A 144,179-nucleotide genomic window follows, 5' to 3' on the forward strand; every position below is an offset into this window, starting at 1 on the left:
GGGGGAGGGAGGGAGAAAAATCTGAAATTGTAAAGCTTGTATAAACAAAAGTTGAGAACTATCTTTACATGTAACGGAAAAAAATAAAATACTTTATTAATTTTTAAAAAACCCAAAAAAAACCCAAAGGATATTAAAAGAAGATTCATGTCCAGTTCTGTAGGATCTTTCAAACCCTGTTGCTTCTGATGTCAAATTGAGAATCATAAAGCCATAGAATATCAGAGCTGGAAGTGACCTTGAAACATATGGTGTCAAAGCTGGAAAGAACTTCAGAATGAAGAATGCCAGAGCAGGAAGGGATCATTAGAGGATAGAACATAGAACTTCAGAGCTGGAGGAGACCTTAGAACATAGAATGTTTGAGTTGGAAGGGACCTTACTATATGGAATGTCAAATCCGAAAGTGGCATTAATACACAGAGAGAATACACGGTGAGAAGGGCCCTTAGAATGTTGTTGTTGTTGTTGTTGTTGTTGTTTATACTTCATACTTGAAGAGGACCATGGCAGGGTGATGTGATGACTTGCAGTGAATTGGACTGACGTGAGGCAGGTCTGTGCAAGGTCACCAGCCTCACTTTTTCCTCCAGAGCAATCTGGGTCCAATGGCAAGATATATATCAGGAAAACTAGAGATGGTCCCAGATGTTTAAGGCAATTGGGGTTAGGTGACTTGCCCAGGCTCACATAGCTAGTGAGTGTCTGAAGTGAGATTTGAACTCAGGTCCTCTTGACTCCAGGGCTAGTGCTCTATCCACTGCAGCACCTAGCTGCTCCCCTTAGAATATAAGTGGAAAACCTAGATTAGAATGGGAGAGACCTTACTTAGAACATGGAATGTTTGAGTTAGAAGGGACTCTATTAAAGAATAAATTTAATTAGGGGCAGCTAGGTGGCGCAGTGAGTAGATAGAGCACCAGCCCTGGAGTCAGGAGTACCTGAGTTCAAATCCAGCCTCAGACACTTAACACTTACTAGCTTTGTGGCCCTGGGCAAGTCACTTAACCCCAATTGCTTCACCAAAAATAAAATAAATTTTTAAAAAAGAATACATTTAATTAGATAACAAAGCTAAAAGGGATTTTAGTATGTTAAATATCAAAGCTGGAGATAGCCTTCAAATGTGGAATGTTAAAGGAGGAAAAGACCTTTAGGGTATAGAACATAGAATACCAGGGGCAGCTAGGTGGCACAGTGGATAAAGCACCGGCCCTGGGTTCAGGAGTACCTGAGTTCAAATCCGGCCTCAGACACTTAACACTTACTAGCTGTGTGACCCTGGGCAAGTCACAACCCCAATTGCCTCACTAAAAAAAAAAAAAAAAGTTTCTAATAGAACATAGAATACCATAGCTGGAAGGGACCTTGAATATATAATGTCAGAAGTGGAAGGGACCCTAGAACATAGAATGTTTGACTTACAAAATACCTTCATAAATAAAATAGCAGAACTGGAAGGGACCCTCATATACAGAACATCAAGTTAGAGCAGGAACACTTAGAGAATAGTACACAGAAGGGCAGCCAGATGGCACATTGGAAAGAGTACTGGGCATGGAGTCAAGAAGATTCATCTTCCTGAATTCAAATCTGGCCTGAGACACTAGCCGTGTGACCCTGGGCAAGTCACTTAATTCTGTTTACCTCATTTTACTTATCTGCAAAATGAGTTGAAGGAAAGGGGAAAAAAACCCAACACTCCAGTATCTCTACCAAGAAAATCCCAAATGGGATCATAGAAAGTCAAACATTGTTGAAATAACTCAACAATGGGGCAGCTAGGTGGCACAGTAGATAAAGCACTGGCCCTGGATTCAAGAGGACCTGAGTTCAAATCCAGCCTCAGACACCTGACACTAGCTGTGTGACCCTGGGCAAGTCACTTAACCCTCATTGACCCTCAAAAATAAAAAACCAAAAAAAAAAAAGAAAGAAAGAACTCAACAACAACAACATAGAATATGAGATCTGGAAGGGGCACTAGAGATCAAATGTAATTCAACCTCCTAATTTTGAAACTGAGAAAACTAAGGCCAACAGAGAGAAAATGACTTAGGTTGCAGTAACTGCTTTCAAAATAGCATTCCACTAACCCTGCAATTAATTCAAAGGGATAGAGTGATGCTGACCATTCAGTATCTTATGGTTTCATTTTTGAGTTAGGTAGGATACTAACTCTCTATCAAAGTTTTCTTGACTGTGAAGATATCACTAGCAATTTTACCAGGTCAGCTAATCTTTGGTTCTGGATTCATTTAATAATATTTGTTAAACATTAAATAAATATGATTTATGAAATAATAATTTAGTGTTTAATAAATGCCTACTATGGGTATTGACTAAATCCTGATGATATAAAGAGAGATATGACAAAGGTGCTGCTCACAAGTAATTTAATAAATAGATAGGAAAGACATATAGACAACTAACTACGATATCAGAGAGTATGTTAAATACAAAGGAGAGTCCCAGTCAGTCATTCAGGCAACAGTCATTTATAAAGTACTTATTATGTGCTAAGCACTGTAACTAAGGCTGAGAAGATAAAGAAAATTTTAAAAACTATCCCTTCCCTGAAGGAATTCACATTTTAATGGGGAAGACAACATGAAGATAACTTTACATATGAAATATATACAGAATAGATGGAAGGTAATCTCAGAAGGGGATGGGCCAGAAGTTATGGGGAGAACAGGGAAAAGGGTCTGCTTGGAATATGATGCTCTTATCCTTAAGTGAGAGCTCCCTTTTACCAACAAGAAAAAGAGCTAAACAAAACCAACCTGCTCGTCTATGTCCCCTTTTGAACCTCCATCTGCTCTCATCTATGTTTTTTTAATGTTTCACTAACATTCTATTCTTTTTCTTATTTTGCATCACGATCACTAACCACCAATTCCATCCCTCCCTCCAAACTGAAATTGTCTCTTGTAACAAGTAAGAATAGTAAGATAAAACAAATCAAAATCCTATATATCTCTAGCTTAAAAGCTATATTATAAATGAAAGATGTGTTGATTTTGTGGCCTCCCACTCCCTGAACTTAGATCCCAGTAGGGGCTCTAGGCTCTGGCTCCCAATTAATTCGGATTACTCAGTTTCCTCCTGTGCAAGATGAGTTGACTCAGCCAGATCTGAGAGTCCATAGGACTCTCCACTTGTTTCAAGAAGATCACATTGGTGGCTATGTTTAATACTTCCTATGACCTGGAATCTGTACACCCATTTTATACCCCCTAGGGAAATTTACTGACAGACACCTTTTGATAAAAGCTAGCTACCTTGGACAGTACCATCACTAAGATTCCTTTTTGCTCTAACATTACTAGGTTCCATTTCTTTTTCTTTCTTTCTTTTGTTTTCTTTTTTCTTTTTCTTTTTTTTTTTGTGGGGCAGTGAGGGTTAAGTGACTTGCCCAGGGTCATACAGCTAGTAAGTGTCAAATTTCTGAGTCTGAATTTGAACTCAGGTCCTCCTGAATCCAGGGCAGGTGCTTTATCCACTGTGCCACCTAGCTGCCCCCCAGATTCCATTTATTATTTCAAAGGTATAGCTGTTTTTATTTTTTATTTTTTGTATTGATGCCTTTTGTTTTTATGTTACATTTGTTTCCAGATATATTCTTTGCAATCCCCTACCTGGCAGACCTTCTGTTGTAACAAAGAATAAAAAAGAAAAAGAAGTGCAGTAAAAACAACCAGCTCATCAACCATGTCTGATGGTATATGTAATATTTCACACCCATGGTTCCTCACTTCTGCAAGGAAGGGAGGGAAGTGAATTTTCTGAACTCTTCTCTAGGATCAAGTTTAGTACCTATGATTACACAGTGTGGCTTCTTTTTATTGTGGTTTTTTTTTCCATTTACATTGTTGAAGGCATCGTGTATGTTGTTTTCTTGTTTTAACTTATTTCGCTCTGTATCAGTTCACATAAGTCTTTCCATGATTTTTCATATTTGTCATTTCCTACAGCACAATAATATCCATTACATTTAGGTGCCACAATTTATTGAGTCCCCATTGATGACTTTAGCTTCTAGTTCTTGGTATTGTTTTTAAAAAATAAGATTTTATTCTTCAAACTATCTCTCAGTGTTTTTTATTTTTATGCATGTGGATGCTAGCATCTAGTAGAGAATTTGGAAAAGGAAAAGCTTAGGAAGGGAAGGAATGGAGATAGTAAGGCTGCTAATTTCACCCCCGTCTTTTTACTTTTCAGCTGGGTGCATGTGGCTTTGGATTGACTGGGTTGGCTTTGGATGACTTTATTTTAGCTTTCAAAAGGTCAGAACTGAAAAGTGCCTTAGAGATTATCTGATTGAAGGTTCCCCCCCCCCGCCCCCCCGCTTCTCCATCTTAAAGATTAGGAAACAAAAGTATAGAGGGTTAAAGTGAGCTGCCCAATATTACACAGCAGGTTACTACCTCTATTAACTCCTAGTCCAATTGTTTTGGTACCATTAAGCTGCCTCCTCATTCACAAACTGCTTTAGGAGAAAGGTATACATGTCACATACCCTCCGTGCACATTGTTATATGAGAAATTATCTGTGTAGATCTACAGTATTAGAAGTGCATGCAAGGGACAGCTAGGTGGCACAGTGGATAGAGCACCAGCCCTGGAGTCAGGAATACCTGAGTTCAAATCCGGCCTCAAACACTTAACACTTACTAGCTGTGTGACCCTGGGCAAGTCACTTAACCCCAATTGCCTCACTAAAAAAAAAAAAAAAAAAAAAAAGTGCATGCATGAGTCCTAGCCATTGTGATTTCCTTCCTGAGTTATTTTGGAATGAGGGGGTGTTTTTGTACATTTTAATGACTATAGTATAGTAGAATATATTGTAATATTGATCATCTCTACTTCTGTATGTGTATATTAATTTATTAATTTTTTGCTGAACCTCAACCACAGTCATATTCATCCTCCTCCACCTGTAACGATTGGAATGACGCCACCTGCTGGAGACTTAACTGTAGAAGAGTTCCACCCATGAAGCGAAGGTCTTTGAGGGCAAGACCAGGAGTCTTTTCTTTGACATGAGGAAGTGACGCGGGCGAGTGGGAGGAGGAGGGAAGAGACTGGCACTCAGTCTCGCTCTCTTTCCTTTGGACTTTGGTGGAGAGCGGAGCTAGAAATGTGCTCTCCCTTTAATAGATAGGAATCTAGGCCTTTCTCTCTCTCTTTACCAAATTCTTGTTTTCTATAATAAATGCTTAAAAGCCTAACTCTTGCTAAAGCTTATAATTTATTGGCGACCACTCATTAGATATTTTAGACAGACTAGCTAGAATTTTAGCCCTTAACACACCTATTCCTTTGCTTATAGGATGTAACGTATATAATCATGCACTATGTAGTTATGCACTTTGTGGGCAGCTAGGTGTTACAGTTGGATAGAGAACCAGGTCTGGAGTCAGGAAGACTCATCTTCCTCAGTTCAAATCTGGCCTCTGACACTTACTAGCTATGTGACCTTGGACAAGTCACTTAACCCTTTTTGCCTCAGTTTCCTCATCTGTAAAATGAGCTGGAAAAGGAAATGACATACTGCTTCAGTATTTCTGCCAAGAAAACCCCAAATGAGCTCACAGAGTTACAAAACATGACTAAAACTACTGAACAACAACATGTGCTATGTATTAATGTATTAGAAACCTATCAACCTATTCTGTACTTTTGATCCTGTTCATATGCTTATAATCAAAACTTTCCCTAGGATATTGAATAAACAGTGTTATTTAGAAAACAAAAAACAATTATAAAATTTTTACACTTACAAAATGGCATATGGCATAGGGAGGCAGTGTGGTGTGGTGAAAAAAATACTGTGCATTTGGAAGCAAGAGACCTATGTTTGAATGCCAATTCTTTCCCTTACCACCCATGTAATGCTGGGTATTTCCTCCATTCATGCAGGTTATAGCTTAGTAAATGGTCTTTGAGAGTTTCTGTGGCCAAGAAAATTAATCATCTCATGGTTGACTGACTGGTGATGAGCCTCTTTGACTTAGCTAGAGTGATCTTCAGACAACAGATAAGAGACCTTTGGCTAGGCTCATACTCAAGGCATTTTTGGCTTGGGAGCGGGGGACAATGTCAAGGGGTTTGAGATATAGAGAAGGGGAGAAAAGAAAGCTTAAGGTGAATGGGCTCAATTTTAGTTTACATGATACTGTCATGATTTAGGGATAGGTAAGTGACAAAGTAGATAGAGCTCTGGAGCTGGAGTCAGGAAGATTCATCTTCCTGAGTTTAAATCTAGCCTCAGACACATACTAGCTATGTGACTCTGAGTAACTCACTTAATCCTGTTTGCCTCAGTTTTCTCAAGTGTAAAATGAGCTGGAGAAAGAAATAGCAAACCACTCCAGTATCTTTGCCATGAAGATTCCAATTAAGGTCACAAAGAGACAGACATGACTGAAACAATAGAACAACCACAGCATGGCTTAAGCTAAGGACATTGATCTGCTAATATCAATATGATATTTGGAGTTGCTATGATACTTGGAGCAGGACTTAAGTGTAAGGTTGCTTAACCCCCTTAAGAAAATCTTTTTCTCTTCTCTTCATTTCATCTTAAAGTTCAAGGAAGACCTTAACCATGGTTGATTAGAGTAATAACTGTCTCATGGATATATTTGTTTCAAAGAAAAGGAAAGCTATGAGCTTTGAAGAGAAAATCAAAACAAGAAGCAAAAACCTGGAAATAAAGTAGGTGACAATTGATATGGCTGGGGAAAAAACCCCAGTGGTATATGAATATAATGGAAATATTATTGCATTGTAAGAAAGATGAATATGAGGAATTCAGAAAAACGTGGGAAGATTTATATGTGCTACAGAGTGAAGTAATTGGAATCAGAGAAACAATATAAACAATGACTACACTATTGTAAATTAAGACTCTCAAAAGAGAACTGAACTCTGAGTTATTGTAATGACACACTTTAATATTGGAGAACATACCTTCTTAACCTCAGTAGAAAATCAGTGGGAGCAGAATGTTGAATGTGCTGTCACATATAACTGCTTGTTCTGTTGGTTGGTTTTGCTGAACACTTTTTCTTTGTTACAAGGGAGCTTCAGTGGTGAGGGATTGAGGGAAGGGGATATATATCTGGAAATAATGATTATAATAAATAACATTGATATAGCACTTACTATGTACCAGGCACTGTGCTAAGTGCTTTATAATTATTATCTGATCTTTACAACAACTCTGGGAGGTAGGTGCTATTATTATCCCCATTTTACAGATAAGGAAATGAAGGCAGAGATGTTAAGTGACTTCACCAGGGTCACAGAGCTAGTAAGTGTCTGAGGTCAGATCTGAGCTCATCTCTTTCCGACTCCAGGTTTGGTGCTTAGGCTCAGTCCTCTATCCACTGAGCTACTAAGTTGCTAGGAAGTGACAATGATGTAACAATAAAAGATATATTAATTGGTTTTTTGTTTGTTTTGGGGTTTTGTTTTGTTTTGTTTTGTGGGGCAATGAGGGTTAAGTGACTTGCCCAGGGTCACACAGCTAGTAAGTGTCAAGTGTCTGAGGCTGGATTTGAACTCAGGTCCTCCTGAATCCAAGGACAGTGCTTTATCCACTTCGCCACCTAGCTGCCGCCAATTGTTTTACAAAATACATTTGACAAAATAACCAGAATTATCAGCATCTAAACTTGGTGTGACTGAATGAAGCTGAACAAAATCATGCAACTATGCTAACTAGGTCAATTATAATAAGTCCTTAATATCTTCCAGGGACTATCTAAGCACTGGGGATACAAGAAAAAGTAAAACCAGTCCCTTCCCTCAATTTAATGGATCCCTAACTTTTATTCTTCCCTAACTGATTATTCCACTCCATCACCACAACTGTTCCAAACCTTCTCTTCTCTCTTCAGGTCTCCCATGGCAGCAAGCCTTATCTCATACTTTAGAGAAAAAACAAGGCCATTTATTGGTCCTTCTCTATATCTTAAAACTCTTTGACATTATCCCTCATTCTTTTACTCCAGTCTGTTAGGGCCTTGCCAAGACCAACCCCTCTACATGTACCTTTGATCCGATCCCTTATTTTCCCTTCCCATCTTCTCTACTAGATTGTCTCCACAATTATCTCCTCTCTCTCTCTCTCACAGGGCAATGAGGGTTAAGTGACTTGCTCAAGGTCACACAGCTAGTAAGTGTCAAGTGTCTGAGGCCAGATTTGAACTCAGGTCTTCCTGAATCCAGGACCAGTGCTTTTTCCACTGTGCTACGTAGCTGCCCCACTCTTCTCTCTAATCTTCAGTTGTACCCTAACTATTGGTTTCTTCCCTACTATCTATAAACATGGCCATGTCTCCCCTATTCTTTTAAAAAATACTCACTTGGAGATGAGCAGAACCAAGAGAACATTGTACACAGTATCATCAACATTACATGTTGATAAACTGTGATAGACTTGATTCTTCTCAGCAATACAATGGTACAAGATAGTCCCAAAGGACTCATGATGGAAACAGCTCTCCAAATCCAGAAGAAAAGAAAAAGAACTGTGGAATATGGATGCAGATCGAACCATACTTTCTTTTGTTTTTGGTGCTGTTGTTTTCTTTTTTGAGGTTTTTCCTTTTTGTTCTGATTCTACTCTCATAACATGACTAATGCAGAAATATGTTTAATATGATTGTACATATATAACCTGTATCAGATTACTTGCTGTCTTGGGGGGGAGGGAATAAAATTTGAAACTAGAAATCTTATAAAAACAAATGTTGAAAACTATCTCTACATGTAACTGGAAAATAATAAAATACTTTTATAATTTTTTTAAAAAGATTAACAACAACAAAAAACTACTCACTTGATCCTACCAACCTCTTAAGCTATCATCCCAGATATCTTCTCTTTCTCATCAAACTCATAGGGAAAAAAACCTATTTAAATGTTTTCCCTTCCCTTCTTTCCTCACTCTTCAACCATGTACAATCTGGCCTCCAGCTGCATTGTTCAGCTGAAACTGCTCTCTCCAAAGTTACTATTTGCAAATCTAATGACCTCTTTTCAATCCTCATCTTCCTTGACCTCTCTACAGGCTTTGGCACCATTGGCCACCATTTCCTCCTGGATAATTTTTGCTCTCTGGAGCTTATGTGACGTTGTTCTCCTTTGGTTTCCTTGCTCCTTGTCTGACTGTTTCTCCTCAGTCTTCTTTGCTGTTTCTTTCTCCATGAAATACTCACAAACTGTGGGTGTCCCCTAAGCTATGTCCTTGGCCCTTTTCTCTCTCTACACTCTCTCATTTGGTGACCTCATCGTTTCCCATGGATTCAGTTATCATGACAATGTAGATGACTTCCGGGTCTATATATTTTGTTCTTGTCTCTCTACTGAGTTCCAGTCCTGCATTACTGATGTCTATTTCCAAGTATGTGTGCTGAAGGAATCTTTGTGTCCAAAACAGAACTCATTATCTTTTCCCCAAAACCCCATTTCTATTCTGAACTTCCCTTTTACTTTTGAGTGGATCACCATTATTCTAATTGGCATGGACTTAGAATCAATCAGAAAGGGTTTTTCCTTTGAGAAACAAAATCAAAGATGCAGCAGGGCCTTTCTATGAAAAATGATTAATCTACCAGATAACAGAACAGACATATTGAGGAATCAAAGGGCTATAAAAGTTTAGATTGATCAACTAGATATCAGGACAGACATACTGAGGAAGTAAGGGGAGATAAAAGTTTATAGCAGGAGGCCAAATGTTAACCAGGTGCATCTACTAAATGGCTGGAGCCAGAAGACAGAGATAACCCCAAAGGTCAAGACTATCATATCAAAAATCCCCCTTGACTCCAGCACTCAGGAATGTGACAAGTATCCAAGCATTCCCCACCCCAAAGAAAATCTGTAATTTTTCAGCTTTAAGTGTTCCCTCCATCTACCCTCTAAAAAAGCATTATCCTAAAAAAAAAAAAAATTAATTTAATTTAAAAAAGGGGGGGGCAGCTAGGTGGCGCAGTGGATAGAGCACTAGCCCTGGAGTCAGGAGGACCTGAGTTCAAATCCGACCTCAGACACTTAACACTTACTAGCTGTGTGACCCTAGGCAAGTCATTTAACCCCAATTGCCTCACCAAAAAAAAAAAAAAAAAGCATTGTCCTTCTTCAGGCTCAGGGGGATTTAAATTTTAGACTTTTCTCCTGTCCACATCCTCTTATGCCAAATAAAAACCTTACTTTTTTCTTTGATCAGGATGTGTGTGAGTTTTAATTCCTTAATCGAGGAAATCAAAGGACCAGTACTTCTCCCATCTCCACCCCCCTACCTGTGACTAATTATCAAGTTTCTCAACCTTTATATGGAAATAAAGTGTGATAAAAAAAGAAAAAGAAATAAAATGCTATAAAAACAAAAGGTACATATATGTATATATGTGTATTCATACACATGTGTTGTTGTTTGGTCATGTTTCAGTCATGTCTGACACTTCATGATCTCATTTGGGGTTTTCTAGGCAAAGATACTGGTGTGGTTTACTATTTCCTTCCCCAGTTCGTTTTACAGATGAGGAAACTGAGGCAAATAGGGTTAAGTGACTTGCCCAGGATCACACAACTAGTATGTGTCTGGGGCCAGATTTGAACTCAGGAAGATGAGTCTTTGTTACCTCTACCCTAGACTACTACAGAAGATTTGTGTGTGTGTGGGGGGGGGGGGGGATGAGGGTTAAGTGACTTGCCCTGGGTCACACATTTAGTAAGTGTCAAGTGTCTGAGGCTGGATTTGAACTTAGGTCCTCCTGATTCCAGGGCTGGTGCTTTATCCACTGTGCCACTTAGCTGCCCCACTACAGAATTTTTTTTAACTGATCTCCCTGCCTCTCTTATCCATCCTTTCTCTAGCTGCCAAAGGAATTGCCCTAAAACATAGGTCTAGCCATGTCATTCCCCTACTCATAAAACTCTAGTTGTTCCCTATCACCTCTGAGATCAAATATAATCTCCTCTGTTCAGGGTCCTGAGCTCTTCACAACCTGGCCTGAAACCTTCCCAGCTTTATTACACATTCCTTCCCTCCATGCACCTGCCTGACTGTTCCTTATACACAATAGCCCATTTCCTGACTCTGTGCTTTTGCATGGCCTAGACCCCCATGCCTAGAACACATTGTCATCACCTCCCCATCTTAGAATGTCTAATATCATTCAATATTCAACTTCAAGTTCTACCTTCTGAATGAGGCCTTCCCTGATTACCTCAGCTGCTGGTGCATTTTCTCTCAAAAAAAAAAAAATCACCTTATAACTGTTTTGTACATACCTCCATAGGCACCTGTTGTCTCTCCTGCTAAAATATAAGCTCCTTGTGGGCAGCTAGGTGGCACAGTGGATCATCAGCCCTGGGTACAGGAGGACCTGAGTTTAAATATGACCTCAGACATTTGACACTTACTACCTGTGTGACCCTGGGCAAGTCACTTAACCCTCATAGCCTGCAAAATAAATAAATAAACAAATAAACAAACAAAAGAATGAATAAATGAATAGATAGATAGATGAGTTAATTTTTTTTTTTTAGTGAGGCAATTGGGGTTAAGTGACTTGCCCAGGGTCACACAGCTAGTAAGTGTTAAGTGTCTGAGGCCGGATTTGAACTCAGGTACTCCTGACTCCAGGGCCGGTGCTCTATCCATTGCGCCATCTAGCTGCCCCCTGAGTTAATAAATTAATAAAATATAACATAATATAACACAATACAATATAATATAATAATATGGGGGCAGCTAGGTAGTGCAGTGGATAGAGCACCAGCCCTGGATTCAGGAGGACCTAAATTCAAAACCAGCCTCAGACACTTAACACTTACTAGCTGTGTGACCCTGGGCAAGTCACTTAACCCCTATTGCCTCACCAAAACAAACAAACAAACAAACAAATATAATATAATAATATGATACAACACGACATGGCACAATAGTATAGTATAATATCATATAGCATAGTATAACATAACAATATAATATAATAATATAATCTCCCTGAAGTCAGGGAATGTTTGGCTTTTGTCTTTGTATTCCCAGGGCTTAGTACAGAGCTTGGCACATAATTGGTGCTTAATCCATGTTTGTTGATTGATCCACAAGACCCCTTCAGGCTCTTCTCCAAATGTTTTAACATCCCAATCAACATCCTCCAACTGAACCCACTTTTCCCTTAAGCATCAGAATACCTGCCTGGCAAATTGGAAAGAGAATTAGATCTGGAACAGCAGCCTGTGGCACTACACTTAGGGTCAGGAAGGCCTGAGTTCAAGTCTTCTGTCAGTTACTTGCCTGTGTGACCTTGGGTAAATCATTTAATCTGGCTGGAATCAAAGAAAGCACTGTGCTCTGTGAGAAAAGTAGAACGGCCACAGCTCAAAAGAAACATGAGATGCACAAATGTAGAGACATCTCCACCCCAAATGTTCAGCTTGCGGTAGAGCCTTCCAAGCTTGGATTGGTCTGATCAGCCTCAGTTGGACACACTGTACCTTGACCCCAACATAGTGATGTCCTTTTTGTGCTTTTCAAGCACGAAAGACAACTACCAACCAATCTCATCTGTGAAATGAGGGAGTTGGACTAGATCACTGCGCCACCTAGCTGCCCCGGTGTCCAACACCATTTTACAGATGAGGAAGGGAACCAAGGCCTGGTGAGGTTGTAATTTGCCCAATGTCACATAACCAGCCATACCACATAACCACCAATTGTGAACTAACTGCCACCTACTGGTCCGGCAAGACAGCATAGCAGAAGCATTGAAGCCCCATGAAAGAGAGACAAGAGGCAGCAGGTGCCAGGCAAGTCAAACTGGAACTACCACCTTGACCCTCATCTTCCCCCAGACTCTGATGCAGACAACCCAGGGTCCTGAGCCCAAGAGCCTTGGGAATAGCATTGTTTCCAGGCATCATCTTGGAAAGGAATCCCTTGTGGAGAGGGAGTCTGGAAAGCACTCTTTGGATACCATAGACGTTCCTACCAAAGACCCAGAAAAGAAAGTTCTTGCCACCAAAGTCCTTCACACTGTCAAATAGTTTGACGTCAGAAATAGATAGGATTAAAAAAAGTTGATAGGATTTTATCAATGGTAATACATTAAAGAAGAAACATTAATTTCTGTTTTGCCCTAAGGATCATGAAACTTTTCCATCTGACTTACAGCTAAAATCTTCCATATTTGGCATCTCTCCTATTAGAATGTGAGCTCCTTAAGAGCAGGGACTCTCTTGCATTTCAATTTGGATCCAGAGCACTTAGTATGGTGCTTTACACATAGGAAGTGCTTAATAAATCTTTATTCATTCATTCAGTGCATTCATTCATTCATTCATTCAACTAACGAGTGCCTGAGGTGAGATTTGAATCCAGGTCTTTCTGACTCCAAGTCTAGTAGCCTAGCCAAAACATAAAATTGCATCTTCCAGTTCAGAATCTATGATCTTAAGACAATTTTTTCCCCTACTTTATTGTGTTTCTGTTATGTTTAATCATGAGACAAGCACATAGTGACACTTAAGAAGTGCTCCCTCCTTCCCTTACCCCCTGCCTCCCTCCTTTCCTTTCTCCTTCCTTTTTCCTTCCTTCCTAAGGAGCTAGTCTTCAGCCTTCTTTCTCTTCTCCCCTATTCCACCCCTATTCCTCCTCACCTCTACAAAATCAATAACAAGCACTTTAATGAGGACAAAGCCCTGGGTAACAACTAATGTGGCTGCATAAGAACAAGCCTTCCCAGAAAGCTCTGATCTCCTTCTATTGCCTTGACAGGCCTGGCTCCTGGAGGGGAAATGAGAGATGGAATCTTGCTCCATTTGGGAACAGCCTTTGATTGCATCTCTCAAGACATCCTAATCAATAAACCAGAGACTTGTGGTCTAGATGACACAATTATTAGCAGAGTACACAACTAAATGAAAGCTGAACTTGGAGGGATTATCAGTGAATGGATCTCTGTAACCAGATAGAGAACATGACAAGTGATTACCTGCAGATGCCCAATGGTGATATTCCATACCAAGGATTCTTCAATGTCTTGAGCATCATCTTTTGAACTTGTTATTCCTAGCAAGTATTTCTGGCTGGGATTCCTATCTGTAAGGAGCTGTAGTGGAAAGAATACTGACTTTGGAGTTGGAATCTGGATTCAAATCCTGCTGCTGCTACTTACTAGTTCTGTGACCTAGACAAGTAATTTTTACTTTTTTGGGCCTTCTCTTCCTCATCTTTAAAATGGTAGGAGTGAACTTGATTCAGTTAACATTAGTATTTATTTTAGATGTGTGTGTGTGTGTGTGATTATATGTACATAAGACAACTAGGTGGTGAAGTAGATAGGTTGCCTGGCCTGGTGTCAGGAAGACTCATCTTTCTCAGTTCAAATTTAGCTTCAGGCGCTTACTACCTGTGTGACCCTGAGCAAGTCACTTAACCCTGTTTGCCTCAGTTTCCTCAACTGTAAAATGAGCTTTAGAAGGAAATGGCAAATCTCTCCAGTATCTTTGCCAAGGAAACCCCAAATGGGGTCACAAAGAGTCAGACATAACTGAAATGACTGAACAATAACACATATATAGGCACATATATGTATCTTTTGTTTTTATAGCCTTTTTGTTTCCACATATATCCTTCTTCCCCATCCCAATCCAAAGAGTTATCCCCTGTAAAAAAGGGGGGAAAAAGTCAGAAAAACCAACCACACATCAATTGAGTATGACACCTGAGTATATGCATTGTTCCACATTCAGAGTTCCCCCACCTATGCAAAGAAGGGAGAAAGTGGCTTCTGTTCATCTTTACATTGGAGCTATATTAGTCATTATTATATCTATAAATATAATTTCACAGATCAGTGTTTTTTTTGGTTGCTCTTCTTTCCATTTATGTTGCTATAGTTATTATGCATATTGTTTTCCTATTCTGCTCTCTTCACTTTGCATCAGTTCATATCAACCTTCCCATGCTTCCCTGAATTCTCCATTTTCATTCTCCCCTTACAGCACCATAATATATCATTACATTCATATACCACAAATCTGACCTCTGACACTTAATAGCTATGTGACTCTGGGCAAGTTACTTCATCCCGTTTGCCTTAGTTTCCTCATCTGTAAAATGAGCTAGAGTAGGAAATGGCAAACCCCTCCAGTATCTTTGCCAAGAAAACCCCAAATCGGGTCCCAAAGAATCAAACATGACTGAAAAAATAACTGAATAAAAACAAGTCGGAATGATTCTGCTGCATTTTGAAATACAGGGTATCTCAAAAAACTTTGGGGGGTTTTAGGGCACCCTGTATTAAATGGTATGGTAGAAAGAGGTCTTCAAGGTCAACAGTCCAAACTCTATCCCCATCCCCCAATTTTATAGATGAGGAAAGGAAGGGAGAGAGGCAAGAATGAGGTGCTTGAGGTCACAAAAGAAGTTAGCAGAGCTTGGATTCAGACTGAGATCTTTTTGTCTTTTAATTCTGTGGACTTTCCACTGTTCCATATGGCTTTTATGGAACAAATTGGAAACAATTTTCCAGACATATACACTGGCATTCAGGACAAATAAATAAGATGTATATCAAAAACATAGTTACCAGATTGTGGCAAGTGTTAGAAGAAGTCTAGAGCTACAAAGACACTGGTAGCTAACAGTCCATTGTTAACCTCCCAAATTCTATTCAATGTGACAATGACACTTCACAGCACATTGCATCCAATCTCATTTGAAGCTGACAAAGATTGTTTCTGCTTTACATCTATTGGTTTATTAATGGTCTACAGCCTCTTAAGCAGATGCATATTCATTAGGTAGCCAGCTGTTAGGAGGTTCCCAGATGTCGAATGTAACTCTGTCTTGGAATGTATTTTTTTTCCTTATCATGAAACAAAGTAATTGAGGCTCTATTAAAGAACCAGTTAATTACTAAAGCGGTACCTTATGGCATACTTTGTTTTTATCATTCGAATCTGAGAACTCTTGGGACCCCTAAAAATTTTGGTGAAGAGACAGTATTTAAGAGTCAACTTCTACCTATACACATTTACATATATGTACACACAGATGTTGGGTTGATGCTCAGAAATTCAGACATGTTTACAGTAGAGGAACCAGATCAAGTTTTTTATAGGATACACTTTTAAGGCATTATATCCTTCCTCCGGTCCATCAAGGGAGCTAAGTCCAGAAGGTAACATTTATAAGCCCCATAAATTCATCCAAAGTTAACTTTTTATATTTGTTATATTTATATTCTTTTTATCATAAGCTGCCTTACATTGTTAGGGAATGGCTTTCAAAGTTGTACTCTGCACAAGGGATTTAAAAAAAAAAGTTTTGTCAATTTGTTCCACAAACCTTATTCTGAGAGAGGGATCATTTAAAAAAAACGTTATCATTGGGGCAGCTAGGTGGCGCAGTAGATAAAACCATTTTCTTGAGTCAATTTCTGGCCTCTGAAATATAAGAAGTCTTTTCAACCCAGGGCAGTTACTGCATCTGGGAACCTAATAGGATGATGATCATTTTGTTAAAAACAAATGGCCCCTGGATTCAGGAGGACCTGGGTTCAAATCCAGCCTCAGACATGACACTTGACTAGCTGTGTGACACTGGGCAAGCCACTTAACCCCAATTGCCTCACTAAAAAAAAAATTTTTTTTAATGTTATCAGGAATGGAAGAGCTTTGATTATTGGTAATGAAATAGGGCTTTCAAAGTACCATTTGTAAACAAGACTATCTATAAGGTAGTGTGGTACAGTGGCTAGAATAAAACCAAACTGGATTACTCGCTGTTCCCCAAACTGAGGTTGTCATTGTCTTTGTCCACCTTCAGGCCTTTGCGTGGGTGCTTGCAATTTTTACAATGCCCTCCAACCTCATCTTCTCACTTAGATTCCTCATTTTCCTTAAAGACTCCACTTAGGCACTAGCTTCTAAGGTTAAGCTTCTCCTCATTCCTCAAGGTGTTAGTGCCCTCTCACCTGTGCAAATGTTGTGTCTCCCTGGTAGGATGTAAGCTCCTTGAGGGCAGTGACTAGCTTTCATTTCCCTTAATGGTCCCAGAGTACTTAGCTCAGGGCCTTACATACAGTAAGCACTCAGTAGATTCTTTTTTTTTTTTTTTTTTGGTGAGGCAATTGGGGTTAAGTGACTTGCCCAGGGTCACACAGCTAGTAAGTGTTAAGTGTCTGAGGCCGAATTTGAACTCAGGTCCTCCTGACTCCAGGGCTGGTGCTCTATCCACTGCACCACCTAGCTACCCCACTCAGTAGATTCTTGTTGCGTAAGGCCCAGACTCAAATCTTGCTTCTGATGCTGGCTGTGTGATTGATTGTGGACACGTGCATTACCTCATCACCCTGAGAGTCAGTTCTCTCGTGTGTAAATGGGGATAACTAGAATGTGCTCAGCTCACAAAATTGTTTTAAGGCTGATATGATATGATATATGTAAAACCCTGTCCACTCTAAAGCACTATATGTTAGTTGTTGTTGTTGAGTTGTTTCAAGTTGTGTTTGACTCTCCATTTAGGGTTTTCTTGGCAGAGACACTGGAGTGATTCGCCACTTCCTTCTCCAGCTCATTTTACAGATGAGGAAACTGAGGTAAACAGGGTTAAGTGACACCTAGGATCACACAGCCAGTGTCTGTAGGGGAATTGGAACTTAGGTCCTCCTGACTATTTAGGGCCAGCCCTCTCTCCACTGTGTCACCTAGCTGCCCCATATATATTAGTTATTCTCTCTCAAATCAACAAGCAGACTTTCAAAATCCCTTAAATATTTCAACTCTTGTTTCTATTAAAGAGAAAGCTCTGTTGTGATGAAAAGTTTGCTGTCCATGGGATCACAAGACCTGGGTTCAATTCCCAGCACCACCATTTACTAGCTATGTGACTTTGAACAAATCACTTCAATTCTCTTTCAGTTTTCTCATCTGTAAAATGGGGATAAGCTTCCATAATAATGAAGAAAACACCCTGTGAACAATGAAACGCTCCCTAGAAGTGTGAACCTTTATTGAATGTGAACTCTGACTCCCAGATATTAAATAGACAGGAAGCTCACCTTTTTACATATCTATGTTTCAAATGCAAAAGTCACAGCGCTGGACATTGGCTTTTTAAGAAAAATGTATTACATTTATTACACTAGTATTACATTTATTATGTATTATTACTTGACATTAACCATAGTTCTTCCAATCAATTCTGAATAATTATGATGAAAATTGATTCCAGCAATAAATCTAATTCCACACTTTCTCATCATGTCAAACATTCACCAGTGAAGAGTTTCTGATTAGTTAAGTTATTCTGGGCCAGTATCTATTAATTGGGGATTTTGCTTTCCCTGGGTTTTAGCTACTGCCTTATGGATAAATCATATATTTACACTTCACCAAAATAACCCAAACTGGAATCCTTAATAAACAATGAACCTACTGTTTGTTTGCCTCACAGAACACTGAGCTGGTGACCTTTAGAGAATCCAAATAGTCTATGTGAATAGTTCAGGGCTTACTAAAAACAATGTTAATTTTCAAGCCCTCAGTGAATGTCTACTGAGTGTTGCGCTAGCTCACACTAGATATGAGGGGCTCACACTGGATGTCTGGGGGGTGGCGGTGGGTGGGAATAAATCTCTGTTTTAAAAAAAATTTGTAGTTTTTGATTTGAGATTTCAGATCTCAGGGATGATCATTTTTAGATACAAAATTGACCCCAAACATAATTTCACATCAGAATTATTATGAGAACGATTTTTACAGGTTTAACACATATGTAATATTGTAGAACTTTTTACTGGGTGATCATGATCAAATAAGTCATCACCAACTGGACAGCCAGCTGAGACAAAGACTCATCTATTTATTTATCTGGGCAACTAGGAGGCGCAGGAGATAGAGTACCAGGTCTGGAGTCAGGAAGACTCATATTTCTGCGTTCAGATCTGGCCTCTGATACTTACTAGTTATGTGACCCTGGGCTGGGCAAGCCACTTATCCCTTTTTGCCTTTAGTTTCTTCATCTATAAAATGAGCTGGAGAAGGAAATGGCAAAGAACTCCAGTATCTCTGCCAAGAAAACCTTACATGGCATCACAAAGAGTTGGACATGATTGAAAAATGACTAAACAACAACAATTTATTTACCTATCTAAATCTTATTTTCATTGATATACTTGTTTCCATTATTCTCAAATATATCATTCTCTCTCCCTTAGCTATGGAGCCCTTGTAATAAAGATTTCTTTTTCTTTTCTTTTCTTTTCTTTTTTGCTGGGCAATTGGGGTTAAGTGACTTGCCCAGGGTCACATAGCTAGTAAGTGTTAAGTGTCTGAGGTCGGATTCGAACTCAGGTCCTCCTGAATCCAGGGCCAGTGCTCTAACCTCTGTGCCACCTAGCTGCCCTGTAATAAAGATTTAAAAAGGGGAAAAAAGGTTTAAATTATATACAGCATTCCATACTGTGTTATTTAAATTATTTGTGGCTAGGCCGTGCTTTATAGAATTATTGCTACTTATAAATTAATGGCTATTGCATCTTTTGGGGCAATATTTATTATTAATTAATATTACATATTATGAAAGTATTGACTGTGTGTCTCCCTGACTTCCCCAATAGCCACAGGCTTATAGGCCTAAACAATCACATATCCCTAAGAAACAGCCTTCTGAGCCAAGAGGGCAAGCAGCCAGAGAGCAAGAGAGGAGAAGGCATGTGGAGAGTAAAAAAAGAAACTGACCCTAGTGTAGCCAGGAGTTTTATCCCCCTTATATAGAGGCGGGTCACCATACATTGATCTAAGCTAATTAGTTATAGCATCATTTAGCTCCATTGATTGACATGAATTGAGGGGTGGTCTTAAAGAGGGTAAGTTTTTGTGTCTAGGTGTGTCTTCTCCTAGCTAAACAAAAGAGTCAATCTGCATTCCTTTTGTTCACCTGAACAGGCCAGGCTTCCAGGGGTGAGGGGCAGAGAGCAGCTAAAACTAATGTCTGGGTTTCTCCTAGGAATCCATTATTAATAATTATTTTCTCACAATACCCATAATTCCCCACTTCTTCAAAGAAAGGATGGAGGTACATTTTCTCAATTTCTCTAAAAGCTTATCTTTTTTTAATCGTAAAAGTATTTTATTATTTTCTAGTTACATATAGAGATGGTTTAACATTTGTTTTTGTTTTTGTTTTTTTTTTGGGGGGGGACTGAGAGGCAATTAGGGGTTAAGTGACTTGTCCAGGGTCACACAACACACAGTAAGTGTTAAGTGTCTGAGGCCGGCTTTGAACTCAGGTCCTCCAGAATCCAGGGCCTATCCACTGTGCCACCTGGCTGCCCCTAACATAATTTTTTATAAGATTTCTAGTTCCAAATTTTTCTTTCTCCCTCCCTCCCTTCCTTCCTCCCTCCCCAAGACAGCAAGCAATCTGATATAGGCTATATATGTACAATCACATTAAACATATTTCTGCATTAGTCATGCTGTGAAAGAAGAATCAGAACAAAAGGGAAAAACCTCAAAAAAGAAAAACAAAAAAAAGTAGAAACAGTATGGTTTAGTCTGCATCTAGATTCCACAGTTCTTTTCTCTGGATTTGGAGAACATTTTCCATCATGAGTTCTTTGGAACTATCTTGGACCATTCATTGTATTGCTGAGAAGAGTCAAGTCTATCACAGTTGATCATCACATAATGTTGTTGATACTGTGTAGAACGTTCTCCTGGTTCTGCTCATCTCAGCATCAGTTCATGTAAGTCCTTCCAGGTTTCTCTGAAACCTGCCTGCTCATCATTTCTTATAGCACATTAGTATTCCATTACATTCATATACCACAACTTGTTCAGGCCATTCCCCTATTGATGGGCATCCCTTCAATTTCCAATTCCTTGCCACCACAAAAAGAGCAGCTATAAATATTTTTGTACATGTGAGTCCTTTTCCCTTTTTTATGATCTCTTTGGGATAAAGACCTAATAGTGGTATTGCTGGTTAAAGGGTATGCATAGTTTTATAACCCTTTGGGCATAGTTTCAAATTGCTCTCCAGAATGGTTGGATCAGTTCACAGCCCCACCAACAATGCATCAGGGTTCCATTTTTTCCACAGCTTCTCCAACATTTATTATTTTCCTTTTTTGTCATATTAACCAATCAGATAGGTGTGAGGTGTTTTAATTTAGTTGTTTTCATTTAAAAATTATCTTTTTAAATGCTAATATTCTTCCACTGTTGTTGCCTAGCTATGAGTTATAGGACAGTATAGTCCAAGGATCACTCAAAGAAAAATGAAGAGGCACAATGGGGTGTGAGCAATCTGCCACACACTAAATTATGAAGAAATTGTTTAAAGGATGTGATCAAAGAAATGTATGAGTGAAAAAGATTGGCTGATCATATGGCAAGAGCAAGGATTGATCAATGGATAGTCCATATGCTCCATTGGTATCAAGAAAAAGTGACGGGGGCAGCTAGGTGGTATAGTGGATAGAGCACCGGCCCTGGAGTCAGGAGTACCTGAGTTCAAATCCTGCCTCAGACACTTAACACACATTTACTAGCTGTGTGACCCTGGGCAAGTCACTTAACCTCCCAAAAAAGTGATGACTCCTACAAACTGAGTAGACCTCTGCATCAAGGAAGAATGTAGACAAAAGCTACACAGGATAGGTGGTCATGGCTGGAGATCTGCATCCTTGGAAATGTAACGATTGGAATAATGCCACCTGCTGGATACTTACTGTAGAAGAGTTCTGCCCATGAAGCGAAGGTCTTTGAGGGCAAGACCAGGAGTCTTTTCTTTGGTATCAGGAAGTGACGCGGACTAGTGGGAGGAGGAAGGAGGAGACTGGGGGCTCTTTCCTCTGGACTCTGGTGGAGAGCGGAGCTAGAAATGTGCTCTCCCTTTAATAGATAGGAATCTAGGCCTTTTTCTCTCTCTTTACCAAAATTCTTATTCTCCTTAATAAATGCTTAAAAGTCTAACTCTTGCTAAAGCTTATAATTTATTGGCGACCACTCATTAGATATTTTAGACAGTTTAGCTAGAATTTTAACCCTTAACAGAAAGAATATCCCCATTGAGGAAATGACAGATCCATTTGAGTAACCTTTTACTGTTGTGGTTGTTGTTTTAGGTAAAAGTCAAGGACATAGTTATGTGCATGAAAAATTTACACAAAAGCAAGCCCTTCTGTCAAAATGAGGTGTAACCAAATGTTCCATCCAGCTGTGGAAGCATGCAGTGGTACTTTTTCATGATAGCAAAGTGCCTTCTGTAGGACCATAAGGAATTAGAAGTAGCAGGAATCTTTTAAAGATAATCTGGTTCAGAGATTTTCAACCTTTTTTGGGGTCATGGATCCTTTGGGTGACCCCTTTTCAAAACAATTTTAAATGTGTAAAATATATAGGATGATAAAAGACATCAATTATATTACAGTATTTATCAAAAAATATTTTTTAAAAGTTCACAGACCGAAAGTTAAGAACATCCTCATTTCATGCTGAAGAGTCTAAAGAGTTGAAGGGTGAAGAGGGCAAGTCTTTTGCCCAAAGGTGACAAAATATGTACAGTGTTTCAGTTCAAATGTGTTGCCCCTAAATGCTCTGTTTCACCACTCTGCCTTAACTTATGCATATTATTGTACTGAACAGTACCTGATGTGCATTTTAAGAATGCCACAACCTATCAATCTGTGCTTCAGTTTTCCCTCCTGTAAAATTGTTATTTAGTCATTTCCAGTGACCCCACTTGGGGTTTTCTTGGCAGAGATACTGGGGTGGTTTGTCATTTCCTTCTCCAGCTCATTTTACACATGAGGAGACTGAGGCAAACAGGATTTAAATGAGGTCATAGAGAGTCAGACATGACTGAAAAATGATTGAACAAATTCTTAACTTCAAGTCTAGCACCTTATCTATCTGAACTTAGGAATCAGCAGATCACTGAATCAGAGTTGCAAGAAGGTACTTTCAAAAACATTTAGTCCAATTTCTTCCTTTTTCAAATGAGGAAGCAGGTCAGGGAGAAGAGAATTTCTCAGGGCCACACAGGTAGTAAGAGCTGGGAAATGAACTGAGGATCTCTGACTTCACACCCAGCCTTCCTTTCACTGAGTTCCTTTAACTGCATTTCTTTCTCTAAATCCAGTCTAGTGTAGACTCCTAAGAGCCACTTATCTGAACCATGAATCCCTTCTTTGATAATGACCAATGAAAAGATTAAATGCTGTGGGGTGGGGGTGGGGGGACGGGTCAGGTATCCTTTCTGTATCTTCTCAACACCTTCCCACAATGAACACTGAATGTTAGCAAACTAATAAAATGGTGGGCCATGGCCCAGTTACAATGTACTGCACATAATATGCAGTTAATGTGGTTACTGAATGAAAGAATTCTCACATATTTCCCCAAATAAGATAAGGTAGAATGTTGGCTTTGATTCTCCCCCACCCCCCACCCCGTAAGTGTAAGGAAAAAAAAAAGTGTGCCAGGTGCTAGTAGGCAGTTGTCACCCACTTCAAAGACACTTCTGCAAAATTAAAATGGAAGTCTTTCAGGTTAATTATGTCTATGTCTTCCAGGGTGTTCTTTAGAGAACACACCGCTCAAGGATCACTGTATGAATGCTGATGTCCTGGTTTTTTAGATACCCCTCATTAACAAGTGTTGCTCATCGAAGATATTCATATTGTAATACAAAGCACAAGAATTTCCTTAAAGCTGTCAGGCTTCCCTTGGAAAACAGTGGGCACCTTTCAGAATTGACCCAGGTTTCCTCTCTGGCCCCAGGACAAATCATCAAACTGGAATGAAAAACAGATATTCAGAATTTTCCAGTTCACCAATATGTGAATATTAGTTCATTTAAAAGCCAAGGTGGTTCAGACACTTTCTCCCTCAATCCCTCAAAGCCAGTGAGGAATCATTATTCCATGATCAGGGGTCATCAAAGCCCTACTGAGTATGTCATTGCAATGGAGAGAAGGTGATTGGCTGAATCTCCAAGGATTAGGTCAGCAGAATCCATGTTCTGACAGGATCTACTAAGGTGCAGAACTTTTGAGTACAAGCCCAGAGACTGATTTCCAGTGGACTAGTCTGGCTAAGTCTGAGGAGGCTCATCACCTGTCTCATGTGATGGATTCTTTTCTGCTACATAAATTTCCCAAGACCACTGAGTAAGGTACAGAGTAGTGACCTGTGTTAATAAAGGGAGTGTCTATCGTTATTAAATCATAGAACTTTGAAACATTTGAGTCTATCATTCATTTATCTATCATGTGTCAGCTGAAACAAAATCCTTAAATCCATGAGCAAAACCCACTAGTTTTCAAAAATCAGGAACGATTTAAGTTTTGATATTCAGTACCTAGACAGGAATTCCACATTCCTGAGCCTAAGGGGTCTGAACAGAACAATTCACCTAATGTACACCAAGTCAGGAACAGCAAGGTGGTGAAGGGGATAGTGATCTGCCCTGGGGGCAGGAAGACTCATCTTCCTGAATTCAAAATTTGGTCTCAGACACTTACTAGCTGTGTAACCCTGGGCAAGTCACTTAACCCTGTTTGCTTCTGTTCCTCATCTGTAAAATGAGCTGGAGAAGGAAATGGCAAACCAAATGTGGTCGTGAAGAATAGGACATGACAAACGACTCAACAGCCCCAATTCAAGAAATTCTGAATCATGTAAGGGTTTAATTTTGTTCCCCAAAACCCAAATCAGGAGCAGCTAGGTGGCACAGTGGATAAAGCATGGGCCCTGAATTCAGGAGGACCTGAGTTCAAATTCAGCCTCAGAAAATTGACATTTACTAGCTGTTTGACCCTGGGCAAGTCACTTAACCCCCATTGCCCTGCAAAACAAAACAAACAAACAAAAAACCCCAACTCAGCTGAGGTAAAACAGAATCTGGTTTCTTATTAATTGATCATTCCCTATATGCAAGTATATCCAATGTCTTCGCAATAATATGAACTTAAGGTGTATTAAGCAGTGACAGAATATTATAGTAACTACAAATCTTGTTTAGCTAGGATATTGAGTGTTTAAAACACACAGGAAATAGACATAGGTAGATCTTAGCTGGAGAAGGAAATGGCAAATCGCTCCTGTATCCTTGCCAAGAAAAGCCCAAATGGGGACACATGGACAAATGCTGAACAACAGAAGATCTTAGTTAACAAACATTTCCATCAGATAGGGAACTTTAACTTTTTACAATCAAGTACTTAAGGCTTATTTAACAAAGTATTAGCTTTTTTACATCATTCTTTCACATTACAAAATACTTTACTCACAAAACTGGCAGTGGCAGGGATGATGATGATAAATACAACTTGTTAGAAAACCCCAGTTCTTTCACATCACTTGCTCAATTAGAGATGAAACAGACAGATGGAAGAGTAGCGATGATTAATTCCAAATGAAGATTCTTTAAAAAAAAAATCATTTAAGAAACAGAAACTTTTTATAGTAAATATTTTTAACATGGAAAATTTATGAGGTGGTTGGGTGGCACAGTAGACAAAATGTGGAAAGATCTGAACTCAGAAAGACCAGAGTTCAAATCCTGCCTCAGAGATTTATTAGCTGTATGACCCTGGGTAAGTCATTTGGCTTAATGAAAGGCTATTGTCTGGGATGAGATTCAATCCCAGATCATCTGGCTGTTATGATTAATTTGTATTTCACTACAATATATTGTATATATTTATTATATAAATATATACAAATAAATGTTGTATAAACATATTGCTGGGGCAGCTAGATGGCACAGTGGATAGAGCACCGGCCCTGGAGTCAGGAGTACCTGAGTTCAAATCCGGCCTCAGACACTAGCTGTGTGACCATGGGCAAGTCGCTTAATTGCCTCACTTAAATACACATATATATATAGCCTTTCAATAATGTTTCTCAGCTAGGGAATCATTAAGTCTTTAAAAATGTTTTATTGATGTCTTATTTTTTTCACATCACCGCTTTCCTCCAGTATCAGTCCTCCACCTCCCAGAAAGGCATTTCATATAATAGAATTTTTCTAACGATAAAGAGGAAATCAGCACTAACCAATCAATACAATGAAAAAGTCTGAAAACGTGCAATGTACACTAATGGCCCTCCCACCTCTGCAAAAGTATGGAATAAGAGTATCTTATCTTTCTTCAAGACAAGCTTGTTCTTTGTGGTTTTGCAATATTGACTTTTTTTGTTTTGGTGCTTCTTTCCATTTATGTTGTAGTCATTGCATATATTGTTTTCTTGGCTGTGCTTACTTCCTGTTACCAGTTCATGTAGATCTTTCCATGCTTCTTTATTCATCACATATATAATTTTTTATAGCACAGTTATATTTCATTGTAATGTACCACAATTTGTTTAGCCATTCTCCAATCAATAGACTTCTACTTTGTTTCTAATTCTTTGCTATCACAAAAAGTGCTGGGGCATATTTTGGTGTACCTGAGAACTTTCTTCTTATCAATAACATGTGCCAAGTAATAGAATCTCTGAATCAAAGGGTATAGATATTTTCATCACTTTATTTAGGAATTATCTGCACAATTCCAAATGATTTCACTGATTCACAGCTCCCCACAACCCCTCTAACATCGACTCTTCTGTCATCTTTGTCAATTTGCAGGATATGAGGCGAAACACTAGGGTTGTTTTTTCATCTTTTTATTATTGATTTGGAGCATTCTTTCGTGTGACTGTTAATGGTCTACAATTCCATGAATGAACTTTGTCCCTATCCTTCACTCTTTATCTGTTGGAGAATAGCTATTAAGTCTTATATCCATATTTGGATACCAAACTACTAAGTCTTAAAGTCAGCTCTCTTGCTCCTTAAGTCTTTTATGTTGTTTTGTTTTTGTTTTTTTTGAGGGGCAATGAGGGTTAAGTGACTTGCCCAGAGTCACACAGCTAGTAAATGTTAAGTGTCTGAGGTTGGATTTGAACTCAGGTCCTCCTGAATCGAGGTCTGATGCTTTATCCACTGCACCACCTAGCTGCCCGTCTTTCATGTATTTGATAAATAGATTTGGTTGGAGTTTTATATCAATATCTACTGGGATATTAACTAGGAAAATACTGGTCAACAAGACTGAAACCAATAGAAAGAAATAAATGTTGGCTGGGGTATAATTCCTAAAGGATGAGTTTATTCCAAGTTCTGAAAATCTGCAAGTGGAAACTCCCTTAGGTAGCATGTCCCTTGCTTCACATTGGCATTTAGTTTCTTGGCCCATTAAAAAAAAAAAAGTGAGTTTAAGATCAGTGAAAGCATGGTAGTTGAAATTCAATTAGGCCTCCACCTGTTGCAGCCTTCAATTGATAAGAACCCTTTGGAGATACGCCATTAAAGAAAAGATAAATCAAAACAAACATAAATCAGTGGTTTGTTGAAAACAACCCACCAAATTACCACCAGATTAGATCTGGGGCTTTGCTGAAAACTAAACATAAGATCTCTAGACCTTGTATGTAAGTCACTCTGGATCATCAGAGTTAATTGCATTCAGTATACCATCTTTACCAAAGAAGCCAGGTGTACCAATACATTTAAAGAGATGGCCAGGGGGCAGCTAGGTGGCCCAGTAGATAAAGCACCAGCACTGAATTCAGGAGGACCTGAGTTCAAATTTGACCTGACACTTGACACTTACTAGCTGTGTGACCCTGGGCAAGTCACTTAATCCTCACTGCCCCACAAAAAATAAATAAAAAAGATGGCCAGAAGACCTGTGTGAAGGTACTATTTCCTTCACTTAGGAATTATATGAGGTCCTCATTTGTAAAATGGGGACAATGAAAATCTCATTACCTACATCAAAGAGGTATGAGGGAAGCACTGTGTAAACTGAAGTTCTATATAAACATGACCTATTATTGAAAAATAAAGGTCAACCTTTAGTTAGAAAATACAATGAACTATTTTGTTTGATGCATTTTTTAGAACAAAAAAACCTCCTACAAGATGTAGGACACAATCAAGATACAAAATTGGAAAGACCTGGAGTGAGAAGTAAGCTCAAAACATGGTTCTGCTACTGAATATTATTTCATTTGGTCTTCACAACAACCCTGCGAGGTAGATGCTGTTATTAACCTTCTTTTACAGATAAGGAAAATGAGGCAAACAGAGGTTAAGTGACTTGCCCAGGGTCATGCGGCTAGTCTGAAGTTAAATTTGAACTCAGGTAGTTCCATAGTACAGTACTCTGAAGAATTCTGGTTACTGAAAACAAGTAGGAAGTGGTCTATAAAGAGTAAACTAAAGTAAGGAAAATTTTAACTCCTTGTATGAAAGCTAATAAAAACTTATGGCTTTTTTTTTTTTTTAGTGAGGCAATTGGGGTTAAGCGACTTGCCCAGGGTCACACAGCTAGTAAGTGTTAAGTGTCTGAGGCCGGATTTGAACTCAGGTCCTCCCGAATCCAGGGCCGGTGCTCTATCCACTGCGCCACTTAGCTGCCCCAAAACTTATGGCTTTTTAAGTCTGGAAACAACTCTGAACAAAGACAAAGCATAAATAGGGTCAATAAAATGAACATAGATTTATTCAATTGAAAGTACTTCTTAAAGCAGGTATTCAGTTTATTTATTACTTCAAGAAGTTGTAGAAGATGAAAGGAAAAACATTCAGGAAAGATTTCTTGAAATACACAGAAATTTTGAAATGAAAAGGATAAACTTCAGTCTGTCCAGTTCACTCCCTCATTTTACAGGAACCACACCCAGAGTTGATCTAGCCCTTTCTACATCTTGAGAAATTCTAAGAATGTAGATTTATAATTTGAAGCTAGTGATTTCTGTTGGAAATTTGGGCGAAGGGTGAGAATGTGCTCAACCTTTTAAGGTTGGTAACAGGGAAGACAAGCCACCAAATAGTTCTTGGTGCCAATTTCAGAAAGAATGCTAGATTGTATAGATTATGAAGTTTGACCCCATGTGGTAATTATTGTCTTGTAGGGCCAATAACATTTAAGAAAAAAATAAGGTGTAGAAAGCCAGCAACAGTGTTTTCATGTTCATAAAAACTGAAATGTGAGATGTGTCTACTTCTGGACTCAGGACAGGTCTTTTAGAAAGCCATGGCACATTTTTTCCCCAAATCAATTAAACCTGACTTTTGGGTATGAGATATCTGGGAATAAAAACTTAACTTACTTCCTCTGAAAACTGCATACTCCTGAAGGTTGGAGGTGTAATAATTGTCAATCTAAAGCAACCCCCCCCCAAACAAAAACATGGATTTCTCAACCCTCCCCCACAATTTATGGATTTAAAAAAAAAAATCAGCAATGTGTTCTCCTGTCCTACCATTAGAGCCTGGCTTGATTACTTTGAAGTAACAACACTTGAAAGCTCCTATTCTTTGAAACTAATTTAAACACACTGAATTGTTGAAAGATTAAAAACCGCAGTCAGCTAATTACACTCTCTCTCATCTCTTATTCAGCAAATGAATCACTTTTCATTACCACTTAGCTGAAGTACATGAATTTCTGCCTAATTAGAAATGTTGTAGATGGAGCATTAGCAAGACTGGAGCAGGTCAGGATATCTTTGCTGCTTCATTTTTAATTCCTAACAGTGGAGTAAGATAGGAAAGGATGGAGAGAAGTCATTAAACAATTTTAAATTATTTATAAAAATTACTTTGCCCAAATTATAATTATTTTTTCCCCAAACAGTCTCAAATGTCAAACAGAATGAAGGAAAAAGCGGTTCAACGATGATTTTAATGAATATTTTAATGTTATGTATAACAGAACATTATGAATACAATGGGAACAAAGTTTTATCAATTTAATAAAAAAGAAATCCAACATAAAGAGGGGAAGTAATAATTTGATACCTATATTATAGTGTTTATTTTCAATATTATTATTCCCAACTTGTGGGTAAAACAATTCATTTTGCATTCCAAACTCTAGAATCATGATTTTCATGTGATCTTAATGCAGAATCATAGCAGGAAAACAAAAATGTTTTTTAATTAATTTCCTTTATTTTCCATTAAATCAATAAAATCTTTGACTGCTACAGGTCTCCTTTAATAATATATTTTAAACTCCCGCTACTGGAACCACAGCTTGCAAAGGCCATATTTACACCAACAAAACAAAACAAAACCAAAACCAAGTATAAAATCTAAAAACCAACACTGTTGGGTTTAAACATTTATATTTAACTTAAAAATGTATTAAGGCTTTTTACCTTATTTTTTGAAAAGATGCCAAAAAAAATAAACATTTTTGCTCTTTGACTTTTGCTGTTAACCAATGGCTATGGGGATAAACACAGAAAGAAGTCTTGCCCATCAATCATTACAAATTGTAAAGAATGCCTGCTAAAAATAAAAGATGCTGGAGATCTTTTTGGAAAGGAAACCATACAACAGCCCCAGATAAGGCATTTCTCCCAGTTCTCCACTGAATGATAATCATAGTGGGAGAAATGGGAGAAGCCCCTTCCATACCTATCACCAATTGCTTCAAAAGATTTTGTTATAATAAAAATTTGGATAGTATAGCAGTGTGCCTGGAACATTAGCAAAAGTATATACATTCCAGTTACCTCTGATTTAGCCATAATCACATATGTAAGCCTTTTTTGGACAAAAATAGATATTTTTATAAAAAACAGATTATCAGACTTGAATGACTTCGACTATGGACTCAAGAGTGGTAGTAAAAGCAATGGGTCCAATTATGACAAGGCGATTCAGGGACAGAAAAATCAAGTTCATCAGGTAAAAGAAAAAGTACAAAATTAGAGATTCAGACAGATCTGTTCAGCCCTATTTCAGTCTTTGCACAAATTACGATGAAATTGCTTATTTAATTTATAAAGGCTTTTGATGGTCTCACTACAAAACATGGTCTAGGCTCATTGGAAAAAATAATTATACTGCCTCGTCTGAAGTGCCCTGGCCTGTCCATCTGGAACACTAGATATTTCACTTTTACAAAAAAGCCTTTTTGGTTTTTTTATGCAGGTTCATTTTTAGTATTTGATAAAGAAAAGGGTACTGATCAGCATTTTCCACCCCAACATCACCTCTCTCTGCAGCTAAAAATCCTTCATTCAATCTGGTTCTTTATAGACTCTTATTTGCTAAAGTTGGCAAAGTTTGCAAAGGCATCTTGCTTGGGTTGTACAGTTCCAGAAGCCATGGCTAGACTGGGCACTCCCATGCCCATTGTGCCTGTCAATCCCAGCCCCGCAGTTGGCATTCCCATGTTCACATTCATTCCCATCATTCCCTGGTTCATCATAGGAGTATTTCCAAGAGAGGCAATGCCCATTGTGCCAGTCATCACATTAGGCATGCCCACAGGCATGGTTCCCCCCATCAATGTATTGGTCTGAGGCCGGACAGGGATCATATTCGGTGGTGAGCTTAGGTTCACGGCTCCAAAACTTTGCGTCATCACATTCATAGGCTGTTGCATATCTATGGGAAGAAAGAAAAATTTATCAACTTAAAGTCTCACACAGAAAGAAGCAGAGTGGGAGGTGCTAAGGAAAAAAAGATATAATTTTCTTGCAAACACTTTATAAGGGCAGCTAGGTGGTGGAGTGGATAGAGTGCAAGGCCTACAGTTAGAAAAACATCTTCCTGAGTTCAAATCCAGACTCAGACACCTACTAGCTGTGTGACCCTGGGCAAGTCACTTAACCCCATTTGCCTCAGGAAACGGCAAACCACTCTAGTAATCTTTGCCAAGAAAACTTCAAATTGGCTCACAAAGCGTTGAACAAAATTGAAAACAGCAGCAACAACAATAATAGAAAAGGCAGAACTTGAAATCTTCTGTTCCCAGCTAATCTTGTGCTATTTTGAGGCTCCTGGCCCTGCTATCCCAAAACTGTGTTGTAGATGGAAGGGGAAAAAGGAAAACATGTGAGCTCCTCTGTAACCACTGCTACCTTAACTTCTTACAGGGCCTATACTAACAAAAGTTGTCAAGGTGAGAGTAGGAAAAGAAATCATTTAATATGATGGGAACAGACAACATGTGGCAGCAAAAGAAAGCCAAATTTTAGAACAGACTGTAACTGGGCTGTCTCTGCAATTAAAGTAAGAGATTTCATACCCTGAAGTGTTTCTGGCATGGAAACCAGCCATAGTGCTGAAATCAGGACTGTAGAATGCGACACACACAAGAAGGGAACAGTTCGAGATTAAGGTGAATGGGTCAGCGCCACTTACTTTGTTGCTGGATCATTGTGTTAAGAGATGGCTGCTGGGGTTTGGAAGGTTGCAGACCAGGTAGTAGGTTGTCCAGGCTAATGTTGACACTGGGGTCCGACCATGTAGATGGCAGGGTTTTGCTGACTGATTTCTGGACCATATCTGTATTCTGATTATAGAGAGGATTAGGCTTCTGCAGCACTGTGCTAACATTTTGTAAAGGCTGGAAGAAAGAAAAATACTCTAAAAATTAAGCCTCTTCTCAACTGACACTATAAGGGGAAATCTGATCACATAGTAGTTTCTTTAAATATAGCACCAATATGGGGCAGCTAGGTGCCCCAGTGGATAAATCACCAGCCCTGTACTCAGGAGGACTTGAGTTCAAATCCAGCCTCAGACCCTTGAAATTTACTAGCTATGTGACCCTGAGCAAGTCACATAACCCCCACTGCCCCCCCCCCAAGCACACCAATATATCAGACTTTCAAATGATGCTCCTGGAACCAAAGACCAACCACAACTGTTTTATTTTGGTTCATAAATTTTTTTAAAAGTTTACATTTGTAGTGAAGAACTTTGGGGTTTATAAAGCAATTTATTTATTTTTTGCAGGGCAATGAAGGTTAAGTGACTTGCTCAGGGTCACACAGCTAGTAAGTGTCTAAGGCCAAATTTGAACTTGGGTCCTCCTGAATCCAGGGCCGGTGCTTTATCCACAGTGCCACCTAGCTGCCCTCTATAAAGCAATTTCTTTATATCAACCTTGTAAGCTGCAAGTATGAGATGGGGAAATTGAGATTAAGAGAGGTTAATAACTTTGCCCAAAGGACCCAGCTAAGAAGTAGCAGAGTTGGTTCTGAAATCAAGGTTCTGACTCACCTTTCCCTCTTTAATCACATTTTAAAACTGCATCTATACCTCAAAGTTAACAGTTTTGACTTTTGTGTGCTAAAGTAGTTGGCAAATGCCCCTTTTATGATCCAAATTGCCTGTTGATTAAAGAGAGTACCCACATTTTACACACAACCAAGGTCATAACTCTCATGGTGAATGAGTTCAAGGCCCATTCTAGTACACATACCTGTGTACTCCCAGTGTTACTATCAGGTAAAGGTATGCCATACTTTAAGAAAATGTCTTTCATGAAAATATGAACTTAGGTGACTTCTCAAAATGTAAACTAATCATTCCCCTTTAAAACAAGAGGGTGAAGGGAAAAACAAATAAATAAATGAGTGTGTGTGTATGTGTGTGTGCGTGCGCGTGCATGTGTCTGCATTGCTCTGAAAGCACCTATTACATTTTTATGTGATTGATTCAAGAGAAAGGAGGTAATCCTTAGAGATCAGGGTTATATAAGAAAAAAAGAGACAGAAAAGTAGCAAGAAAACATACCTAAAAAGATAGCAAGACACAGGTATTAAGACAGAATTGACACTTAGTTTTAATTTAGACTGCAAAAAGTTGTAGAGAGGTTTTATGTGGCTCCAGAAAAGTCTGTTTCCTCAAAGAGAGGGAATGTTATCTTGTTGGTGAGGCCTTTTCCAACATCTCCTCACCTTTCTTGTGCTACTTCCCACCACCCAGCATTACAATTCCTATATACAGCAGTCACCTCTTTACGCTCTTTGTTCTCTTCCTGTATCCTAATATCTGGAAGAGTAGAACCTGACATTGAAATTAGTAGTTAGCATCACAAGTAAATTTGCTCAAGAGCTAAATTATCAAGTTTCCCACTCAAGCATTACCAAACTCAATCTGTACTCATTTTAAACCTAATCCCTTTTTATGTATAAATTTTTAAAAAATACGACAATATCCCTAAACCTTACATTTTCATTTCATTCACATAAATGACCGGAGGAGTTCTGAAAGAGAAACGACATCTAAATAAACATAAGTAGTTGACCAATCTAAGGCAGACTCAATCCATGAGATGAATGTTCACTTGAATGGTATCATTTGGATAAAATACTTTCCAAATTATCATGAATATTTAAAAAATAAATTAATGCTCAATATTATTTTTAACACCTCAGAGAGACAATGATGATCCGTCTAAGTTTTGGTTTTTAAGAATACAGTAGGAAATTTTAGTGTATGTTATGTGTGTGTGTATGTATAACTAGAATGAAGTTACTTTTACCATCCAAAGTGGCATGCCTCAGTATGCTTCTTCATTTGAAATGAGTTTATGACCTTCTAAACAACCATTACATTTACATTCCTAGTTTGGAAAACTAAACAGCACAGTATTTTCTTTAACTTGAAACTATAGAAGAGATGACTCAATATCTTCTGAGCTGATGACTTTACTGTTCTTTTCTTTCGGGGGTGGGGGACTGGGGGGTGGGGTGCAAAGAGAGGAAGCATAGGTTGGATTGGACTTACCTGTGATCGTGATATGGGTAAACCAAGGCCCACCGTATTAGTGCTCATCATAGAGAAATTCATACTTTGGGAAGATGTCATGGTTCCTTGGGAGGAGCCCATTAAATCAAATAGGTCTGAAGTATTTGAGGCTGCTGGAGGCTGACTCAGAGTTGGCTGTGAGTTACTGAACAGTTCCACAGCTGGCTGTGAGGGACTATTGAAAAGCTCTCCACTAGAAGCCATGGGACCCGAGGAAGCTTGGTTGAAGGCACTCCAGTCACCAAAGTCTCCATTCCCACTTGTTGCTGAACCTAAGAGAGAAGGAGGTGGTTGAGAGTAAGAGACTTTTTTGAAAGGCATAGAACAAATGCAACGCTCTATGAACTGAAACAAATGAGAGCTGATTTGTGTCCGTCCAGATTAACATCTGCAGGTACAATCTCCATCTGGACTTCATTCTCTCTCATGAATATTCCATGAGTTTTAACAAGGTAGCAATGAAAAAAAAAAAAAGAAAAAAAGAAAAAAGAAAAGAAACTCTTACATATAAAGTAAAATCTCTATTTGACAGGTCTTCAGGTGACACACTCCTGAAATGATAGTGAAAGAGGTTCCCTTCAGCCAAGTTTACAAATTAAAAGTGCTTCTAGCTAGATGATAATGGTATGCGCAGGCTGAGATCGTCAAAAAAGCAAGGAGAGATTTTTAGCTCTAAAGTGACTGAACTTTTTTCTAGAAGCGCCAGTATTCTCAAAAAAGGAGCCTGGTAGAAACAACAAATGCTTTGAAAAACTACTGTCATTTCACAGGACTTTCTAGGAAACCAAGTTACTTGGAGTATCTAAAACCACACCATTAAGTTAATGAAATTCAATTAAGAGAACACAAGCAAAAATAAGAAACCAGTAAAATTAAGAGTACTCAGATTGTCTGTCTAGAGTACCTTTTAACTTAGCTATGTCTTCAATGCTAGCACATTTTGCACAGTCATCCTATTTCTTTCTTGCTTTACATGAATGCACTATCAATTTTTTAAAGTCTTTTAAGAGGCAACATTAAAAAAAGCAAATAAACCTAAAAATTTTGTTCTTTAAAATACAATTATAGTTTCAAAGCTGAAAATAAAGCTTTATATGGAACATTCAATTCATAGTTAAGATCTGCTGTGAGCAAATGTATAATAACTAAAGAACACCTTTTCCTTCTCAGTAAATAAGTAGATAGCAAATTTTTCTTAACTCACTTAAAATAAAGGTATTTAACTGCTCCAAACACCAGAGTCTATATTTTCTACAAGTTGTAGATGAGACTATTAAAAGTAAATAAACCTTTGAGAAACAAATTCATTTGCAGTCCCCAAGCATTTTGACAATTTAATTCAAGAGATGTGCTAGTATTCATTACCTCAGGGTCTTCACTAAAGCTGGTTTTTGATCTCTTTTACAAAAAAAGAGTATGTATTGGGATATTTTCACTAGTACTACATATTAAAATTTTAAACCCACTTAAGGTAATCTGAATGGATAAAGAAAACACAAATGTGCTAAATCTCCACTTATTTGACTAAAGCACATTTTGGAAAATGGGGAATTTTTATCAAAGATGATTAATCAAAAGAGGGAAAGATTTCTAGTGGGGCTCTTATTCTTCAGAAATGATTAATCATCCCACAAGTCTCTGCCCCTTGCATAATGTTAGATTAATCATATTCACACAAACAAATATATTATTTAAACTACGTACATATTCAAATGATGTACATAGTAGACAGGGTGACATATATACAAACTTTAAATATTGCAACTAAATATTGCTTCTGTTCATTTTTATTTTCATGAACTGAAGTCTATTAACTCTTGGTTGTAGGCAATCAATCATAATTCCCAATGAAACATTTACATAATGAAGCAAAAGCTCTGGTTTCCTATTAACCTATGTTTCTGGAAAATGGTTACTACCCTCTGCTTGAAGTAGGCACCTTGGAGAATAAAGAACCATGTAATTTAGTTTATGTTACATATAAATTACATATCCATTCAATCTCAAACTAAGGAATTTTATATCTAACTTGGAAGCATCTTCTCATATCTGCATGTCCAATTATGGGTTGAACAGAATTGCAAACTGAAAAAAAAAAAGCATATTGCAACTTTAAAAGGATTGTTTTGTAAAGAGTCTGGGTCACTAGACCACTACTAAAAAGAACCACAACAATCCTAGCAAAATGCTTCTTTACGGTTTCATAAAGATTTTACTAGGACAAATCTTTAAACAATCTCTTATCTGTTTGCCCTATCTTTTCACTGTTTATTCCTTGTCCTCTCCTTGGATAGTTGCTATTTCTTTCTTTCTCTGAGCAGACTTAGAAAGGGATCTGCTACATTAGCCTTGTTTACCACTTCCTCTTTTGGGGATATCAAAAAGAGGTTCTCAAATGATTTTAGAGCTATTTTAAGATTTCTGCTCCAAACGCGGAAGTTTTTAACCTAGACAGCTTCATTTCATAGTAATTTATATTAATATCTAAATTATTAAATAGCTTTAGCTCAACACTTCATATCAATCTTGATTTATCCATGAGTTCTTCTGCAAAAAACCTGTTATAAAAGCTAAATTAAATCACATAAAAAAAGACTGTTATAAATATAGCACAGCGCCTGGTGCATAGAAGGGACCTAACAAATGCTTGTTGATTTGACTCTTCTACTGCTCCTAAAGATGAAGAATTATCAATAACTTAAAACTCAGCAACTCCACGTAAAAGAAACTGACCTGACTTACACTTTTCCTCCAAACCGAAAGATATTTTTATAAATAACAGACTCATCCAACAGTACAATACGGCTTATATTTGGCAAATGACTCATTTGCCAAATTTTACTTTGTTATCCTAAATGCCCTGATGAGTGAACAGGAAAGCATACATACCAGAGATTGGGAACAAAACAAAACAAAACTAATTCTTTAATTTAACCCTTTAGTTCTACAGTCAATAAAATCTTATCATACCTTGTGAAGGAAAGTTTCCTGATGCAGCAGCTGATCCAAAATCAGCAAATCCTCCAAATAGATCAGCTGATCCACCTGGAAATTAGGGACAGAGAAAAAATGACTATTATCTTCCCAAAGAGCTAGTAATTCCAAAGCCATTTTTAACATCCTGATTTTTAAAACAGGAAAAATACAGAATCCTTTCCCCATAATGCTTAAAAGTTGATCAACATTAGCTTGCAAGATACTACAATGGTTCTTTTCAGTAACTCCTGCCACTCAGCTTCTATTTCTGGTGAAATAAAATGTACCATTTTGGGGTGTTACAGTCATTATATTTAAAAAAACAAAATAATACAAAAAACTAAGCTGAGATGCTACAAAAAGGTGAAATTATTCTGTTATTAAAACCTGAAGCTGATTGAGTTAAAAAGCAAAACAAATAACAAAACCCTGATACTTTTGGGAGTTTCATTTTTAGCACGAAAATTCTGGTCCACAAATTTTCAAAAAACTAACGTCAAAAATACTGGGATTAATTTTTCTGCTATTTCAAGGACAAAATGTACATCATGTTAATTTAAAAACTAATTCACTAAAAATTATAAACATATAGATCAAATAATGAAACATCTAATTTTTAAAAATTTGTTTATAAATGTATGCAAAATGTAATTTCTAGCAACAGTTTCAACTGAGATATATCCTTTCAAGTTATAGTATTCCAAACATTTTTTCCTCCATTTCAGGTATAAACTTTCTAATAGGCTGACCTAAATTCTAAAATGGTTGCCCGTATTTTTGTTTGTCCTTAAAGAATTCACCTCATAACAGTCACAACCTTAGAAGTAGCAGCAGCTCAATTATTGTGCTTTTTAGTGTTATGCGTACATTATATAGGTTACATCACAGCTGCTTAGCCTGCAGTGCTTAGAAACTAGCCAGGTGGGACTGGAACATCTGTGCTGCACTCAAACACCACCAGGGACAACTTCCAACATCTGGTGCCATTTCTGAATTGTCTTATCGCTGCAAGACATTCTGCCCCATCTGCTACACTCAACTGGGTTAATTAAACTAGAACCAGCTCCCCTTTTTAATAAATGGCCAGCAGTAATGAAAGGAACAATTCAGTTTCTGATACATGTGTACTTGTATTCCTTTTTAATGCCACTTTATCATATATCCCTTTTCTCCCTCCCCAAAATGGGAGACTAGTACCCACTACACATAAACTCCTAAAAGATTAAATCAAAGATAGGGTCACATTTGTGTACTTTATATAAAGTCTTCAAAGCACATCATTATGACCTTAGTTTTCCCAGTATTTGCACATGCATTATATTTTGTGCTCATTAATAAATTAACCCAATCCATAAATTAATCCAATTGTTTACATTAATTTAACATAGTAATTTTTAAAACCTTGAATATAGGTCAAGGAAGATAACCAATTTCAAACTAATAGATTTATTGTAGGATGACAGAACTGTGTTTTATGATTCCACAGGAGCACTGATTTAAAGATGGGATGTTAGGGGTCATCTAGTTTGCTTCCCTCATTTTACAGGAAGAAGAAAGCTCAGAGAAGGTAAGACTTGCTCAATGTCACAGGGAGGAAGTGGAAGAAAGGTTCTAAATCCAGGTCCTTTAACTCCAAAACTTGTCCCACTGTACCCTATTGCTTTGTATTAACAGATGTGAAGAGCTGTTTTCAATTTCCTCATATGATGGGCATAATACAATATTCTCACTTAAGCACTAGCTCCTCTCAAAACGTGAACTATAAATTTAAATACTCCCATGTCCTACATTAAAACTCTTGAGTAACTGACTTGGTTCATTACACTTCTCCACCTTTTACCATAAAGGCTACCCCCCAAATGAGAGGCATTTTTTGTAGACTCCAAGTGTCTCCTTGCCTCCTATATTCTAAGAAGTCTACCCAAATCAGATGTGTTCAAGGAGTCTCACGTGGATCACCTTTTACAGAAAGGGCCATCATCTCAAAAGGACAACTGACATTTCTTTCATCTCATAATTATAGAATGCATCCAGTCCAATTAGGATTCTACTTAGTCTCAACAAAACAAATACTACCTTTAGCCTGAGGTTTCAAAGTTTTCAATTCAAATCCTCTTATGTTTCAGTCAAATTTCCTCACTTGCCTGGGAAACCTATCTTTACCCAAATGTGTGGTACAATTCACATAAAAATGATTCCAGCCACCAGCACTTCTTAAATTCCCTGGGCTGTCCCAGCTAATTTCTTTGAAGAGAATTTTAAAAGCTGTCTTCTGACCTCTCACATTCTTTTCTGATAAGAAAAAAATGTTCCCATACTCTATGCAGAAAGTATATATTGGTCTATCACAAATCAAATGCATGTGAAAGACTGTGTTAAACTTCACAACATGAGCTATCCTTCAAGATTCCCACATGAGAGCTGTCATTATAAATGAACCATTTCCATCTGCCTTCTCAGGGCAGCAAGGAGGTTATTTACAATCACCAGCTGGTAACATGTCTTTTTTCACAATCCTGTTTTATACAAAGGAAAAATCTAGCTAAACTACATGATCTTTAAAATATGGAGTAAATAATATCTACTTTTGAGAAGTATTTTCAGCTAGGTATTAAAACTGATGGCTAAAATATAATGCAGCAACACCTGAATTTTGAGTTGGTATCTTGAGAATGCACAAGTTGTTTAATATTAATACTTATGTGAACTTCAGTCTAAGTCTTAGCTGTTAAGGGTTTCACTGCAGATATGTACTTAGGTATGTATTTAAATCTCTAAATTATTCATTAATAGAAAATCTTTGTTATAGACATAATGAAAACTAATTTTCAGGTACTTTGTAATTTTATGAAGTTGATAAGATTTTGTATTATTATTCTCTTTTTTTTATAAGAGAAAAATCTGTCAATGCCTTATTTACAATTCCCTCTTGAATTCTATATGCCAACAAACTTTAAGTGGGCATCCGTAAGACATAGTTCCTCATGAAAACATCCCAGTATCAGAAAGTTTTCATGGTACCTAGCAATGAATCTTGATGAATGGATGGCTGTTAGTCTTGTTTTGTTTTAAACTCAGTGGAACATTTTATAAGTTTTATCATGGGTGTTCTCATAGATGCTAACAACAACCTCTGCTCCCGCCCCCCCAAAAAAAACCATAAAAATTTTTCTTTTTTTCCTCAAAAGAGATAGTCATCTGTAAGCAGCACAGATGCCATATCTGCTTAGCTTTTACAGTTCATGTTCTTATTACTTGCAGGATGGCAAGTATAAGTATAGGCACATCTGCTAAACAGCACCCAAATGGCATCCCACATAGCAATATTAATGTGGTATCTTCCTATACCTTCAGAAGTGTAGGTGAATCTTCTTTCAGTGGTAAAATCAATTTGAAACTGATTGTATATTATTAAAACATTTAAAAAGAAATCCAGGGTAACTGGTAATTTTCTCACATGACAAATCAGATTTAAGTAGTTTCAAAGACAATTCTTTTATTTTGCTTAAGCACTTAAGAGAAAATTAAGTTTAATGTGAGAACTTAAGAGGTTTTATTCAAACTTTCACTAAGTATTGAGAGGAAAAGTTGACAATTTAAACTATTTAACCATTTTATGTATCTACAGAGGGGTACAACTCAAACTTAAAATCCACCCCAAAGAAGGAAAATGAATGGTTAAGTGGCTAAAATATTTAATACTTTAGGGCTGCCAAACTAACGATGTTTGATAGTTTTAGATCTATCCAAGATATGAACATGAATAAACAACAGGAGAAAAGCTATGAAAAGCAGAGAGAAGGACAAAGGGGAACTTGGACTTTCAATGCAAATAGGTCAGGTTTATGAATGGAAAACCTTCAGTTATGCCTTCCATTTAACCTGAAATGCAAACTGTTTAAAGCACATCAAATGTGCTTTAAATATTAACTATATAAATAGTAGTTTTCAATCTACTTTGGAAGATTATTCATCTCTTTACCCTATCATCTTTCTTCTTGATTTTTGAATTTTACTTAACATGTATCTAAAGTAGACTTAGCAAAATATGTGCTTTGCATTAGTTGTTTTACTTGTTGACCTATCTTCACCAGAGCAGTAATTTATTATGCTACAATCATACACACAACCTTAAAAAAGAACACTCCCTGAAATTAATTTTTTCAAGGTTTAAAAAATATAATGGACATTTAAATTATGGCAGAGATTTAGAATGAAAGCTAAGATGATTTTATTCTCATGTACTGAAAAGCCCTACTCAGCAGACTGAGGAAATATTATTGCTGGACTTCCTTCCTCCTAATAGAACAAAAACTTGCCTTCTAGGGCGCAGCTAGGTGGCGCAATGGATAGAGCACCGACCCTGGATTCAGGAGGACCCGAGTTCGAATCCAGCCTCAGACACTTGACACTTACTAGCTGTGTGACCCTGGGCAAGTCACTTAACCCTCACTGTCCCTGGGGCGGGGGAGGGGGGATTGCCTTCTAGATGCCTCAAATTTGACAGAGCCAAAAGTTACATTCAATGCAGGAGCACTAAAACAGGTATAAACTAGTACTTTATCCCCTAAAGCAGAAGGAGCCCAATGATTAGGTAGCTTTATGAAGAAAAGCATTATCCTTCTCTCTCCAAGTCAATTTAGGAAAACTAGAAAGGGATAAATGTGTTTTCATTCAGTGACAAATTCCATTGAGCACATTTAAGATGAATTTGACATTCATGTTATCTAGAGCAGAATTGTTTTAGAGTCAAGTCACTGGAATGAGATCTTCTAAAAAGTGATTTTATAATAAGCTATTTTTAAAAGTGATTTTACTCACAAACATATAATGTACATGATGATATGCTGGGTACTGGGGATGAAAAGTAAGAGGGCTGGACTAGATGACTTCCAAGGCCTCTTCGGGCTTTAAATCTATGAATCTATGAGGAGGTATGGCTCCTTCTTTCAAAGGATTTAGATCTTGACTAAAATAAGCAAACAAGCTTGAAGACTTTCCTCCAACAAGAAGTCTATTTACATTGAGATCATATAAAAGATTCCTTGATAGCTGATTACAAAGATAACTATTCAACAATCTTTTGATAACGAATACTAAGCAAAGTATAAAATGGGGAGACACCAAATGTGTGTCATTGTTATGAAAGACTGTCCTGTTCAAAGTTAAAATGGAAGATATAGTATATATGGATAGTGAACTTTTAAAAATATTCCTGTTCCTAGATACTTAAGACATCAAGCTAAGGAGTTCTAAAAGATTTCCTCAATGACATTCTATCCACTCAAAAGACACTGGCCTAGTAATCCATGCAACAAAAATGAGGGGGGAAAAAGTACATTATGCAGGTTATGACTTTCAATGAGTGTGTCTGTGCATGTTAGTGTTATTTTGGACAAGTGTTGAAGATGGACAATAAGGAGCTAGGCCCATGACTGAACAAAGAGGGCTGGATTGCATTCAGTAAATTGTATGGCAGTTTCAAAGATTCCCAAGTTGATTCCCGCCATGAAACCACATCTTTTCAATAGCAACTCTCCCAGTGATACAATGTTGTCATAAATCACAGAATACCAAGCCCACAGAAAAATCAAAATGCAGGAGACCCAAAGAGAAATGGAAAGACATGTGGGAGGAAGAAAGGTATATATAGGTAGGTTGTAGCACGCTAATATTCCATAATAATGATCATATTAAAAAATGGCATAAAAGATTGATCAAGGACATATGTCACCAGGAAAAAAGAAGTGGGTTGGTCATATAGAATTAGCAGGGGTTAAGAGATGGACAATGATAAAAGATCTAGACAAATATGTTCATCTCACAGAAACTACATGGAGGATATATGAAGACAAAAGATGAAAATCAAAGAATGAGAAAATATATGGCAGGGTTGCAATCTGGATGGGCGGTTACACCTTTAAGGTCATAGATCTATCCATATCATATGTCATATGCTATATGCCAACTAAGTGGCCTAGATTATAAGTACTACAAGCACCAAGAGATGTTATCACTAAGGCATTGGTCAAATTTCTGTGCCTTTCCATTACCTTATTACATATAATTAAACAATATCACGACTGAATTTGTAGTTAGTGCTCTCTCCCCCTCTCTCACATACCCACACCCCACACTCTTTAAAGTCCCCTCTGTAATCCCTCTGTTCTAAGTGCTGTTTTGTCTTTTCCACCTTTCTTTTTATAGGATCATGTTATATATGAATTACAAAAGATTAACTGAGCGCATATAGTCCAATCCCTTCATCTTACAAATGAAATTAATTGATAGTTAGAAAATTTTAAGTAATTTATCCAAAATATGCAGGACAGAGTGGAGACAATACAAGACAGGTCTTCCTTATTCCTAATTTAATGCTTTTTCCATTATATATCACAATACCTCCTTTTCAGAAATACTATTTTAAAACTTTCTTTTCAATTGTATAAAAGTGATGTGATTGATGTGATTTTTATTGGAGTCAGAGGTTCTGTGATGAAAGTTTTTAGTGGGAAAAAAAATGAACATAAACTTACCTGTTGGTTGGCTACTGCCATCAAATAGTAGATCAACAAGGTCACCAGATGATTTGCTGCTAGGCACTGAAGTCTAAAAGCAAACCCACAACGTATAAATTTAAATAAACTTACTTAGATTTTTCTAGAACACAATCCTTCAAATGAATAAAACTTTAAAGTAATTGAAAAATAAGTACAGCGGACAGAAACTCTGGCCAGCTGGACAATTAAGTTTTACATTTCACCTGCTTCTACTTCTAAACAAAGCAGCTAGATATTAATTTTAAGCAAGGGAAGTCATATTATTCTTTTTTCTTCCTTAATAGTATTTTATTTCTTTCCAGTTACATGTAAAGATAGTTTCCAACATTTGTTTTTAAAAGATTTTGAGTTCCGAATTTTTCTCAATCACTCTCTTGCTTCCCCCTTCCCCTAGACAACAAGCAATCTGATATAGGTTATATAGAAGTCCTATTATTCTCAAATAGACTAGTTAAACCACGGAGGCAACTCTGAAACTTGTAGAGTCTGGCACTTGCAGATCAGGTGCTAATCTGCAATAGGTAGATGTAGTTACTCAGAAGAAGCTTCCAAACATTAACATAATCATTTCTAGTGAAAAACAAAACAAAAAAACTTTCACTAACACCAACAAGTCTACAGACATTTATTAAGTGGCTACAGCATGTCCAAAACTATAGGCATCATGACAAACATCATGAAAACATGATCATTATCCTAAATCAGCTTATAGTAAAATCAGTTGGAAGGACCAAGATGTCCATATGAAAACTAGCAAACAGTATATGATCAAGTAACAGCATTTGAGTGCTCTAGATGTTGGAGAAGGGAAAGATAACCACAGATTGGAGTGATCCCCACAAAGGAAGTGGGGCTTTGAAGAGCTGGACTGGTGAAAAAGCATGTGGAGAGGTTTCTATACAAATGCACAAGAATCCAGTTGGGCAGGCCAGGTTAGGAAAGGCTGAACCTTTGTTTATGGTGTTCATTCCCTTGTACTTTCTATCTGAATCTTTCAAAGGATCAAATCAAATGAGATAATACTTGTAAAGTACTTAGCACAATACCTAGCACATAGCTGACACCATATAAATGCTTATTCCATTCCCCTTTTCCCTTCAAAGCTCAAATCAAGCCCTACATCCTTAAAATCTTTCCTGATGATACACTATCCCACATTAATCTCTCTTTTCTCTGAGCTAATGTTTAGTCTAGACCAGTGGTGTCAGACTCAAAAACAGAGGAGGTGACTAAGTTATATACAAAGATTCTTCTGGGCCACATATTGACTTAGAAAACCACATATTAACATTATCTATGGCCTATTTTTATTTATTGTTAAATGTTTCCCAATTACATTTTAATTTGGTTTGTAAGTGTTGTGGGGTAGGCCACATGTTTGATACCTCTGGTTCTAGAGCATGCAATCTAGTCCTTGATAGGTATAATTTTTATGATTCTTCTTCCTAAACAGTCTCATGTACATACTGCCTCCCTAACTAGATTGTGAACTCTGGTGTTGAGGTTTTAAAATATTTGGTGACATATGTCACATCTCCCAACCACAACAGGTTTGAAGCTGATTTTTCCCAACCAAAATTAGGCAGAATTATAGACCAACATGGAAGGTATGTTGCTCAAATTACCTATATAGTATTTATAATCGAACCCTATGCTATGCTGTTCATACCTAGCAAGAGTGACACTGAACTTTCAAGATAACTTTTTTTTTTTTCAGTTTTCTAAGTTGGCATATGATAGAAGATAGATTTGGAATAATAGCTTTGAGAAAATAAAATACTGAGAAAAGCATCAATATCACATGTGAGAATTTTTCCAAAGAGGAAATTTCTGTATTAACACTGGGAAAATCAGTATGTTGAGTTCACTTCTGGAGTGACTGATGAACAACTTGGAGCAAAATAGTTTTCAAATATTCTTCAAAGCTGACTGGCAAATTGGCACCAGCCCATTTTTTTTTCAAGTGTATGTTAAATATATACTGCCCCTAGATACTTTCTCTTCTAATCTTCAATAGTGGAGTCCACACTCAGAAATTCCTCTGTGGCTCCAATAGTGATGTTAGTTATTCTCAAAAGCCAGAGGTAGCTCTAAGAAAGAAATCTATAAATGACATTCTGTTTCTTCTACCTAAAATAAAGTGTTGCTTCTGCATTCAGAATTTGTATTCAGACTGCAAGATGATCTGCTGTGAATGACTTGGTTATTTTCAGCAATGCAATGATCCAAGACATCTCTGAAGGTCTTATGAAAAAAGCAGTCCATCTACAGAGAGAGAAAATGATGGTGTCTGAATACAGATTGAAGCATAATTTTTTTTGTTAGTTCCTTTTCTGAAGTTTTGTTTTTGTCTGTTTTCTTTTACAACGCGGCTAATTATGGAAATGTTTTGTATGACTGCTCATGTATAGCTTATATTGAATTGCTTGAGTTCTTGGGGGGGGAGGGGAAGAGAATTTGGAACACAAAGTTTTAAAAAAATTTTTTAAATTGATGCCAAAATTTGTATTTACATGTAATTTGGGAAAAATTCTAAATAAATAAATAAATACCACACACACACACACACACACACACACACACACACACACACACAGAATTTGTATTGTATTTAGAGGTGCCCAATTGAATGCTTTCTCTGCCCAAAGAGCTTTCCTATCATAAACATATTTGTTGGAGAATCCCTAATTAACATGGTTACCTACAAAACACTGTACTGTGCCCATGCTGAAGAACTTTGAAAATATATGAAGATAGGGCCACTCCTACCTTAATTGAAGACTGAGGTGTATGAGTTGTAGCATTTTGATCTGGACTGGCTTTATCCCCTGTGTAATGTGCTGCTGCTCCAAGATCAATGGTTTTGGAAGGATTTGCTGTGCGTTTGTGTCTAGTGGTGGTTGTCTCTGTGGCCTGTGTAATATGAATATGTTTTGTCGTCACAGTTTCCTCTTCATCTTTGAATTCGCTTTTGGGAGATTTACCTCTTCTTGCTTTCTTTTCTTCATCACTGTCACTAAAAAATATTTTTTAAAAGTCAAACAAAATAGTAAGATGATACTATTCTAAGAGTTACCCTTAATAATACATATTTAGGAATTTGGGGTACAGTAACATCCAAGTTCCATACTTCATTTTACTAGCTGGGATTATCAGAAAGCTATCTGAGTAAATATTTTAGTGAAAGGAACAGCAATGTATTTTAAACAACTCTCATGAAATGCATTTCCTATGTAAATGTTTAAAAATTTTAAATAACCGAAAACAAATAACTGACAAATAAGTGTTATATAGATCTCATTCAGTATTCTCCCCAATCTTGCGAAATTAAAAAAAAAATACTGCAAATAATAAGGAAAATGACTGAGGCCTTGAGAAATTAGCTGATTTACCCAAGGCACTTACCTGCTATATTATACTGCTTTCTAAAGGGCCTATCAATGCTTGTTTAATCTGAGATCTGGAGTCTCACTTAAAAAACAACATAACAGGATTATCTTGATAGGAGCATTATTTTATCAGATTTCAATAGTGTAAGCACTTGGGTTTGGCATCTATTTTCTTGCAAAGCTGCTTGCAAAATAGTACTATATTATTACTAATTCACCGGAGCAAACCTTTCAAACACTATAGTTATTATCCCCTGTTTCAATGGATAATTAATCTGATTTCTATATAAGTGAAGAAAAAAATTCAGGATTTAATGCACTTAGTAACAAATATGCTATATTTTACTCTACATGGAAAGCTTAAATATATTGAAATATTTTGAATAATTATCTTCTGGGTAAAGTTTGTTTTTAATAGTATAAAAGACAATGGGCTGGTGCTTTTAGATGTCAAAACTCAAAGAAACACTGGGGATTTGGGAGAAAATAAAGGAGAAAAATACACCACATATCCAGTTTTATCTAATCTTAAACTAGGCAGTTTAATTTAGATACTTAATATAGTACAGAAAAAAAATTCCTCCTTTGCTATAAAAATTACTATTGAAATGCTCTAATTCAGGCTAAGCTAAAAGCAATTTTCTACTTAAATATAAATCATTTTGGAATTCTGAAAATTTAAAAGAAGAGCTGGTTTCCCACACAGAGAAAAGGGGTGTTAACACATTTTTGCAGCTACAAAGTTTTAAAGCCACAATCTTAAAAAGCATTCAGTGACCCTTCCAACTTAGCATCACAACAACTGGACTAAACAATTAGAATACTAGTGTTGTGGAACAATGCTAGTTATACCGATGGAAAACTAACTTTTTTGCGTCTACATGTTTTAGGTCCAGACTAACTTTATAGCTTGTGACTTTAAGCCCAAGCCACCAACAATGAAGGAATGAGCTTTGTAGTCTGAGCTCTAAGAAGCACCATGAAAAGACCAGATCTAATAATACTAACAGATTCTTCCTTACCCACATGCCCATTTATCTGGGCCTCACAAGGTCTAGCCATCTAAAAACCTACATACTTCATTTCCCAAATAAAAAGGTGACAAAATAGAACTGGTCAGAAAACTTCTGCATGTTCTAAGGAATAAAGCCTCTGTTGTGTCAATTATTAGGACTTAATCTAATAGGTTATAGTCCCTTTCCAATTTATCCTCTCAATACTCTTTCATATTCCTTTCTCTACTACAAGCTGAATACTCCAAACAAAAGAAATGAAAATGATAAATCTTAGACATATGCAGAGATTTCATTTTAGATTTAAGGAATGAATGGGAAAAGTTAAGGAAGGGAGGAGAGAAAGATGTTAAGAAACAAAGTAAAGAAAAAAGGATGATTAGAAGAGAGGAGAGAAGATTTAAGATGCAGAAAGTCCATCCCTAGTAAATGGGCTGTCTATGTCATTATTTTATTTATCTTCTGGGTAAAGCCCTTGAATACAAGAATGCCAAAAAGAAAATTCTAAAAACTCATATATTCTTGGGCCAATAAAGACAACATTCCAGAAATAATCTTCAAAGTAATGGTCAGTCTATGGCATTCCCAGTAATCAGAGATGTAAACAAAATAAATGTGCTGAGAAGGGCATTAGTAAATATCCACTACCTACACAGTCTTCAAATACAACAAATATCTCAGGAGTTTAGTTTCACTTTTTCTATAATGGTCACAGAAACTTTACAAATTAATGTTCCCTTTAAAGGGAGCAGACTTTGCTATGCAGAGAAGAAACAAATGCTTAACACAGGCTTATGCAACATAATGAATGCTGAAAAAGTTTAGATTTTACTCAACACAACTAATGTAGGAAAATATGATGTATGAAAGTAGATGCCATACCTCAGAACCACACACTATGGCAATTAATTCTTCTGATTTTTATTACTAAGTTGTTGGGCACTTTGCTTTCCCCCTTAAATGTTTATGATATAAAAAATAAATGAATGAAGAAATAAATAATAAATGTATGTAATATGATCACACAATGAAGTGGCAGAAAGCAAAAGAAAAAAAATTCCAAATTCTAGAGTTCCCTTATATTTTGAAGAATTTCAAGAAACTTGCAGTTCCCATCTCTATCTGAGGGGCAATTTCTTCTTCCTTATGTGTTTAACCTGACACCTTAAGGCAACCCACATCCTTCAGCAGAATCAGAATAAACACCAGCAGTTCTTGTTCTAAGGGAAGTAATTCACCACAGGAAAGATTAAGTGACTTAAGTAAATGCAGAGAGAAAACTTGTTCAACTTTAGGAACTGGTGGGAGTGGCTGATAAGGAATGTTAATAAATACTTTTGGCAAAACACATCTGACATAGCATTAAAAAAAAAAAAGCCACAACACTTTCCAAGAGACCTAGGAGACAAAGTGTTAATACCTGCATCTTTCTGGGGAGTCTTCTCTATCTTTCCTGCGGAACTTGCTGATGGTGTCATCAATTGTGCTTCCAATTTTATCACTCAGTTCGCCTAATTTATCACTGAATGGAAAAGCACTCTTGTTTTTATCCCATTCCTCGTCCCATTTTGACTTTGGTTCAGGATCATACCTTTCACCTATATGATGCATTAAAAACACAAGTAAAGCTAAGGACATTAAATTCAAAAAGATGCCTGCAGTTCTAATTTCTGAAGCTTTTCCTCTTACAAAACAGTTTTCAAACCAAAACTGAAAGCTCCCACCGTGCTGAATCAACACAATTACAGCAAGGCACAGCATGTAATGCCAGTCATTAAGTGGCAGGAATGCAGATTCAAAAGCTTTTGTTTATGAAAACTTCCACAGCCAATGCCCAGCCCAGCACATCAGAAAGTTCTTAAATACTGCTGAAAGGATCACTACAAGATAGAAAAATCAAACACAATGATGACAAGGAAAATCAGAAATAGAAAAAAAAATTAAAGAAAAACATTTCAAGGTTTGGGGAAGATTTTAAGGATATTTTAATGCTATGAATATTTGAGGTCAAGGTACTCCAAAGCCTAGGAAAAATATGTAATTTTGCCTTATTAATAAAATCTTATAATATAATAGAATACATCATGAAGAAAACCTAAAGTATCATTAAACAAAAATCAAATTTCAGAAAAGAATGAAAAGGAAATGAGCATAACAAATACTTAAATATAACAAAATGACCCCAAAACATTAAATATATCAAAATGACCCTAAAACATTACTTTCCAACTGGTAACTTATGTTTTATGTTTTCAATACTTACAAAACAACTGACAGAAATTTTGTAGATTCAAATGAAAGAAAACAAACTCTCATCAAAGTTATCTATTTTCTAACACAGCAAAGGAACTGAGAGTTTTAAACAGCAACATCATCTAGTAGGGAGAAAAGTTTTGTCTCTTAACTTTTCTACTGTGTAGCTAGGGTCAGGACTAGCTAGCTAGTCAACAGAAACCAATTCTTGCTACTACTGCTTACAGAGTAGAAACAAGATGACTAAGAATAACAGTTAAAAACAGCACATTATGTGATCAACTACACACATAGTCCAAACATATACTTGGATGTGCATTACTTAGAGACCATCTGCTTGAACTGCAGGGAGCAGTGAGTGAACAAGCCTGAGACCATCATTTCAAGAGCTTCACTTTTAGTCTGGTTAATCTAGTGGCCTCAGAGAGAAATGGGGAAGAATGGCACTAAGTGGGAACTCATTCAGTGAGTTGGGGGTATATTCTTGCTTACATGTCCAGAATGAATTCAGGAAAAACCAAGTGAGAAATAGGCTATGAGGGGATGAAAAGGGTGGGGGTAAGAGAATCTGAGTGGACTAAGGAAAGCAGTCGTAAAAGGGATAGAATGATTTCCTAACAAAAATTAATGAACTCTGGAATAAGCTAGCATTAACTATAACACACTTCTTTCAATAATGGTTTTTCAGTCTCTTAAAAGTAAAGACAGTGTGTCAGGTGCTTCTGGAACAGACTAACGTTATTTAAATGTGGTCCAACAGTCTTTGGAAATAAAAGTGCTATACTAATTATCTACAATAATATCTTAATATTAAAAGAACATTTTTTTTTTCAGGGCAATGAGGGTTAAGTGACTTGCCCAGGGCCACTAAGAATAACATGTTTTTTTAAGCCTAGAAACACTCCAACTTAAAAGGAATAACTATATCCATGCTATCCAGACAAAACTGAACTTGGTTAGGCTTTCTTCAATATTTTCCAACAACGAGGTACAATTGTAGGTAAAATCTAGATTAGATTATGAATAGAAAACAAGAATTAAAACAGAAGTCATCATATAAAAACTACTAAATGGTAGTAATAACATCTCACAGAAAAAGAAATCATACGAGAAATGGCTACCTGGGTCACTCTGGGCTATGTAAATGACAATTTCAAAAAATTGTAAAAGCATGATTAAAACCTGAAACTACACTGAACTACTGTAATAAATAGTAGCTCATTATAACAGGGTTTAAATACTTCACATTTCAAAGGTAACTTAAAGCTCTAAACTTTCATTTTAAGGTTTCTATCATGACAAGATATACTATTATACCAACACAGAGAGGAGAGGCATATATGTACAGGCAATATGTAAAGCAAATGTATTGAAAAACATGATTTAAAATGTTTAAAAAGGAAATTCGTGTTCCTAAACCACTCCTCTAAAAATAAAGCACACAACTATTTTGCTGAACAAAATTTCAAAATTTCTTACATTCCTGATATGCTTTAATTTGGGGTAAAATAATCAAGACTGTTCAAGAATTGCTCTTTATGTTCCTGTTAACATAAAAATTTTCTGATTTTAGAAATATTCCTGGATTTTAGGAATATTTATGTTCAACTATTCTTTTTCTCTGTGGGCACGGAATCTAAGAAATTAGAAATTCTTCATGCTTCCATACATAAGGTGTTAAGACACTTTTGTGTTTTCAATACACCAACAAATCCAAACTTGCATGTGAGTATGAGTGTGAAACCATGTGTGCACATTTGTGCTTCCCACAAGATCAGAGGATTACTGGAGCCCCTAGCATAGGGCAGTATGAGCTCAACAGAACATCCTTAAAAAGGAGAGGTATCCTTATTTTACGTTTATTACAAACATAAGGTGGCCCATGTTAAGGGCCCTGTTTTAAACAGATTGTGTTCTAGCTTGTTCAGAAGGAGTAGCAATGAAAAACAGAAGTGAGCAAGTCCACTATATTCATTCTAATTTATATAAACTTGAAGCTATGTTAGGCAGGAATAGTGAAACAGTATATGAGCACAGGCCTATTGGCTACTGAGGATCTGAATTCAGTTATTTCACTGCATGTGGGGGGAAAGTGCTCTGCACTGCTTAAGGAAAAGACTAGTTATAAAGCCAGATTAAAACTTAAGAGGATGGATAAAACACTGGCCCTAGATTCAGGAGTACCTGAGTTCAAATCTGGCCTCAGGCACTTGACACTTACTAGCTGTGTGACCCTGGGCAAGTCACTTAACCCCCATTGCCCCGCAAATCCCCCCCCCCCAAACAAACAAACAAAAACCCTTAGAGGATGACCTATCACCAGTCACCTTTTCTTGGTCAAGGGTAGTTTTAAGAGTTAAGACATGCATCCTCTCCAACAAAGTATAAATTTTCAACAAGAAACTACATTGTTAATACACCAGGGTTTTTTTCATTGTTGTCTGTTTCAAAGTTAAGCTCTGGAATATAGATCCTAAAGGAGCAGAAATTCTTTTATATGCTCAACAACTATCTTTCTGCAGGCACATCTAATGATATTATAGGATATACATTTATATTTTAAACCTTGAGAAGATCGGAAGATTCTCAGGATTCATCAGCTAGAAATTTAAAAAGCCATTCATATTTCAAAGTGTAATATTGTAGGTTTCCAGTACTTTACTGGTTTTACAATATGTCCCACGGGTCAATTAAACACTTGTGAATGCTCTTTGCCCACTACTCACCATATCTGAACCCTCCAACACTGTCTGAAGAAACCCCAACATATTTGTCTTTGTTCTTCTTTGCCTTCTTTCTTTCTTCTCGAAGTCTATCATCATCCTGGGCAAATTCTACCATTTCTTTCACCTTTTGGCGTATATTTATACCTTGGTCCTTGCCATTTTCATCTGTATGTAAGAAAGAGGAGGATGCAGCCAACAAAAACCAAGTCACAAGAAAAAAAAAATCAAGAAACCCAAATCTTCCTAAAGACAACAATTATAACATTTAAAAATAAATAAAAGGTTGACAGCACCATTTCATTTTTAACTTAGTCCCCTCTTCTGCAAATTCTAAAACAGTCTTAAAATGTTTCAGTTTAAAGTGTCTTTATAAGGAGTATCTGATTTGCTAAAAATAACTACATGGTAGGAACACTATGAAACAATAGCTCATACCTAAATGCCAGTTTGCTTTTCCTTTACATTTAAACAAAAAATGCTTTCATTTAAAACATTTTTTTTAAAAAAGTGTTTCTATTCTTTGGTTTCATCAGTGGTTTTGGAAAATAGGAATTACTAGAGATCTTGTTTAAAGATGAATTTTTAAAGTGCTTTCAACTGGGGTACACTACAAACTGAAATTTGCTTCACTCTCTGGCCTCTTTCACATTCAAAACACACACTGGCCTTGCTGCCTTTGCACAGTAAATATTATTTGGTGGGAGGAAAAAACCCCAGCTTCAAACAGATGTGTGTGTTTTGGAGCTCTAACCTTTTCTTCCCATATGATTAAAGCTATTCCTTTATGGACACCACAGGGGACCAGTCTCTAGTGCATATTTTAATATAAACCCGAACACTCATGTTGTGTTGGTTCTGTTGTTATTAGCCAGTCTTTTCTGCAAGTTCTTGTCTTCACTAATTAATACTCTAGGGTACCACGTCTTGGATTCTGCACTCTTCACACAACCAGCAACAGTCACATTCTAATTAGAGCGGAGAAGCTTCTAAGCTGGTTCAGGTGACTGACAACTCCAACTACTGTTTTAATTTGCTTATAAGATTTTTCTATTGCTCACCTACAAAGTGGTAATTTTCCAGGGATCGCAAATCATAAATGTGTTCTCTGGCACTTGTAACAACACGCTCTGATCCATTCCTTATGAGGTAAGCTAGGAGCAGCAACGACTATAAAAATACAAAGCACCTTATGATGATGGCATGAACAAAAGCTCCATCAGCATTTTAAAAGTGTTTTTCTTTTAAAATCAACTAGATTCCCAAATTAATTAAAAATGCAGACTCATATCAGGCTATAAAGATTCTTACTTTAAATTTGTTTTGGATGTATATAAAATTCTTACATCAAGTACAAATCAAATCGAAGAGGTCAAAAGTAAAAATTCTACTCACTTACTTAGATGTTCCCAAATATCCCAGCATTTGGTATCATGCAAACAAAGCATTTACATAACTGACTGAATTTTTCACTTTTAAGCCATGTGACATATCATTATGGAACCAAGTTTCTACTTTGTGGATTATAGTAACCAAATCACCCTAAATAAACCAAGTTTATTTATTATTTTAGGATATCATATTAAAAAATAAGTACAAAGATTCTCTTTTTGCTATTTAAAAATATTTTGATTTATAAGAGATAAAAGTTCCATAAAATTTCAAAAAGCTATGTTGGGATTTAAAAAAAAATGAATTTCCTCTAAGTTTCAAAAGCTTTATCTAGCCTTTGAAAAACTGACATAGGGAAGATTATATAATATATATGTTGATAATTCTCTTTAGTAGGATGTAGATGATAATTTCATCCACATCCCATTTTCAGGCTTGAAGTTTTTAAATACAGTGAGGTTCATCTGTAATATCAATCTATCAAGAAAAGACAGTGGATATCAACAACTAAAAAGTTTTTATTAAAGTACAGCTGGTCAAAATATGCTTTCAGACTATAATATGACAATAGTATTATATATCAAATTGCAGACTACACTGAAACAAAAAAAATTACTTGAACACTAGTGAAAAAATAACCCTATACCTAAGTATTGGATTTTAGAGTTCTGTATTATAATCATACAAAGTATAATACAAAATAGCATTTTGAGATAAAATCTCAATTATTTTTACAACTTTTCCCCAACAAATCTATGATCATATCATTGGGGGTAGATATCCTACCTCACTCAATCAGTACAAATGGCAACCCTTCCACACTTTCCCATTCTCTGTGATCTTAATATACTTTTAAAAACCAACACATACATACATTCTTGCTTCATGTATATGTAATCCAATAATAATATGATGTTAAGGTTGAAAAAGTGCTTTCCACAATATCAGAATGAATTTTATTGGCTATACATATAGCTTCTATTTTCATGCTAGAAAACCATATCGTGATAGTATTGTATTTTATGAATTTTTCTTTAAAAAAAAAAGTCAGACATACAAAATCAAATGGGAATCTGGGTCTGTGTTAATTTCATAAACTAAAATATACATTTTGAAAAAAGAATACAATAAAATGAGATTCTTTATATAAAAACTTTATTCTTTATAGAAATCTAAATATGCAAGGTAAATGTTATGGAGGAAAATGAAAGATACATTATATATTTAAAAGCATTGTAATACAGCTTCAAATATTTTCACGTGATGAGTAAAATGCTTTAAAATGAGCAAAATACACAAACAGCAAGGCTGCCTCTAAGCATTCTAAGATAATCTACTATAGCATATAAATGTTTTTAAAATACTTTTATTAGTCCACTTGGGTCTGAAGCATATATAATGTACCATTAAATAAATAAAACTTTAAATTTTCTCAAATCCAACCTTATAGACTCTTCTCCAGTTCTTTTTGTTGTCTTTCAACATTCGTGTCCACAGCATGTTCATAAGTTCAGAAAACTGTTCATACATAAATGTGGCCCTTTAAGGAAAAGGGGAAAAAAAAAGGGAGTCTACCTTGATTTTTCTGAAGGATTTACAATGTGTTAATTTCAACAGTAGATGGCAGACTTGGTCTAACCTATAGTGTTTTCCTGTAAAGCACCCCCCCCACCCCAAATCTCAAGTATTTTTCAAATGTAATTACTAAAATTTAAAGGGGGCTAACTTCTTTGTAATAGCTAGCAATAAACAATCAGAGAGAGAGAGAGAGAGAGAGAGAGAGAGAGAGAGAGAGAGAGAGAGAGAGAGAGAGAGAGAGAGAGAACGAACACAGCTCACTGCAAGGCCTTACTACCATGAACTTATTGATGATCTGCATTTTTATTTGCTACATTAATCTCTATATTAACTAAGGACAATTTAATTTTAAGCTTTTATTTCAGGTTCTTTTATCTATACTGTCAACAATTCTGTCTTAAACATACAATTCTTTGTGCCTTACTGGAACACTAGAAACAGAGGACAAGCAATTTATAAATACAACCTGTGTCATCCTTAAGCAGAATGGACTTTACTTTCAATTTTCTATATTACTATCTGTTCAGATCCTACAATATTAAGCTACAATTGATGGAGAATAAAGCCTGAGTTTGGAAGCAAGGTTTACATTTCTGTGTAAAGATGCACTACTTCTTTCTGCACTGCTGAGTCAAATTATCACTTACCTGGCAATCTCTCCCATGAGTTGCCCAGAAGGTCCCCAAGGATCATCGTTGGTTGCCTCTCGAACCTTAGACTCAATCTCTGAATAATTCATAACCACATTGGTGCTGCAAAGGAAAAAAATTGCACACATATACACACGAAGATTAGCATCAAAACTGAGAAACACATGAAAACTTAATAATGACACTACTGGGTGTCCTAATGAGATACCTCTACAGGGTGGGAAAGAAAATATCTTTAGTGCACAAGCTACCCTGAGGACACTATACTATGCATTTAAGTTATCTTTAAGAAGGTTTTACTATTCCATTAGCCTTCAAGACTTCAGATGAGAGACTAGGGATTACATTAGAGTTGGCATAAGTCCAATAAAAAATGGCTTTTGGTCAAATTAAAATTGAAATTGAACCAATAGAGTCTATTATAAGACGAAGTTGTCAGTTTTCTGATCAGATCTAGTGTGTATGCAGACTTATGTGTTGTACATTTACGAGAAATTCCAAAACTCAATCAGCAAAATTAGACAGGATCTGATGAATATCATAGTTTCAATTTTTTGAAAAAGGACTGCAAAGGACTTCCTTATAATCATGGGAGAAATCTGAAAGGCTTGAAGATGTTTTAAAACAAGGAATGAAAAAAAGCATTTTAAGCAAGAATATCAAATTGAAAAAATGAGATGGGAAGAATAGTACTGATAAAACTCAATAATTCTACCTTTTTATAATTAATTTAAGACTTTAAAGGCCCTTTTGGGAAAGCAAAGAAATGAATATGGTGACAATATTAAGTGCTATAATAGTATAAACATTTAAAGTACTTGTCATTAATGAATAACTTTAAAGAATATTAATGAAGCCAACTCAAATCACTGTCTTCATACAAGTCCTAGAAAACAGTCAAAATGATTATTTACTGATTATTATAGTCATACTGCCACCCTTTCCTACCTAACTATAGATCTTTATTTTTGTTTAGGCTTTTAGAGTTTATGGAAGTTTATTTTTTAGTACTCAAAAGTTCCATTACAAATGAATAAACATCCAAAATTCACTTCTATGTTTCAGTTTCTTCATCTTTGTAAGATAAAGTTCAGTAAAAAACCAAACCAAACCCAACCCTTATGGATTAAATAGAAATGGAAAGCTAAACAGGTTTTCATTTTCAAAGAAAATTAACATTTTCCTTCCAAAGACAACTGTTAATCTACTTTCTTTTAGATCTTCAGGAAAAGTTACCACATTAAAAATTTTTTTTTTTTTTTGTGAGGCAATTGGGGTTAAATGACTTGCCCAGGGTCACACAGCTAGTAAGTGTCAAGGATCTGAGGTCGGATTTGAACTCAGGTCCTCCTGAATCCAGGGCCGGTGCTCTATCCACTGTGCCACCTAGCTGCCCCTACCACATAAAATTTAAGGGATACTTTTAGTGACTAAAAAGGGCACTAAATAAGTGACTTTTAATGGAGATGGGAGAAGCGGCAATATTTTCAAACTGTCAGATATAATATGGCAAAGTAAAACCAGTGAAGGCACTGGCAAATCTTCACTGAAGTATATCTTTGTAGTGATTTGAAAATACTTATGTATCTCGATAAATGAAGAACATAAGCTTAAGCTGACTACATTCATAGCTAATTAGCAAAATGAGTCTATCATCTACCATAAATCAAAAAGTATGTCAAAACACAGCTGTGGGCATGGACAATAGTAATCAGAGTTATGATATTTCATTTTACAAGTATTATTGGGAATTTACTTGAAATATGCTTATGTGGTTTAATTTATTTCACAAAATACTGGAATATACATATATATGGGTGTGCATATATGTATGAGTGCATATGTGTGTATGTATACACACGAAATGTTTTTACTAGAGCCTTCGTGAGCCCTACAGTTTTTAGCACACTAGTTTCCTTGTTTAAACTACAAAGAGACTCATGGGTCAAATGAAATAGGTCCTGTTTATATAACCCCCTCACAAAGTTCTTGAAGGTCTGTATGTGTGTAGAATGACAGAGAGAGGTGAAAAAGGTTTCCTATTTTCCTTCAGATGAAAAATATTAAGTTACAAAAAGTGCCAGATATTTTCATTTACAAATTCACAATTTAAAAAAAGAACAAGAGGCATTCAGTGTATAGTGATGAAATGGTGTTCAAGAATGGATACAGAAACCAAAAAAAAACCCCCTGCAATTAAGATATCACTAAATAGGAAATGGCTTTATTTCTGAAGTAAAACACTACAATAAATAAACTTGTTTGCAGCAAAATGGAAAGTGTTCTCTCAAAAATGCCAAGGAGATATCCTGGCATAAATAGTTCCAAAACAAAACATCTTTAAGCTACATTTAATGCAGAAACAAATGTAAACTTGAAAAAGAGTTGTATAGTTTGGCTTTCTTCCATGTCATTTAAAAATAACTATTTCTAAAAAGGTGGAAATAACATTTTATTCTTCCTTTCCCATGTTTTCTATGGCCTGCATTCCATGCCCTACCCATGATTCCTGTGACCTTTTCTGCAATAATAATAATTTATGTCCAGATGTGAAAGGAGAAAAATTACTAGTTTGATTTCTAAGACTTCCTGTGATTGAGGAAAAGTAGCATGAAAGAAGACACTAGAGGGAGCTCTTTGATCAGTTTTCACTAGGCACAGTTCAAGCAATTGTGTTGAAAATAGCTTTTTGCAAAAAGTTATACAAAAAGATGCAAGAATACCATGTCAACTAATAATTTTAAGTTATGCATGTTACCTTTAGATTTATACTAACCCTATAGAATTTAGATCATACAGAAAATTTATCTTGTTACTATATAGCCAATTTTCTGACAAACACAGACTACCAGGACAGTAACATGAAATAAGAAAAAAGGAAATAGTACTATTTGTTAAAGTTTACCTACAGTATATTCTCAGACTCTAGTCAGTTGATAATTTTTTTCATTTCTTTACTAGAATTCACAATGAATCGTTTAAGAATTCTATGACATGGAGGTAGCTGGGTGGCGCAGTTATAAAGCACCAGGTCTGGATTCAGGAGGACCTGAGGTTCAAATCCTGCCTCAGGCAATGAACACTTATTAGCTGTGTGACCCTGGGGCAAATCACTTAACCCTCACTGCCAGACCAAAAAAACCCAAAACAAAACAAGAATTCTATAACAGGTTACAAAACTTTTTGGCCAAAGCAACAATTTATGATAAAAGAGTAGATCTAAAACCACAAGTGTATAGAAAAGACACTGCTTATCAAGGATTATGATCAGTACTGATTTAGACCCCACTATTCAACTATAACTGGAAACACTCTGGGGTAATTTTTTAGTAAAACTAATGCTATATCTCCCCCCCCCCAAAAAAAAAAGTGGAAAAGGAATAAATTGTTGGGGTTTTTTTGTTTTTGTTTTTTTTAATGTAAGTAACTTTTGGCCAGTGGAATGAGAGCCATTTAGTTTCCAACTAGAAGAAATAATTTACTAAGCACTGAGGCAGTAAGGATTAGTGAAAAGAACATTAGATTTGGAGTAAAGGGACCTAAATTCAGGTCTGCTACTAGTATTTGTGACCCTTGAGCCAATCAAAACCTACCTAAACCTCTGTTTCTTATCTTTAAAATGAGGGATCTGTGTCTAGTGAGTCTCTATGGTCTCTACGTTTAGCTTTATACTGTATGATTCAGGAACTGTCAGGTTCCCCAAAGTATTTTAGCTATTCAAGAGCTAAATACTATATAGCTAAACTTAAAAAAATATCCACCAGAAGAAGTATATTGATATATTATGTGTGCAATTTTGTACATCCAGATTTCTATATAATGCAAACTAAAATTTAATAGATTCCTCAAAGAAGAAGTGATTTTCTAATTGGTGGGTTATCAACCACGCTCCCTGTTTTCTCCTCCCTAGATGCACTGTAGGGTTTGTTTTTTTGTTTTAGGTTTTGGTCAATTCACTATTTTAAAAGCACCTCAAAAAGAGTAATAGGATTGCCATAAGATGCTAGGCAATGTAATTCAGTTAACTTTACATTTTATCATCAGTTCTAGAAAATAGTTCTGGTGGTTGAAAAGGTTGAAATCAATGATTGAAATGGAGCTTTTGACTTGCTTCTAGAGTTCAATTGTCTATGCTATTCTTGAAATGCATATTAAAAATGGCTTACCCATTGGTTATGGTAGGAAAAATTCACACCCTATTTTTGTATTACTTCCAGTTCAACAAAAATTGAAGTACTCTTAAAACAAAGCTACTCTGAGAGAATTTAAAATGCAACTAATGTAGATCCATCAATGTAACCAATAAAAAGAATCACAGCAAAACTCACAGTACTCACAAAAATCACAGTACAACTATAGTTAATTATATTTTAACTACTTAAAATTTAATTCAATCCAATAAATAAGAGTTGTCAACTATACAGATGACAAAATGTACCAGACCTACAGTCTCTGCCCTAAAATAGCTTTTAAAATTATATTAAAAATATGAAATAAAGGATGAATATAAAGCTAGATGGCGCAATAGATAGAGCACTGGAAGACATCTTGCTGAATTCAAATCCAGCCTCAGGCACTTAATAGCTGTGTGACCATGGACAAATCACTTAACCCTGTTTGCCTCGGTTTCCTCATCTGTCAAATGAGGAAATGGCAAACTACTCCAGTATCTTTGCCAAGAAAACCTCCAAAGAGTCGGACATGACTTAAATCACTCAACAACAAAGTGACTTTAAAGAAGGGAGTGGATCACTTCTAAGAATGGTGAGAGAAGGGTTAGGTTACATATCTACACCATAATTTCTTAAATGGGATTAACAGGAATACATATTTCCCAATAGATAAGTGATCAATGCATACTAACAAACAGTTCTCAAAAAATAACTATAAATTATTAACAACCAAATGAACAACTGCTCCAAATCACTAATAATCAAAACAACTCTGAGTTTCACTTCATACTCAGCAAATTGGCAAAGATGAGAAAGACAGAAAGGATGAAAAAAATATTGCAGGATTGTGGAAATATAGGCAGCACAAGAATGCCTTTTTGGTGGAGTTGTGTACTTCTAAAATGTCTACAACCTTTGAACTAGAGTTTCAATTGCTTAGGCAGAAAACAGGAGATCACTGGCAAAAAGAAAGGCCTGTATGCCCCCAAAATACTGACATTAGCACTTCTGACCAGGAGCTGGCTAAACAAACTGTGGTACAGAATGTGATTAAATATTACTGTGCTGTAAGAAATGACTAGAAAGAAGCATGGAAAGATTTACATGAGGTGATACAAAGTGAAATAGGCAGAGCCAGGAAAACAACATATAGAACAACAGTGTAAATGAAAAGAACAATCACAAAACAACCAAAACTGAACATTGAACAAGTACGGTGCCAAAGTCAACATGGAGGTTCCGTGGCTGTGTGTGAAACACTGCATTTAATGTCAGGCTTTAAAAAAAATATATGTGTTAATAGGTTTGGCTGGGGTTTTTTCTCCTCTTGTTTTTGTACAAGGATGTGTAAGTAACAAATGTATTAAATGTGCACAAAATCCAAATAATTTTTATAAAAGTATCTTTCACTGCAGTCTTAACCTCATATTAAAGGAATTAAATTGAGAATGAATCCCAAACACACACACACACACACACACACACACACACACACACACACACACACGTGTCAATGTGAAGACATCAAAAAGGGGTGGGGGAGAGAAGGTGAAGTGAACTGGGTCTTCTGGATAAACATTTTCAAAACGTTTTAACATGAAAATAAAAACAATTAAGAGAAAATTTTCCTTGAAACTAGTCACTTCGAAGTGCCAGAAAAATTTGTTCCTTGTTTTCTAGCCAAAATATAAGGACTTAAAGAAAATATTTGTACTTAAAGCCTGATGATTCATGCAATTTCCTATGTTCATCAGGGGATATACTTCAGAAAGTCTTCCTGGTTGGCAAGCTGAAAATTTCATAGGGTATTTTCTAAAATTGATATAAATGTTCTACTTTATGAAACCACCCACAAGTTACTTATTATCGCTCTTGTTAATATGAAATCTATCATGAATAACCAAAATCCCCTCCCCCCAGATGCAATAAATACATATTCCTTACTGTTAGCTTAAATCCTAAGAATAACAAGCATTTTGAGGTTTGCAAAGCACACCCCCATTAACAACCCTGTGAGGTAGGCTCAGTAGAAAAAATTGTTAACTATCATTGCCAACTCTATTGCTATATTTGGTTACATAGGATCACAATTTACAAAGGAGCTCTGTTACAGAACTGCAATGCCAAATAAAAGTATAGTATAACTTTACATTTCCCCTCCCCCAAACATAATAAACATTGCAAAGTTGATAGGTAACAAACAACCCATTCTCCATTATCTTAAAAAAAAAAAAAGAGTATGGGGGGGGGGAGGAATAGAAAATTAGTAATAACACCCAGCGAGGGAGAACATTTATGACCTAAAAAGTAAGCATTGGAATTTTTGTTAAATAATAGCAAGGCATTAATGCAAATTATGCTACAACAAACGAAGTATAAGGAAATGTGGGAAAGATACATTCTGAGCTCTGGTAATAGGTCCTTCATTTATCTTGTGAAATATGAAATATTCTAGTAAAGAAGAAAACAAAGTAATTTGACAAACTGCATTCATGTATTACAAAAGGAAAGGAAAATCACCTAGAATGGGAAAACAATTAGAAACATTTCTAAAACCCAACAACTTATTCTTTTAGATTTGAAAAAATGAAACCTGGTTCCTTTTAAAATGTATATTTCAAACCAATTATACCATGTGTACATGGAGTGCCTATGTGCATAATAATACACAGTCAACTATTACACAGAGGACCTTGCTGGATTAAGCACCTTCTGTTTTCCATCTTTACTTTCCAAGAGGGAACACTAAAATGCTAAATGCTGAAATGTGAAACTTTCTAACTCCCCCTCCTTTTTCTTTTACTACCACCATGAGTTTGCATTGAAACAGTATACATCATCCTTCCAATATCTCCTTCCGTAAGGAATAAAGGAGATTAAACAAATAAAAGAGCTCATTCTCAGGTTCACTGGAAAAGTTTTTTCCTTTCAAAAATTCAATGTTTAGGATCATTCTAAATACTTAATAAAACAAAGTCATTATCTATGACAATGTGTAGCCAAAACTATTAAAATGCTACAATGTAGAAAGAAAATTTTGCCTGTCACAAGTAATGCCTGGCATAAAATAATAAAAATGGGAAAAACGAATCTTTCTTTTGCCATTCATGAACATACCAAAACAATAGAGCTACACCTCTAACTAGTACCACTGTTTCTGAAATTCCAATAACTTAATCTGCCCTTTGTTTTTATGCTCAAACCCTTAGCACAGAGCTTGGCACAGAGTAGGTGCTTAATAAATGCTTATTAACTTGATTAAATTTTCTAAATCTTTCCATAACCTATATAACAAGCAAAGAACTAAATTTTTCCTGACTTATCTGATTTTGTCCTTTTCTAAAGCTACCCAACATATAAATTCTACAAAATAATACTCCCCATTCCCCCACCTTTGAAATTGACCTATAATTTCCATAGTAATCAATCTTAGTATTTTAGGAAGCAATTATAAACTATAGAATTTGAATTAAACCTGTTATTTTTCTATTAGAATAACATTCTCTTGGTGTTTTTTCACCAATGCATTTGCCAGGTAGTTTAAGTATTTTTTTTTAGTTGTTCCCATTTAGATTATTTTTTCATGTAAAATATTAAGATAATTTCGATGAAAAGTTTTGACCTTTTTTGTAAGGGAAAAACTATTTTAGGAAAAGGGGTCTTGTGGGGCTGGAATAAAATTTAATTTGACTACTATCAATAACATATCCACACAATAATTTTTACAATGATCAAACAGTAAGTTATACCTTTTAAGTATTCCTCAAAGAAAATGCATAATTATTAAATGCTTAAAAAAAGCTAAATCTTAAAAGGGGAATTAAATTTTTACCTATTGTATACTTGAAAGAAACATTTGGAAAGGAGAACATCTTAGTTTAGTGCAAAAAAGCATTGGAATTACAGTTAAGAAACTCGTGTCCCAATTCCAACTCTGCTATTTTACTAGCTGTATGACCTTCTGTAAGCTACTACACTCACTTCTCTAAGCCTTTTTCTTCATGTGTAAAATGGGGATACTACTACTTACATTAACTACTTCACAGGATTATTGTGAGGATCCTTGCAGGATCTATGTAAAAGTTTGTAAAGTAAAAAGTAATTTGTCATATCATTAGTCTTTACAGAAAAGCTCATTAAAACTCTTCAAGTTTTGAGATAGTGGAAAAGTCTGTATTGCATCACAAGACTTGAGTCCCTGCTCTAACTTAACAGATACTACTTATCTCGAAATCTCTAAGGATTTCAATTAGCTCATTTGTAAATGAGAGATAACATTTGCACAAGGTTTTTATGAAGAAAGCACTAAATGAATTTAAAAATAGATGCCCAGTTGACCTGAAGTACAGGTATATTAATAGAACAAAAACAAGTTTATTCAGTGTAAAAGGAAACTCCTACTTTTAGTTTAACCAAAACTACACAAGTAAACAAGCAAGGACTCTGGAATGCAGTTTCATCTGGTAAATAAAAATCCTGGATTTGATCATTTTAAACATGTACCATAGTAATTCAGTTAGAAATACAGTGTAGGTCACACAGCTATTCAAATACCTGGATCAATATCATAGGTCCTTAAGAGATAGCAACCCAATGTTGAGTACAACTTGACCATGAAAAAAATCCTTAGGCTTTCCCCCCCAAAATAGAAAAAAACCAAGAAAATAAATTTGATACTAATATACCAGTTTATACTTAAAGCTTGGATACTACTGGGATTTCTCGTTTTTCCTCCCTAAAAGGTTATATCTTCTTGATATGCATTCAGAATTTGATTTGAATTTGCAACTTTTCAAGGGAATACTTTAATAATTTATGAAGCAGATGTGCAAGGCAAACTGCATAGAAACAGATAAGCCAAAAAAAACATCCTGATGTCCACAACTGAATTATGACGAGTGGGAGGAAAAACTATAAAGCTATTTCCTGTGCCTTACAACTTCAGTGGTTAGACAGCATAGCAAGTAAAATAACCCATTATGTAGCTCCCTCCTTTATAAAAGACCAAGACTCCAGAAATTCCCCACCCAATGATGCACTTATACATTTCCTTTAATCTATTTGATTCTTTATGCCAATTTCCTTAAAACAGTGCTTGGGAATTTTAGCAATTAAAAAAATGAACATTAGATAAACTCTAATATTTATTAGGTTATTAAATATATAGGCGGTGACTCCCGCAGTGAGAATGACATCTTTTTTGCAGGTTTTAGCTGAAAAACACAATTTCACCCAAAACTGAAGTAACAAAGGAAGGCTACTGTTTTACAATACATTTATAGGTCAAAAGTTGTACACTACCCATCACGGGTGAACAAATGAGCCTTGATACTTTTTTTTTTAAAGTTCAGTTTCTTCCATAAGTTTGTGGATAACTCCTTCTGAACTAAAGTTTTATTTCATAGCCTATAAAAAAGGGGAAATTTGGTACCCAAATCCTCCCCACCTCCTAATTTAATTTCTGTGTGCTAACTTTTAGAACTACAATGTATGTGGAAGTGGAACCAAATCCCACCCACCCCTCCATGAAATAATTTTATTACACAAATTAATCTGCCCAGTAAAACTAACATAGATCATGCAGTTATTACTCAGTTTGTTTATAGACATTCTCCTTTTACAAAAACTGAAACAACTGTGCCAGTACTGAGGGAAGTAGCATCCAGATGAGAGGCTGTTACTAAGTTCTTAAATTGAGATTCTTTTTTAAACAATTCAATTATGAACTTGACAAATATTAACACAAATATTTCTATATTCAAAGGGCAGAAAAAGATGATAGTATATGAAGGCACAAATTTCTCTTACATACACCAGATGTTCTTAATGTTTTTTGTCTCAGACCCTTTTGGCAGTTAGGCTAAGCCTATAGAGTTTTTCTTAGAATATGTATAAATGCATAAAATAAAATACAGAGGATTACAAAGGAAATGGATTATATTGAAATGCAGTTATCCAAGTATTTTTCCCATCCAAATTCATGGAACCCTGGTTAAGAACCCCTGACATAATAGCTTCTATTTTAAAAAATATATGATGAACCAAAAAAAATATACACATATATATGTATAATGAAATTTAAAACAGTAATACCAGCACTGCCAACTTTTTTTCATTCTTAAATTTACTACACAGATTGTTTCTCTGACCTTCAGAGAGAAGTCTCATACTATTATATTCCTGTCTTCTGCTTCTTCTGTTATTGATAACCCTATCACCTTGTTAATGCTGGTGCTGAGCTGCTAGTCTCCTTTTTAATTCAACACATTCCACATTATTTTGGGTTCAGCAGCGGCTTTCTATCTTGATATTTTCCTCGTCAGACTGTTCCCAATTCCTTGACTAATAACTTCTGTATAACCAGTTGAGCAACACAATATTATAGAAAAGGCATTTGCCTGGCTTTCAGAGGCCAAAGTTTTAATCCTGGAGCTGCCCATTCACCAGGTAGTAGTATGACTCTGGACAAGTCCAAACCTCTCTAATCTTCATGTTCCTAAGCTATAAAATGGTATTATCAATCTTGCCTACCTCAATATACCCCAATACATTTTAGTGCCATCCCATCAAAATTAAGTGAAATATCTATCAAATGAAATAACATCTGAAAGTACTTTAAAGTGCTATAAAATAGATTATGATTGGACAGTTTATATAAGGTACCGATGGACATTCCTATACTTTTTACCTAAGAATTACAAAACCTTAGTTTTCAATGCCTCTCATTTTGTATCTGAAGGAAATCACAGGACACCAGGCTGTCTGTTCCAACCATCCTATTATAACACTTGGGTAACAATGAAGCATATTCAAGGGAAACTGTTCCACATAAGCTAAAGTTAGTCCAACTGGCCAAGAAGCCAGGAAGGAGGCAGTGGGGAACAGTAACTTACATCAAGGGGGTTTTAAAAGAGTCTAAAGCCATAAGCAACCTCTTTGGAAAAGTGAGAACAAAATGTTGGTAGTCATTTTCAGAAGACTGGATCTCTAATATTTAAGTCAATATACAGCCTAAGTATGTAAATTTTCACTTTAAAATCAACTTAGAAGGGGTAGCTATGTGGTGCAGTGTATAAAGCACTGACCCTGGATTCAGCAGGTACTGAGTCCAAATTCAGTCTCAGACACTTGACACTTAATAGCTGTGTGACCCTGGGCAAGTCACTTAACCCTTATTCCACCCCTCTCCCCCAAATCAACTTAGCTAGAATATTTTTTCATATATGGCCTCATACCACTTTGGACTCTAATGTATTTGTGATGCTGTCCATGTATATATCATCTTATTTGCTCCTACTATCATGTGAATTTTTTGTAGATACTTTTTATCCTATTTATCTCTCTATAATGCCTAGCACTGTGCACTGCAGGTGATCAATGCTTAATAAATACTTGCTAAATTAATGAAGATAATTTTTCTCTATTTTAGATTGTATTTCAACAATGAAAAATTCAGATCAAATTTCAGATGCAAGAGCAGGTGATCATCATTAATGAAGTTTTTAAATAAAGATTTTATTTTCCCTCATGGAAGCATTTTCTTTGGCAATATAAAAGGAACAAGAATAAAATCATACTTAACACAAAAAGCAAGTAAGCGTTTCTTTTCTTTGTAAAATAGGATAGCTAAGGGATAGTGAGCAAAGAGATTTAGTTTTTCTGGAATAAGGAGCATAAATACTTCAATTTCTTTGCCTAGGCTTTGCAACAAAATCCCAGTACACCACCACATTTATAGTCAAGATTTCAGTTAAAACTTGAGGTAAAAATCATTCCTCTCAGGCATGTCACTCATGTCTAACTAGGAAAAAAAAAACAAACTAGAAATACCAGTCTTTTAACAAAGTGGTGTTTATCAGAACTACAAATAGATTTGCATTCTGAATAGTTCTTATCTCTTGTGGTGGATAACTTAAAAAAAAAAGTTAATTTATCTTATTTACCCTGGTAGCCACCACCAAAACAAACTCTATTTTGTAGAATGAGGGAGTGGAGGAATCTGAGTTTATATTTACATATGAAGTCTGGAAAGTGTTGGAATAATGGTTGATGGACTTTAGGGGGGCAGGAATTACCTCCTTTGAATTATGGATTTATCTTGTTTAGCAGAATTATATCCGATGAAAGAATCAAAATGATTGAGTAGGAGAAATATGGGATAATGAGTCAAAAGTGATTGGGTTCTAGCACTGATATTATCTATGGGCAGCTAGATGGTACTGTGGATAGTGCTAGACATGAAGTCAGGAAGACTCATCTTCCTGAGTTCAAATTTGACCTCAGTCAAAGCTGTGTGACCCTGAGCAAGTCACGTAACCCTGTTTGCCTCAGTTTCCTCATCTATAAAATGAGGTGGAGGAAGGAAATGGCAAATGATTCCAGTACCATCCTATCAAAATTAAAGGCTACATCTTTCCTTTCTGTTAACAGTTGCTAAACTAATTCTTTAGGGAATGTAGAGATGTGTGTTGGGAAGTGTCTGTATTAAAATAAAATGAGTCAATTACGGTTTTTTCTAAAAATTAAAAAAAAAACAGAGCAAAACAAATGTAACTCCAAATGAAAGCAAAATACTGTAAATAAATAGGAAAGGAAGAGGTTAAACAAATGGTAGAATATGACCAAGGTCAATAACTAAAAGCTATAGCTCATAACACTACATTCCACTGGAAGGTAAGGAAAAATTCTGATACCAAGCTTCAGTGGTTCTCTAATATAAAATAAAAACTTCAGGTTGGCATTTATAGCCCTTTGCAATCTGTCTCAAACCATCTTCCTGGATTCAAGAGTTCCATTCACTCTAAAATCCCAGACAAATTTGCCTGCTTGCTGACCCTGTATCCTACATGCCATCTCCTGCCTCTGGCCTTTGCACAGGCAATGTGCAAATTCCTTTGTGCTTGGAATATTTCTTCTCCCCCCCCACCCTCCCCTTGGAATCCCTAACTCCCTTCAAGATACGCCTCAGGTGCTGAGGAGCAGTCTTTCTTGACTTCTCTCTATCTCCAGTTATGAAATTTCCCCTGAAATGGATTAACATTTATTTTCTATTTATCATCTAAATTTTGCATATCCCCAGAAGAATAAAAGCAGCTTCAATGCTTTGCTTTTGTTTTGATATGCCCAATGCCTACCGCAGATTCTTTAGACATAGTGGGCACCTGAGTAACTGAGTTACCTAACATGAAACCTTACTAAATAAAGGTTAAGAGATACAGGGATTGGATTTGTGGCACTTTTTTCACTGTTCCTAACAGCCTTATACATAAATGCTCAAATATTTATTGAACACATCCAGAAAGATACACCTGATAAAATTTTTAAGTGTTCACTATAAAATGCCAGTTAATAAAAAAGTTAGGTTAAACCTTGAAATTTTTAGGTAAGCATTCTTAGAAAGAACCTATTCTAAGAAAATTTATTCTATGTTGTCCAAGGCCCGCATTTTACATATGAAGAAAATTAAGCCTAGAGAAGTTAAAATGACTTGTCCAAGATCTCTACCCAAATGGTATGTGGCAGAGTCAGGATTCAAATCCCAGTCCTTTGAATTCAAATCAAGTGCTCTTTATACCACACCTCATTACCCTATGATATTAACAGGATAACAACAGAATGAGCTTTATTGGTCCTGAAATAGCTAATTAGAATTTTTGGAAGTGACCTGCTAAGGATGTGCAGTCATAAGCAGGAGAATCAGGATTTGCGGCCAATTCTAGCATTTCAAAGAGACCCACAGGGTCTCTTTAAAAAGTCAGGCTGGGGGGGGGGGGACCAGCTAGGTGGCGCAGTGGATAGAGCACAGGCCCTGGAGTCAGGAGTACCTGAGTTCAAATCCGACCTTAGACACTTAACACTTACTAGCTGTGTGACCCTAGGCAAGTCACTTAACCCCAATTGCCTCACTAAAAAACAAAACAAAACAAAACAAAAGTCAGGCTGGGGCAGCTAGATGGCGCAGTGGATAAAGCACCAGCCCTGGATTCAAGAGGACCTGAGTTCGATTCCAGCTTCAGACACTTAAGCAGCTGTGTGACCCTGGGCAAGTCACTTAACCCTCACTGCCCCGCCCCCCCCCAAGTCAGGCCTTCCTAGGCCATCTTAATAGGATGGGTTCTTTTTTAAAAAGATCATTAACAAATTGACAGAAATGGAGGCACCTCTTACACAAACTTTTCTTGATCCTCTTAGCTGTTAGTGTGCTATCCCTCTGAAATCTCTTCATATATAATTATCTATATACTTGGGCAGCCTCCACTCCCTACTCCCATGTTCCAATTTGACAGAAGGGACTGTTCTACTTTTGTTTCCCAGTACAGAATCAGAACTGTGATTTATTTAGTATGGGGAACTCCAGAAAGAGGAAACTCCCTCTTCCAGTGTAGGTCCACCCTGTGAGAACCAGGGGCCCCCACCCCCCTACCAAGAAAGCACGAGATGACCTTTCTGAGGTTTCTATGGTCATCTTGGCATCCCGGAAGTACATGAACCACCTTTAAGTGTGTGGGGACCAACCCTCTTCCTGTTCCACAGCGGGCTTCCAGTGGAGCTGACTGGGATTCAGTCTCTTTGGAAGCATGAGCAGCTAGGTGAAGGAGCTCTTTCTTTTCTCACTTTCTCTCTAGCATAGATAGATCTGAGCTATGGTTTTTCCATTCTTTCAGAGACATGTGCTTTCTCTCTCTTTACTAACTTCTAATATACTTTAATAAATGCTTAAAAGCCTAAACTGTTGCTGAATTTATAAGTAAATCTTAGCTAGTTTCCCCCCAACACTGGGGGGCAGGTAAGGACACACACATTAGATTTTACTCATCACAACCCTTACTCTCCAACTTAAGAGTCCTGGAGAGTGACTTAGAACACTTAGAGATTAAGTAAACATGAAATGATCATGAATCCAGTATGTGTCTGAGGCCAAACTTGAACCCAGGTCTTCCAGGTTTTCAAGACTGCCTCTCTGAACACAGTAGGCACTTAATAGATGTTTACTGAAAGTCTTAAAGCTGGGAGCCCCTATCCATCGATAAACAATTAGAAATGAAGAAACATCTGTCCCTGATTGGACTTAATCTTTGTTCAAGTCACTTCACCTTTTGCACCTGTTTCTTCATCTGTAAAACAAGGGGCATGACCAATAAAGATTAATTCCACCTTTAATGAGGCATGAATTTCAACCTGTGTTGCCTCACTCTTAGAAATATCAATCCAAAAGAGAAGCAGTGTCATACAGAAGTAGTGTTATGTGGTGGGAGTCAAGGAGTCTTACCTCCTCCCCAAACAAGATCATCCACAACTCCTTAGGCTGTGTAATCTTATCTCTGATCTAAGTCCTTCTTACCACTCTGGGATCCACCTGTCAGACCTCCTGGGGGTGGGGAGAGGATATAGTTTTGAGAAGTTCAACCCTTTTTTGCATAAGATACAGTTGTCCCTTCCACATCATGGAGGCACTCCTGCAATCTAGAAATCTGTGTAAAATTTTTTGATCTTCCCTTTGTACCAGAGAAGAAGTCTGAATTTTTTCTTTTATGGCATGATTACAGTACCTTATTGTAAAATTTGTATTAAATATTTGGTCATAGGTTCTGTTTCATCTTTTGGCCTTCCTGTGTTGTCTGTGGCTTCTGCAAAACTCCCCCCAAAATTCCCATTTAATTTCTTATGCCAACCCACAATATATTGAAAATACTATGGGGAAAGTCACAATGTGGAAGGGATGTATACTTACATAATAATCCCTTTTAAAAAATTAAACTAGGAACAGCTAGGTGGCAAACTGGATAAAGCACTAGCCCTGGATTTTAGGAGGACCTGAGTTCAAATTTGGCCTCAGACACTTGACACTTACTAGCTGTGTGACCCTGGGCAAGTCACTTAACTTAACACAGAAACACACATATTCTCATTTAAAACTGTTACAATCTCACAAAAATTGCCAAGTAGTGGTAGAAGAAAAAAGTATTTCCTACTCCATTTGATTTATCCCTTTGCACATCTAGGTATTTTAGTGACACTCTATAAATATTTAGATATAAAGTTTAAAATATGCAAAAGACTTTTTGGTCATTAATACAGAAATGCTTATTACTTCTAAGAAGGTTTAGCATAAAAATATTTGATCAACAGTAAAAAAAACCATTTTAAACAGAAAATAACTATACTTTTTATCACTTACAAAATCTCCAAATTAAACTAAAAGGATTAAAAGGGATTATGTTTGCTATATTATTATATTTGCTCAAAATTCCAGGAGCATACAGTAGCAAATTTCTTAAGTCCCCCTTATACTATATAAATCACCCATGTTTCTCAAACTACAACCATTAGTTGACAAATTATTTTCCATTTTAGTTTCACCATTTCAAAGGCTAATTTTGTTTTGAATATTCAAACATCTTATTCACAGTAAATGAAAATCAAAGGTGAGAAAATACTATTCAAGATTTCTCTGAGAAAACTTGGTTTCTCAAAAGTGAGTTCACAGATCCCAAAACGAATTATCAACTGATATCAACTCAAGTGTCTGAGGCCAAATTTGAACTCAGGTCTTGCTGAATCCTGGGCTCGTGATTAATCCACTGCACCACCTAGCTGCCCAAGAGTATTCTTATGGTAGAAATTACAACAATAACTTACAAAGAATATTTCCACAACCTTCTTCTCACTGTTACCATCCACTATCCTAGTTCAGACCTTCATCAATGCATCTCAGTTGGACTATGATTTCAATAGACTTCTTATTAATTGATGTCTATGCTTCTAATCTCTCCCCTCTCTAATCCATGCTCCAACATAGCTATATAAATAATCTCCCTAAAACACAGGTCTCCCTACAAAAGCTAGGTGGCACAGGGCATAGAGTACTGTTCAAATCTGGCCTCAGACACTTTCTAGCTGTGTGACCCTAAGCAAGTCACTTAACTACTGTCTGCCCCTGTTTTCTCAACTACAAAATGGGGATAAAAATAGCACTTATACCGTAGGGCTGTTGTGAGGATCAAATAAAATAATATCTGTAAAATGAATGGCATATAGCTTGTTAATAAATGCTTGTTCCCTTTCCTTTTCTCTTTCTACTTAAAAATCCCAGTGGTTCCTTATTGTCACTAGGATATGAACAAATTGCTCAGCCTGGCAATTATTAGTCTTCATAATATAGTGTCCATTTATCTTTCCAGATACATCATCTGTTTTTGCAGAGGTTGTCCCTTATGCATGGAATGTACTTCCCTAACCTCTTCCTCTTAGAATTCTTAGTTTACTTCCAGTCTCAGCTTAGATACTACTTCCTACAAAGAACCTTTTAGAATCCCCCTAATTGTTATACTGTTCCTCTCCTCAAATCTATTTACTTACCTATATACAAGATACATTCTTCCAGCTGAAGACAAGGCCTTTAAGGGAAAGGTTTGTTTCTTTCTTTGTAGTCCCAATGCCTAATACTACTTCTAATATTTAAGAAATGTTTATTGAATTAAACTGAATACTCTCACCCCATAACATAGATACTTCAATTTACAATACTGACTCTTAATTCAATTAAATTTGTAGCCTACCTTTTCTCCATTTTAAATTTATTACCATCTTATTTCAATCCAATATCTAAAACAAAACATTTGCAATGTTGTTTTGCAATCACCAATTTCCCCATATAGTTGGTATCCATACACTCCCATGCAGATTATTAGTTATGGCAACAACTGTTTTACCAGTGTAGTACAGAAATTGAACAGAAAATTTTGTGTCAGGTTGTGAAAGTATAAAGTTTGCTGGTGATTTCCTTGTTTACTGAGTGACACTGACTTCCAAAGATTATTCGATAAGCAATACTGCTCATAAAACTGAAAGATGGGTTGAAAAACACAAAAACTGTCAAGGCTACAAACTAGTGGATGTCCTGTCTCACGTCTCTTCCCCACTCTCATCCATCCTGAATTCTGCCATCAAATTGATTTCCTAAAGTAGAAGTCTGATCCTGTCCCAACCTCCTCAATAAATTCCAATGGCTCCCTATTGCTCCAGGATCAAATACAAAAGGTTGTTTGGTATTCAAAGCCCTTATAATCTAGCCCCCAACTACCTTTCCAATTTCCTTATACCTCATCACTCCCAGACATCCCCCCCACCCCCCAATGTTGATCCAGTGTCAATGGCCTCCTGGCTGTTCTAAAAACAAGATACTTTAGGGAAGCTAGGTGGCGCAGTAGATAGAGCATGGCCCTGGATTCAGGAGGACATGAGTTCCAATCCGGTCTCAGACACTTAACACTTACTAGCTGTGTGACCCTGGGCAAGTCACTTAACTCCAATTGCCTCACCAAAACAAAAACCAAAACAACAACAACAAAAAACCCCCAAGATATTTCATCTCTTGACTCCTGGCATTTTCTCTGGCTGTCCTCCATGCCTGGAATACTTTCTTTCCCATCTTTTACTGGAAGCTTTCCCCAACACCTCCTAATTCTAATTCCTTCCCTCTGTTTATCATTTGCTATCCATAATATAACTTGCTCGCTCTCTCTAAAAATATATATGCATACACACATACATACATATATGCACTTGTATGTTGTCTCCCCCATTAGACTGCAAAGTCCTTGAGGGCAGAGATTGTTTTTAATATTCTTTTTGTAGCTCTACTGCTTTGCACTGAAATGTTTATTGATTAGTAGGCATAATTTTCCATTTCTAGTGGCATTGTGACTATTGTACATTCTAAAGTTAGAAGTGCCAGCAATCTGTAGTTTTCAATGGGGTATAAGAATAAAGGGGACAGCTAGGTGGCACAGTGGATAGAGCACCGGCCCTGGAGTCAGGAGTACCTGAGTTCAAATCCGGCCTCAGACACTTAAATAGATACTTACTAGCTGTGTGACCCTGGGCAAGTCACTTAACCCCAACTGCCTCACTTAAAAAAAAAAAAGAAAAAAAAAGAAAAAAAAAGAATAAAGGACAAGCTTCAGAGGAGTTCCCAAATAACCACAGGTAAACAGATTAAGACTAATGGACTCACATCAAATAAACATAGCACTTTTATAAGGATGTGAAAAAATGAGGTTATTTACTGAGCTGTCAGTTACTCAACCAATCCTGAATTTGTGTGTGAGAAATGGCAAATATTTAAAGAATCTCAGAATTTCCTGTAGGGCTTAAAAGTCACTATCTTTCTAAAATCAGTATCTTGATTAATCTGCCTCAAACATTGTTAGGATCTAGTTTTATTTGACATAATGACTTGGAACAAAGTCAAACTTTTTTAAAGAGGTGATTAATTTTAGTGGGGTTTTTTTTTGTCTTGATCTATCATTTTCTTCATCTTGCAATTCAGGGAACATTTTAACGTTACCTTGGCTCTCTCAAATAGGGCCATTCTCCCACTGAAGCATGAAGGATTTATATGTAGGATATATTAATGTTTATGGGACTTGACTACATGAGCTTTAATTTAATGCAAAGAAAAGTTTATAATATTTAAAACATTTACTTTGTGATTTAGGCTTGAAAAATTTGTATGCTTAATGTCATTTTAAGTTTATATTTAAATTGGATGTGTATAAGTTAAAAATACAAATTTTTATGTAAACTATCAGGATAATTCACGATGATTTTTGGTAAAAATATTCTTATTCCGGAAAAATGTTAATTTGCAAAAATCCTAATGTAACAAATCCATTATTGGCATTCCTTTCTAGCTACTATAGAATATTAGTTTTCGTCCATAAATGATCCAAAGGGTATGTGTGTGTGTGTGTGTGTGTGTGCGCCCGTGCGCACACGCGCGCATGCATTGGAAAAGAATGGGACTTGATTCAAAGTTTTCAAGTGTTGGCTATGTGCCACTATGCTGGGCAAGGGGGAAACAAAACCACCAGCCCTGGATTCAGGAGGACCTGAGTTCAAATCTGGCCTCAGACACTTGATACTTACTAGCTGTATGACCTTGGGCAAGTCACTTAACCCTCATTGCCCTGTGCAAAAAAAAAAAAAAAAGCATCAATGCTAGAAAGTGTATGAATCTATACTCATCAATACCACAACTTTCCAAACCAAAATACCTTCTATCCTCTTTGAAGGTACAGAGAATGTGTGCCTTTATGTATATATTCCCAGCACTTAGTACATAATAATTCTTTTTTCCATTTCAAAGAGTTTGGAAAAGTTGGTTGGATCCAAATAGTGAAAAGCTTTAAATACCAAACCAAGTTTTATTTGATTCTAAAAGTAATGAAGCTAGTGTTGTGCAACAGAGTGACATGGTGAACCGTAAGGCATTTTACCAACTGTGTGGAGGACTCTTGCAGAAGAGAAACTTAAGGGCAGCTAGGTGGTGCAGTATATAGAGCACTGGCCCTGGATTCAGGAGGACCTGAGTTCAAATCTAGTCTCAGACACTTAACACTTACTAGCTGTGTGACCCTGGGCAAGTCACTTAACCCAAATTGCCTCACCAAAAAAAAAAAAAAAAAAAAAGAGAAGAGAAACTTAAGGAACGAAGAGTCCAGTGGAGAGATTTGTGAGGGCCTGGCTGGACTCAATGTAATGAATGTAGGAGATGTGGTGACAGCATAATCAATGAGATTGAGAAATGACTGGATATATGCTGTAAGGAAGAATGAGGATGATTATGACTCTGAAGTTGTGAAGGATGGCCCAAAAGATTTGCCAAGAAAAAAAAAAAAGGTGTGATACTTAACCCAATTATATAACTTTAATGTGCCAGAGCAACTTAGTATCCTGGTTCAGGGTATAAATTTATAAAATCTACTAGGATTTGTTAAGTTTTCATAGTTAGCTCCATTTCATTTAGAACACTTATTATGACAGTATATAACTAGGTCCCTAGATTAAATTCAAGTAGCTTAAAATTGAGAGAACATTCAAGGAGGCCTAAAAAAATTTACAAAATACCTCTTCCTCTTAACTGTCTTATTTTTTAAAAAAAATCTTTGATGCAGAATTACGTATTAACAATGGCATTAAAACTAGAGACTTTAAGAGGACTAGTCTAATTTTAGAATACATGAACAAAAAAAAGCCTCATCTACCCCCATTAAAATAAAAACTGTCTTCTATATGATACAAGCTAAGGCATGTAATTCTTCATTTAAATGATTCATTTGATACACAGGAGAAAAGTTCAGAAGGGGACATGCAAAACAAACATAAGAGTTGTGTCACTATCTTGATACAGTTATCTTACAAGTTTATCAACCCATTAATAATCCCCCTCCCTCCAAAAAAGGGAAAGAAATCCAATGGTATTACATGACTTTCTGTATTGCAGAAGCCTTTTGCCCAGAACAATGTGATGTTTCCTCTTCAAAGTGGTGTCATATGTTAAACTGGCTCCACCAACAGATCAAATAACAAAAGCTACTCAAAAATGAGTACAGCAAGAGGTGGTTTCATTTGTATTACTGCTCCCAATTCTAGTTTTCAAAGACAAAATGAACAAATATTCTTAATGAAACAAGGAATAACTTTAGAAAATGCCTTTTAAAAATTGAAAGTACAGATTTATTTACTTAAAATTTCTGCCTGTTTTCTTGCAACTAATCAGCAACAAGTTAAGCTAATATTGTTTTTACAAACTTTTCAAACAATTTCTATTTACATCTTTTTAAAAAATTTAGAAATTGCAATTTGATACAAACTTAATAATCAGTGTTTCTAAGGAAGACTACTTATCTTATTCTTTACTGTATCTTATTCTCATAGTATCTATCACCCCTCTGTACACAGAAAGCACTCAAATATGTGGTGAATTAATGGAACACTTAGCTCACCTAAAAGTAAAGCTTAAATTAATCAAGATTTAGTAACTTCAATGTATTGCTATGGTATCAAAGATACACTGCTTTATATGAAAAGCACAAGATTCTCTCTTCTTTAGGAGCAGAATATGATGAATTAGTAACTAATGGAAAAAAGTTAACATTTGTGCATGATTCACCTTATGAAAGGCAACAAAGTCATATTTGGTTTTCTAGGCACAGAGAAACAGCTATATATAGCTAACCAACTACTCCAAACAAAGACCACACACATCTTATAATCCTTTGAAATGAAAGATAAGGACAAGGATCAGATGTTCTATTCCTATACAGCAGATTGTAGATCTGTTTGACTGTAATGAAAGCTACTGTCCAGATTGTTATAAAATCCACAGAATGGACGTAGATTGGACTAGTCCATCAATGGACAATGTAGATGGACAATAAGCTGGATCTAAGAATATAGGAGACTGAGAAAGGGCTTGGGTGGAATTTAGGAATTTATCAAGATAGCAAGAAATCAAGAGGAGCAGTTCCAGGAAGGCCTCACCAGAAAGAGACTCCCAGGCCCTCTGAATCAGCTGCAGCGCCAGCGTCTTCTAGAACTAAGCTCAGGAGAGGGCTGAGTGGTTGGATTGTGTGTGTGTGTGGGAGGTTACAGGGGTCTCTGCTGGCACTGAGGTGGAACTTGGGTGTTTCACCCCTGGTGGGAACCAGGAAGTAGGCTTGAGTGGTGGTGTCTCAGGTCGGGGAGGGGTACAGCTTCCTCAGAACTAACAGCCACAGCACACAAAGTTCTGAGGCCTGGGTAATTAGCAAGCTGGCCTGGGGTTATCTACAGACCAGGGAGAACAGGCCAGGTAAGTGAAGAACCTGCCCCTCCTTAAACTGTACCACCTGGGACCCCCTGAAGCTTGGCACAGTGCAACCTGGAAACGGCGCCCCACTTTAAGGAGTTAAAAGTCAAGTAACAGACAGGTAAGATGAGCAGGCAGAGAAAGATACAGCCCATAGAAAGTTTCTATAGTGACAAGGAAGATGGATGTGTCCCTCAGAAGAGGACAGCAATATCAGGGCTCCTACATCCAAAGCTTCCAAGAAAAATATAAACAGATTAACAGGAATGCCTCCCAGGCATGGACTTCCTATGCCATACTACGGGAGGACAAGGATAGGAGTTAAACATCAAGGGAAGAATGGGTTACAATTTACATTGATGGGAGGGACTACCTTAAGAGGATCATCAAAATACCAAATAAAGAATTATTGGAAAATAAGATGTCAGACTGAAAACATTTTCAAGACTGAAAGACAGTATTAAATCATATTTTACTTTCTTCTACTAGATAAAATTCAAAGGGACTATACTACACACATTTTCTAACATAAAGAAACCAAGTTCTTGATACTAGAATCCCCTATTACCTGAAGGTACAATTTTGGAAATCTGGCCAACTTAAGAGATGTTTTCTTTGGTTGCTGCAAAAACCAGTATCTTGTATATTTCAAACAGTTTACTTAGATGAAAGGAAAGAAGGGGGGGATTTGAATTTTTGGTTTTCCCCCCATTAGAACAAATCAATCAAGTATTTACACTAAATGTTCAGCCCTGTGAACAGTAAACTTATTTACAGAACTAAATTGAGTGAATTGTTTTTCACTCAATCCATAATAATATACCTAAATTTGCCCTCCCCCCCTTTTTCAACCAATTCCTTTAAAATCAAGCTAAGAACTTCTCTATCACCTCCATAAAGTCATTCCTGACTACTCTACTCTAGTTCATTTCTTTCACACAACTCCATAGCACTTTTTAGTCAGACCTTAAAATTAGTATTTATCATGTTTTAGCTTACCCTCTAAAAAGTCTTATGTATTTTTGTTTTGTCCCCCTATCTAAACTAAGCTTCTTGTGATAGAGACTGTGTCTTCTTACTTTTACTTACTCTTATCACCTAGATGTGATACAATGGTAAGAATCCTGAAGAGTATCAACAAGACTTGAATCCGAATCCTATCTCAGACAATAAATGGCTATGTAAATCTGGGCAAATCACAACTTCCACCTCTCATTTTTCTCATCTGTAAAATGAAGGCAATAGCACCTACCTCACAGGGTTCTTGTGGAGGATCAATGAGATAATGTATGTAAAGCACCTTGCAAACCTTAAAGTGATACATAAATGCTATTTTTATACTATTATCTCAATAAAATTTTATTAAGATAATTACAAACTAAGGCTGAGAGATAATTATCATTGTGCATCAATTAACGTTTCAAATGCTATCACTACAAAATAGGTACTTGATTAGGACTGGTAGATTTAATAGCTATGTAACAATCATACATAAATATTTTGTACACAAGAAAAATCAAGAATAAAATTCCATAACTAAGCAATTAACATGAGTCACTATAGTATAGCAATATAGGTATAATTACCTCATGAAAAAGTCAGCAAGTTGTCATAACAGGGAACAGTAACAAAAGGATCATATGAAATTTACCAAAGCTATTAGTCATCAAGACAAGAAAGGTTTCAAATAAACAGGCAGGAAACAGAAAATGCACGACTATGGGATCTCTAATGTAATAACAGAATGTTTTAAAAGCTAATCAGACTAAGGATCTTGGTGATATTTCAGGTGTTATTCACAGGGTTGAGTATTTTAGTAGGTGTCAAGTAAATACTTGATTAATGTGTTCTAATGGGGAAAACTTTTTTTCCCCCTTTACCTATTATTTGTCCTATAATAGTTCATTTGGTATTTTGATGAATCTATGATACTGTACAGGTAGTCCCTCCATCAGTGAAGGGGTATCCTCCCACTCCAAGTTACAAATACATTTATTCATTTGTTTTTTCTTCTATAAGATGGAAATCAACAATATGAGGAAGATAGAGGGTAGGGAGATTAAAAGGAAAAAAAGTACCTTAAAAAAACATCTAGGCATTACATATTTTCTTCTCAGGTACCATGCTAATATCTAAAACAAATATAATATACTCTACTAGTATAGCAGCTACTCTCCAGCAACTTCCACTAACTTTAGAAGATTTCTACTAGTTATAAAACTAACACCATTCAATTTTATTTGGGAACATACCTTGATGGCTTGATTTATTGAAATTCATTTTCAACCTGCAACTAGTAGGCACTCAAGTGTTTGCTGAATGACTTCAATGAAAGAAAGCTTTAGTAATCACAGACATCTAACTAGAATTTATAAATATAGACTGGCAAAGACTGTTAAGTGTGCATTTCAAGAATGATTTTCCCAAATCTTTACAATAATTGCTACTATATGACTTCCTTAGAATAAAATATTTAAATTTGTAAGGTAAGTCACCATAAGTAGAAATTATAGTAGATATAAAAACTCATACTTTAAATATGCATGTCTAATTGTGTCTATAAATATATGCCAAAGTCACCAAGCAAGTTAATGTAATTTAAATATAAGAATATAATCCTTGTGGGTGGAGCCAAGATGGTGAAGGAGAGGCAGTGACTTCCCAAGCTCTCCTCAAAACCCCTCCAAATGCCTGAAGCAGCAGAACCCACAAAGGGACAAGGTAAAATAATTTACCAACCAAATATAATTTAGAAGGTTGGCAGGAAAGGTCTGTGGTACTGGAATGAGAGTGGAACACAATACAGGGCAGAATGCGCCAGCATACACCAGGCCCCAGCAAACTAGGCCCAGGCCTTGGGAACCACTGAAGCAGCAGCTGCAATGACTGCTTCTAGAGCCCCATAGACAGTAAGTGGGTAGAACAACTGGTCAGATTACAGGAGTCTCTTTGCTGGCACTGAGGCAGGACTTTGTTGCTTTACCCATACTCAGATCCACACAGCAGTCCTCCATGGCAGTCCCAGGGAGGGGAGAAGCACTAGCACACCAGAGCTTGCAGCCACAGTGGAACAAGGACCCTCGTCACAGTTCCAGGACAGAAAAAAGGGCTTGTGGTTGCTCACAAACCAGAGCACAGTCCACGAAAAAAAAAAAAAACAACACATGCCTCTTCTTATTTCATACCACCTTGGAAGAACTGAAAACTTACAGGTCCCTAGAAGGATCTTTGAAAACAACTGCACAAAACCCCTGAAGCTTGGGACACTGCGCCCTCCATCCTGGACACAAAGCCCTACTTTTTTTTTTTAAAGGCAAGGCAATTGGGGTTAAGTGACTTGCCCAGGGTCACACAGCTAGTAAGTGTCAAGGCTCTGAAGCCAAATTTGAACTCAGGTCCTCCTGAATCCAGGGCTAGTGCTCTATCCACTGCGCCACCTAGCTGCCCCTATATTTCTTTTTTTAAAATAAACACTGTGCTTGTAGAAACTAAATGAGCATTTTGAAGCAGGTTAGTTTTTTATTTTATACTTAAAATTCTGGTACTAAAGACTTCCAGGGCAGAGCCAAGATGGCAGAGGAAAGACAGTGAGCTCTTGAACTCATGAGACGATCACTCCAAAAAACATCCAAATAAGGTCACAGGAAAATGCCTGGAGCAGCAAAACTCACAGAAAAATGTGCTGAAATCATCTTCTAACCAAGAACGGCTTGGAATGTCAGAAGGAGGGAGATGCTGTGCTGAGACAGGAGTAGAGCCCAACCCCACAGTCACCCTGACACAGATCCAGTCCCAGGAAGGCCTCACCAGAGAAGGAGACCCCCACAGCCTCTGAATCAGCTGAAGCACCAGTGTCGTCTGGAACTAAGCTCACAGTCTGGTGAGAGGGCTGAGCCCTGGGCAGGGGGGAGACTACAGGGGTCTATGCTGGTGCTGAGGCAGAACTTGGATTTTTCACCCCTGCTGGGAACCAGGAGGCAAGCTTGAGTAACAACCACAATACACAAAGCTGGTTGATTAGCAAGTTGGTCTGGAGTCATCTAGGACCAGGGAACAGGCCAGGCTTGGGATACTGCAGCCTGGAAACAGTGCCCCACTTTAAGGAGCTAAGAGTCAAGTAAAAGAAGGGCAAGATGAACAGACAGAGAAAGGTGAGGACCATAGAAAGTTTCTTCAGTAACAAGGAAGACCAAGGGGTACCCTCAGAGGAAGATGTCAACATCAGGGCCCCTATATCTAAAGCTTCCAAGAAAAATATGAATTGGTCTCAGGCCATAGAGGTGCTCAAAAAGAACTTTGGAAAGAGAAATGAGGGGGATGCAGGAAAGACATGAGAAAAAAAGAGCTTAAACATCATCTTCCAGGATATTCTCAGGGAAAATTGCCCTGAAATTCTAGAAGCAGAAGCTAAAATAGAAATTGAAAGAATCCACTGACCACCTCCAGAAAGAGATCTCAAAAGGAAAACTCCTGGGAATATTATAGCCAAATTCCAGAGCTCTCAGGTCAAGGAGAAAATATTGTAAGCTGCCAAAAAGAAAGAATTCAAGTACTGTGGAGCCCTAGTCAGGATAGCACAGGATCTAGCAGCTTCTACATTAAAGGACCGGAGGGCATGGAATGATATTCTAGGGCAAAGGAAATGGGATTACAACCAAGAATAACCTACCCAGCAAAACTCAGCATAATCTTTCAACAGAAAAAAATGTAACTTTAATGAAAAAGACTTTCAGATATTTGTGATGAAAAGACCTGAACTGAATGGCAAATTTGACTTCCAAATACAAGACCTAGAGAACTATAAAAAATTGGAGTTGGGGGACATACCTGGGGTCGTACAGTGGGTGACTGTCTTGTGTCTGAGGCTGGGTTTTGGCTCTGATCCCCCTGGGTCCAGGGGTGGTGCTTTGTCCACTGTGTCACCTAGCTGCCACATGATGACATCCTTAGGGTTAAATTGAGGAGGGGAATGCACTGGGGGAGGGGGAAGGGCAGAGGTGAAATCCTACATGAAAGAAACAGGAAAAGGTTTATGGAGTGGGGGAAGAGATGGAAGAGGAGCAGGGCAGTAAATGAATTTTACACTCAAAGACCTTAAACTCATCAGAGCTGCCTCAAGGATGGACTAACACTCACACTCAACTGGGTGGAGTAATCTATTTAATCTGGGCAGTAAATGAGCCTAACACTCATCAGAATTGGCTCAAAGACCTCAATCTCATTAGAATTGGCTCAAGGAGGGAATAATGTACACACTCAATTGGGTAGAGTAATCTCTCTAACCCTGCAGGAAAATAAGAGGGGAAGGGGATAAAGAGAGAGGGGCAAAGGAAGGAAGGGCAGAGTGGGGGAGGGGACAGACAGAAGCAAATCCCTTTTGAAGAGGGATAGGATGAAAGAAGATGGATAACAGAATAAATATCATGGGGAAGGGAATAGGATAGAAGGGAAACAGTTAACAATAGTAATCATGAAAAAGAGAAAAGGGGGAAAATTGTACAAAAAATATTTACAGCAACTCTTGGTGGAGGCTAAGAATTGAGAATCAAGGGAATGTCCATCAATTGAGGAATGATGGAAAAAGCTGTGCTATATGATTGTGGTGGAATGGTCTTGTGCTATAGGAAATGACAAACAGGATGATCCCCGAAAAACCTGGAAAGAATAATGAACATCAATGTATAGTGAAGTGAGCAGAGTTGGGAGGACATTGTGCAGTGACAGCAGTATTGTTCAATGAGCAAATATGAATGACTTAACTACTCTCGGCAATGCAATGATCCAAGACAATCCTAAGGAACTAATGAAGAAGCTTACTATTCACCCCCATAGAAAGAACAGATAAAAAGAACACTTGTGGATTGTACATATTTAACCTGGTTGTGATCTTGTGGAGGTGGGAGGAAAGGGAGGGAGAAAAATTTGGAACTCTAAATCTTATGAAAATGAATGTTGAAAACTACCCTTATATGTAACTGGAAAATAAAATGTTTGTTGCTAAAGAAAAAAAAAATCTGGTAGTGACACTTCACAAACAAAATATAAAATGAAGTTTTTTTGTGTGCACTATTAAAATGAATTATAAAACTGTTAGTATATCAGTGATACAGTTCTAAACTTGTAATGTATATGGCAGGATATATTTTTATCTTATAGAATGAATCAATTATATATATATATTTTCTCTTGATAAATAGCTATATGAAATTGTTTCTTGAATATTTTTCTTCTCTTGTACAACATTCCAACATCCTACTAGTATTTGTCTTACAGGATTTTTTTTTTCTGTTCTGTATAATAGTACCTAATGTTGGCAAAAATTTTTTTTGAATTTTTTGAACTATATAGAGTGTTATGGGTTTTGAAATAAAATATTATATGTCTATAAAAAAAAAAACCAACTAAGAAAAACAAGTCAACAGCTTGGTAAAAAAGAGACACACAAATACTAAAGAAAATAACATCCAAAAAAATAGACTAGGCCAAGTGGTAAAAAGAGATACAAAATGCCAATGAGGAGAATACCTTGAAAAGCAGAAGTGGCAAAATGGAAAAAGAGGCACAAAAGTCCACTGAATAAAAAACTCCTTAAAAAAATGAGAATTGAGCAAATGAAAGCTAATGACTTTTTGAGAAACTAAGAAACAATAACACAAAACCAAAAGAATAAAAAAAAAGAAGACAATGAGAGATCTCTCACTGGAAAAACAACTGACCTGGAAAAGAGCTACGAAAGATTATCTGAAAATTGCTGGACTATCTAAAAACCAAGATAAAAAAAAGAGCCTAGACATTATCTTTCAAGAAATTATCAAGGAAAACTGCCCTGATATTCTAGAACTAAAGGGCAAAATAGAAATTGAAAAAATCTACCCATCACCTCCAGAAAGACCCCAAAATGAAAATTCCCAAGCCAAGGAGAAAATATTACAATCAGCCAAAAAGAAACAATTCAAGAGTTATGGTCAGGATCATAAAAGATTTAGCATCTTCTACATTAAAGGATCAGAAGGCTTGGAACATGATATTCCAGAGGTCAAAGGAACTAGGATTGCAACCAAGAATCACCTAGCCAGCAAAAGAGTATAATCCTTCAGGGGGAAAAAATGGGCATTCAATGAAAAAAGAGGACTTTCAGGCATTCTTTTTTTTTTTTTTTTGGTGGGGCAATTTGGGTTAAGTGACTTGCTGTAAAGAATTGTTAATTGAGGTTTTTATGCCTTGGCATGCAGTGGCCTGGGGCTCTGCAAACCACACAGTGCTCCACCCATTGGTTGTAGCCATTGCCATGACGCTGGCACCTCACATCATCACCACTCGCTGATGCCTACATGGGCCTCGCAAAATTATAATGACTGGAAGCCTAGTGAGGGCAGTCATGTGACTGTGAGAATGGATATTCCATTGGTTGGGGTGGTATGGGGTTTTCTGGGATTGTGGGAGGAGAACTGGGCATTCTAGGTGGAAGCTGGAAGGCAACAGGCATTCTGCTGCGTATTCTCAGCTGATTCCTGGGCGGTGGTATTTTCTCAGATTGTATAATTCCCCTTTCCCCATATCCTACTGATCCTGTTTGTGGTTTTTAAAGTTTGTTCTTGTTAAAATAAATCCTGTTCTGTTTTGAGGGAGGCTGCCGGTCTCCTTCCTTGCCCCAATATTGCGGCGAGCCGCTTAGCTAAGACTCCCCAATTAAAAATTGGTCCCCACATTGCCCAGGGTCACACAGCTAGTAAATGTCAAGTGTCTGAAGCCGTATTTGAACTCAGGTCCTCCTGAATCCAGGGCCAGTGTTTTATCCACTGCATCGCCTAGCTGCCCCCTAGGCATTCTTTTTTTTTTTTTTTAGTGAGGCAATTGGGGTTAAGTGACTTGCCCAGGGTCACACAGCTAGTAAGTGTTATGTGTCTGAGGCCAGATTTGAACTCAGGTACTCCTGACTCCAGGGCCAGTGCTCTATCCACTGCGCCACCTAGCTGCCCGGCATTCTTGATTAAAAGATCAGAGCTGAATAGAAAATGACTTTAAATACAAGACTCAAAAGAAGCATAAAAAAGTAAACAGGAAAAAGAAATCATAAGGGTTTTTAAAAGGTTAAACTGTTTATATTCCTAAATGGTAAGATGATACTTATAACTCACAAGAACTTCATTATTAAGACAGCTGGAAGAAGCATATATAAGCAGAAGGCACAGGTGTCTGAGCTGAATATGATGGGATGATATCTAAAACAAATAAAATTATGGGGTAAGAGAAGAATGCACTTAGGGAAAGGGAGAGGTAGAATGGGGTAAATTATCTCATATAAAAGAGTCCAGAAAAAGCTTTTACAGTGGAGGGGAAGGTGAGGGGAAGCGAGTGAACCTTACTCTCATCTGAACTGACCCAAAGGAGGAATAACACACACTCAATTGGGTATAAAAATCTACCTTACCCTGCAGAAAAGTAGGAAGGGAGGGGGATATGAAAGGATGATTAAGAGGAGGGCAGTTTAGAGAAAGGGGTATTCAGAAGCAAAACACTTTTGAGGAGGGACTGGGTGAAAGGAGAGAGTAGAATAAACAGTGTGGAGGAGGGAATAAGATAGAGGGAAATTCAGTTAGCAATATTAACTGAAAAAAAATTAGAAGCAAATTTCCCTGATAAAGGCCTCATTTCTCAAACTGAGAACTGAGTCAAATTTATAAAAATAAGAACCATTCCCCAAATGATAAATGATCAAAAGACATGAACGGTTTTCAGATGAAGTAATCAAAACTATCTATAACCATATTTTTTAAAATGATCTAATTCACTATTGATTGAAGAGATGCAAATCACAATAATTTTAGGGTACTACCTCATACCTGTTATACAGGCTAATAAAACAGAAGAGGAAAATGACAAATATTGGAGGGGATGTGGAAAAAATGAGACATTAATGCACTGTTGGTGGAGTTGTAAACTGATTTACCCATTCTGTAGAACAATTTTAAACTATTCCCAGCGGGCTATAAAACCCTGCATACTCTTTGACCTAATAATACCACAACTGGGTTTGTATCCAAAAGGGATTAAAAAAAAAAAAAGGAAAAGGAAAAGGACCTATAGGTACAAAAATATTATAGCAGCTCTTTTTTGGTGGCAAAGAATTGGAAATTATGGGGATACCCATCAAATGGGGAATAGCTGAATAAATTGTGGTATGTGATTATGATGGAACACTATTGTGTGCAGCTAGGTGGCACAGTGGATAAACCACTGACCCTGGGATTCAGGAGGACCTGAGTTCAAATCCGGCCTCAGACACTTGACACTTACAAGCTGTGTATAGCAAGTCACTGAACCCTCATTGCCCTGCAAAAGAAAGGAAGGAAGGAAGAGCAGGATGCTCTCAGAAAAACCTGGACTTACATGAGCTTATGCAAAGTGAAATGTACTTTGTACAAGGTAGAAGCAATATTGTAAGATGATCAGCTATGGGGCAGCTAGGTGGATAGAGCACCGGCCCTGGAGTCAGGAGGACCTGAGTTCAAATCTGACCTCAGACAGATTAACAATAGCTATGTGACCCTGGGCAAGTCACTTAACCCCCAATTGCCTCACCAAAAAAACAAAACAAAACAAAACAAACCCTTTGGGATAGCTAAGTGGCACAGTGGATAAAGCACCGGCTCTGGATTCAGGAGGACCTGAGTTCAAATCTGGCCTCAGACACTTGACACTTACTAGCTGTGTGGCCCTGGGCAAGTCAGTTAACCCTCATTGCCCTGCGCAAAAAAAAAAAAAAAAAAAAGATGATCAGCTGTGAATGACTTAACTTTTCTGGACAATACAAGAACCCAAGACAACTTTGAAGGACTTATGATGAAAAATGTTATCCATTCCCAGAGAAAAGATCTGATGGTTTCTGAATACAGATTGAAGCATATTTTTAAAATTTTATTCTTCTTATGTATTTTTGTATGTTTTATTTCACAACAAGACTAATATGGAAACGTTTTGCATGACTACACATGTATAACCTATTATCTAAGTGCTTATCTTCTGGGGTGAGGAGAGAGGAAAGAAGATAATTTGGAACCCAAAGTTTAAAAATGGGTCTTAAAAACCTTTTTTTATATGTAATTGGGGAAAAATAAAATAGCAAGTAACTAAAAGGAAAAAATATATAATCCTCCACTCTAAGTCCTTACCTTACAGTGGTAGGACAACAAGCTTGAGTTCTCAAAGACTATGCAAGTTCTAGTAGGTGCTACACTGAGATGCTCATGGCTAAGGTTGGCTACAGTGATAAATTTTCTTAGTCATTGTAAACTTTTGTTTTTCTCTGTAATTTAATTACAAGCCTATTGTTAGACTCCTCTCCCCCAAAAGAAAAATCTTATATAAATATGCATAATCTTGTCACTGGCCATATCCAAAAAAATATATCCCACACTGCATCATCTTTCTGCCAAGAGGTGGATAGCAGGTTTCATCACTGGTTCTCTGGAGTCATGGCTGGTTAAGGAAGCACATTTTGTAATGCTGTTTTTTTCCGTATAATTTTGTTGTTCTTTTATAAACAGTTTTCTTAGTACCGTTCAATTTATTCTACAGTTTAGTTCTGTTCAATTTATTCTACAGTTCATACAAGTCTTTCTAGGTTTTCCTGAAACCATACCTTTAGTAATTTCTTACAAAATAATAATAATAATAATGTTCTATCACATTCACACCTCATGTTGTGCTCAGTAATTTCCCAATTGATAGGCAATCCCTAAGTTTTCAGTTCTATGTTATATGAAAATAGCCACAGCCAGTATTGAAGTTGCTAAGGTGGTGAGGGGCTACAATTGGGATCTTTGGAACATAAAAATATAATGCAAAATTTAAAAATAGAATTTTTCCTTGGTTCCCAAATCAAGTAATATAACAGGTTTTCAAAGTAATGATTAATTAAGAGAAAATTAAAGAAAAAATTTAAAACACACTTTTATAATTTTTTTTTTTTTTTTAGTGAGGCAACTGGGGTTAAGTGACCTGCCCAGGGTCACACAGCTAGTAAGTGTTAAGTGTCTGAGGCCGGATTTGAACTCAGGTACTCCTGACTCCAAGGGCCGGTTGCTCTATCCACTGCGCCACCTAGCTGCCCCATAAAATCTTTTGTTTTAATCAATACCTTTTGTTTTTACATCACTTTAGTTTTCAAATATATCCCAGTCTCATCTACCCAGCAGGCTAGTCCTAATAAGCAAAAGTTAAAGAAACAAATAAACTTTGGCAAAAGCACCCATACTTCAACTTTTTCTGACAGTATACAGTATTCCATTCAGTCCCCTGTCTCTACATACAGGGGAAAGGATAAATGCATATTTAAAGATAAGAATTTGTAATGATGCAGGAAAACTTAGTTACACAAAAGCTTTGATATGTATCATTTTTATTTTCTAAAAGATTTAAAGACTAAAGTCTAAAACTAGTTGAACATTTCAAAACCACATAACTATCAAAAATAGTTACTGTATAAGAACTCTGAATAGAATATTATGTAAATAAAATATTTAAATACTCTCCTGAAAATTTTGGTTGACTGGGCACAATTTAAATCATTTGAATAAATAAAGCATATTTATGTATGGAAACAGCATGTGCTTATGAACAGAAGTAACACCTACTAAAAGCTCAGTTTGGTATACTTATATCACAGAAGCAACACTTACTAAAAGCAGAGTTTGGTTAACACAATTTTCTAAGGTTTACAAGTTCTTGAAGATCTTAACTTAGATAAAGAATTCTTAAACTTATTGTTACTTAACAAAACCTTCCATACTCAGTATCTCATGAGCTTAAATCCAACCCAAGAGTTATGGATTGCTATGCATTGGCCTTGTCTGATCTTTGCCTTAAAAAATGTACAATTCAAGGGCATCACAGCAAACCAATAAGAGACACCTCTGCCAAGTGGGGAGTGTAAAAATCCTTCTGGTTTCCCATTGTAAACACTACCAATTTCCATTCTAAGATACTAAATATTGTACAAAATTAATAATTTTCTGCAAAAATCAAAATTTCAAAATGATAAAGATCACTAATTTTTAAGTTAAAGATCAGTTACAAAACTAGTGATTTTTTAATCTGTCTAAAGTTTAAAAATGGATTAACATGAGCTTTTTGTACTAAAAACAAATGCAAATGAAAAGGCTTTTATTTTTTTTAACATTTAGTGGACTAACATTACTAATTACCTAAGATAAAATGTCAATAAAGCAGATTAAAAAAATTTAAGGCTAGGTATATGGAAGTTGTAATATATATTACACAAATCATACTGCAACAAGTCATCCTCAAATTATACTTCTACAACATACATTACAATATTAAATGGAATGTGCTCCTGATTTTAAAAAAAATACTAAAACAGACTAAGGAAAGTACATTTAAAACAATCTCTTAATTGCAAAATTCTACGGCCTCTTTCTCTATCCTCATTCTCCTTGACCTTTCTTCTCTGCCTTTTCCATTGTTGATCACTCCTTCTGTTGATCCTCTCTTCTCTATGTGTTTTTGGGACAAACTTTCTCCTGATTCTCATCCTACCTATCTGACCACTCTTTCTGTCTCCTTTCCTGGATTCTCTTCCAGCTCATGCTCTCTAAATATAGCTGTCGCTCAGGGTTCATTCCCAAGTCCTCTTCTCTTCTCCCTCTAAAATATACTTCATTTGGTGATTAGCTCCCATGGATTTAATTAGCACCTCTATGCTGATGATTCTCAAATTTACCTATCCTACCTCAAATTCTCTGCTGATCCCTAGTCTTGTATCTCAAACTGCCACTCACAGATATTGAAATGAATGTCCAGTGGATATCTTAACTCACTATCTTTAAAACAGAATCATTAGATTTCCCCCTAAACCTTTCCTACCTCCTACCTTCCCTATTGTTGCAGAGAGCAAAACAACCCACTTCCTCAGACTTAAAAACCTAGGAGTCATCCTTAACTATTCACTATCTCAAATCACCATAACCAACCCTGTTGCTAAAATCTCTTGATTTCACCTTTGCAAAATTACTTGTATAGGCCCCCCCTTGCTCTCATCACCTCACACCTGTGCTATTTAATAGCCTACTGGTGGATGGTTGTTGTTTGTCTTTTGTTCTTGAAGAGGACCATGACATCAGGAGGTGATGTCATGACTTGCAGTGAATTGGACTGAAGTGAGGCAGGGCTGTGCAAAGTCACCAACCTCATTCTCTCCTCCAGAGCTATCTGGGTCTAGTGGCAAGATGTTTAAGGCAATTGGGGTCAAGTGCCTCCCAACTTCAGGGCCAGTACTCTATCCACTATGGCACCTAGCTACCCCTACCTGCTGGTAGGTGAAACTGATTCTCAAGTGTCTCTCCACTCCAGTCCATACATTCAGCTACCAGTATGATTTTCCTATAGCAGAAGTCAAACATCCCTCCTCAAGAGTAAACTCCCATGAGTCCCTATCCCCTCCAGGATCAAATAAAAAAATGCTCTGTTTGGCATTAAAAGCCCTTCATAACCTCATGCTCTCCTATCTTTCCCTTATTCTTACACATTACTCTCCAACATATACTCCTACACTCCCATCTCTTGGCTCTGGGCATTTTTTCTACCTCTTTTCCAAGCCTGGAAAAATTCTCCCTCTGCCACTCCCCCTACTACTTCCAGGTCTTCTTTCAATTACCAACTAAAATTTTATTTTTTTACTGAAAGCCTTCCCTAACACTTCTAATTTCCAGCACCTTCCTTATATTAATCATTTCCTATTTATCCGATCTATAGCTTTCTTTGTATATACTTGTTTGCATATTTTCTCCCATTAGATTGTAAGCTCCTTGAAAGCAGAGGAACTGTCTTTTACCTCTTTCTGTATCCCTAGTGCTTAGCACAGTGCCTAGCACATAGTAAGTATTTAATAAATGTTTACTGATTTGTTATATTTAAGTTCTCAGTTCCACTTTAGAAGAGATGATGCCTCTGGGGAATTCAAACAGATTATTCTGTTAGACAGATGTATTTAATCTACCTCAACAGCAATAACTTGTGCTTTATATTCAAACTCTTGTTTTTCAGACTCCAGAATATACAATGAACTCCTTCCACCCTCAAAAAGCTACCAAACTTACTTATTTCATAAACAAAAAGTGAAACACCAAGTAGTAAGAGTAGCAAGACTAAGGTAAGACGGTGCAGTTTAGATAGACTGGATGCTAATATAAACATAAAATAGAGGCATCAATATGAATTATCAACAGGTTATGCTGTTATGAAGAGTAATATGTAGATAAAGTTCAATGAAAGTATTAACTTTTTTTTCCAAGAAGGAACCACTGGAAATCAAAATCTTCTTTGTTTAAACTAAACATCAATTTTTATGAAGTGAAACCTAGATGGCATGTGTTAAGCCAATTCAACTGGATCTCTTGAAATACAGTAACACTAGCATTAAATAGCCTTCATTGACAGAAAGATCAAGTACTTTTAGTCAAATCAGCAAATAGATTAAAACATACACTAGAAGGCATAAGAAAAATTTAAGAGGTAGCTGAGTGCTTTTTTAGAATTACCCTATGCAGTAGTGATAAGGGAATACTTGCTTAAGTTTCAGCAAATCACCTCTCAAAGAAGCTGGCAAAAATAAACTTAAAACTTTATTTCCTAGTTAAGATCTTAATATCTAAAAAAAAAATTAAAAATAAAAATCTTAATATCTACTTATAGCCCCATACTAGCATTGCTTCACTGACCATACAATAAGAAGTACTTAGGTCTGGTTTAAGGAATTAATAGAGGAAGGAAGACTGAGAGAGAGGTAACAATTCTAAATGAATATTTATTCAACAAAATTTAAATGCCCAGAAGGTACTGGGTAGGTCTATGGAAGATAAATAAGATATAGTGCAGGTTCTAGACAAATTTTTGAAAAGCACCCCAAACAAACAAAAAAACCCCCTCTGATATAAAATAGAACATTACAAGTGCAGAAGAGATACCAAGTATATAATATGAGGGGAGGTGGGAAAAATCCCTACTAGTGGGAGCAAAGGTGAAGGAACTAGGGAAAGCTTCCAGGAGGAGACAGAATTTGGGCTGGGCTTTGAAAGTTGAGCCAGAGAAATTGGAGAGTACTGCATCACTGATTTCTTAACTTTTTGTTATGCTTTAACCTGTGCAAGAAACAAGGATCAGAGAGATGTTGGAACAAAGATTATGGAGAAAAGCATACATGGCTGAAAAGAAGAGCAAAAACTAAAAAATAAAAATTACTTGCTTTGAATCACCACATATTCACTCTTTACGAACAAAGTTAAGTTTTCTGAGGGTTGAGAATGTAGCTTTGATGTTGAAAGTATATTGCGGACTTGCAATAAATGATAATAAACTGTTCCCTCTCTCTCCAATGGTTAATATGACACTAAATACTTAGGAAATAAACACAAGCAAACACACATTTAGGAGAGTGGGAAGAGTCATCAAAACTAAAAAATGTACAGAAAGTTCAACATAGGACTTAGACAATCTGAAAAACAAATCTTCACATAATATTCATTTAACAAATACTGATTAATTTTGTAAATGTGGCTGATAACAATTATCTTTCACACCAGGATGAAAGGAGGGAAATTACCTAAAATCAAGATATGCACCATTACTGCCCTACATGGTGCTACCTTACCACCCTTACTAAATTTGAGGAGCAAACTCAATGGTCCTATATCTTATATGCCAATTAGTCAGGTTAATAAGGTACAAAGTTATCTCGTAACTTATTCTTCAAATGAATGCAGATAGGTGATCAATGCTGAAGCAGCTTTACCTAAATGACCTTTGAGAAGAGAAGGATAGTATAGTTCTTAAAAGCTCTGGAGACAGTTATGGAGTCACATTTCCTGTCATTAGCATTACCTCCCTTTAATCAAAATCGTACCTGGTCTTGGTCCCTAGCGTTTCAAGTCTTATGTTTCTAGTTCCCATGCCCATTAAAAAAAAAAAATCCCTCTAAGTTCTCAAAACCACACATATGAATACAAATTAGTTTATTGTATTACATATTAGTTTATGCAGAGTGTATAATAACAATTCTACTGTCAGATGCCAGTATATATAGCTTAGTATTTATTCTGTTTCTGACCAAGGTCTTAAGGTTCATATTTTAGAACATGTTATCCCTTTCTTGAAGTGAACTTCAATGGTTAGGGACATATTACAAACATCCTACTTTCTCTAAGTAAATCCATCATCTATAAATTTGTCTAAACTTTATTTGAATCTGTTTTCATCAAATACTTAACTTGAGAGGGTAATAAATTCCACAAATGGACCTACTGTACACAGTGGTACTTTCTTTTTCTGATACCTTTGCAAAGGATGCTCTTATCTAAGATTTAGTGTTTAACCTATTGATACTATTAATGATTTTACAGATTTCAATCATAAGCATTTTGAGTATTGCAAAACACTTTATTTTTCTCCTCAGATGGATGTACCCCAACATATCTATGATCATTAGTTTTCCTCCTCTGGGTCTTCATCAGCTCCACTATTATAATTTTTAAAATGCATTAGTAACTGGAATAGACACACCATGATTTTTGTATAATAGGGCAATACTGAAATTTATAGTGAGTTTCCTTTATTCCTGCAAATGGAAGATGAGAAATTATAAGTGGTATGTTATGCCAAAAATATACAACTATCAATTTTAACTCTTTGTTCTTGATAAGTAAAAGCTTTTTAATGTGTGTGTGTACGTACACGTACTTACGACACAGACACAGGCGCGAGCGCGCGCGCGCGCGCGCACACACACACACACACACACACACACACACACACACACACACACACACACACACACCCCCAACATTCCAAACAGACTCGGATTTAGAGAACTGGGAAAGTGTCTTTGGGACACTTTGGGGCTGTCTTGGGGAAAGTGAAAAGCTGCTTTAATGGCCTCCCCAAATCCAAAAGCATAAAGCAATAAGCCCATCTTTTTAATACTGATATTCTTGGAGGTTTATTATATGTCTGTGAGACATGGGACTATTAATCTCTAAAGAAATAATACAAAATGTCACCAAAAGAACAATGATACAAAAGAAAAGAACAATGATAAGGCAAAATAATGGTCCTGAGTAGACTGCAACATTTTATAATCAGGGAATTATGAATAAGTGAAGACAAATCAAAGAAAGGTTAAGTGAAAATGGTTGAAAGCAAAGTATTACTAATGTGCAAGACCAAATGCTCCACTGACATCCTTAAGACATCAAAACCTCTAGCTCTGAGAACACTTATGAGGGGACCATGAACAAGGTATCATGCAGGACTGGCAAGCATGGGCCAGTTTCAATTTATATTTTTGGAAGGCATATTCAGGACAAGGAAATTGTCTATGTGAGTTCTGAGTTCTTAAATCATACACAGACTATGTGCTTAGGTGGTTACTTTAAGTTTCTTAAAAATAAAGATATTTTTCCTTTTGAAATTTTCTGAAAAGAAAACTACTCACAACACATATTTTTATGATCAGTTAACATCTCTCAGCTAAACTGTATATTAAAATGAAGATGAAATCACTTTTCAATAGGCTCTTTCTTCAGATAATTAGGAAAATTGTGTAGTAGCATTAAGGTGAAGCAATTACAAAATTATAACATTAGGTATATAAAAAATTAATGGTAACCATAGATTTGGAATTTTAAGGGACCTTAGATGCTATCTAGCCCAAACCCTTCAATTCACAGAAGAGGAAACTAAAGACAGAGAGGTTGTGACTTCCCCAAGGTCACACAGGCAGTAAGAGAGAAGTGGGATCCAGGTCTTTTGCCTTCAATGAGATAAACAATAAAACATTATTGGCAAAATTCTACTTGAAAATCTTAAGTCATATATCGAATAACTTGATTCCCTAAATTTAGATTTCCAGTTTTACTCTTTTTGTCTTCCTTTCCTTTTCAACTTTCCAACTCCAACTCAAAGGAGTGAAATTTTAAAGAACCTTTTAAAAAGTCTTTCAGATTTACATTAGTACCTATTTCAATTTTATACTGGTCTACTTGTAGTGCGGCACATTATACTTAGTTAAGCAAAAACTAAGAAATGAAGTAAGATCAATGTTTGCTTACTATCTTTGCTTAGTTAAAAACAAAAGCAAAGGGTAGATATCATAAACCTAAATCAAAATTTTTAGTTTTATTATTTCAAAGAAGTGAGTTGCTCTAATGTAATTGACTAAATGTATATAGTACAAAACCATAATGCAAGCACCACACAAAATATAAACCAAAGGGTATTTCTAAAAGAAATCAAGACAGCGTCATAGACACCACAAAGTTATTTTTAATGATTTTTGAAAAATGCCTGCATCGTTAACCTTCTATGCTATATTTTCTTGTTTTAGGGTAGCTGGCTTACAAAATGAGCCAATTTTTAACCACCCTTACTTGCATAATCTAGTACTAAACATTCAAAAGGAAGGAGGCTGTCTAAATTTTCTAACTTTTATTTCCTGTTGGCCTAGAAAAAAATGTTACTTAACTCTTCCATTTTATCTAACATACTCTTAACTACCAAGGCTTTCCTGGTCCACTATCAATTTAAAAATTCTAACTTTAGAAAGACTTTTAACAGTTATAGATTATGCTAGTTTAAAACTAGTTAACATTAAATTCTATCCTTAAAAAAAATCCAGTTGCCACTAATAAAGTATTTTCTATTGTTCTGGATGTACATTTACTTTAAATTTCTCAGCGATTCCATTCAACAAGGAGGAAGTGGCACACCAACGGCTATGGCAATGTACCCTTTTAAAGGTGTTACAAAAGTTAAAAAACCCAGAACACTGGAAAGTCAGCTTAACTAGACTGTCATCACTCCTATCCTTTGAACAACTTTAGACCACTACTTGTGTGACTACCTGTTAAACCTACCACTGATATTACCGGGCTCGCTTTAAAAGGCAAAAATAAAGTTTTGGGTTTGTTTGTTTTTAAAGAAAACCAGGCAATTCAGAGAATGGACACTATTTCAGGCCTCAGGTCTCCTACAATATGACTGATAATCCTTCCGTCCAGTGGGGCATTAGGGTCCAGGGTCCCGCATGCAAGACCTCCCCTGCTTTGCTACTTCCCCCCAGGACGAGTCCACGGCCTGGACAACTCCGTTCCCCGCCCCCTGGATCCAAGAGTTTCTTCCTCGGGCCAGGTGGTCTCCAGAGGACACTCGTTGCCCCGGAGACGAGCCCGGGACGCGGGTGCGAGGAAGGGAAGGAGTCACTTCAGGAGGATAGGGAGGCCAAATTGTACTTTTGGGTCCCTCCCGTCCCCACGGAGAGAGGGCCCGGAGGCGAGGAGACCTGTCGCCGCCATGATGGGACTAGATCAGCTGGAAGAAGGGGGGGGGGTTGATGGGGGGGGTGGCCAGTGTGACGTGGGGAGGCCCCGGCGCGCGAATCCGACCCGCCCCTTCACTCCGCGGGCCCCCGACTACAAACTGCCCCCCGGCTCTTCCCCTACTCACGCTTTGTCCACCAGCTCCCGGACCTTCCACATGTTCAACATCTTGCCCCACGGGAGCTGGGCCTCCGCCGCTTCCTCTTCCTCCTGCTCCCCACAGACCCAGGGGCACTTTCGTGCGGGAGCAGGGGCAGGTCGCGGCAGTGGCTGATGTCGCCGGCTCCGTCGCCACCCGCCGCCTCTACCTCGAACTGGCCCCTTCACTCCTTCCTCTACCACAGCAGCGGCGCCGCCGGTGACACGTCGGAGACGTGGCCCTGCGTGAAGCGGAAGTGTTAGTCTACACCCCCACCTCCTCCGCTCCCGCGCAAGGCACTCTGGGTATTGTAGTTTTCTCAGTGGAACGGGGGGTTGACCTCAGTGGGTTAAGTTAGTTGCTCTCCTCTTGTCACTGCCCTTGCTGGTTGACAGGGATAGGTGTTTTGTTACGGTTGCCCTGATTTCTCTTTGACTACGTGGGTAAGGCAGCTTGCAAATTGTAAAGGACATAAATGAGAACAGTTGCCGTTTCACTCACATAGCAGCTGCACAGGAGATCCCTTCAGAAGCAGTTGAGAGAGACTTTTTAAAGTTTACATAGGATCATAGTCATTTAACGCAATTTCCTCACTTTATAGATGAGGAAAACTGAGGTCCAGGTGTCCTGTCCAAGATAGTATGTAAATGGTACACCTGGGATTCAATTCTAGGTCACCCGTTTCCAAATCCAGTTCTGCCAGACTTGTGAGACCTTGGAAATCAATTGGTGGAATCGAAAGAGCTAAAGTTCAACGTGTCAGAAACTGAACTCAGCAATCTTTACCCCACCCTGTCCACCTTCCCCTAGTTTGTCCCTTTTACTGTCCAAGGAACTACCATAGGTCATCCTCGACTCTTCGATCTTTTTTTTTTTTTTTGGTGAAGCAATTGGAGTTAAGTGACTTGCCCAGGGTCACACAGCTAGTAAATGTCATGTGTCTGAGGACGGATTTGAACTCAGGTCCTCCTGAATCCAGGGCCGGTGCTCTATCCACTGCGCTACCTAGCTGCCCGACTCTTCACTCTTATTCCCATATCCAATATGATGCAGACTACTTTAGTTTTTACCTTTGTCACAAACATCTATAAGCCACCTTCTTACCTCTGACAATGCCACCACCCTTGTCCAGGCCCTCATCACCTCAAACCTGGGACTATTGCAACGGCTTCTGGTTGGATTCTCTGCCTCCTTTCTGTCTACTCCAGCCTATCCTCCACTAAGCTGTTAAAGTGATCTTCCTAGAGAGCAGGTGTAACCTTGCTACTCACCTATTCAATAAGCTTTAGTCATTTTCTGGATCACAACCTTAAAAGTCTTCTGTTGAGCTTTTCAAACCCTTCACAATCTGACGCCTTTCTGTTTCTCCAGTCTTCTTACACCTTAGTTCTCTCTACATACTCTGACCTTGACTCTGGCCAATAAGACACTTCATCTCCTGACTGGGCATTTTCACTTGCTGTCTCCCATGCTTGAAATACTCTCTGTCACCTCTGCCTCCTGGTTTCCTTGGCAGCCTTCAAATCTCTGCTAAAATTCCACCTTCTACAGGAAACCTTTCCCCCTCTCCTGAATATATTAGTGCCTTTCCTCTGAAATTATCTTTAATTTAGCCTACATACATAGATCTTTTTATTATATATACATGGTCCTTTATATGTTGGTTTCTCTCATTAGATTGTGAGCTATCTGAGGGCAGAAACTATTTTTGCCTTTCTTCATATTCTTAGCGCAGCATCTGGCATGTAGTATGCACTTTATAAATGTGTGTTGACTTGACTGGTTCAAATTTCACCTCTGAAATCTTATTATCTATGTGACTTTAGGCAAGTTAGCTTCCCTTGACCTCAGTTTCCTCCTCTTTAAAACAAAGGGGTTGGGGCAGCTAGGTGGTGCAGTGGATAGAGCACCAGCCCTGGATTCAGGAGGACCTGAGTTCAAATCCGGCCTCAGACACTTAACACTTACTAGCTGTGTGACCCTGGGCAAGTCACTTAACCCCAATTGCCTCACCAAAAAAAAAATTTTAAAAATAAATAAAACAAAGGGGTTGGCATTATCCTTTGGCTCTAGTGATTCTCTATGATTTAAACAAACCCCTTAGAGGCACAGGAAAGTTAAATGATTTGCCCATAGTAGTGAGGGAATTAAATCCATCACCTTTTTCCCTTCACCCTTCCCTTGCTGCTTTTGAGTCCCAGTTCTCAAATTCCTAAAATTTAAGCATTCAACCCAATATTAGGGTAGTTTGGAGGAAATGGGGATTTGTAGTTTGGCAGAGAAAAGACTTAGCAGGATGTATGATAGCAAGTATTTGAAGGATTGTGAAAGAGGGATTGTTTTATTTGGCCCCAGAAGACAGAACCAAGAGTAACACACTGAAAAACTGCAAAGTATATTTGAGCTTGATAATGGGAAAAACTTCCTAACAACCAGATCTGACTAGAGTAAAATTGACAGGCTGGTGGAGGTGGGGTGGGGGTAGGGTGACCTGAAAGGTGGTAAATTTGAAGATCTTGAAACAAAAGCTGACAATTCTCAAATATCATTATCCTTCTGCAGTCTCTCTGCTGGCCTCCAATTTTGCATCTCCAAATACCTTTCAGATATATCCAACTAGATGTCCAGTAGACATTTTAAACTCAATATATCCAAAACTGAACTCATTATCTTTCCTCCTACAGCTTCCCCATCTCCTACCTTCCCTATTAGTATAGAGAGGGAAAGATTATCCTCCCAGTCCCTTGGGCCCAAAACCTAGGTGTTGTCCTCAATTCTGTAGTATCTCTCACACACTCCCTCCCCATATCCAATCTGTTGCCAAGGCCTGTCAGTTTCATCTGTGCAACAACTCTCCAATATACTCCCTTCTCTGACACTACCACCATTCTACTGCAGATTGTCATCACATCACACCTGGACTATTTCAACGGCCTTTGGATGGGTCTGACTGCCCTCAAGTCTCTCCCCACTCCAATCTATCTTCCATTCAGCCACTAAAATGATTTTTCCAAAGTACAGGTCCAATCATGTCACCTCCCTACTCACTAAGCTCCAGTGGCTCCCTATTGCCTCCTGGATCAAATAAAAAATCCTTTCCTTGTCATTTAAAGCCCTTCATAACCTAACCCCTTCTTATCTTTCCAATCTTCTTATACCTTACTACCTCCTACGTTTGTACTCTCTGATCCAGTGGCACTGATTTCCAAGCTGTTCCATGAATAAGACACTGCATACCAAGAATGCTCTGCTTCCTCATCTCAGCCTACTGGCTTCTCTGGTTTCCTTTGTCTCAACTAAAATCCCACCATCTACAGGAAATTTTTCCCAACCCCTTTCTTTCTCTTAATTATTTCCTATTTACACAGTATATAGCTTGTTTGTACATATTGTTTGCTGGTTGTCTCCCTCATTAGACTGTAAGCACCCCGGGGAAAGGGACTCTTTTGCTTTTTTTTGCATGCTTAGCATTTAGCAAAGTGCTGGACACATAGTAGGTGCTTAATAAATGTTTATTGACTAACTATATTGGGGTGGAAATTCCTTTTGAAGACAAGTTGGAATACATGACTGCTGAGGTCCCTTCCAACTGTCAAAGTCTGAGGTGCTATGATTCTGTAATTTAATGAACACTTATTAAACACCTGTTGTATGCAAAGACACCTGTGACAAAAGAAAAATAGTCCCTGCCCTCAAGGAACTGTGGGGAAGAAAAGAAAACAATCATTTTAATATATTAGTATATAGAACATAGCTGGAATAGGGGAAATGCACTAATTAGGGTGATCCTGAGAGGCTTCCAGTTAGGAGAAGGAAATTGAGACAAACCTAGAAGCTAGGTAAGAATTATAAAAGCAAGAAGTGAGGCAGGAATCCACTCCAAGTATGCCAAGGCACAGAACCAGAATATGGAATGCTGAGTTCAGGGAACAGAAAGGAGGCCAGATTGTTTGGTCTGGAGAGTTTATAAAAGGAGGTCATGTGCAATAAACCTGTGAAAGCAGGTGGACAAAACCAAAACCAAAACCAAACAAACAAAAAAAGAATTCAGGTGGAGCCAGATTTTGATGGGCTTTAAATGGTGAACTGAATTTAAGCCTAGAAGTAAATGGTAACCACTGAAGCCTCTTGAGCAGGGGACTGCCATGGTCAGATTTGTTCTTTAGGAAGATCATTTGGGCAGTTGTGTGGAGGCTGGATCGGAGAGGGAAAATTGGGAGAATGGAAATCAATTAGAAAGCTACAGACTTTGGCCAATTCCTTAAAAATCACTTAGTGGGATACCTACTTTAGTGTTTCTATCTATGAAGCTTCCCATCAGGGTATCAGTAAAACCATATTTAATATCCCAGAAACAAAATCCCACCCAGTTATATCAGTTTGGCCCTGACTTCAGTCTGTGAGGTAAATTGATTGATTGATTGATTTGCAGGGCAATGGAGGTTAAGTGATTTACCCAGGGTCACACAGCTAGTAAGTGTCAAGTGTCTGAGGTCAAATTTGAACTCAGGTCCTCCTGAATCTAGGGCCAGTGCTCTATCTACTGTACCACCTAGCTGCCCCTGGTAGATTTATTTTTAAAAAGGGCCTGAATTCATAGTAATTCACCATTTAAAAGGGTAGCTATGAACTGGCTCAGGGTTTATAATCCCAATTAGAGTATAACTCTTGTAAAATATGCTGGGGTTTGAGTTTTCAGTCCTTCTCTAGGAAAGGTTCCTCTCTCCTACACGGCTACCATTGGTTCCTCAAGCCACAATGGAAGGGACACCTAGTACTGTCAGCATTGACCACAGGTGCTTATGAGAAATAAAATTAAATCCGACAAATCCATTCTTTCACAAAATCAGTTTAAAGAAAACACAATCATATATATATACATATACATATATAACCTATATCAGATTACCTGCTGTCTAGGAGAGGAGGAGGGAGGGAGAAAAATCTGAAATTGGAAAGCTTGTATAAACAAAATTTGAGAACTATCTTTACATGTAATGGAAAAAAAATACTTTATCAATTAAAAAAAAGAAAAAAAAGAATGTTAAAATTGTTTTTACATGTAATTGAAAAAATAAAATATTAAATTAAAAAAAAAAGAAAACACAATCAGAAGTGAAGCTGGGGCAGGATAGGGCTTATGCAGCTGGCTTGCTTCTCTCATAAAAATGCCTGAGACTGAACATCTACAGTTATACAGGTGTACACCCACCTTCCAGATAGTCCATTTAGATGAAGATCATCTCTCATGGTCTAATACAGAAGGGAACCGAAAACGAGTCAGGCACTGGCTGTTGCCTCAGTGGGTTGCTGTCATGGAACAACTGCTGCTTCTCCCTTCTCTCTTGTTCTCTAGGGTCCCCAAACTCCTATAGATCCTATATATTAAAACAAAACAAGGGGCAGCTAGGTGGTGCAGTGGATAGAGCACCGGCCCTGGAGTCAGGAGGACCTGAGTTCAAATCCAGCATCAGACAGACACTTAACACTTACTAGCTATGTGACCCTGGGCAAGTCACTTAACCCCAATTGCCTCAAAAACAAAACAACCCCCCCCCCCGCCCCTAGGGCTGATCTTGCCATCTCTTATTGGGAAGAATACAAATCCTAGGAGGTTCAGGGTCAGCCAAACCCTTGCAAGGAGTTGTTACATCAGTACTGGCCTGTCAGTACATACCTGCCACTGCCAGCACACTACAGTAAAATCTTGATAAATAATCTCCCTGGCAACACCACCCAAACCCCGACCCCCACTAAACAAAGTTGGCCTGGGTGCTGAAGGGAATTTGAAGAAAATTTTATTCTCATCTGGATAATGGGCCTGTCACTGAGAAGCTCAAGGCTGAGTGATGCTTCTCAAAGATGAAGCAGGGCCTAGGTCTGATTAGATGGGCGTAGCACTCTTAGGTCTGGTCACCTGGAGTGTCTCTGGGCAGCACTCCTAGGGCTCACAAATAGTCATCTGGGGATAGGGGAATCACTAGTGAGAGGATGTCCTAAGAAAAATTCCCTTCCTCTTCCCACCTGCATTATCATGAGAGAACTGTGAGAACCCAGTTCACCTTGACTTGATAGAAGGGTGCTCCCAATTGAGGGAATCATAAAACCATAGACAGGTTTTGTTTTGTCCTTCCCCTTTTCCCCAGGGAATTTTCTTTGATTTTATTTGGTTAGAGGTTTTGAGTTGCTCTTGGATAGTGCAGATTGTTCTAGAACAGGGAGAAACTACAAGATGTAGAAGTTGAGTTGGTGACATTTCCTCTATCATTTTCATCTTTTCCATCAACCAAGACAGCAATATATTTTATTTTAGAGGCTGGATTTTGCTCAGGTTTCTTTGACCCAGATGCAAGGCTTGAGCATTGATTTTTTTTTCTGCCACTTTTCCAGTCCAACTCCTACCAGTGGCCTTTGTTTTCTCTGTCTATTGGACTATGGCTGAAGTTCCCATTTTGGACATTCTGAAAACTAGCCTCATCCATTTCATTTTCATCTTTCCTTGACATATATCATCTGGTCTTTCTTTAGACCGCAGGGTTAGGGCTACTTTTCCTCCATCTGTTATTGGAGACTCTTGCTCCAGAATCCAGCCACTGAGAACCAATGGGGAAATGAGAGCTGCACTTCCCCTGAAGAGATTTTCTTTGGCAGGGGCATAGGTTATTATTAACCTTTAGGAGGAAGCTGAACTATTTTGTGATCCTTGGAAATTAGATTAAGAAGTGTCTTTCTTCTTTGTTGAAAGCCATGTTTTCTAGGGACTTCTCCCTCTCTTGTTTTTCTGCTAGATGGAACTGTGTTCCTGGTGTATGAAGATTAAATTTCTGCCCATAACCATTCCTAAGGTTCCTTCCTCTGCTAACCTGGGTGTCTGTTCTAGTGCCACCTTTCTAGAGCTGGCTACTACTGCTGTAATCACTTCTCATTCTCTACTAGCAATTTGGGGAATGGGGGTATTTTTACTTCCTAAAGTTGGCGCCTCAATTTGATTGTGAGGTGCTAGGCACTGAATCTTTTTTCTTAGGTACGATGGACATTTAAGGGCTCTTGATTCAGCCAGTTTAAGTGGGAGGGGGAAGAGAATTCTCCTTAGGACATTTCCTGACCAATGACTCCCTGTTGATCTGGGACTTTACTACCTTTATAGTTAAAATCATCCAGTAGATCCTTGCTTCTCCCTTACCCCCACCAGACCCAAACTCATATCTTGAGTTCAACTACTTATCCCATTTATCCCATTTATCTTCATAGCATTCTTCTTTAATCTTAATCCCAGCAGTTCCCACTACAAAATGCCCTTCTGTCACTGCTTATCCTAGATTCAAGACCTCTAGCATAGTCCTTACAATCCCTTGTCATTGTTTTAATCCTTCTTCCAGACTAGTCCATATCCTGTTATGGGCCATCGTGATATCAACTTAAATCATGAAACTTGTCCATCAAACACCAGTCTTTAAAAGAGGGTTACCAGGAGAGGTATCTATGTCAAGCCCTTTATACTGGGTCCGTTTTGTCAGACTCTTAATTTCATTCCTGCTCATGGTCTTCTGCATTTTTGTATCAACAATATCCACTAGCATTATTCTGTTGCCTAGAGACTCTTCATTAAGGCTCAAAGCATTGAGCAGGGAGTCTTTCAATGTGGTATAATCAAAATCTCTCAACATTTTTTTAATTGCTTACTTGGTGTACAAAATATATTGTGCTGATATTAAATCCTGTGACGTAATCCTTAATGGAATCCAGTCATGTCATAGGGCAGGTACTGTAAAAAAAAAATTGATGTAAGATGTCAACTTAAGAAAATGCTAGTCAATATTGAGTTCCTGAGATATACATGGAACAGTGGGTGTGTCTTAAACTTGGGATATTCAGATAAGAACTCATTTCCCTTTCTCCCTAAATCCTACTCTCTTCTTAATTTCCATATTAATATACTCTTGAAGGCTCCAAATCCTCCCAGGCATCCAGCTTACAACCTCAATGTTATCCTCAACCCCTCATGTGTACTCACCCCACCTATTTAATCTGTTGCCAAGTCTTGTTGTTACCTTCAAAATGTCTCTCCTTGGGGGAAGCTAGGTGGTGCAGTGGATAAAGCACCAGCCCTGGATTCAGGAGGACCTGAGTTCGAATCTGGTCCCAGACACTTGACACTTACTAGCTGTGTGACCCTGGGCAAGTCACTTAACCCCAATTGCCTCACCAAAAAAAAAATATGCCCCTGTTCCCTCTAGCCACTATCCTAGTACAGTACAGGCCCTCAGTACCTCACACCTAGTTTATCCCAAGAGGTTACCAGTTGGTCTCTTCTCTTCCTCATCTTTCTTCCTACTCCAGTCCATCCTTCATATGCTGCCCAAGTGATCTACCCAAAATGCAAGTCTGACCATGTCACTCCTTCCCTTCATTTTAAGCAAACCACAGTGACTCCCTTTAATGCCTCCAAGATCAAATATCAAATATCAAATCTCCCATTTGGATTTTAAAGCTCTTTGCAGCCTAGCACCTTCCTATATTTCCTGTCTTCTTACACTTTACTCTCCTCCACAAGTTCTGTAGTCCAGCAACACTGACTTTCATTCTTTTTCTCAAATATAACATTCTATTTCCTTACTTCAAGACTTTTTTTTACTTACTGGGATGTTCTCCACCTTTATCTCTTGGTTTCCTGGATTGTTTCAAGACTCAGCTCTAATACCACCTTCTACAAGAAGTCTTTCTAGTTGCTTCCAGTGCTAGTGCCTTCCCTCTGAGATCACTTTCCATTTACACTGAATAGGGGGAGCTAGGTGGTACACTGGATAAAGCACTGGCCCTGGATTTAGGAGGACCTGAGTTCAAATCCAGTCTCAGACACTTGATACTTACTAGCTGTGTGACCCTGGGCAAATCATATAACCCTCATTGCCCCCCCTCCAAAAAAAAGTGAAAATACTTTGGAAACTTAAAACTGTTATAAAATATAAGGTTGTATTATCTTTCATATCAGATCAGCTGCTGAATGTTAAATAAGTTGAACTTTTGTAGGAGAAAGAAACTTGGGCTAAGTCAATGTGTTGTGTAATTTCTTGTATGTCTTGGAAAGATTTAAGTGGACTGATGCTGAGTGAAGTAAGCAGAACCAGAACATTGTACACAGTAACAGCAACACTGTGTGATGATCAACTCTGATAGACTTGGCTCTTCTCAGCAGTGCAATGATCCAAGACAATTCCAAAGGACTCATAATGGAAAATGTTCTCCACATCCAGAAAAAGAACTATGGAGTCTGAATGTAGATCAAAATATACTATTTTCCCTTTATTCGTTGTTGCTTTTTCTTTTTGTGGTTTTTCTCTTCTGATTCTTCTTTTACAACTTGACTAATATGAAAATATGTATAACATGATTTCACATATAACCTATATCTGATTGCTTACCATCTTGGGAAGGGGAGGGATCATTGCACTGCTGAGAAGAACCAAGTCTATCATAGTTGATCAACACATAATGTTGCTGTTGCTGTGTATAATGTTCTCCTGGTTCTGCTTATTTCACTCAGCATCAGTCCACTTAAATCTTTCCATCATGAGTTCTTTGGAATTGTCTTGGATCATTGCACTGCTGAGAAGAGCCAAGTCTATCACAGTTGATCATCACACAGTGATGAAAAATGTTCTCCACCTCCAGAAAAAAGAACTCTGGATTCTGAATGCAGATTCAACTATACTGTTTCTACTTTGTTGTTATTGTTTTTTCTTCTTTTCGAGGTTTTCCCCTTGTGTTCTGATTTTTCTTTCACAACATGACTAATGCAGAAATATGTTAATGAGATTGTACAATGCTTTCTGTCTTGGTGGAGGGGGGAGGGAGAAAAATTTGGAACAAAAAATCTTATGAAAACAAATGTTGAAAATTATTTTTACATGTAACTGGAAAAAATAAAATACTTTTATCATTAAAAAATTTTTTAAAGGAAAAAAAAAAGTAGACCCTGAAAACTTAAAAAAAAAAATTCTTGTATGCTTTCTAGTTTTAATCACTTCTTTCTCAATTCCATGTCAATCCCATTGTTTATCTGCATTATCTGTAGAAGCTGTTTGTACTGATTGATGAATTCAATATGCCATCCATCTGCCTGAATGTTGTAATGTGGTCTACTCAGGATTTTCATACATTTAATTTATCCAGAATGGATGCCTAGGCCAATCTTTTTTGAATGTCTTTGAATCTCTTGAGGGAGGCTCTGACATGTTTTATGGTTAGATGCAGTCAGCAAAATATCATCCACAAATACAAGCATCTGGTGGGTGTGACCATCTACAGGTAATTCTAAATATAATTGAAGTTTTGTTCAGGACATCCTCCATGACACTGGTGCTTCTCTATGGCTATAAATCATGGAATACCACAACTCCAGAAGAATCAGATTTGCAAATGATCCACAGGAGAATGAAAAGATGAATTTTTGGCCTAAGTAGGCTACTAGATATCATCAATTATGACTAATATTAGAAATGTGATGTAAAAAATGTCATTGAAAAGGGGTGAGACCTAGTCACATAACAAAAGTTGGAAATAATGGATAAATAGCCCTAGTGCTATGATGATATACACATAGTATTGAGAGACTTGAAGGAAGGTCTTCACCTTATTGGAAAGCTCTTCTTTGGAGAAGAAGGAACTATTTGTTGAAGTAGAAATGATGGGTATCATAGGAAGAGGTAACTACTCCATCTTCTAATTTGTGATAAAGGATAAAAAAGCCTGGGGCAGCTAGGTGGCGCAGTGGATGGAGAACTGGCCCTGTATTCAGGAGGACCTGGGTTCAGGTGCGGCCTCAGACACATGACACTAGCTGTATGACCCTGGGCAAGTCACTTGACCCTCATTAGCCTGCAAAAAAAAACAAAAACAGAAAACAAATATACTTTGACATGTGCCGTAGATTTTTGGAAAGCAGATTTCAAAGATTTCAGTAAAAGGATAGATTCCATGACTTAAAAGTCTTCAAGGTCAGCCCAGAAGTGATAGGAAGATTCCAAGAAAGTAAATTCTAATGGCACAAGGATAGATTATTCTGATGAGGAACAAAAGGGTGAATGGTCTCAGAAGAATGACATCAATGCACAAAGAACTCATCTTCCACCTTAGATTTTAAGAAGACATACACAGGACGTGGAAATGAGGATGGATAATTGAGGATGACTACAAAAGAGGAGCAATCTTTTAAGAGTGTCAAGAGTATTAAAACTTACAATGAGCTGAGGCTGTCAATGAATGCTAAGGATAATAAATGTTAGGGACAAGAGGGATATCAAAGAAAAGACAGGATCACTGCTCAGAGAACAATAAAGGATGACAAAGATCAAGTTGAATTACTCAACTCCTATTAGGCTTCTGTTTTCTCTAAAAAGGAGAATGAACTTTGTGCTGGGTAGGATACACCAAAAATAGTTAACAAGGTATTGAAACCCAGGATAAATGAGATAAGACTCTACTTCACTGTCCTCAATGAGTTCAAGTCACCAGACCTAAATGCATAATGTGGCTGAATACTGAAATTAGTGTCACATTTGATTGTCACACTGTCAATGATCTTTGAAATACTATAGCCATTATGAGAAATCTTATAGCCCTGGAGGTAGTAAAATGTCCTAATTTTCATAAAAAGATAGAGCATGTGTCCTATAGGCTATTGGGCTTGACTTGTATTCTAACAAGATTTAGAGTAGTTTATTAAAGTCATGGTTTGAGAGGACTTAGAACATGGTGATTATTAAGAGCCAGCATGACTTTGTCAAGAACATATTATAATAGTCTCACTACATTAACTTTTTGGTCAGGGTTACCAGACTGATGGATCAGAGGAATGCTAAAGATACAGAAAATACTTTATATCCCAAAGACATTTAAAAAAGAGAAAAGGATCTACATGTACAAAAATATTTATAGCAGCTCTTTTTGTGGTGGCTAAGAATTGGAAATAAAAGGACTGCCCATGAATTGAAGAATGGCTGAACAAGCTGTGTTATATGATTATAATGGAATATCATTGTGCTATAAGAAATGACAAACAGGATAATTTCAGAAGAAACCTGGAAAAATTTACATGAACTGATGCAAAGTGAAGTGAAAAGAACCAAGAGAACATTGTACATAGTAACAGCAATATTGTTTGATGAAGAACTGTGAATGACTTGGCTATTCTCAGCAATATAATGTTCCAAGACAATCCCAAAAGACTAATGATGAAGCATACTATCTGCCTCCAGGGAAAACTGATATTGATTGAACACAGACTGAAGCATGCTGTTTTTCATTTTCTGTCTTTCATTTTTTTCTTTTATTTGAGTCTTCTTATACAAAATGAGAAATATGGAGATGTTTTACAAAATTATGCATGTATAACCTATATCTGATTGTTTACCAACTCAGAGAGGGAGAAGGGGAGGGAAGAAAAGAGGAAGTGATAGAATTTGAAACTCAAAACTTAAAAAAAGTTAATCAAAGATATAGAAAATACACGTTTGGAAGGGATAGCTAACATGATGGATGGCATAATCAGGGTCCAAAAAAAAATCCAGATGGTCTGGGATAATGGGCTAAAATTAATAAAATGAAATTTAAAAGATGAATATAAAGGGCCACATGTATTCAAAGAAGCAACTTATGTAAGTACAAGATGAAGGAAGTATTGCTAAAGAATAGTTCATATGATAAAGATCTGAGGTTTCTAATGGATTATGTGCTCAGTATGAGTTAACAATGTAACATAGTAAGCAAAAAAGAGAGTATCATCTTAAGCTACATTAAGAGAAGTATAATGGCCACAATATAGTTTCACTGGATTCCGCTCTGGTCAGATCCTATCTGCTATATTATTGTGTTCAGTACCTGGAACCATATTTTAGGAAAAACTTTGGGGAAATGGAGTGTGTCTAGAGAAAACTGACCACAAAAGAATGAAGGAACTAGGGATATTAGCTTAGAGAAGAGTTGGAGGAGAGGGGTAGAACATAAAAATGTCAAGTGTTTGAAGGACTATCATAAGAACTGGACTTACTCTATCTGACAGGAAGTTAAAGTAAGATCAATCAATAGCTGAAAATTATAAAAAGGTAGATTTTTGGCTCAATGCAGGGGAAAAAAACTCAATAATTTGAGCTCTCCAGAAATATAATGAGTTCAGTTGTGAATTTCCCATCTCTATATGGGGAACTCTATTTCAGTTGTACATTGGAATAAATTATCTCAATTCACTTCCAGCTTTGGCATTCAGTGATTCTGGATGTCTGAAAAGATCTAGATAAGAATCACACAATATGAGAGGGCATAATGGTTCTCAGTCTTTATGGGTACAGAGAGTACTCCTATCATTGGCCCCATGGATCTCTTTGAAGTATCAAAGCAAAAGGGTCAGTCAGAGACAGAATGAATCACTATCTTTGCTTACAGTTTAATGCAGTACAATTCTCTTTATATAAATAGGTGCCTAATAAATGTTTGCTTAATTGAGATAAATGCTTATTGCAGAGAAATGAATTTTGAACAGGTACAAATAAACCCAAAAAGTCCCAAAGACACACAAAGCAAAAACTACTGTACCAATTGTTCTAGAGTGCCATAATATAAAACTGGAGCTTGAGGAACACATGGAGTAACTAGAATTGAGTTTATTGAAGAAGGCTTCATGAATTTAGAGCTGATAGGGACCTTTAGAAACCATTTAGTCCAATCTCATTTTTTCAGATGAAGAACCTGAGTCTTAAAGAGGTTAAATGCATTGCCCAGGGTCATACAGTAAGTGTCTGAAGTGGGATTTAAACACATGTTCCTGATTCTAAGTCTAGTACTCTAACCACTACACTGTAGAGGAGAAAGACTAGGAAGTCATCTGGTAAGATAAAGTCAGAAAAGGCCCTATATCCCCAGAGAGGCACCCCTCTCTATTTGAGCAGAATGCTCCCTATTTCTGCTGGTCCTGCTCACTTCGAGAATCTATAATTTTATGGGTATGTGTACTCCCTTTATTGATATGGATTGCAAGGCGTTTTGTTTTGTTTTGTTTTGTTTTGTTTTGCTTTGCTTTACATGATAGATGGTCCTTTTCAATTGTTGTGGTCAAAAACTTTACCATCTGATGGTCAAATTTCTAGAGGTAACCCTCTCTGATGGAATTAGGATTCTTCTCAATCAACGAAATACTGTCAACCCCTATGCCAAGTTTATCAGCTTTAAAAACCTTGCTTGATAATAATATATATTTTAATTCAACACAATTAACACTGCCTAACAAATATATGAACAAATCTTTAAAAATACCTTTGTCGCAAAACATTTAGTTTATTAATTTTATTTTTTTTGGTGAGGCAATTGGAGTTAAGTGATTTGCACAGGGTCACACAAGTGTTAAGTGTCTGAGGCTGGATTTGAATTCAGGTCCTCTTGAATCCAGGGCTGGTGCTCTATCCACTGTGCCACTTAGCTGCCCTTAGTTTATTAATTTTAAACAAGAAGGAGAACTTTAATTTCTTTAATTTTACCTTCTTTTACAGAAAGGAGAATATCTTTAACTCTGGTAATATGGTATTGTCATTGTCAATAGCATTTGCCTAGAGTTTTGTTGTCTTTCTATGTTGATTTTATTTACATTGTGGAAATATTTGTGCATATTGTTTTTTTTTTTTTTGGTCCTACTTTCTTCAGTCTGCATCACTATATGTACATTTCCCCATGTTTCTCTGAATTCTTCATCCTCCTCTTTCCTTTTGGCATAGTCATATTTCATTACATTCATATACCATGATTTGTTTGTCCATTACCTAGTCACTAAACATAGCCTTTCCCACCATTGTATTCTCTCTCTCTCTCTCACACACACACACACACACACACACACACACACACACACACACACACACACACACACACACGCGCGCGCGCGCTGCTGAACTTTAACCTTACTGTCAGTCATCTCCTTGGAATTGGTCTCTTTGCTACTAGTCATTTCTCCAGTCCATCCTCCACTCAGTTGCTAACTTGGTATTCCTAAAATTGAGAATTGACAATGTCATTTTTCTATTAAAAATATTTAGTATTACTAGCTGCATGATACTGGGCAAGTCACTTAACTGTCATTGCCCCACCCCCAAAAAATTAAAAAAAAAATTTTAGTGGCTCTGTATTGCCTTTAAAATAAAACACAGGGGCAGCTAGGTGGTGCAGTGGATAAAGCACCGGCCTTGGATTCAGGAGGACCTGAGTTCAAATCTGGACTCAGACACGTGGCACTTACTAGCTGTGTGACCCTGGGCAAGTCAATTAACCCTCATTGTCCAACAAAAAATAAAAAATAAAATAAAATAAAATAAAACACAAATTTAATTTGTAATGTAAAGCTCTCCACTATCTGACTTCTGTCTTCCTTTCTGATCTTAGTTCATGTTACTCTTCTCCCTGCAACATCCTCTCTAGTCAAATAGTCCTACTTGTAGATCCCTATACAAGGCATTCCATTTCCCACCTCTGTGACTTTGCATAAGTTGTCTCCTGTATCTGGAATGCCTTCTCCTTACCTCTGACTTCTTTGATCTCTTGATTCCAAGGAATTTCTTGCTTCCTTCAAAGCACAGCTGAGGTTCTCCTTCCTTCCTACAGTAGGACTTTTCTAATGCCCCCTGTAAATATTAGCAGTCCCCATGCACTTTTATAATAATTTTGTATATACTTTGTACTTACTTGTCTGCATGTTATATCCCTTTAGTAGAATATAACTTTTTTGAGGGTAGGCACTGTTTTGCTTTTTTCTAGCACAGTACCTTTTACATCCAGGCATACCTAGGCGATATTGTGAATTTAGTTCCAGAACACTACAATAAAGTGAATATTGCAATAAAATGAGTCATGTGAGTATTTTTGTTTCCCAGTACATATAAAACTTAGGTTTACACTATACTGTAGTTGAAGTGTGCAATTGTATTATATTTTTTAAAAGCCAGTGTACATACTTCAATTAAAAAGCACTTTCTTGGGGCAGCTAGATGGCGCAGTGGTAAAGCACCAGCCTTGGATTCAGGAGTACCTGAGTTCAAATCTGGCCTCAGACACTTGACACTTACTAGCTGTGTGACCCTGGGCAAGTCACTTAACCCCCATTGCCCTGCAAAAAAAAACCAAAAAACAATAAAAAGCACTTTCTTGCTAAAAAAAATTCTAACCATAATCTGAACCTTTAGCAAGTCATAATCTTTTTGTTGGTGGAGGGTCTTCCCTCAATGTCGATGGCTATTGACTGATCAGGGTGATAGTTGCTGAAGGTTGAGGTGGCTATGGCAGTTCCTTAAAATAAGGCAACAATGAAGTTTGCCACATTGATTGACTCTTCCTTTTACTTGAACTCTTAGAGGCCATTGTAGGGTTACTAAGTGGCCTAATTTCAATATTGTTATGTCTCAGGGAATAGGGAAGCCTGAGGAAAAGGAGAGAGATGGAGAATGCCTGGTCAGAAACAGTTAACAATAGTAATCATGAAAAAGAGAAAAGGGGGAAAAATTGTACAAAAAATATTTATAGCAACTCTTGGTGGAGGCTAAGAATTGAGAATCAAGGGAATGTCCATCAATTGAGGAATGATGGAAAAAGCTGTGTTATATGATTGTAGTGGAATGGACTTGTGCTACAGGAAATGACAAACAGGATGATCCCCAAAAAACCTGGAAAGACTAATGAACATCAATGTATAGTGAAGTGAACAGAGCTGGGAGGACATTGTGCATAGTGACAGCAGTATTGTTCAATGAGTAATTGTGAATGACTTAACTACTCTCAGCAGTGCAATGATCCAAGACAATCCCAAGGAACTAATGAGGAAGCTTACTATGCACCCCAATAGAAAGAACTGATAAAAAGAACACTTGTGGATTGTATATATAGAACCTGATTGCAATATTGTGGAGGGGAGAAGAAAGGGAGGGAAGGAGGGAGAAAAATTTGGAACTCTAAATCTTAAGAATATGAATGTTGAAAACTACCCTTACATGTAAATAGAAAATAAAAAAATGTTTGTTGAAAGAAAAAAAGAGAGAATGCCTGGTCAGTGGAGCAGTCAGAATACTGTGATGTTTAGAATCTAAATTGTGGTCGCCTTAAATCAGACGTTTCAGCACCAGTCTTTAGGCATTAAACATTTATTAAAGCATAGAGGTATTCACAAGGAGTTAAGAAAAAGAAGTCCTACCTAGCCTAGAGTTCCAGCCTGGTTGGGTTCTTCCTTAAGTCCTCCTCCACAAGCCTGCTTTAATCAGGAACTCTCTAGCAAGCTGTTTGCGGAAGCTTTTCTAGATCCGGAACAGAGGCGGTCCTTACACACTGCTTCAAGATGATTGGTTGGCGTCATCCAAATCCATTGGCTTTGAAGGTGTTTTCAAGTTGAGTTCACAGTCTAGCTTCTGAGAACAATACCTTCTTAAGGGATAGCCAGGTGTGATTACAATCCAATTAACTTGAAGTAGGCTTAATCAGCAGTCAATCACTCTCACTTGATTCAATCAGTATAGATTAATCTCCAGATGGGTTTTTGAGTATCTGCTAAATCCCATTATTTCATCACAATACATATAACATTTATCAATTAAATTTGATGTCTTCTATGGGTGCAGTTTGTAGCACTCCAAAACAATTACAGTAGAAACATCAAAGATCACTGATCACAGATCACCATAATAGATATGATAATAATGAAAAAGGTTGAAATATTGAGACAATGACCAAAATGTGACACAGAGACATGATGTGAACACATGCTGTTAGAAAAATGGTACCGATGGCTTGTCACAAACCTTCAACAGGTTTAAAAAAAAAATCTGTGCACAATAAAGTGAAGTGCAATATGATGAGGTATGCCTGTAGGTGGAATTTAAGAAATGTTTGTTGAATTAAATTGAATAGAATTAAATCAGGATATTATCACAGTAGCCGTATATATTTGAGTAAGAGAAGATGACCAATTTAGTAATTTTCTCACATTTTCAAATTGTTTTCCAGAACAGCTGATCTAATTCACAGCTCTACCCATCACAATTAATTACCATGCCTGTCTTTCCACAACCTCTCCAACAAAGAGCTTGACAATCTTTCAGTCTCTTTTCCAGCTTGATGGATATGGAGTGATAGATACGGGTTGTTTAATTTACATTTCTGTTTTTATTAGTAATGGTTAAATATTTTAAATTATTATTGATAATTTGCATTTCTTCCATAGATTTTGGATATCAGAATTTTATTAGAGACATTTAATACAACTTTTTTGGGGGGCTTGCAATCTGTATCTTTTCTTCCAGTTCTAATTGTGGTGATTTTATAATGCAAAAGCTTTTAAATTTTAATTAATGAAGATTCTCTGTTTAATCTTTTATTATTTCTTTTGCCTGATACCTTAATTTTCATCTTAGATGTAATTGTGAAAGCTATGTAACCTCTGATGCTCATTTAACTTTTATGTTGTGACTTTTTAGATTTCAATAATTTGTCCATTTAGAATTTATTCTGATGTAAGGTATGATACAAGACAGAAACCTATTTTTCACCAGACTGCTATGCATTATGCTTCTAAATTTCTCTTCCCCAGTAGCTGATGCTAAAGTATTGTTTTCATTTGTTTCTAGATATTACTTACCAATTCCATCCTACTGATCTATTTTTTATCTAGTACAAAAATATTTTGTTAGTTATTGCATTCTACTATAGCTTGAAATCAGGAAGCACCTATTGCCTCTCCTTCCTACTATTTTGTTATATCCTTTGATATTTTTGACCTTTTATTCATCCAAATAAATTTTTTTATTATTTTGTTTAATTCTGTAGAGTCTCCACTTGTTAATTTGAATGGCATAGCACTAAATCCACAGAATAATTTGGGTTGAGTTGACATTTTTACTAAATTAGCTCAGACTAGTCATGAATATTGAATACTTCTCCAGTTATTTAGGTCTTCTCATATTTCTGCAAAAATTGTTTTGTAGCTGCATATATTTTGGCAGGTTTGTTTATAGATATTTAATACATTCATTGTTATCTTAAATAGAATTTTTCTTTCTATCTCTTCCATCTGGGTTTTGTTAGTAATATGTAATGTTGGCAAACTGCTGTTGAGTCCATAGGGATCAGGATGCTGTGCCTACTCCCATTTTAGTACAGAGGTATGCAGTCTAGATCGGATTGATTCTGGGAGAGCCTAACATCTAATGAAAAGGTTAGACTCCACATTCTCACAATTTTCATTTCATTAAACTCTTATACTTTAGATTATGGCTCACATCTAGGGTTTCTCCAAAATGAGGGAATAGAAGGTGCTCTATGTACAATATAAATCAGGTATGGAAAATGTTTATTTCTACACAAAAAGAAATGCTGAATAGAAAGGATACAATAGCACATATTAACAATGACTTAAAAATAAAATATAGTAACTTAATTTAGAAATATAAGGTTATGGGGGAAAAAAAGGGGCGGCTAGGTGGTGCAGTGGATAGAGCACCGGCCCTGGAGTCAGGAGTACCTGCGTTCAAATCTGGCCTCAGACACTTAACACTTACTAGCTGTGTGACCTTGGGCAAGTCACTTAACCCCAATTGCCTCACTAAAAAAAAAAAAAAAGAAATATAAGGTTATGGGGAGGTGGAGCCAAGATGGCAGAGAGAGGCCAGCAAGTTGCCTGAGCTCTCCTGCAGTTCTCCCAAAAAGAAAATTAAATCAAGCCTTTAAATGGATTCTGAAAATTATAAAACCTACAAAAAGACAGAAAGACACAATCTTCCAACTTGTGATAATTTAGAAGACTTCAGGAAAGGTCGGTTTCACTAGGGCAAAAGGGGAGTGCAGCACAGTATGGAGGGGGTCTGGGTAAGTCAGCAGGAATCTCTTGGCCACCGTGGAGCAACTGAGGCCTCTTGATCCTCCAGCACCAGCTGAGAGGGCAGGTTGCTAGCTGGAGGGCCACCCATGAGACAGGCACAACTGGGTCAGGCCATCCCAGTTTTTGGAGCAAGCTCAGGGAGCAAGCCCAGGGCAGTGAGGAATCCACAAGCCATAGAGGCCTCAGAGTAGAAAGCCAGTGACACAGACCCTATCCCCCAGCACAAGAAGCTTGAAACAGTGACCCTTGTCAGTGACCCTTGTACCGCAGGAGCAGACCTCAACTTAAAAAAATAAGCTACAATATGAATAAGAAATAGAAAAGGGCTCTTACCATTGAGAGCTTCTGTGTCAACAGGGAAGAGCAAAACACAAACTCAGATGAGAACAATACTCTCAAATTGCCTACATATGAAGCCTCAAGAGGGAAGATTAATTGGTCTCAAGGCTAAAAAGCCTTCTTGGAAGAGCTCAAAAAGGATTTTAAACATCAGTTGAGAGAAATGGGGATAGAAATTAAAGCAACACAAGAAAATTATGAAAAAAAGAATTAACAGCTTGGAAAAGGAAGCACAAAGATTGACTGAAGAAAACAAATCCTTAAAAAATTCATTTGGCCAAATGGAAAAGGAGATACAAAAGGTTACTGAAGAAAACAATGCCTTAAAAATTCGAATTGGACAGAAGGAAGCTAATGACTCCATGAGACACCAGGAATCAGTTAAACAGAATCATAAGAATGAAAAAATAGAAAAAAATGTGAAATACCTCATTGGAAAGACAACTGACCTGGAAAAGAGATTCAGGAGAGACAATTTTAGAATTATTGGATCACCTGAAAGCCATGATCAGAAAAAGTGTCTAGACACCATATTCCAGGAAATTATCAAGGAGAACTGCCGTGATATTATAGAATCAGAGGATAAAATTGTCATTGATAGAGTCCACCAATCACCTCCTGACAGAGACCCCAAAAGGAAAACTCCAAGGAATATTTTAGCCAAATTTCAGAATTATCAGGTGAAGAAAAAAATACTCCGAGCAGCTAGAAAGGAGCAATTTAAATATCATGGAGCCACAGTCAGGATTGCACAGGACCTGGCAGCTTCAACATTAAAGGATCTCAAGGCTTGGAATATGATATTCCAGAATGCAAAGGAGCTTGGATTGCAACTAAGAATAAATTACCCAGCAAAACTGATTATTCTCTTTCAGGGGAAAAGATGGACATTCAATGAAATCAGGGACTTTGAAGATTTCCTGATGAAAAGACCAGAACTGAATAGGAAATTTGATCTTTACAAGACTCAAGAAAAGTTTAAAAAGGTAAACAGGGGTAAAAAAAAAGTTATTCAAAAGGTTAAACTGTTTACATCCCTACATGGGAAAATAATACTTATAACTCTTGAGAACTGTATCTCTATTTGGGCAGACAGAAGGAGTATACATAGAGGGTATAAATAGAAATTGTCTTTGATGTGATGACGTAAGGGAAATTAAGGGGTGAAAAAAAGGAATATATGGGGAGAAGAGAAAAGAAGAGGTGGAATGGGGCTAATTACATTATATGAAGAGGTACAAAAACTTATTACAACAGAGGGAAAGAAGGAAGGCATGAGCAATGTTTCAACATTACTCTCATCAAATTTGCTTCAAAGAGGGAATAACATATACGCTCATTTGGATAAAGAAATTTAGCTTATTCTTTAGGGAAGTAAAAGGGTAAGGGGAAAGGGGGACACATAGAAGGGAGGGCAGAAGCAGGGGAGAAAAGGGCAAAGAAAAGGGGGCTCATAAAAGGGAGGGCATATTGGGGGAGGCAGTTGTCAGAAGTAAAATGCTGGTGAGGAGGAATAGAGTGAAAGAAGGGGGAAGAAAAGTACAAAGGGGGTAAATAGGATGGAGGGAAATAGACAGTAATAGTAACTGTGAATGTGAATGGGATAAACTCTGCCATAAAATGCAAGCAAATATGGGAATAGATAGCTTTGATTTCTTCATCAGAAAACTGCCTGTTCATATCCTTTGACCATTTCTCAATTGGGGAATGACTTGGATTCTTATAAATTTGATTTAGTTCCCTATATATTTTAGAAATGAGGCCTTTATCAGAAGTACTGGCCATAAAAATTGTTTCCCAGCTTTCTACCTCCCTTCTAATTTTGGATGAATTTCTTCTGTTTGTACAAAAGCTTTTTAATTTAATGTAATCAAAATCATTCATTTTGCATTTCATAATATTCTCTGTCTCTTGTTTGCTCATAAACTGTTCTCCTTTCCAAAGATCTGAAAGGTAGACTATTCCTTCCTTTCCTAATTTACCTAGGGTATCACCTCTTATGTTTAAATCATGTACCAATTTTGACCTTATTTTAGTATAAGGTGTAAGATGTTGGTCTATGCCTAATTTCTGCCATACTATCTTCCAGTTTTCCCAGCAGTTTTTGTCAAATACTGAGTTCCTATCCCAGAAACTGGAGTCTTTGGGTTTATCAAACACTACATTACTAATGTCATTTACTACTGTGTCTCCTGTGCCTAGCCTATTCCATTGATCCTCCACTCTATTTCTTAGCCAGTACCAGATGGTTTTGATGACTGCCACTTTATAGTAAAGCTCTAGATTTGGTACAGCTAACCCACCTTCCTGTGCATTTTTTTTCATTATTTCCCTTGATATTCTTAACTTTTTGTTTTTCCAGATGAATTTTGTTATTATTTTTTCTAGCTCTATAAAATATTTTTTAGGTAGTCTGATTGGTATGGCACTGAATAAGTAAATTAATTCAGGTAGAATTGTCATTTTTACTATATTAGCTCTGCCTATCCATGAGCAATTGATATCTTTCCAATTATTTAGATCTGATTTGATTTGTGTGAAAAGTGTTTAGTAATTGTGTTCATAGAGTTCCTGGGTTTGGCTTGGCAAGTAGGCTCCCAAGTATTTTATATTATCTACCATTACTTTAAATGGAGTGGATTAAAAACCAGAATCCTACAATATGCTGTTTACAAGAAACACATTTGAAGTAAAAGGTAAAAGGTTTGAGCAGAATATATTATGCTTCAGCTGAAGCCAAAAAAGCATGGGTAGCAATCCTTATCTCAGACAAAGCAAAGGCAAAAATAGATCTAATTAAAAGAGATAAGGAAGGAAACTACATCTTGCTAAAAGGTACAATAGATAATGAAGTAATATCAATACCAAACATGTATACGCCAAGTGGTATAGCATCCAGATTCTTACAGAAGTTAAATGAGTTACAAGAGGAAATAGACACCAAAACTATACTAGTGGGGGATCTGAATCTTCCCCTCTCAGAATTAGATAAATCTAACCACAAAATAAGAAAGAAATTAAAGAGGTGAATAGAATGTTAGAAAAATTAGATATAATAAATGTCTGGAGAAAATTAAATGGGAATAGAAAGGAATATCCTTTTTTCTCAGTGGTATATGGCATGTATTAAAAAACTGACCATGTATTAGGGCACAAAAACCTCATAGTCAAATGTAGAAGAGGAGAGATAGTAAATGTATCCTCAGGTCATGAAGCAATAAAAATTACATGTAATAAAGAGCCATGAAAAGGTAGACTGAAAATTAATTGGAAACTAAGTAATCTCATGCTAAAGAATGTGTCAAACAACAAATCATAGAAATAATCAATAACTTCATCCAAGAGAATGACAATAATGAGACAACATACCAAAACCTATGGGATGTAGCCAAAGCAGTGCTCTTTAATGTAAAAGCAGCAGCTTTTACATTAAAGGACCGGAGGGCATGGAATATGACATTCCAGAGGGCAAAGTAAATGGGATTACAACCAAGAATCACCTACACAGCAAAACGTAGCATAATCTTTCAGTAGAAAAAAATGGGACTTTAATAAAAAAGAAGACTTTCAGATATTTATGATTAAAAGACCTGAACTAAATGGCAAATTTGACTTTCGAATACAAGACCCTAGAGAACCATAAAAAATTGGAGCTAGGGGACATACCTGGGGTCATACTTGTCTTGTGGTGACTTGTCTTGTGTCTGAGGCTGGGTTTTGGCTGGGATTTCCATGGGTCCAGGGGTGATGCTTTGTCCACTGTGTCACTTAGCTAGGTGATGACATCTTTAGGGTTAAATTAAGGGGTTAAGGGAATGCACTGGGGGAGGGGGAAGGGCAGAAGCAAAATCCTACATGAAAGAAACAGGAAAAGGCTTATGGAGTGGGGGAAGAGATGGGAGAGGAGCAGAGCAGTAAATGAATTTTGCACTCATCAGAAAAAGCTCAAAGACCTTAAACTCATCAGAGCTGCCTCAAGGAGGGACTAACACACACATCCAACTGGGTGGAGTAATCTATTTAATCTGGGCAGTAAATGAGCCTAACACTCATCAGAATTGGCTTTTCAATCTCATTAGAATTGGCTCAAGGAGGGAATAATGTACACACTCAATTGGGTAGAATAATCTCTCTAACTCTGCAGGAAAATAGGAGGGGAAAGGGATAAAGAGAGAGGGGCAAAAGAAGGAAAGGCAGAGTGGGGGAAGGGACAGAAAGAAGCAAATCCCTTTTGAAGAGTGACAGGATGAATGAAGATGGATAATAGAATAAATATGTTAAGGGCTAAAATTCTAGCTAAACTGTCTAAAATATCTAATGAGTGGTTGCCAATAAATTATAAGCTTTAGCAAGAGTTAGACTTTTAAGCATTTATTAAGGAGAATAAGAATTTGGTAAAGAGAGAGAGAAAGGCCTAGATTTCTATCTATTAAAGGGAGAGCACATTTTTAGCTCCCTTCTCCGCCAGCATCCCCAGGAAAGAGCCCGAGACTGAGCGCCAGTCTCTTCCTTCCTCCTCCCACTAGCCCGCGTCACTTCCTGACTCCTGGTCTTGCCCTCAAAGACCTTCCCTTCATGGGCAGAACTCTTCTACAGTAAGTATCCAGCAGGTGGCGTTATTCCAATCGTTACAGTCCCCCCTGTTGTTCCTCAAGAAACAAAATGTTTCCTTGACGGAACAGTAAAAAGAATATAATAACTATTGCTAACTAATAATATGTGAACAACAATATAGAAAAGGAAGAGAGGAAAGTTTTGTCCAGAGGGGCGATTTTTTTTTTTTGTCCTCATGAACCGACGCTTTGACATTAGTCTTGCAAAGGGAGGGCCTCTGCAGAGAATACATGTTACAGATGGTGTATATTATAACAGAAAGAGAAAAAAAAACAACAACAAAACAAAACTGTTCATTTAAAGTCTCTGAAAGTCTTTTCTCAGATGTCCTCTAGGTGTAGTTGTGGAATGGAAGTCTTTTCAGGGGTTGATGTGTGGATGCTGGTAATCAGCCAGGAAAATTTCCTACAAAATTGAGCCTAACACAACTTTAAAATAGCTTTGTCAATAATCAAATCAAACAATGCAAGTTCTCAAAAACATGTCTAAGGGAATTCAGAATCTTAGTTGTTAACACATGAAACATACAATAAAACAAAAATTGAACCATTCTTTAAAATTATATTATTATTATAGTCCCCCCTTATGGAGAGTAATTGAGAAGACAATTGCTGCGATATTAATTTTTAAAAATAATTTTTATCTTTGTTTCATCACTTTTTGCATCATCTGCTTAATTATCCTCATGCCATTATGAGAAATTAGAAAATCTAATATAATTGGTAACAGGTGTCAAGGCCAAATTCAACACTGTTATTTATCATGACACCTGAGATAATTATGGGGGTTACCATAAAAGAACAGAGAAATGATGGGATATGAGCATTCCCACACTTGAGCAATATATACTGCCCATGCAGTATGCCAGGTTTAAAATAGGTGGATGGAATATATGTCCATGCCACCGAACATATTGGAGGAAACTGAGTCAGACTTAATCAGATGCATGGGATTGAGATGTCCATGGTATCAGGCATATAGGAGGGAGCATAGAAGCCAGGTATAGAAGTGAGATGGGTGGGATGAATACTTCCAGCCATCTGTACAATATTGTGGGGAAAAAGAGAATAAAATATTAAACCAAGAGAATCCAACCTCAACATTTGTCAAAAGCCGTTCCCTCGGCCATACCTTGACTTCATGCATGTCTCCCCTCATGTGACAGTTCAGTGTCTGCTCTTGCATGTATTCCTCTTGTGATTGGATGGCATCTTGGCCAACTGGCATCTAATAACTCAGAATAAAGGCAATTAATGTCTTAAATGATAAGTTCCCATAATCCAAGTCTCATATGGATTTAAAAATTGAGGATAATAAATGATTGCAAAAAATGTGAATACATCTTGACTCAGAATATAATATATAATTATGCAACAATTTCAAATAATACCCCTTTTTTTTTACTTAGTATACAATCACTTTTGTGAAAAATCAGAACATATTTAAATATAAGTTAAAGCACAACACAATCTCAAAGAAAACTTTTACAAATGTTCCCCTCTTTTTTTTTTTGGAATATGCTTATCAAAAATAATACTTCTAGAATCAATTTACACTTGCCATGGCAAACAATTTGCCAGGGAAATGCTTTAAAGAGTTTGATCAAATAATCAGTTGAGAAAAAATAACAAAAACAAACAACTCAGAATATGGGAGCACAATACTCCTAGAATTAACATTGTATTATGAAATCAAAACCATGTTTCAAAATTAGATAGATGAATAAATAGAAGAAAATACACGTGGAACAATAAAAGACAGTGAAATTCAAACTAAGGAAATCTAAATGAGCATGAACTTAATATTAATAAGAGTACTATAAAATATAAACTTGATCACATGACTATAAAAAGCTTTTACAAATATTCTCCTTGTTTTAGAAACTAAGTATAAGACACAATCTCAAAAGCATTAAAATCTCTATGAAAATAAACCCAAACCATTAATTTCAAAATGTATATGTAATAGCATAGAAATCCTATGTAACCTCTGAACTGATACTATTAATAATCTGAGTGAATTTAGAACACTTTTGATTCCGATATCTAAAATCCCCAACACTCATATCAATACCTTGCCCCTTACTTTTACATTTCTGTACAATATATACCCTTCCATGGCAAAAGAAGCAGAGTCTTGAACTATGTTGATGATTGTCATTCTTATACAGCTTAAATTTTTCTTCTTTAACCCCTCTATATTGTCTGTCAGTCTTTTCACCATACAAATGCTTTATAAGATTACTAATGAAAGACAAAAGCAGGTTAGCAAAATTATCAACAAAACGAGCATATCTGGAATTTAAAGGGTTTTCTAAGGTTGTCTCAGAAGCACAGCCAGGCTGGGGAAGGGCTGAGCCTGAATCTGCAAATGTAGTTAGAGAAAGTTGAGCATGCGCATCAGATCTCTGGACTTCCCAGGCAGGGGAAGCAATGGGCTTGGCCATGGGAGGAGTAGAGGGTGGGGTCTGTAGAGGAGGGGAGGGACCAGCACAATTTGAATCAGACTTGATTTTGAACTCAGGCCTTGATTCCTCTTCCCCCACTTTGCCTCCAGGTGCTAGGGGATTAAAAGCTTCCAGAGGGTGGGTCATTGCCTCCAGGCATGCAAAATTAAAGCAACAATTACTGTTAGAACTGGGAAAAGCTGCGGGAATCTCTTCAGGTTTCTCTGAAAAAGCATGGTTGGGAGAGGGAGAGATATTTCCTTGTGTGAGTAAGTTGCTGGCTCTTTTAACAAAAATAAAAAGAAAAATAGAAAATCCACAAAAACAAAGCATTAACATGATCTTATCCCCCATTTGTCTGGTTAAACAGACTAAAATCAAAAATAGGGTAATTAGGGAGTTTAAAAGGTCCATTCGAAAAAAATTTAAAGGAAAACACAGCCAGTGCGCCAGTACTTAGCAGTTAAAGGGAGAGGGAGGGGAAATTTCTTACCCAACCAGAAGATCAGAAGACTGAGGTTCAGCTTTCCTCTTCGTGGTCAGCCATCTGTTAAGGGCTAAAATTCTAGCTAAACTGTCTAAAATATCTAATGAGTGGTCGCCAATAAATTATAAGCTTTAGCAAGAGTTAGACTTTTAAGCATTTATTAAGGAGAATAAGAATTTGGTAAAGAGAGAGAGAAAGGCCTAGATTTCTATCTATTAAAGGGAGAGCACATTTTTAGCTCCCTTCTCCGCCAGCGTCCCCAGGAAAGAGCCCGAGACTGAGCGCCAGTCTCTTCCTTCCTCCTCCCACTAGCCCGCGTCACTTCCTGACTCCTGGTCTTGCCCTCAAAGACCTTCCCTTCATGGGCAGAACTCTTCTACAGTAAGTATCCAGCAGGTGGCGTTATTCCAATCGTTACAAATATCATGGGGAAGGGAAAAGGATGGAAGAGAAACAGTTAATAATAGTAATCATGAAAAAGAGAAAAGGGGGAAAATTGTACAAAAAATATTTATAGCAACTCTTGGTGGAGGCTAAGAATTGAGAGTCAAGGGAATGTCCATCAATTGAGGAATGATGGAAAAAGCTGTGCTATATGATTGTAGTGGAATGGTCTTGTGCTACAGGAAATGACAAACAGGATGATCCCCGAAAAACCTGGAAAGACTAATGAACATCAATGTATAGTGAGGTGAACAGAGCTGGGAGGACATTGTGCATAGTGACAGCAGTATTGTTCAATGAGTAATTGTGAATGACTTAACTACTCTCAGCAGTGCAATGATCCAAGACAATCCCAAGGAACTAATGAGGAAGCTTACTATGCAACCCCATAGAAAGAACTGATAAAAAGAACACTTGTGGGTTGTACATATATAACCTGGTTGTGATCTTGTGGAGTGGGGAGGAAAGGGAGGAAGAAAAATTTGGAACTCTAAATCTTATGAAAATGAATGTTGAAAACTACCTTTACATGTAACTGGAAAAATAAAATAAATGTTTGTTGCTAAAAAAAACCAAACAAACAAACAAGCAAAAAACCAAAACCAAAAAAAACCCCCAAAAAACAAACCTGCAACTTTTTCCTAGGAAAACTTTTCCCATTAGCAGCATGAAAGTTTTAAAAATTAAACCACAAATGTACAAGAAAAAAAAAAAGAATATCAAGGGAACTGTTGAAAAAAATGCATAGGAAGGCAGGCTAGCTGTACCAAATCTGAAGCTTTACTATAGAGTGGCAGTTATCAAAACTATTTGGTGTTGGCTAAGAAATAGAGTGGTGGATCAATGGAATAGGGTAGGCACAGAAGACACAGTGGTAAATGACTTTAGTAAGATACTGTTTAACAACCCCAAAGACTCCAGCTTCTGGGATAGGAACCCAGTATTTGACAAAAATTACTGGGAAAACTGGAAGATAGTATGGCAGAAACTAGGCATAGACCAACAACTTACACCTTTACTAAAATAAGGTCAAAATGGGTACATGATTTACACTAAATTAGGAGAGGAAGGAACAGTTTACCTCTCAGATTTATGGAAAAGAGAACAGTTTATGACCAAACAAAAGATAGAGAAAATTATGAAATGCAAAAAGGATGATTTTGATTACATTAAATTGAAAAGTTTTTGTACAAACAGAAGCAATGCATCCAAAATTAGAAGGGAGGCAGAAAGCTGGGAGCAATTTTTATAGCCAGTACTTCTGATAAAGGCCTCATTTCTAAAATATATAGGGAATTAAATCAAATTTATAAGAATCCAAGTCATTCCCCAATTGAGAAATGGTCAAAGGATATGAACAGGCAGTTTTCTGATGAAGAAATCAAAGCTATCTATTGCCATATTAAAAAATGCTCTAAATCACTATTGATTAGAGAAATGCAAACTAAAACAACTCTGAGGTACCACCTGACACCTATCAGATTGGCTAATATGACAAAAAAAGGAAAATAATAAATGTTGGAGAAGCTGTGGAAAAATTGGAACACTAATGCATTGTTGGTGGAGCTGTGAACTGATCCAACCATTCTGGAGAGCAATTTGGAATTATGCCCAAAGGGCAATAAAGCTATGCATACTCTTTGACCCAGCAATACCACTATTGGGTCTTTTTTCCCAAAGAGATCATAAAAAAGGGGAAAGGACTCACATATACAAAAATGTTAATATCTGCTTTTTTTGTGGTGGCAAGGAATTGGAAATTAAGGGGCTGCCCATCAATTGGGGAATGGCTGAACAAGTTGTGATATATGAATGTAATGGAATACTAATGTGCTGTAAGAAATGATGAGCAGGCAGATTTCAGAGAAACGTGGAAGGACTTTCATGAACTGATGCTGAGTGAGATGAACAGAACCAGGAGAACGTTGTACACAGTGTCAACAACATTGTGTGTTGATCAACTGTGATAGACTTGACTCTTCTCAACAATACAATGGTCCAAGATAGTTCCAAAGGATCCATGAAAGAAAATGTTCTCCAAATCCAGAAAAAAAAAAAAGAACTGTGGCATCTAGATGCAGATTGAACCATACTATTTCTATTTTTTTGTTTTTCTTTTTTTGAGGTTATTCCCTTTTGCTCTAATTCTTCTTTCACAGCATGACTAATGCAGAAATATGTTTAATGTGATTGTACATATGTAATCTATATCAGATTGCTTGCCATCTTGGGGAAGGGGGGGGAGGAGGGAAAGGAGGGAGAAAAATTTGAAACTAGAAATCTTTTAAAAACAAATGTTGAAAACTATCTCTACATGTAACTAGAAAATAATAAAATATTTTTATGTTAAAAAAGAAATATAAGGATATAAGGTTCTGGGAGTCATATTTAAACTCTCAAAATGGTAAGTACTATGTAAGCATTTTACATTTATTTCAGCTCTCTAGTGTCCTAACAATTTTTGGTACATGTCTGCTAGTAAAACAGTCAGCTTTGGGCCAATTCTCTTTTTGGTTTTCATTTTCTCCAAAGGGCTAGAATGGTTACTGGAGACATTTTCTTTCTACCAGTTAGCTCCAATATGATGGGACCCAGGAAAGCCAAACTTCTCAAACTTACAAGATTGCCCTTAAGCCTGAACATGTTCATCTTGGAATAGATGCCTATTTGCCTAAGATAAGGAAGGGACAAACACAAAAGCAGAATAGACATCCAAGGACCCAGATACAAACCTCCTAGTAACTGTACTAGCTGCTACATAGGCATAGTTGACATGATGCTGTTATGGAGAAGGTCCATTCTTTCCCCACCCCTCACTAGAAGTCTCTGAGTTACATTATGCCAGCTGGAAAATTAAAGAAGTGAGCCAAGCTGGAAGCTATATCTTCTTTTAACCGACATAGCCTTCTGCTCCCTTGACATTGTCATAGGGTAGGGATAAGACCAAAAGAGCACTCAGGACTTGTCATATCATATCATACTAAAACACTAAGTTCTCTCATGGCTGGGCTGCTGCATGTCCAGAGGGACCTAAAACTCTTCCTATGTGATGAACCAGAACCAGTAAGGGCAATTCTGAGCATGCTCCATGGGATGGCTTCACTGACAAATATATGAAAAAGTTTATGATTTTACCATATTTATTTTGTGTCCTGCTTGAAGCTTTTTATTTAACTTAACTCTGTAAGGATCTTTACAAAAGTATCTATAATAAACAAGGAAATGGGTTTGACTTAGGAGACACAAAGGCAAAATGAAAAATATATTCTGCCTTCAAGGAGTTTAGATTCAATAAGGGGTATATAACATGTACCTAGAAAAGTACACATAAGATAATTTGAGAAAGGAGAGGGCATTAATAATTATGGAGATGACAGAAAACTTTGTTTAGGAAGAGGTACCTGAGTCTGAGTCCGGAAAGAATCTAAGAAGGAAAGAAAAGTACATTTTAAGATCCAGGGATAATCTGGGTAATGGATGAAGGCAGAATTAGTCCAACAACAAGCCAAGTTTGGCCAGAACATAGAATGTGAAAGAGGAGTGATACAAAATATTGTTGTTGTTATTTGTCCTTCATTATCAAAGAGGACCATGACATCAGGAGTGATGTCATGACTTGCACTGAATTGAAGTGAGGATTGTGCAAGGTCACTAATCTCACTCTTTCCTCCAGAGCCATCTGGGTTCATTGGCCAGATATACATCAGGACCACTGGAAATGGGTCTGGATGCAGTGGGAGGCCTTGGCCTTTTTTAAAAAGTTAAGGTCTTTCCCAGGTCTTAGTTTACCTTAGGCAACACCCATTCAGTGATTTAGGCTAACTTAAGAACTAAGGCAAAGAATGGCCTCCTTTACCTAGACAAAACAAACAAACAAATGAAAATGAATGAATAAATAAATGAATGAATGGTTTAATATATCTTAAAAAATGGGGAAGGAAGGAAGGAAGGAAGGAAGAATAGGGCAACACTCAGTGATTAAATTTAGGTAAGAAATGAGGCAAAGAAAGGCCTCTTTTACCTAGTCAAAAAGAAAGTAAATAAATAAATAGATGGGAGTGGGGGTAAGGGTTCATCCTTAGGGTTTCTGACCAAAATAGAAATAATTGCTCTTTGGGCCCACTCTGAGCCATCAAGAAGCCAAATGGTCAAATGAGGCCTGGGCTGAGATTTATTTTTGGGCAATCAATGCAAGCCAAAGTTATTTGGGTTTAAAGAGTGGTCTTTAGAAGAAATCTAGCACATAAACTCCAAGTTATCTTGTGGGGTTTTAGAAAACAAATATATAAGCTTGGCTAGAACATAGAATGTGAAAGAAGAGTAATACAAAATAAGCTTGGAAAGGAAGGCTGGTCTCCAGGTTATGAAGGGCTAAATTCTAAGTCAAGGATTTTTTAAGGCAGAGGCAATAGTGTCTCACGGCTATACAACAATGCCAGAAGAAAATGGTGGTTAAAAGATAGGAGTTAGTTTCAGGGAGAAGCTTAGAGCCATTAAAAGAGCTTTTCTGTTTTCCAAAGACAATCCAGCTCACTCTCTTGTTCAATTCTGGGCCCAAGTCATAGCTTCAAGTCACAGAAAACCAGTCTGAAGAATTAAAACAGAAGCTTACAAAAGGACAATGGAGATTGAGGAGTGTGGTAGATGGAAATGGTCTGCAACACACAACAACAAATTTTAAAGGATAATCAATGTAAAGAATGTCATCAACAAAATGTATGAGCAAGGAAGACAATAATCAATAAACATTAAGCTCCTACTATGTGCCAGGATTTGTGCTAAGCACTAGGGATACAATACAAAAAAAGACAATCTCACAGTTGCCACCTATTTGGGGAACACAACACAAAAAAGAAAGCTAAAAAGGTAGTGGGGTGGGGTTGGTGGTGTTGAAGGTACTTGGCACAGGAATGTGGTAGAGAAGTCAAAGAAGTCCAAAATGAATGCAGCCAAAATGAGGACATGTTTATCTTGTCCCCAACAGAGGATGAGGAGTTCATGACTTCATTCTACAGAGGAGCAGAGGATATTGATGAGGAGGGAGAACCAATAAAGAAGATGGTCTGGTCACTTGGCAAGAGCAAAGTAGAAACAATAGACATGGAATCCCTTCTCTATTAGTAACCTTGTGAGATGTCAGTAGAAAGTATGGAAGGCCCTTCATCATTTTGACTTTGTGGTGAATTTATGGAAGGACATGCATAGGAATCACATAGATGGACAGACATGAATGAATTACAATCCATGTTATTTGAAAGGATACCCATATTGATGAGATCACAGATCCATCTCAGTTGAACTAATAGGAAGACACAGACTCCTTCAGCCAAGAGAGTGACATAGTCAGATTTGTGATTTAGAAAAGTTATTTTCTCAGAGGCATCCTTGTTGCTTATGTTTGTTTATTCCCTCAATTTCCTTTTCATGTCTTATTTCTTTTTCTTTTTCTTTTTTTTTTTTTTAGTGAGGCAATTGGGGTTAAGTGACTTGCCCAGGGTCACACAGCTAGTAAGTGTTAAGTATCTGAGGCTGGATTTGAACCCAGGTACTCCTGACTCCAGGGCCGGTGCTCTATCCACTGCGCCACCTAACTGCCCCATGTCTTATTTCTTTTAATATTCAACAAATGATAAACACAGTGAGATCTTTCATCCACTATGCATGTTCCTCAATTTTGTGGCTGCAAATTTTTTATTTGTTATAGGTTATTTTTAAAAACTCACATTTCCTTCTCATACTTTCTTCATGGATGCCTTCAAGGCATGTGCAGATTATTTTTATAAAAATTCTGTTGAGGAAGGAAAATAAGCTTATGGGTTAGAAGTTATTGATTTTATTTTGGTTGCCACTTTAGAGAAATAATACTATTGTGTGTTTATTTTAAAAGTCATTTAATCAGTATAGCAAAACACTCTTCAAACTCTACTTAACCGTAAGATATCTTTACCAACAAGATATCTTCAACAAGGAGCGGCTAGATGGCGCAGTGGATAGAGCACTGGCCCTGGAGTCAGGAGTACCTGAGTTCAAATCCGACCTCAGACACTTAACACTCACTAGCTGTGTGACCCTGGGAAAGTCACTTAACCCCAATTGCCTCATTAAAATTAAAAAAAAAAGATATCTTCAACACAAACTAAAATCATATAAGATTCTCTAAGATTTAACAAGGGAGATAACTTGATTTGACAACCTTTTGATTATTAACATCAAATAAGGCATAAAAAAACCCAGCTTACTAAATGGGTTTACTATTATCATGGAAAACATACAAGCAGAGTCCATTTGAAGAGAGATTCCCTATTGAAGCTCCTTATCATGAATAACATTGTGTTGATTGAATTAAGCCTGGAACATTGCAGAGCATAATCACTCAAAAGAATTTGGCTTAACTTATCCACAGAAGAAACATTATATGGATGCAGAATGCCTAATGTTCTGACTATAACATGCGGTTGGATGAACAACCCATACTATTCAATTATCAATAAATGTGTCTTGGTCAGACAATCAAAATATGTTGTTCAGAATTGAACAGAAGGAGAGTGGGCTAGATTGTCTTTGGGAAATTGCACACTTCTTTTAAAAACCCAAGTTTCTTCTTGAAACAAAGGTCCATCTTTTTAACATGAATATTTTTCTGGTGATGCTGTATGACAGTGAATCATGGAATACCACAATCTTTAAAGAATTGAAGTTGATTACCCGAAGGGTGGTTGAAAGGAACATTATGGGGGTGAGCAGGCTATAGTTCATTACAAAGTTGAAAATGTGCACTAGAAGAAGTATAAAGAATATAATTAGGGGGACATATAATTTGAAAAAAATAGATTGTTTGCTTATGTAGTGTGATTGAGGGAAAACTAATGGGCAGCCTGTGTGTTCTACTGGTAACCATGCAATGTCAAGAAATCTGAAGAAAGACCTATAAACATTGGATGGTACCTCTGTGATGAATTTATGGTAAGACAGACTATAGTCATGGAACTGGGGGTGAGTTTTGAGTTGCATTATTAGGACTGACTTCAGGGATGAAATTACAGATTCATCAAAGTACTGAATTGCTTTAGCTAGTGCTTATGTCAATAGGAAAGATAGTAGACATCTTTACATTCCCTTAATCCAGGGGTTCTTAAACGTTTTTGCGTGTGTCATGGACCCTTTTGGCACTCTGGTGAAACCTATGAATATCATCTCAAAATAATGTTTTCAAGTGAATAAAAACAAAATGTATACAAATTGAAAGGAAAAGAATTATTTTGAAATATAGTTATCAAAATATATATATATTTAAAAACCAAATTCGTGTACCCTAGGTTAATGACCCTTGTCCTAATCTCATTGAGAAAGCTTTAAATTTCTCCATCAAAAATGATGCTGCAGTTTTTTTAAAGGTCTTTTAATTTGGCTCATTATTATTATATTTAACATAAATGAGTACATTTCTTCAAATACTTTTTCAGCATCTATAGATGTGATCATGTGATTTTTTTTAGGTTTTTTTTGTTTGTTTGTTTGTTTGTTTTGCAGGGCAATGGGGGTTAAGTGACTTGCCCAGAGTCACACAGCTAGTAAGTGTCAAGTGTCTGAGGCCGGATTTGAACTCAGGTACTCCTGAATCCAGGGCCAGTGCTTTATCCACTGCACCACCTAGCTGCCCCCTGATTTTTTTTTAGTTAACATGATTTATTGTGTTTATCACAACTATAGGGGGAGGGGCAGCTAGGTGGTACACCGGCCCTGGAGTCAGGAGGACCTGAGTTCAAATCCTGTATCAGACATTTGACACTTACTAGTTGTGTGACCCTGGGCAAGTCACTTAACCCCAACTGCCTCACCAAAAAACAAAACAAAACCCTAAAAGGGGTTAGGTTCACAAGACCAACAAAAACTTAATCTTTTTCTAGAGATTTGTTGAAAATACACTTTTCTGCATATAATTCTTTATAACAAAATGTTAATTCTGCTAATACACACTTTTCCTAACAAAGTGACCATGAAATAACCCCCCAAAATGCAGTACACAAAATAAGAAAGAATAAATACAAGTATCTCAGCTTGGCATTTAAGGTTCTTTGCAATCAGGCTCCAACCTATCTTTTCAGCCTTATTACATATTAGTCTCCTTTTCCCTATTCTGTTTTTGGGGATTTTGGGGGTTTTTTTTGGAGAGGCAATGGGGTTTAAGTGACTCGCCCAGGGTCACACAGCTGTCAAGTGTCTGAGGCTGGATTTGAACTCAGGTCCTCCTGAATCCAGGGCCGGTGCTCTATCCACTGTGCCACCTAGCTGTCCCCCTTTTCCCTATTCTGAAACATTTGTTTTTACATGAACTTATTTTTTGATCCCCCACATCCAAGCCTTTGGGGCAGCTAGGCGTATAGTGGTTAGAGTGCTGGGCCTGGAGTCAGGAAGACTCATCTTCCTGAGTTTACCATGGCTAAATTGGTTCTGAAAATATTCCTCTTTAAAAGAATTACTCGCCCATGCAATCCAATCAAAATTTAAGCAAAAATTTTTTATTATTTGGTACACAGATGTATGTCCAGGACATAATACCTCCCGGTAAGGAACAGACTTATGGCATGTTCCTTAATCAGTCAGCACATAGAGGTATAGCTGGGAGAAGTGTAAACTTCAACTCCCTGAACAAAGGAGAAGATGACAATTTTATAGAGGAGGGAAGGGGAGTGGGGGGAGAGACTTAAGCGTGAAAAGTTATAGCAGTTTGGAAAATGAAGCTAACTAATTGGGGAGTGAAATACATGAAGTAGTAAATATGTTACATTCCTAACTTGAGATTATTCTCACTACCTGGTCCTAATCACATCGAAATCATGACTGGCTCCCGACTAAGTGCATGCTATAAATTTAAGGTCCCCAGCTTTCTGAGGGGCTGCTTTGTTATATTTGACTAACCACTATCTGGTTAATTAAATACTTTGCTTTTCCAAGGAAAGAGTAATCTCTAACTAACCCCAGCAAATTGATCAACCATATTTCTCCATGGTCAGAATGTCCCCCTCAGGGCCAGAGCATCCCTAACTGGACTGAGGCCTACCATGCTGCTGCTACAAATTCAAATCTGGCCTCAGACACTTACTAGCTGTGTGATCCTGGGCAAGTCACTTTACCCTCTTTGCCTCAGTTTCTTCATCTGTAAAATGAACTAGAGAATGAAATGGCAAACTACTTCAGTATCTGCCAAGAAAACCCCAAAATGAGGTCATGGAAAGTAGTACATGAATGAAATGACTGAACAACAGCAAAAATCCATGCCATTACATGGACTGTCTTCCTTGCCTGGAATATATTTGCTGCTTCCAGGAATACTTAGGTTCTTTCAAGCCTCAACTCTTTCTATAACTTGTTCTACTTTCTATAGGAAATCTTTCCTTATTTCCCAACAAACAAACAAACAAACAAAAGAGTGGTATTCCACCAATAGAATGTAAGTTCCCTGAGGGCAGTGGTTGTCTTCCACTTTGTCCAGGTAACTCTCAACAGGGCCTTTTGCCTAATCAATGAGGTTAGGGATCATCTAATCCAATTCCTCCAGGTTTTATAAATGAGGGCATGGCTTGGAGAGGTGGTGGCTTTATCAAAGTCACAGAGTGAGTTGATGGCAGACCTGTGACTAGAAGCCAGGTCTCCTGACTTCCAGTCTTTCCACTAGAACATGCCAGCCAGGAACTGTTGTACCCACCCATTTAGGAGAGGTGGTCTAGAAGAAAGTTTCAGGGGGCACACTGGGCCTTGGTGGAAGCTAGTTGGCAGATGTGACTGGGCTGGCAGAAGAGAAGATTTAGAATTAGAAGTAGGATACATGAATGGAGTATCTCAAAAACCGTATCAAGATAGAAATACTTGGCAGATACAAAGAGGGGCAGTAGGTGTGACTGGGGAAGGGGTGGAGGTTGGCAAAGATGAAAGCAGATAAGTGGGGATAAGGTTTTCAAAAGAAGGAGACATTTATGTTTCAAGTGGAAAAGGACTGCCAGATAAAGATTCAAAGGGTGGAATGTGGCCAGAGTAGATAAGACACTGTAGCTACTTTGCATAAATCAGAGCTTACTTTCATATAACTGGGCCCAGATTATACCTGCTGGGTGGGTCTGTCCTGCCAGTTTCCTTTTCCCTACCACCAAAAACAGACTGCATATTCACAGCACTGTATGAGATACGTGAGTACAAAATGGCCCTGCTTGTTACATGCCAGTCTGTTGGAGAGCGATACACATATTCCAAAATCGTAATTTATGAGATATTCATGTTTGCCCTGGTCTGCTTAGGTTGTCCCAGTGCAGAAGATTATGTGTGTGCCATTCATTCAAGAAAGCCCAAAATAGATGGACCAAAATGAAAAAGGGTAGTTTGTAAAGTAAGCCTTCTCAGGGGAGGGTCATTTGCTTAATGTTCTAGTCAACAAAATGTGGCTGGATTTATCTGTAGAAATTACTTTTCTTTTGCAAGAATTTAAAGGTTTCCATAGTAACAACTTTGTAATTTAAGTATGTCCCTGGTAGAAAAACAAATGGGAAACCAACTGCCACTCCCCTCCAGAAAAAAACAAACTGCAATACATATATTTACCAAATAAGAGGATATATTTAACAAGACTGAAACCTATGCATATTTTGTAAGAAAAACGATACACAGCTGTGTTACTTTCATGCAGCTATAGAGAATAGCCACTATCTACTTTCATAAGGTGTTCAGGTTCCAGGTGTTTCCCCCAGTTAATTTTAAGCACACACTTGTGCCTTGCTTTCAGAATTCTGAATTAAATTGAAATCAATTCAACAAGCATTTTAAAGCACCTAATATGTGCTAGGTGTTGGTGATAGAAAAATAAAAAAGAAACAGTCCTTGCCTATTGGAAGCTAACAATACATATGGCATGCTAAATTTGAACAAAGGCATGAATACCTGTGAAGGATGTTGTTTCTGTTTATTTATTTTTTTGTTCTTTTTTTTTTTTTTTTTGCTGGGCAATGAGGGTGACTTGCTCAGGGTCACACAGCTAGTAAGTGTCAAGTGTCTGAGGCCAAATTTGAACTCAGGTCCTCCTGAATCCAGAGCCATTGCTTTATCCACTGCACCACCTAGCTGCCCCCGTTTCTGTTTATAGATCCAAAAATAGAACACTATTCCTGGAATCATGTGGCCTGGGTTCAAGTTTTACACTTCAGTGCTTCCTAACTAGGCAACGGTGGCCATTGTTGTTTTACTTGTCTGAACCTCAATTTCCTTGGCTGTTACTCAGGGAATTCTAGCCCTTTCACTTTATAGTGTGGTTGTGAGGAAAGGGCTTTGTAAACCTGAAGGAACTATAAAAATGGGAATTATTATTAGGACTGAAGTCCATGTAGGCAGCTGGTCTGGGGGTGGGGGGGGCAGTAAGGAATATTTGTGTTAGAATAATTGAAAAGAGAGAGGAAATGAATAAGGAAAGGTGTTCAGAGTCTGGAAAGTTGTGCTTTTTGGAGTTACTAACACTGTGTAACCTGTAAGTTGATCATTCAGGTACACCCCAGGCTGTTCTCTCAGTTCTGCCCCTTCTAAGATGAAATTGTATCCTCATTCAGGGCAGTCACCAGGGCTCAGGTGGACCAATTCAAGAGGCAGGCTAAGCATTGTAAAAGGCAGAATCAAATCAAAACTCTCTCGTGTGAATGTGAAGGCACTGACAAGGGGTAGAGGGAATAGAATGAGGGAGAAATATTATGGAAATAATTTCCCTGCCTCCCATGGAGCATCCCAGCCATCTGTTTCCTGGCTATGGGCTAGAATAGAGTGTAAGATACTGGCAGGTCTTCAGCAAAACCCTCTTCAAAAGAAGACAGACTGCTGCTAATGAGGAAAGCTGGGGACTGAATGATTCACAGAGCTGGTCATGAATGATGAAATTGGATTCTGGTGTCACTAATTTTTGTAACCAGGAAACACAGGAGCAATGGATTTAGAGCTGGGAAGGGATGTCCTCAAACTCAGCTTTCTTATCTTACAGATGAGGAAACTGAGGCCCAGAGAAAAGTCAGAAAGTCTACAAGCATTCATTGAACATTAAACATTTATGATGTGACAGACCCTCAGCTGACAAAAACTCTGTTCCTGCCTTCAGAGAGGTCACGGTCTAATGGAGAAGACAACATGTAAACAACCTTATACAAGCAAGACATAAGTATAAGTGTGACATGGGGCTTAGGACAAATCAGAAGTTTCTCCTGTTAGAGGCAAAACTAAAGATGACCAGTTAACAGGACAGACGTATCTAGGAATCAAAGGACTATTAAAGTTTACATGGACCAACTTGATATTAGGACAGACACAACTAAAAAGTATGGGGAGATAAAATTCTATAGCAGGAAAGTCAATTAGGCATGGCTACTACCTGACCAGAGCTAGGAGACAGAGATAACCCCAATGGTCAGGAGCATCGTTTCAAAAAAATCTCCCTTAATTCCTAGGAATATGACAAGCATCCAAACTTTCCCCACCCCACCCCAAAAGGGAACTTTCCAGTTTTCAAGTAGACACCCCATCTATCCTCTATAAAAGCTTTTTCCTTTCCTCAGTTAGAGGAGGAGAATATTTCTAAGGCCTCCTCCTTGTGGGGTGAAGTCTTTGACTTCTACTTGGTCACTTTCCTTTTGCCAAATAAAAGACTACTTTAATTCTAATTGGACTGTGTGTGAGAGTGTAATTCTTTATTGAGGAATACCTAAGGACCACCACCTCTCACCAGTGACATTGGAGCCAGATTAGGTTGTGATTTATATGCCAAGTAGAGGCATTTATTATTTATCCTGGGGCACTGGGAAATTACTGAAGCTTCTAGAGCAGTAGGATGGTATCAATCAATCGATCTAGATCACCCCCTTTGGTCCCTCAGGTGTCTGTACTGGGCCCTTTTCTCTCCTTCCTGTATATTACTTCACCATCAGCTTTCATGAATTTAGCAGCTCTATGCAAATGATTCTCAAATCTACCCTTCCTGCCCCAATGTCTTTTCTGACCTCCAGTCTCACATCTCCATTGGTCTTCCCTACGCCTTGAATTGGAAATCCAGTAGACAACTTACACTAAACATGTTTAAAACTGAACTCACTCATCTTTCCCTCAAACACCCAACCCCCCTTCCTTCTTAGTACAGAAGGCAACCCTTCTCTGTCCTTCAGGCTCAAAACCTAGAAGTCGGGGCAGTTAGATGGCGCAGTGGATAGAGCACCAGCCCTGGAGTCAGGAGTACCTGAGTTCAAATTCGGCTTCAGACACTTAACACTTACTAGCTGTGTGACCCTGGGCAAGTCACTTAACCCCAATTGCCTCACTAAAAAACAACAACAAACAAACAAAAAACCTAGAAGTCATCCTGGACCCCTCACTATTTCTCATGCCCCACTTCAATCCAAGCTGTTGCCAAGGCCCAACGATTTCACTTCTTCAGCATCTCTCAATTATGCCCATTCTTTCCTCTGATGACTGCCCTCACTGCCCTCATGCCTGGTCTACTGCAAGAGCCTGCTTGTGTCTGCCTGACTTAAGTATCTTCTCACTCCAATCCATCCTCTGTTTGGTCTTCAAAGTGATTTTCCTAAAATGCAAGTATGATTGTGTCACCCCTCCCCCCACTCAATAAGCTCAATAAGCCAGTGGCTTCCTGTGGCTACCAGGATCAAATACAAAATGCTCTGTTTGGCATTCAAAGTCCTTCATAACCTCAACCCCTCCTACCTCTCCAGTCTTCTTACACCTTCTGACACTATTTCTTTTTTTGTTTGTTTGTTTGTTTTTGTTTTGTTTGTAGGGCAATGAGGGTTAAGTGACTTGCCCAAGGTCACACAGCTAGTAAGTGTCAAGTGTCTGAGGCTGGATTTGAACTCAAGTCCTCCTGAATCCAAGGCCAGTGCTTTATCCACTGTGCCACCTAGCCACCCCCCTGACACTATTTCTTCATCTATTGACACAGGCTGTTTGGATGAACAAGAATCTCCACCTTTTAGCTCTAGGCATTTTCTTTAAGTCTCCTTTGCTTGGAATGCTCTCCCTGATTCAGTCTACCTACTGACCTTCTTGGCTTCCTTTATGTCCCAACTAAAACCTCACCTTCTATAGGAAGTCTTCCCTAATTTCTCTTAATTCCAGCGTCTTCTCTCTTTTAATAATTTCCTACTTATCCTGTATATAGTTTGCTTTGTATATATTTTCTTGCTTATTGTTTCCCACCATTAGATTGTAAGCTCCTTAAGGGCAGGGACTGTCTCTTGCATTTTTTTGCATCTCCAGTTTTGCACTTTCCTGCCTAGTAGTAGGAGCTTAATAAATGTTGATTGAGTTAGTGAAGGGGGGGGGCAGTTTAGAGGTCATAGATGTGAAAGAGATAGTGTAGAAGTAGAATTAACAAACCTTGGCAACTGATGGGATATGGTCTCAGGGAGGGTCAAGAGAAAAAGTAGACTCCAAGGTCACAAGAGGTACTTAATACTTATTGTATGAATTTGTGCAAGCACACATATTTGCTTATTGAAATGTAGCACATGTTCTGGGGACTATCCCAACTCCCATTCACAATATGGCAATTTATGTCTTCAAAAGGCAGCTATCATGTCCCCATCCCCACCCCCACCCAGGATAACTCTGAGGGGTTCTGGGGTGTCTCTCCCAAATGCTATTCCTCATGATCTCCCACTGGTGCATTTCCCCCATGATTATCAATTGATACCAGTTAGCTGGCCAGACAATTAACTTTTAGAAATGGGTATTTCCCAGTGCTAGGTATATATTGAGAGGAAAATGACTCCTGCTCAATAATTCTCTGGAACTCAGCAGTTGTGATGTGTCAAAGGCTCATTTATTGTCATTCTCTTGAGAATGGTCACCCAGTGTGTAACTGGTGGGTAGAAAGAATGGGGGCTCGAAGGCCCCATTTTAACCCCTAGTCCCTAATGCAAATGGACCCTCCCCTTTTTCATCACTGGTCAATTACTCAAGGGTTACAATCTACAGGTAAAAACTAGCTAACCGGAGCTCAGTATTACTAACTGTAATTTCCATAATTATTCTTTGGGTTCTTAGCCAGTGGGGGAGGTGATATAGGGACAGTTCTTCAATCTTCCCTTATATGGACACCACCCAGAAAAGGACCTTATTGAGACAGCTCAGGGCTCCTTGAACCATGTGATCTGTTTGTTGGAGGGGGGGACTGAGACCTTTGTCCTCAAACAGGTCCAGAAGAGTATAATATGAATGGTGACTACTATATTCTTATTGAGAGGAGACCATTCCCCATTTCCTCACATATATCCCAAAGACTTCCAAAAAAAGAGAAGTGGAACTATTTGTATAAAAATATTTATAGCAAGGGGCAGCTAGGCGGCACAGTGGATAGAGCACTGGTCCTGGAGTCAGGAGTACCTGAGTTCAAATCCAGTCTCAGACACTTAACACTTACTAGCTGTGTGACCCTGGGCAAGTCACTTAACCCCAATTGCCTCACTAAAAAAAATATTTATAGCAGCTCTTTATGTGGTATCTAAGAACTGGAAATCAAAGGGATGCCTATCAATTGGGGAATGGCTAAACAAGCTATGGTATATGATTTTAATGGAATATTATTGTGTTATAAGAAATGATAAGCAGGATGATTTCAGAACAACCTGGAAAGAGTTACATGAACTGATAATATAATAAAGTGATCAGAGCTAGGAGAACATTTTACATAGTCACAATACTGTTCAATGAAGAATTGTAAATGACTTAGCTATTCTCAACAATACAATGATCCAAGACAATCCCAAAGGACTAATAATAAAGCATACTATCTGCCTCCAGAGAAAGAACTGATATTGTTTGAATACAGACTGAAGCATGCTATTTTTCACTTTCATTTTTAAATTTTATTCAAGTATTCTTGTACAAAATTACCAATATGGAAATGTTTTACATAATTGCACTTGTATATGTGATTTATTACTGTCTGGGAGGGGGGAGGGAGGGAAGGAGGGATAGAATCTGAAACTCAAAACTTTAAATAAAAATGTTAAAAAAGTGAAAAAAAAAGAAATGGGTGTTTTTTACAGTATATATTTGCCACAAAATTCTTCCTCCCCTCCTCCCACAAAAGTTTGTGGCATATCCTCCAACAATATATAGAGAGTCCAGTGAAAAGTAGGATTTTAGAGGCTTGTGGCAAAGAGAGGTAACAGGGACTGGAAATCCTTTTATTGGAATCTTCAAACGATTCCCTTTAGATATAGTGTGGTTTTTCTTCTGGGATTCTTGAACCTACTTTTCTTCATCTTGTCTAGTCTGTCCTTGGCTCCCAATGCAGAATATGGTTTCAGTTATTCTTTTTTTTTTTCAATTTAGCCATATTTTTATTTACTACATATATAAACTGTTGAAAATTATAGTTTTTATTTG

The 144,179-nt window shown here is 37.2% G+C and overlaps 1 protein-coding gene across 2 annotated transcripts; it reads right to left on the reverse strand.

Annotated features, from left to right (window-relative positions):
* Positions 1-30,056: 30,056 nt before the first annotated feature.
* Positions 30,057-99,766, reverse strand: CLINT1 (clathrin interactor 1). 2 transcript variants are annotated; one of them, XM_043984987.1, is made up of 12 exons: positions 99,516-99,766; positions 57,192-57,296; positions 56,410-56,506; positions 54,636-54,744; positions 53,578-53,742; positions 50,019-50,196; positions 46,966-47,212; positions 44,173-44,245; positions 37,631-37,705; positions 34,640-34,932; positions 32,264-32,414; positions 30,057-31,504 (listed from the first exon to the last, which is right to left on the reverse strand). In XM_043984987.1, the coding sequence occupies exons 1-12, from the start codon at positions 99,554-99,556 to the stop codon at positions 31,158-31,160; spliced, it is 1,881 nt and encodes a 626-aa protein (XP_043840922.1). In that variant the 5' UTR covers positions 99,557-99,766; the 3' UTR covers positions 30,057-31,157. The 2 variants fall into 2 exon arrangements, with proteins under 2 accessions (XP_043840922.1, XP_043840920.1); XM_043984985.1 differs by having other exon boundaries at positions 32,264-32,468.
* Between the last annotated feature and the right edge of the window lie 44,413 nt (positions 99,767-144,179).

Source organism: Dromiciops gliroides, chromosome 2 (genome assembly GCF_019393635.1).
Source record: "Dromiciops gliroides isolate mDroGli1 chromosome 2, mDroGli1.pri, whole genome shotgun sequence".
In the NCBI taxonomy this organism is placed as follows: domain Eukaryota; kingdom Metazoa; phylum Chordata; class Mammalia; order Microbiotheria; family Microbiotheriidae; genus Dromiciops; species Dromiciops gliroides.

What these genes read in the sequence shown, in the direction of transcription:
- CLINT1 (XM_043984985.1), bottom strand. Translation starts at nt 99,556, where the DNA reads ATGTTGAACATGTGGAAGGTCCGGGAGCTGGTGGACAAAGC. An exon ending in CGGGAGCTGGTGGACAAAGC is followed by an intron (nt 57,297 to 99,515) that starts GTGAGTAGGGGA and finishes TTTCCTTTGCAG; the next exon opens with CACCAATGTGGTTATGAATT. An exon ending in CTCATGGGAGAGATTGCCAG is followed by an intron (nt 56,507 to 57,191) that starts GTAAGTGATAAT and finishes TTTTCCTTAAAG; the next exon opens with GGCCACATTTATGTATGAAC.